Here is a 121,896-nt window from a genome sequence, read left to right as displayed (position 1 = left end):
TAGATGTCTTTTTTTTTCCTTTGGCAAGAGAGGAGCTTATTTAAACCAAAAGCATTTGCTGTTCAACTGCACTGCCAGAAAATGCATAAGAGCAGTGCTGCAAGAGATCAACTGCAAGTTAAGAATTTACAAATCTGCTGCTCAGCCATAACAAAGCAATAGAGTACAACAGACCTCCTTCTGTAACAGCTGTGCAACGTTGATCTTCTCCCTTAAAACAGTTCTGCAGGTCTACAAGACAGAGCTCTTCCATTAGACCTAAGGTTGAGGCCTATAAAGTCCACTAATGAGCCAGCCTCCCTACATAAACATAAATGGTAGCATCTGCACGCCCACTCAACACTTAATATCAAAGCACCCCATCACCTCCTTCTTCTCTATCAGAGAGAAGGCAATGAGTTTTGATTGTTTTCAATGCAAACCGATTTTTTAAAGTTTATAATGCTTTAATTATTGTTTTATTATAATGCATTGTAAGCCACCCTGAAATTAGCTTTGAATCAAAGACGTAGTTAGCAAAGCTAACTTGGGATCTTCACCAATGTCTAAGGGGATTGTTTCCTTAGACAAATTAAAAACAACCAACAGAAATTGAGTCCAATAGCACCTTTAAGATCAACAAAGATTTATTCAAGGCATGAGCTTTCATGTGCAGACACACTTTCTCAGACAAAATGGAACAAGGATCATGAGAGTACGGATATACAGAAAAGGCTACCCACTAGAATCTATCAAAATAACCAGTCATATTGTAACCCTTTGTAATGGGGAAGGTTCAATTCAATAAAAGACAGCACCTTTATGGCTTGACAAAATGAGAAATTACTTCAAAAGAAAAGAAACCATTTCAGGCATTGGATAATTTTAACTATAACAATATTTATCATCAACCCCAGAACTGTAAAACTAGATATATAACAAAATCATAATGGCTATGAGCATAGCAACATTAATGGCAACAAAATCTTCAGTGTCCTTCAAAAAGGGCACTCAGCACAGAACCAATCCTAACACACTGGAAGGAGAAAGTCCAACTTGAAATTATAGAAGTGCCTGGCTGCTGCTTCTTATCTTCAGGAGCTGGCTTGCTGCTGCTGCTGCTGCTGCTGCTCAGGGACTCCCTCCCTGGCTTGGCCTGCAAAAGAATTAGCAGTTCCCTCAGTCAAGCTCTGGGCCTTCTCTCTGCTGCTGCAGGGCCAGACTGACTGAGAGGGGAAAGCCTTACTTTCAAACAGTACACAATTGAAAAGAAGAAATTATAAGGTGCAACCTTCCCCCCTGGCCATTATGCCCACCAAATACCTGCAAAAGAATTAGCAGTTCCCTCAGTCAAGCTCTGGGCCTTCTCTCTGCTGCTGCAGGGCCAGACTGACTGAGGGGTGGGGCTTTTGCACTAATATATGAGCAACTTACTTACTGCTCATGCTCAGTAACCTTTGGCTTCCTAGGCCTAAATCCTAAACTGATGGAATGTATTAAAACAAAAATGACATGGGTTACATTATGTTAAACTGGAATGTTTTTTATTAAGGGAAATTAAAGGGGTATAGTAAACATAGAAACATACTATGAATGCACACACACAAGGCTGATTTAAAAAATGAAAGGGGAAAAGGGAGAATTTTGGGAAGGCAGTATTACCAATCACGATGTGAAGAGGTCCACGGATTCAGCCACAAAATGACAGGCGTTTCATGGAAGAGGAAAGGAAGAAACCCACACAAGTGTGCAGAAAGTTCAAGTACATACAGGATGGGTGCTGGGTGTTGTATTTTTATAGGGTAAAATGCTACCTTGGGCTATGCTGACATGCAAGCTCCTAAAACAATGTGTTGATGAGATTTCCTGTGTTTGATAATTACTCCAAGAGACATATGATGGGTTTTTCAGGTGAGGACAATGCTCTGGCAGAAACTTTGATGGGATCCCAAGAATTATGATATGAATCAGTGCTAAAAATTCAGTACAGCTAATGAAAAATAATTGCTATTATGGGTTAATGCAGCTATAAAATGATGTAGTCATGCCATAATTATGTTATCTCATGGTGTGGCTTTTTATCCTGTTCCAGGTTATGCAGAAGGCACTTACTAGAGCCATAGAATCATAGATTTCGAAGGGACATCTTGAGTCACCTAGTCCAACCCCCTGCAGAATGCAGGAAATTCACAACTACCTGCCCACTCACAGGCCCATTATGCACGGCCGCCGAAACGGCGATTTCGGGTCACATGGAAAACGCGGAGGGGGAAGACGCGACGCATACCGGTTATACACGGGGCGGGGCGCGACGGCGGCAAAACCCAGAGTAACCGATTATGCACGCGCCGATCCGGGCGCCGCTTTTGGTTGCGCCCCGCTCACCCGGAAGCTGCGCTTTCTTCCGTGTTTCACTGATGCGGCTTTTTCGGCGGCATGCACCGAAGCTGCAGCCGGTTGCAGCCGGCTCCGTGCGTTATCCGTGATTTTAGTCGCCGCCATTCCACCCCGAATGTGCGCTAAAACCCCCGTGCATAATGGGTCACAGTGACTCCAATTCCATGCCCAGATGATATCCCCACCAAAAAAACAAAAACAGAATCGATGGCCAGTCTGATCTGAAGGAAATTTGCTTCCCCATCCCAAAGTGGCAATTGGCATTTCCCTGGTCATGCAACAAAAGCCCATTATGCACGGCGTGGAAGGTCCGCGTTCGGGGTGGAATGGCGGCGGCTAAAATCACCAATTATGCACGCTGCAGGTGGCAACCGGGTGCAGAGTACACGTATGCCGCCGAAAAAGCCGCTTTAGCGAGATGCGGAAGAAAGTGGAGCTTCCCGGGACCAGGGCACAACCAGAAGCGGCTCCAGAGTAGCCGCAAGCATAATTGGATACTCTGGGTTTTGCCGCTGTTGTGTTCCGTCCCGTGCGTAAGTGGTTTGCTTCGCTTCTTCCTCCTCCGCGTTCTCCGTGCCGCTGTTTCAGCGGCCGTGCATAATAAGCCAAAGTGGCACGAGAGCCAAGCACCAACACAATTTGTTCTGCCCAGCCACTTACAATCTGCCTAAATTCATAGTATCAGAAAGAAATTTCCAAGCTGGTGATGGCAAAAAGCTTTATTCAAAACGAGTTCACAGTATCAGCATTTCTGTGAGGTGGCCACATAGCCTCTGCTTAAAAACCTCCAAGGAAGGAGAACCCGCCACTTCCTGAGGAAGTCTGTTCTGCTCTGTCAGGAACTTCTTCCAGATGTTTAACCGAAGATTGTTTTGAATGCATTTCAATCCATTGGTTCTGGTCCAACTCTCTGGGGCAACGGAAAACAACTCTGCTCCATACTCTATGTGACAGCCCTTCAAGTACTTGAAGAAGAACCTCCTAGATTAAAGTAGGTAGCCGTGTTGTCTGAAGCGGCACAACAAAATACAAGTGCAATAGCACCTTTAAGACCAATAAAATTTTATTCAAAGTGTGAGCTTTCTAGTGCATGCACTCTTCCTCAGACAACACAAGATGGAACAGGGATCATGAAAGTACAGCTATAAGGAGAAAGTAAATGAGTAGCAAATTGGTAAACTGTGTCATAACATCCAAATTATGCAATATGATATTCCTGTGCTTAAAAGGCTACTCAGTCTTTTGGGTTCAGTTGTAGTTCACAAAAACATTGGAGAAATAAAAATGTCAAGGTTAGTAATTAATGGCAGACATTTTCTCAGTTGTGAAAAGAAATAATTAAAAGAGACTAGTTGTTTGTCCCATCTGTCTCCATGAGAACAGAGAGTTAGATTCTCAATTACATTGCATACTACATTACAGTCACATTGTCCCAAATAAAATAAATAGAAGAGGGGATTGTAAGGAATATAGATATAAGAGTTGATTGAGGTTAGCATACATAGTGAGGTAAAAAAAACTATGTCCAGGGTATTGATTTGAGCGTTGTAATAACTTGCATTTCTGCAATCTCCCTTTCTAGTCTTTTCTTGAAGTTCCTTTGCAATAAAACAGCTACTTTGAGGTCCCTTATTGAATGTCCCACAAGGTTAAATGTTCTCCTACAAGTTTTTCAGTCCTGTGATTTTTGATGTCAAACTTGATGACAGGTTTTTGATGTCCATTAATTATTTGGCAGAAAGTTTGACCACTTAGTCATCTAGTCATCTTCTCTCCAGCTAATCATACTAAGCTCCCTCAACCTTTCCTCATATGTCTTGGTCTCCAAACCTCTCACTATTGTTGTTGTCCTCCTCTGGACGTGTTCCAGTTTGTCTACTTCCCTCTTCAACTGGGTTGCCCAAAACTGAACACAATATTCTAAGTGAGGTCTAACCAGAGTAAAGTAGCGAGGTACCTCAGGGCTCGGTGCTTGGTCCGATACTTTTTAACATATTTATTAATGATCTAGAGGAGGGGGTGGAGGGACTACTCATCAAGTTTGCAGATGACACCAAATTGGGAGGACTGGCAAATACTCCGGAAGATAGAGACAGAGTTCAACGAGATCTGAACACAATGGAAAAATGGGCAAATGAGAACAAGATGCAATTTAATAAAGATAAGTGTAAACTTCTGCATCTGGGTCAGAAAAATGAAAAGCATGCCTACTGGGTGGGGGATACGCTTCTAGGTAACACTGTGTGTGAACAAGACCTTGGGGTACTTGTGGATTGTAAGCTAAACATGAGCTAAACATGAGCAGGCAATGTGATGCAGTGGTAAAAAAGGCAAATGCCATTTTGGGCTGTATCAACAGGGACATCACATCAAAATCACAAGATATCATAATCCCATTGTATACGGCACTGGTCAGACCACACCTGGAGTACTGTGTGCAGTTCTGGAGGCCTCACTTCAAGAAGGACGTAGATAGATTTGAAAGGGTACAGAGGAGAGCGACGAGGATGATTTGGGGCCAAGGGACTAAGCCCTATGAAGATAGGTTGAGGGACTTGGGAATGTTCAGCCTGGAGAAAAGGAGGTTGAGAGGGGACATGATAGCCCTCTTTAAGTATTTGAAAGGTTGTCACTTGGAGGAGGTCAGAATGTTGTTCCCATTGGCTGCAGAGGAAAGGACACGCAGTAATGGGTTTAAACTACAAGTACAATGATATAGGCTAGATATCAGGAAAAAAGATTTCAGTCATAGTTCAGCAATGGAATAGGCTGCCTAAGGAGGTGGTGAGCTCCCCCTCACTGGCAGTCTTCAAGCAAAGGTTGGATACACACTTTTCTTGGATGCTTTAGGATGCTTTGGGCTGACCCTGCGTTGAGCAGGGGGTTGGACTAGATGGCTTGTATGGCCCCTTCCAACTCTATGATTCTATGATTCTATAAATGGTACCATCACCTTGTGTAATCTGGACAGTGTACTACTTTTGATGCAGCCCAAAATACCATTTGCCTTTTTAGCCACTGAGTCACACTGCTGACTCATGTTCAGTATATGATCTACTAAGACCACAAATCCTTTTTGCATATACTACTGCCAAGACAAATCTCTCTCATCCTATAATGATGCATTTGATTTTTCCTACCTAAATGCAGAACTTTACATTTTTCACTACTGAATTAATAAAAGCACTGTACAGATAGTAGAAATAAATATGTGGTGGTCCTGTTCCCAAGCTCCATGAATTTAGAATTTGTGCACAGAATCTGTACATTTGTGCATGTTCACCCCAATGCACATAGGCTCTGAATGAAGCATCCTGCAAATATGGAGGTAGAGGCTGCACATGCAAAACCTATGTGCACTGGCAGAGTGCCTTTCTAATCAATCCACGACAGACAGGGACATAGCCAGAAGACACAATCTTGTTCTCCCTTTCGATGCATTCAGATGTTCCACCATCGGCAGAGAGTCATACAAATGTATTCAGTGTCTCTGCAGAATAGCACGTGCTTTGACTTCTGTCTGTAATGCAAAAGGTGGCTGATGTCCCAAGTCTTTGGTTTTACAAAATGTAAAATGGCTCTGTTGACTGCCAACTATCTTTAAAAAAAACCACATTGAAATGCCATATGGCAGTCAAAGAGAGACAGGCTGTGGTATTTGTGCGTGACTAGGGACTGCAGCAGAAAGAAGTTAACAACCTAATAAAACTAGGCAGTGCTCAATAAATGTCACTTCTGCTGGCAAGAACTCTTCTATTTCAGTAAACATGCCATCGAACTGGAGCTCAAACCCCTCCATTATTCTGACATCCTGGTAGGTAGAACTGCCAGTAGCACTGGGTCTAGATCATCAGCCTGTCATTTGAACACAGGCCCATGTTTTCAGCGCAAACGACATAAGGCAGATACATATTCTGCCTCCCGGTCTGATGAGTGTTTCAGACTGCATGTGAGTAGCTTGCAAACATACATTTGCATCTCAAGCCACATCATTGTTTATCCGCAAAATAATGGTACAGACAATCTGCTGAGTCTGTGTGCATACTAGGTATGCATACATAAATCACTCTACTGCTTAAGACACAAATCACTGCACTGCTTTAAAAAAAATTGTCTGGGAGAGGTGTGTAACTCTGCAACCTGCATTGATAATATTGCTATAATTATGATCAGGAATACAAAAAATAACTGCAACCATGTCTTAAAAATATATAACTACCCCGCTAAGAACCATAAGAGCCTTGGATGAACAAGGGGCCTAGCCCTTCTCTCCCCCTTAATCCAGTTCTTAAAAGATTGTTACTAGATGTCCCCTGGAAGATTTAGGAAACATCAAAAAAGACAGGCCAACAACAGACAGGTCACCTATATAGTATGTATAAAGGGGACAAGTGAGAGGACTGGACCATCCTTAGAATTGAGGGCAAATACATTTCCTTTATTATTATTATCATCATCATCATCATCATCATCCATCATCATCATCATCATCATCATCATCATCATCCTTTAATTTATATCCCGCCTCCCCCCGGAGGCTCGTGAGATTGTACTTTTCTAATGAACAAAGATGAATTGTGCATCTGAATTTAAATGTCTTCAAATGTATTTTCAGTGCTGCTAGTAGAGTTCAATTGATCTGCCATTTCCTTATCAGCAAAGGATCATCAAGGGGCCTCTTTTCTTGTGCACAAATCTAGATAAGATGTACAAGTGCTTATTTTCTTACTCCATCAAGCCAAAGGAGAGATAATATTTAAAGCATTTTCTTTCAGATGGAAGTTTTTTCTTGCTTAGATAGTCTCCAAAGGAGGGGAATCCATAATCTCCCTAGAGCTTGCTTGTGAATTGCTATTCAGTGTGCTACCTGAGCAAATAAGAATCAGCTTCAAGTGACCCTGAATGACAAGCAGAATGAAATCACAGTAGAGCAATGGCTATGTACACAAAGCTGCAAATTTAACTCACCATGTCCTGACATCTTTTATTTTGGGATCCTAAGGATATTTCTTTCAGACTTGCTTAGTAAATTTAGTGGACTAGTGGATCATTAAGTTATCTGCTGTCTAGAATCTGATCTGGACAAACATGTGATCTACAAGCCAGAACGTTCAGCCATAGCAGCTGGGGGGAGGAATTGGACCTAAATCTATATAATCTACTGCTGTCCCTTGTTAAAGTGTTCACCTAATGTAAGTTTGCTATAAAACGTTTGAATTGTGAGAGGCATTGTCATTCTGGTCTGTAAACATAATATGTAATTTGATCACCCTTGAAAAAAATCTTTTAAATTTGCTGATGAAGAGCATTGTTTGACAGTGATGAATGTTATAACGCAAATGAACTGAATTCCAAGAAATTGAGGAAAACCAGGCAAGGAAGCTCTGCAAACTAAAAGTGACTTTCATTGATATATGTATGTTATTTAGTTTGTGAAACACGGATTTGTCTTACCTTTCTATCCGTAGGGTAATGGCAATTTTTCATGGGGAAAATAGCATGTGAGGACGGATTATACACTAAACTAGGGTCCCTTATGCATGCAGCCCTAAACACCATTTTAATTTGCCCCACCCTTTAAGTCACTCCTTTTTAAAAGGTCCCGTGGTTATGCAAGTTTGAAGGCACACACAGAAAAAAAACATAATGTATGCATTTACATTTTGACATGCTGAATCTGTAATCCCTTCCTTTTGTCATTCAGTTTCAATGGAACCCATACAAGTCAATTGGCATTCTTGCATCCCCAGAGGAAGAGGCAACTAATGACTGCAATTAGCACTTCAATTCAAGCCAGTATCTTTAAGACAGAGAACCAAGCTAAGAGAACTGCTTTCTGGGGGAAATCACGATTATGGGCAAAGAGAACTATTATGGGCAATGGTAAAAAGGTAAAGGTAAAGGTACCCCCTATGCAAGCACCGAGTCATGTCTGACCCTTGGGGTGACGCCCTCCAGCATTTTCATGGCAGACTCAATTCGGGGTGGTTTGCCAGTGCCTTCCCCAGTCATGACCGTTTACCCCCCAGCAAGCTGGGTACTCATTTTACCGACCTCGGAAGGATGGAAGGCTGAGTCATCCTTGAGCCGGCTGCTGGGATTGAACTCCCAGCCTCATGGGCAGAGCTTTCAGACGGCTGCCTTACCACTCTGCGCCACAAGAGGCTCTTATGGGCAATGGTAGACTGAATCAAATTGCATAACAAAAATAGAGTCCAATAGCACCTTTAACACCAACAAAGATTTATTCAAGGCGTGAGCTTTTGAGTGCATGTACTCTTCCTCTGACTAAAACATGATTGATGACACTGGAGGAAGCAGAAGGCACTTCAAGCTTTATAGTTGGAGGAGTGTTCCACTGCCATAAATATCACAGGGTAATTTCTACTAATTTTCATAGCAATATGGCTCGGTTGCCAGAGCAAACGTCATGTTCATGTGATTGCTGACAAAAAAAGGCAGAGCACTTGAGCTCCCATTGGTAGACGAAGGACTGCGAGCAGAAAAGGGGAGGAGACCAAAAACATACTGACATTTCTACATCACAAAAGGGGTGTCTTCAGTGTTGTGACATGGGAAAAGTCAGTGAAAAACAAGTTTCAGAAGCCTCAATGATAACACACTGAAGGCACGCCAGGCAGCGTTTGCAATGCATAACAAAAAAATTACATGATGTGTTTCATGCTGTGAAACCACTCACAGATGCAGAGTTGAGGACTAAGATGTTGTTTTTAGCAAAATACCTCAAGGTCTTTCTAATGCTGCACCAGGATACTGAGTTGTGCATGATCATATTAAATAAGAATAATTGGGATCCTAAAGCCTCAGGAAGCAAGGTGGTAAATCTCACAAGGTACAAACAGCTATCTGCATAGCACAGGATGTCACTTTTTGACTCAAGATCTTCCCAATCATTCCTTAATTGGATCTCCTTCAGCTGCCATTTGCTCACATCAGCCATAGGATCACAGCCTCAGTCCTTCAAATAAGTCTTGGACTACAATAAATTGTATTTCCAATGTGTCTCAGTCTATTCCCATCCTTTGCCAAGTAACATCTTCAGCAGCTTAGTAGTAACTCTGGTTTTGACAGTCAAGTCTTGAACCAACAAGATTCTATTGCTCAGTTTTTTCTGCAGGGCAAGGAACTATTCTTCTATATTTTCAGCTACGGAGCTTTAAGGAATATGATTCTGTGATTTTTTTTTCCTCTGGGGAGTATCAGTCAAAGGGACTAGTTAACAGCTCTAGCTTCAGAATTGATTGATCCATAACTAATTAAAACTGATTAGGCACTCAAATTCAATTTGACAGGCAAATGACTTCAAGTGTTTCAGGCAGAATCCAATATGCCTTCACCTAGACTGTGCCATAGCATTTTAGTTCCTTTTGTGATTCAGCTCAGTTGCTGAAACACAGAATAAATACTATTGGATTTGTTCAAAAGAAATAATGAAACAATAGCATTTGGATGCAAATTATACACCCCAGTGCCAGTTTGTACTATGGATGATGCTATCTTTGCCAACATTGTTAAAGCAATAAAAGCAGCCAACACACAAGCATAATTAAAAGGATGCAGTCTCAGAAGACAAGACAGCCGCTAAGAGTTCAAGATTTCCATAGCAACTGTCCCGAATTACTCCTGTTTCTTCATTCTTGCCAGAACATGCAGAATCACTTGACCAAGGGGGGGGGGAGCACCCAGAAAATCCTCTGCAAGTCAGGCACACAGCATATTCTCATGCTCTTCTGGGTCATTGGCAGAAAGCCCTGTCAGCAGCCCACTGTCAGAAGGCAGGCTGACATCTTGCGGGCCGCAGAACACCGGGCAGCAACATCAAATGTTGAGTCTTCAAGATTGATTTTTTTTTAAAGGACAGCCCAAACGTAGTTGTATTTTAAAAATCTGACTCCTTGATATCATTAAGTTTGTTCAAATATCGAACCTAGACAAGACAATTTGTCTGTAGAACAGGAATGAAAGAACCATTAGGGATCCACAGGACATTTATTCCAATTGCAGTGACAGGATATCTGGCATGGAGGTAATTGTGGCACTTGTATTGCAGAATTGCCTCCCAGGGAAATTCAGCAGGCCTGCTCCACTGAATTTTTTAGGCAATCAGTAAGGGCATTTTTATTCTATCAGGGCTTTTGAAAGCTGGGGTTGTATCTAAATTTGAGATGAATTGCTTCTATTAGTTCTATAAACTTGCTTTGGGGGCTCTTATGGCCAAGTACCTGACTGAAAGTATAAATTAATATGCTTTCAAATGCTGGGGCTATTCAACCTTGCTTTGGAAGCTTCTAGAGCAGAAGATACTGCGGATTCCAACGACGCTTTCTATACTGAAAGGAATTTTTTTCCTATGGGAGAATCCAAGCCCACCACTCTTTCAGAGATGATTCCCTGTGTAGTTCGTGGATAGAGAATAAACAAAGCAGTTGTCCCTGCACTTCCATTTGCAGGAATCTGTATTTTTCAGTCATCATCTCTGACTGACTGAGTGAGACAAGCCAATTCCAAATGGCTGTTTCTCTTTCTTGAGAATGGGTTACCTTAAAACACACTGAAACTAAAGGACATCACCTTTCCCCATATTTTAATTAGCAAATTACCTCCTCTTTTTGTTTGATAGACTTTAAATATTAGAACGCTAACCACATATCTTCCCCCTTTATGAATCTATTCTCTAGATTCACCATACTGAGGGCGTTCTGTACACCAACTTCGAACTCGAAATCAGAGCTAATTTCTACTGCATTGATTAGATGAGACATGAAGGTAGAAGACCTGTGCTTTGGATTTCCTGTGGCTTTCTGAAAGCTAAATAGCATCCCCATGGGTGGATAGATTTTTAACCTTTTCCTCTATGCCATCTTTTGCAATTCAAATAACTTTTATCCCAAAGCTGCAAGGTACCACTGGAGTGAAGAAAAAGACAAGCCCTCATGGCAGTTATCCCTTCTCCTCCGCCTCTACCTTGCTGTTGAAGCCACTATAAACCCTGATGTGCACCCAGCCCAAATAGTAAAATCAGAATATGATTTTCCTGCACTCATTTTTACCATTCATTTTTATTTGGGCGATAAGGCTTATTCTGACTTTCACATCAAATAATTTTTTAAAAGCTGAATTCAAAATAGAAAAAGGTAAACAAGTACTGGTGAAAAGGTTGCTGTACTGAAGCCCACTGAGATTTTTGAAATTATTGCTCTGAGTTTGGACAAGTCAATATATTCCATCTGGCAACAAGCTGATTGTGAAAGGTGCATGGAGGAGGTGATTACACAGCTCCTCCCAGGTGATCATCAGTCCACCTTCAAAACAGCCAAGACTGCTACTCAGCTTTTTAAAAGCTGTGGGAGATCATCACAGACCTTCTATCTCATGCCTTGCTAGGTTCTAGGAGCCTCTTGGCAGAGCAGGTTGGCTCAGCTGCATTTGATAAGATTTGTTTCCTTTTACCCTTTCTCATCTAATTTCCCATGGCCAGGGCCTGCATCATCAGGGAATAATAAACGGCCATCACTGGCAGACCACGATGGCCAGCATCCTGCATGATATGATTTTGATCTGACTTCCCTAAGCTCACCTCCAGTTTTAGTCTGCTCCCTCCTCTGACACTCTGGACCATGTCTCCCAGTTCCATCACTGCGGTAGATACCTGGGTGAGGTGACAATAGGTCCTGAGAGAACAGCCAAAAGAAATGGTGTCTGGATTGGTTACCTACAGCCTGACTCCACAAAGAGGCAGAATATACCTGGCCTTAGCAGTACTGGCCTGAGTTACCTCATTACTATCTTAGCTGCATTTCTTTCAGAAATGGTCATAACAAAACAAATTAATAAAGTGGCCAATGAAAACAGGAAGCTTTGAAAAGGGATCAGCCATTGGAAATTGTGGCTTGTTAAATATGGAACACAGTAGCTCTGTCCATGTTACATGTACATCTTGCCTGTATGTGAGTACAACCATTTGGGGAAAAAAGCCAGGACATGTTCACTTTACAAATGAAACCAAGGGCCAGTATGATGTTTACATCATATACTGAACTAAACATGGATTGAGCATAAGAATTACTCAGTATACATATGAAGCAAGCATCATACCTCTATTCCCTGTAACTTATGAACTGGCCTTACATCTGGTTTGGTAAGATACTAAATGATTTATAGAACTACTATCTATTGAAGTACTATGCAATATCTTTAATATCTGGGGTAATCATAGAATGCTTTCTTTGCCCTTAACAAAATGTACCTCCCAAATTGTACTTCAAAAAATTTATTTTAATCATAAGCACTGAACTGTTGTCATATGTTCATGTCACGTTATGAAATGTGCTGTTGAAATATAACAGGAGACTCTGCATGTGTAGACTCTGTGTAGACAGGAGACTCTGCATATATACACAATTGGATAGAATGGTAGTTTTCAAGCTTTTTACAAGGAAACATTTTCCGTATTATTTTGTTTGCCACAGTATCAATGAATGTTGGACAAGAGTTTGAGGCATGTTATAGAGTTCCCATTCACTTTATGGAGACACTATTTGGTCTCAGTCATTATGGACCACGAGAGTGCCACGTGATGCATCTACCATTTCCTATGGTCCTTCATTCAATGGAAGTATCATCCAGCGATGGGTAAGCTGACTTCTAGAGAAAGTTTTCCACCAGGGCTGATGTTCTAAACAATGCAGAGTTATTAATGCTGCTATATCACATTAAGACAGTATTTGAGGATATTTATCATATTATAGCATTTGACAGATAGAATGCAATGATAATTAGTACTTCAACATTGACAGCTTGTGGGATTTCATAGCTGAAGCCTGCCAAAATAATATCAAGAAATGGCAACAAGCTTAAAGCATTCAAAATATAAATTTGAAACTTCTCATTAAAAATGCTGAATGGTTAATTTGGAAAGTACAGCACATTTAGAATATTTACAAATATTTTAGCTTTCCCTCCTCTTGCCAAAAATAGACCTGCCACCTAGCGGGACCTGCTGGATCCATATTTCAGCAGACAGCAACTCAGGTGGCCACAGCAGTGAGTGGAAAGAGGTCACAATGATTACAGCAGTGTCTTTACGGGAGGTGGGCCTGGTCCTTTTTCTCATGTACTTTTATGGGAAATGGGTGGGATGAGCTCCTGGGTACAATCCCATGCTGTCAAGGGGCCCCTCATGTGAGAAAGACCCACACAATTAGCTCTGCTCCACATGGTTGGAGCAGGGTAGAGGTTGTCATGCACATCCCCAGCACTGAGACTACCTCTCAGGAGACATACCCATACCCTGATGAGGCCCACTAGTGTGTTTTGTTTCCCACTGACCCTTCCCCCCCCCTTCAGATCTATAATTCCTTCCTTCCTACTTCATCCTTTGTGCTATTATTTACACCATTACAGTGAAAGGATAATTACAAGATACTGCACTAAATTTTTTGTTCAGAGCAAACACTTGATCATCTAGTTAACACATGACAAACAAAACTGGTTCAGATATATTCTCTCAGCTTGGGAAAATGCATTGCAGTAAAAATAATCCACTTGGTTTTGTAACATAAAATGTGATTGTTAGGGCTAGATTCGCAAATTTGCTGTTACTACTTATGAATTTTGATTCCCTTCCAGGCTTCAAAAATCTGAATCAACCACTGGAAATATGACATAATTTCCCAGCCTTAGGGAACATGCTAGTTTGATAGCCTACAGTAGTAAGAGCCGTATCAGAGCATTATTTGACCTGTTACCTTACAACTCCAGTTAACTGGGGTGCAGCAGCTATGCCCTTTGTGCAAAGGAATCAAATCTTAATAGTCCTCATGATGTAATAAGCTACAACCCTCCCCAGTGTCTCATTTGTCACATCCTATATTGTTCACTGTCTCATGAAACACCATCTGGTGAACTTTTCCTTGTGACACACATGATCAGAAAGGTTTATATTTCAAATTGGGAACAATTCCCATCAGAGCCAGCATGTTGCAGTAGTTAAAGAGACAGCTTCTAATCCGGTGAGTCGGGTTTGATGCCCACTCCTCCACATACAGCCAACTGGGTGAACTTGGGCTAGTCATGGTCCTGTTAGAGCAATTCTCTCAAAGCAGTCCTGTCAGACCTCTCTCAGCCTCACCTGCCTCACAGGGTGCCTGTTGTGGGGAGGAGAGTAAGGGAAGGCGATTGTCAGCTGCTTTGAGACTCCTTTGGGTAGAGAAAAGCAGGGTATTAAAAGCAACTCTTCTTCTGAGTAATTATTTGCAATACTTCTGATCCCAATGATCTTGTGCACGTGGCTTTAAAGGTGAGGGGTGTGTGCTCAGTGACATGCATCTTGACTCTATACTTATATGTAACATTTGAGAAAATCTGTTTTAATGCATTCAAAGGAGTTTGCACCAACACATGTGAAGTGTTTCAGTTCTTGCTTATACCCAGAATTTAACTTTATTGGCCTTAGAGGTGCCACTGGACTCAAACTTTGTTCTCACGTCTGTTTTTTTAAACTCTTGTGTTTATACGCTAATTTGCAGTTGTTCACAGATCTTAACAACTACCTTAATCCAATCTCAGCTATCATCACCCAGTTACTTTTGCATCTGGAATCTAACTAGCCCTTCCTGGCAACTAATACCTCCCTCTACCTCAGTGTAACAGTTGAAGAAGTTTTGTTTTACTGTATGCGAAGAAGTGTGCTGACACACAAAAGCTTATACCTTGAATAAAGGTGAGTGGCCTTGCAGAAGTTTTTGCCCTGTGTCATTTGAAAAGGCCTCGTGAATTCTTTACTATAATGCCATAGTTCCCCCCAGATGCCATCTCAGCGATGACACTGGAATGGTCCTATTTACTCCACGGGCATTAGTCCAGTATTTAGCAGCTAATAAAAGGTACATTTAGGATGCAATCCTAAACATAGTTATACCTCTCTAAACCTACTGACTCCAGTGAACTTAGAAAGGTGTAACTCCGCTGAGTTAGTCTGACAAAGACCAGGTCTCTGGCTGCATAAACAGCCTGAGTAATTAAAACTAGGTCCTTCCCTGCCTGGCAAGTGTGAAGAAGCGCAGCTGCAGCCGCTTGACAGAGCAGCTTTGCTTTAGGCCGCCGACACTGTATTAATGGACAGCCTTTATTTTCATAATTGTCCTAGTGGGAATATACACCAAAAGCCCATTTCTTTTTTCACTCCACATTCCTCCAAAGAATGCAAGGTGATATAAATGCTTCTCCAATTCCGAATCAAAACAATTCTATGAGAACATGAGGCTGTGTTAGATCAAACTTGACCAATCAAGCTCTATATCTGAGGCTGGATTTGAATCCAGCTCTCTCTAATCCAAATTTAACATGCTGTCTTTATAAATAATTATATTACGAGGCATTCTAGGGATTAAGACTGCTCGTTGATCACTCCTCTAGTTAAAAATGAATGAAAGCACCCAGAATGCCTCAAGCTTCGGCCTGAACTGCTTCATGGAGCCTGTCAATGGGAGCAACTGAGTTTGCAGCAGTGACTGGCCTAGAGGCTCACCTAAAGGAATGCTGGAGTAAGACATGCTTTTGCCACATTTAACCCTTTGCGTAAATCTCATGTCATTGGTATGTGCCCAGAGAATGCTCATGTTGTGCCCACAACTCATGTTGTGCCCACTGCTGTATATAAGTGCAGCAAAGTGGACAGTGACCACGCACACAAGTTAGAAAATATCATCTATACATCTCACAAGCACAGTGATAGTGAATCGGTGAAGTCTCTTTTGGCAGCTGATGAAAGAAAATCTTTATTATCTTTCCCTATGCCCCATTAATACAGTAATCTTGTAAAGGTTGTCCCTCCCCTCCTACCCATGAACAAAGCACCTATACAACACCATGGAGTAATGGATCTGGGCAAGAGTCAGCTTCTTGCTTCCTGGCAGATAACAGATCAGACCTTCGTTTCAGCATTAAGCAGGCAAAAGCTGGCAGGATGCATAAACGGCTGAGCCTGAATCACCTTAACAAGGAAAAAAGATGTACAGAAGAAGCAAGCAAAATCTGCAGAAACCGGTCTTCAACAAGCACCATTAAAAACCCCACACACAAATACATAACACACACACAGCAGGGAAGGCTACACATTTGAAACTTCCTGCACCCAAGATATGGTCAAGCAATGTCTCTTGGAATACAAGTTATCCCGTCACATTTTTTACATACTGTACATGTACATACTGTACATAAATACTTCCTTGGCTTCTTTTATATTCAAAGTGTGGCTGTTTCTTCAGCAAGCTATAAAAGGAGATTAAATGTTCCTGGATGGAGAAATTCTCTAGCTACCAGGTGGTCCCTTGCATTTATATCCAATCAATCACTGAGATCTCCTGTAGTAGACCAGTGGTGACCTCCTGCTTTTGGAATGCTTGACTGCCACACTGGTGTGTTGGTTGTGCCAGTCTAAGAATCCATGTGGCTGTGGCCTTATAGCAAACTATGGAGTTTGCTATAAAAGAGATCAGTGAAGGTCACTCTCTGCTGTTCTGCACCTTCGCTCCGCTGGGCAGATGGGGGGAGGAGAGAGACAGAGAGAGAGAGGGAGAGAGATTAGATAAAAATGATATTACCACCACTATACACACTCAGAACTATGATGCTATGTTTTATGTAGGCAGGGGAAGTGGAAAAGGATTAAAACCATTATTTATTTGAATCACTGTTACAGCAACAAAACAGTCTGTTCTCCCTGAAGGCCTGTAAGACTGCATTAAACTGGCATGAAAGGTTGCAGTCAACTGGTAGGAAATGACAAGGAGAGAATTCTCATGCTCCCATTTATTTTCAAAGATATAATTAAAGCAAGGCCATGGGTGGTCTGTAATGGCACTATGAGTAAAGAACTGGGTATCAGCTACCAAAACCTGCATCCTGGGAACCTCAGTATTACGTTTTGTTATAATTCAGGACTGCAAGATAAACATTTGAATGAATGAACAGAATCAGGAATTAGGATGGAGGCTGAAAATTTACAGCAATCCAACAATAGGGTTTCTGTGGGAGGTCTCAATTTTTAAAAGAAAACTACTTGGATGCAATAAAGAAAGAAAGAAAAACAGAGATTAGTTATCACCCAAAATAAGGGCTATTGCCAGGTAGAGATCAGAACAAACATTCATTTGCATTTCATAAGCAGAATGCAGAAGCAAGGTTTTAAAGTCCACAGATTGAAAAACACAGAGATGCCAGGCACACTTCTCTGCTCTGATGTACATGTGCTGATTGAACATGAGGACTCTGCAGCCCAACTCTGCGTTCCGATTTCCTATGAACTTTGCTTCAGATAGCAGTGCTACCCTTTGCAAGGAACTGAGAAAAGCATACCTTGTGAAACTTTGTTGATCATTTAGAAGAGGCAAAAGAAGCATGAAAGAGAGAAAACGGGGAAATGTTACAAGAATATTCAAGACACATACAAGAGGCCAGTAAACGACATGCATAGATCTGGCTGGGGCATACATGCAGGTGGAGGCAAACCCAGGCAGAGTCCTCATTGTCTGAGTGGGCAACTCTTTTGGACTCATTCTGTGACATCTGATGAAGAAGAGCTGTTTTTTATATCCAGTTTTTCACTACCCAGGCAGCTTACAAACACCTTTCCCTTCCTTTCCCCACAACAGACACCCTGTGAGGAAAGTGGGGCTGATAGCATCCCCCAAGAAAAAAAATGAGTTTGGTTTGCTAGACCAAGGAAGCAAAATGTCTATTTCTGAATTATTTTGCTAGTTACACTGCCTGTCGGGCTGGCTTCTACTCACAAGGTGCAACTTCAGTGTGTTGCCATCTTCACATACTTAAGTGGAGAATAATACCTTCCACTTGGGGGAAAGCGGTAACTACAATTAACACTGAAATTCATAAAAGGGACAGCAAGGTCTTTCAGAGTACTTTGTCAGCAAACTTCAGAATACCCTTTGTATTCCTCTCCAGTTTGATGGCAATCTGAGTGGTCGGAAAGGGGGAAATCTTGTGATTCAATGAAAATCAACATTGTAATCAGTTTTGTGTCTTGATTTATGTTAGTATAATAGATATTAAAAATACATCATCCATGTGAACCTTACTCCCCAAGGCTTAGTCAGTTAAAGTTTCAGTCGTATAACTGGTTCTATTGATTCACTGTGTGTTTTATCAAAACTTGCTGTCCACCCACCTTTCTCAGGCAGGGATGGCAGACCTGTGCTACAGTGTCTTTACGGAAGAACAAACGTGGGCTAGGTCTTTGTCAAGTTCTGTTCTGTCAAACATTAAGCAGCTCTGTAATTGCTGACAGGTATAGAGCCCCACAATTAATCTAGGAGTGACAAGTGGACTGAATAATTGCATATAACTAATTACAACTCAGGAATAAATCCTTAAGGGTCAGTAGCCTGGCAGTCATTAACATCCAACTGTGAAAGCACACACAATCCCTGGAAGTCATATAATTTAAGATTCTTGCCCATAAACCAACAAGGCAGAACAAGAATGGGAGTCATAGGTGTGCTGGTTCACTCTACTGCAATGGCATAGGAACCCCTCCTCTGGACCCACACTGTGCAGTAATGTAACTACTGAAGACCTGAGTGGGCAAGGAGAATTATATCATTTCCTTCCCACATCAGGACCTCTCTTCCTGAAAGCAAAGTAGCAATTTCAAAGGAAGGAGCACCATTTTGCCAGTATAGTTTTTCCATACATATAACTCAAGTAGCATGGAATGGAACCATGATATAAAAGCTCCTCTTTCATGTGAGTTCACACAACTTCCTGTTTGCAAATTGTTATTCAGAAATGGACACTAACAATAGTTCAACAATTCGTATGTTACAGCTATGATGACCATGTATACCATTCTCAATCAGAGGCAGATTTTCCCTCCAAAGAACATTTTCTAATCCCTCGCTGACTGAGTCAGCCCACTTAATGTGATTTCTTTATTGAGATTATTAAAGTTGGCTGTCCCACCCTGTCTCTGAAAGATATTTTGGATTTTAACTCAGCTCTGGAACATCATGGCAAGTGCTCTTGAGATGTTTCAGAAGCCAAACTGAGCCAAAGATTTTATTTAACACAGAGAGGTCAGATGGAATGAGTTAAAAACTTTGAGGTCAAAAATAGAGTCCAATAGCACCTTTAAGACCAACAAAGATTTATTCAAGGCATGAGCTTTCGAGTACATGCACTCTTCCTCAGACTAAATGAACAACCATCATAACTATGAACATATAAGGCAAAAGCAAATTGTGGCAAATTAGTAAACTATGTTATAATATGCAAATTAAGCCATATGATGCCATATGATAATTCTTTTCTAAAACAGCTAACTAGTCCTTTTGAGTTCAGTTGTAGTTCACAAAAACATTGGAGAAATAAAACATTCCTTACAATCCGATCATTTTCATTTATTTTATTTGGGACAATGTGACTGTAATGTGATATTAGTAATATGTAATGTAATTTTGAATTTAACTCTGCATGCACTCGAAAACTCACACCCTGAATAAATCTTTGTTGGTCTTAAAGGTGCTATTGAACTCCATTTTTGTTGTGCTACTTCAGACTAACATGGCTATCCACTTGAATCTAGTTGTACAGTCTTTCATTTTTAAATTCAGGCTATTGAGAGTTCTCGGAGCTTATTTCTTTAGCTTTTAAGTTTTCAGTAGTGAGAGGCCTTTACATCTGTGTCTTCCTTAACCCTCCATTATTCTTCGTGTTTCCTTAAACTCCTCTGGTTTTTGAAGGCTGGTACCTTCTGATAGTACACAATTGCCTCTAACTTCTGAGGTGCGTAAAGGAGTATCTTTTCACAACAAATCAGGGAAATCCTCAGAGGTAATTTCCCTAAGATTTTTCTTCTCTCCCTAAAAGCGATATCCCCTTTCCTTTGGCCTGAGAGTCTTAGTCCACTATCCAAATCACCCTGACAAATATTAATCCCAGTTCTCTGTGTAAAATGGATTTCAACTTAGGCTGAACTCAGACTCTTTAATTAAAACTCCTCAGATATTTAATAGCAAAGGCCCAGTCTTCCTTCAACACAGGTCCCTGTCAGAATCTCAATTCCCTTAGCACAGCACCATCATAGGACCTCTCTCTCAGATATTTTTGACAAATCAGAGTGCTTGGAGCATCTTGTTACTCAAGCTCTCTTGCGGTATGAAAGTGTATCTCTTCACTTTGTGATTCTTTGGTACTTCAGCACTTTGAGGCTTGCTTTTAAAGTGCTGTCCATCACAACTGGCAAGTTTAGCAAAAAATCAAAGAAGGAATGCACAAGTAGGGAGTTTAAAAACCCATGGAGTGCTACCAATCTGAACTGAATTCATGCAGACTTCCAATTCATGTAGAGATGCTGATGATGCCAGGAACTGCAGAACTCAACAATAAGAATGTCAAAACTAATTATGATTCTACCCTTTATTGTTCTTTGGAAGAGTTCAGGACACTTTGAGGTATCATCAGTTTCATTTTGGGGTAAGAAAGAAAATAAATGAGTTTTTACATACAAGTGAACACACAAAGTTACAATAGGTTTTAAAAGGCTTTCCCAACATTTTTCACAAGATACTTCCATAGAAGCAGTCCCGGAATTCCTAAATTATGCGCACACTGTTTTTATATTATAAAGGCCCCTTGGTAGCTTGGGGCCTCCATTTAACCTTAGGAATACAATATCCAGAGGAGTTTGGGAAGGCAACACACTGTAGTAGTTAGTGGCAAGAAGCAAAAAACAATTCGGAGACAATTCTGTAATTTGAATTTAAAGAACACGGAACTTTCTAAAGTGGAAGTTAACTAAACTTGACATGCAGTTGTGAAAATGGTAGAAACAATTGCTCTCTTGGATCCAAATCAAGGGGATGCTGGTAGGCAATGTCATCAAGTGGCAGCTGACTTATGGCAACTCCATAGGGATTCCAAGGCAAGAGGCACTTGCCTGCCCCTGCACAGCGACCTTGGACTTCATTCATTGCCCCTCATCCAAGTACTGACCACAGTTGACCCTGCTTCTGTTCTGCTCAGGTTATGTTTTGTACTACCTGTACTACCTGGTTATATCATTAACCTCCGGTGTTCTTGCACCCACTAGAAATTTCCAGGACAAGGAAACTGAAACATGTATTTAAGAAATCTGTCAGAAATCCATGTGGAAAAGGACACAGTGGTTACAAGGGCTAGCAACAACTACCCTAATGGAGTTGTCATCAGCATGTTATATGGATAATAGCACAGTAACTTTTTTCTCCTATGAGCTGTGGACAGAGTACTACTTGATAAATCCTGCTGTGACATCTTGGTACTTATTTGTTTTGAGCCAGTTTGCTGTAGTGGTTAGGAGTGTGGACTTCTAATCTGGCATGCCGGTTCGATTCTGCATCCCCCCACATGCAGCCAGCTGGGTGACCTTGGGCTGTTCTGACCGAGCAGTGATATCAGGGCTCTCTCAGCCTCACCCACCTTACAGGGTGTCTGTTGTGGGGAGAGGAAAGGGAAGGCAAATATAAGCTGCTTTGAGATTCCTCCTGGTAGAGAAAAGTGGCATATAAGAACCAATTCTTCTTCTTTTTCTTGATTTATAAACATCCCTTGGATTGGCAAATGTATTCTGCTTTCCTGGGTAACCACAGTTAGACTCAAGTTCATTAAGAGAATCTATACTGGTAAGTACAGTAGCTTGTCACAGGTAACCCCCAGCTTTACATTTGTTCATGTCAACCAAGCCAAAGGATATGTGCAAAGTCTGGTGACTGTTTAAGTATTTTCCCTCTTGTACAGGAAAAAACCCTACTTTCTCTGTCATCTATGTTAGGCAAGCATCAGGGCCCTCATCATTAATACACTTCATAGTGCTGCTGCTTTAATTTATAGGATTATCACATGTAGTCAAAATTTTCAACTCTTTGAATTTACACTTTTCTTTCTCAAAAACAACAACAACAACTAGTTCTCCATCATTATGATTTTTAGTTGTTGTTCTTAATGTCCTCATTGGGTCACAAATGAAAGAGTACATATGACCTCTTTGGTACAAAAGTATTCAGCATAGAAGGCCCCAATTCTTTGCTAGTCCAGATGATACGGGAAGCGCCCTTACAAGAACAAAGAGCTGAATGCAGAGTCTGGTTTTAAGCAAAACAACAGACCTTTCCCCATTACTTGTTACAATGAGATTTTATCACCTATGAATACATTCAGAAAAACATTTTAGCAGGTAAATATAAAAGGCAAATGGGGTTATGAATCATCCTGCTGCTGCATCAGTCTGGAAAGAAAAGGGAGCAGCCAGTGCATATCTTCAAGATGAAAGAACAGAGAAAGAGCCAAGGAAGCAAACCCCTGCACTTAACCACATTTCAGTCAGCTCTCACAATGAATCAAAAGAGAGTAACTTGTTCTTTGCACAGAAAAAGGTCTGCTTAGAAGGGATACCTATTGCCATGAATGGACTCGGCTGAATACTAGTAACAAGAAAGGACAGCCAAAAAAAAAAAAAATCAACCCTACTGTACTCTACTTACTGGCAAGAATGACCATGTCCATCCCCCAAAATATACTCATAATCCATCCAACCATGACAATGGCAGTAAGGATCTGAATCAGAGCTGCAGCAATGTTCAACCAGAAGACGCAGCAAATATGTCTGTCAGGGAGGTCAGTCCGGGCCCCGCACAGTACTGTGAAGGCTGACACAAACGTCCCTGTAAAACAGAAGAGTACCAGTTAGAAGAAGCCTCAGGAGACAAGAGAAACGCCACAGTAGCCTATCCCCATGGCAGTTCTTTCCAAGTCTACTGTCCACCTTATATTTCCAGTATACCCATGTGCTACCTTAGTGCTTTTAAGAGATACAATTCTGTTTGCATATAAGTTCTAATAATTGTTGACATGCTTAGGAAATCACCATCATATATGATGAAGTGCCCAGAAGCTAACCACAGTACATATTCATGAGGTTACGTAATGCACTTAAGACTTTTTCAAACTAATGGTCGTTTAACCAGTCATAAGGAAACCACAAAATTTGTACATATTCGTTGATATGATAAGCAACTAAGGAATCTGCTAACAGATGTAAAACTCTACAAATTCTTGACTTCACTGAAGAAAAGGCAAGTTTCTAGCACCTTCTACCCCTGTTTGCTTCCAGGGCTTATTCTTCACACACGGGATAATGCACTTTCAATGTGCTTTTGCAGCTGGATTTTCCCGTGTGGAAGAGGAAAATCTACTTCTCAAGTGCATTGAAAGTGCATTATCTAACATGTGCAGAATGGGCCCAGGTGGCCTAGGCTCCTGCTGTCAAGTTTTTATGCAGCTGCTGGCACAGGAAGAAGACTGGCCATCAGGGTGCTGCTCTACATCTCAGAGGCCTCCCTGCTCCTCAGATCCCTGCCTGTTTGTGAGGACTGCTTGGGGTTGCCACCTCACCACTCATCCCTGTCATGCTTCCAAATGCATCTAGGTGAGATAGGCTGCTGGTGAAGTGCTGGGACGTATAGAAAGAGCAGGAGATAGTACTTGATACAAAGCTTGAACGCTAGGGCAGTGGAATGAACAAAACCCTTGGTGGGAGGTCCTGTGTTGTGCAGCCCACTGTAAGTCTTTTGCAAGTTCAAATCATGCAGTTTTCAAGTTCAGTGCAATCTCTAAAGACCCCTCCCCCTCTCTTGTTAGTGCTGCTTCTACTTCCAACTCCCCCTTTCTTCCAAAGCCTCTCGAAATTAGAGAATCAGTTCAGAAGAGCTGCAGAGAAATGGAGTGAGTAGGAGTTGCTGGGCCTACTTGGAAATGAAGGGGGGATTTTCCTTTATTGTGAGAATTCTTTTGGCTTCCCCAAATGGCATGGCTCATCCCATTAATAAAATTATCAGCTGCTTAAGACTGAGGATGAGGGCTTTCATTTTGCAGGGTTTATGTAGTCAAGCCTAGTAAAGAAAGAAAAGTAAGGTCTTTTATCACTCTATGATGGTCCAAAGACAGTATTGTTCATTATTATTTTTCTAGGCAGAAATTATACCCTACACTGTTGTATTTGCAAAGAAATTTCTTTTTACTAGTCCCCCCACCCTTACAGTGCACTATAGCAGTCCCTGCAAATGGTAAGACAAAGATACCATTTTTGGAACCATTTTCCCCCCTATCTACTCAATGAATACATGGCACACATCTGTGCATGCCACAAGTACAACATACACACGTATGCATTTTAGATAAAGGCATTAAGCTTCATTTGTATACAGCAGGGGTAGACAAACTGTGGCCCTCCAGATGTCCATGGACTACAATTCCCATGAGCCCTTGCCAGCATTTGCTATCTATGTGTAAAATATGTGTATGAAATTAATATCCCAAACTGTCACATTTTAAATTCTTTGCTACAAACAATTTTAGTCCTTCCAACAGGATGCTCGACATTGGTACCAACAACAGATGCAACAATTCTAGTTACAATAATACTGCTGTCATACAACAAAAATCCAAAATGGCTGTTAAGCCAAGGAATGGAATACAAACATGAGATATGATTAATTCTATAGAAATACAAAAAAGCTCAAGGGTGCATAACTATCCAAACTTGTTTCATCTTCAATTTTCCCCTCTGTACAATTCATTTTATACATTTAGAACTAACCATGGAGAATATGTCTGTTCACTGCCCCCATTACATGACCCAGCCACAGATCTCTGCCACATCAATTAGAAATCTTAGAGGTAATGAGTTATAAAAGGATGCCACAGATATTTTGCTGGGAGAACAACTATATAGCACTCTGTACAGCCATGGCTCAGGTATATTTTCCATTTGTTCTATTATTTTCCCCTTGAACAATTTATACATTCACTTCTTTCTTTTCATTCAAGTCCAAATTCTGGAATGCAGAGATACCCCCCCCCAAGATGTTAAGCAAAATGGTAAATTACCCCTTATGCTATGATCAAAATTTGGGGAATTTAGCTACGCATAAGGGATAATTCACGAAATCTGTTTGCAGTGTTGAGGTGATTAATCGTAAGAAATCCATGGGATACAACAAATAATAAGGTGCATGCTTTATTTAAGAAATAAGACACAGAATACACTAACAATTACAAAAGAAGTAATAAGATATACAATTACCTAATCTTGCTCAGATGGAGGAGTTGGATGCCTTGGGGAAGGGGGTGGAGGTCAGCAACCCAAATGGAGCAGCATCCAAGTTGGCCGTCGCTGGAGGGGAGAGAGAGTGAGCACGCAGGGGGCTACAAGGAAGGGTTTTTATCCCCTTTCCTTAGCCAGAGATGTGGTAAAAGTCACATAGGCAGAAAGTGGGCTTTTGGACAAAAGGGTGAGTTTCTCCCTTTGATATGGAACCAAAAGGGTGATAGGGTGATTTATCCAGGATGTTCCGGGATCAAAGTAATTTGGAGTGCTCTGGAACAACTATAAGGTAAAAGTAAAGGTATCCCTTGTGCAAGCACTGAGTCATGTCTGACCTTTGGGGTGACACCCTCTAGTGATTTCTTGGCAGACTCAATACGGGGTGGATTCAAATGAGTAGCCGTGTTGGTCTGAAGTAGCACAATAAAATCAGAGTCTAGTAGCACCTTTAAGACCAACAAAGATTTATTCAAGGTGTGTGCTTTCGAGTGCAAGCACTCTTTGTCAGACTAAGAACTGACCATCATAACAGTAGGTATAAGCAAAAGTTAATCTTGTTACATTAGTAAACTGTGTCACAGCATCCTGCTGTGACAGAGTTTACTTAGGTAACAAGATTAACTTTTGCTTATATATTCCTACTGTTATGCTGGTCAGTCCTTAGTCTGATAAAGAGTGCTTGCACTCGAAAGTTCACAAGAGTGCTTGCACTCGAAAGTTCACACCTTGAATAAATCTTTGTTGGTCTTAAAGGTGCTACTGGACTGATTTTATTGTCAATACAGGGTGGTTTGCCATTCCCTTCCCCAGTCATTACTACAGAGAGCCATAAAGCTATTGGCAAGCTGGCATTCATGTTGGCTGGCCAGGAAAGATGGTTTCAAAGGAGAGAAATTTCTTCTGCAATCTGCAGAAGAATCTGCATGGGGGAGTCATGAAGGAGGATGTTCTTTGAAGTTGCCAGTGCTGTGATTCCCACAGCTTCAAGGATGCTGAGATTCTGAGTTCATGAGGTCAGTCAGTCATGCCAAGGTCCACTGATGCTTTGCAAAGACAGGTTGGCCTGGCTTTTTGGCCTTATGTCTAGGCCATAGCAAATGTCCAAAAGTCCAGAATTCGGAGTCTTGCTTGGAGAGCACACAGGTGCTAGTCTTGTCCCACAATGAGGTCTGTTATTATAGGTGCTGATTCAGAGTTTCTAGCACCACAGAATACAGTCCAGAGGGTCTGGTTGTCACTGGTCATATTCCAGGGTCTGGTACCATTCGGGGGGAGAGGGGGTAGGGTTCCATTCGTAACAATCAGCCCATAGGGTTCAGATTATTTTGTGGCATGTGTTTCAGAATATGCTAAGGGCAGGTGACATAGTCCACACCTCTTTCTAAACTGGTATCATTTTCAAGCTCTACCTGAAGTCAGTGGCTCACACTAAAAATGTGATGATGTGATGGATCTTAGCCTTTCAGTCAAATTCAATGGCTCGCCGTCACGATTTTCAATCTTGCAGCACTTCTTTTAGTTGTATAATGTTCTGGCCGGTGTACATTTTGATTGTATCTAACTACCGCAGACCAATCCTAGAACAATCACTTTCTCCATTGAGTTGGATTGCATGAAATGGCCAAGTGAGCTGGAGTTTCATGATTTTGCCTACCAGTGGTGTGTGTGTGTGTGTGTGTGATTTATGTGCTGTGGCATTTCCTTGTTTGTAACTTTTGGTGTCCATAGAAGCCTTCTCCAACACCAGAGTTCAAACAAATCTACTTTCTTCTTGTCCTATTTTTTTATCATCCAATTTTCACAGTCATAAATGACTATTGGAAATATCCTATGGAACAGCTCTCAAACTTAAAAAGTAGTATAGTACCAATAGAGTTATAGACAAGGAAGATTATAACTTTAAACTGATGGTTAAGGTGCTCCTTTATAAGCAGATCTAGACACAGAAAAGTAGAAAGCTTTATTAAGCAACCCACAGGCAGATTTACCAACAGGTATCCCAACAGTGCTGCTTCAACAGGCAAGATGGGGCTCCTTCCCACAGGCAAATTTACTTGGTGTAGTGGTATTGTAGTCCAAGGTCACCCAGCTGGCTGCATGCGGGGGAGGAGCGGGCAATCAAACCCAGCTCCCCAGATTAGAAGTCAGCGCTCCTGCTACACCAAGCTGGCTGACAACAACAATCTAAACACTGGCTCCCGCTCAGCCTCGACCTTTGTGTTAATCTATATTTGAAATTCCTCTTTAGAATCAATGCTACTTTAAAATCAAACTTATTGGGTAGTTAATATTCTATATTTGAAATTCTGTATTTAAAAGCTAGACTGAAGTGGTTACCAAGGAAACCATGAACTTAAAAATACAGGAAAAACAATTTGAAGATGATGCATTGATTTGAATTGTGCCTGTATCCCTCGGTAGATTGAAACCTTTATTTATTTGTTTGTTTGTTTGTTTATTTATTTATTGAATTTCTATTCTGTCCTTTACTCAGGGTAGATTTCAATAATAAACAATTACATATAAAAATACATAATATATAAGATGATAAAATCAGATACTGCCCATTTTTAAATAATAAAATATAAAGAAGTGAATGGGTAGATAAGTTCCAGGAGGACCAGAACAAAATCAGGAGAAAGCCTTCCTGAACAAGACTGACCTGCAAGTCCTATGGAAGCGTGGAAGGTACTGCAGGGCTCAAACCTTGCTCGGAAAGGCATTCTACCAGGATGGGGCCCAAGTGGAAAAGGCCCTTATCCTTATGGTAGTCAAGTGGATATCTGGGTCCCACTGAGATTTGGACATTAACATATAAAATTTCAAAGACATTAAAAGTTTTGATATATATCTAATAAGCATGTACAAGGGGAAATTTCACTACAATTTCTCCTATCATAGTTTTGTAGCAGAATGATTTGTAATCAGGCTCCTGCCGCGCATGCGCGTTTGTGGCCGTGCATGGCGCAAACGCGCATCTGCGGCCCTGCTTCCCCCCCCCCACAAAAAGAAGCTTGCCAGGCCGCAAGCTAATAGGCCGCTTTTGCGGGGGGGGAGGAGAGGGAGCCGCGGCCCGGTGCCAGGGCCTTTGCAGCCCGGCACCGGGCCATGGCCCGGTGGTTGGAGACCACCGCAGTAGGGGATGGAAACATTTCTGAATGGAAATATTTTAATTAAGATATTTATATACTACCTTTCTTGAAAAAAGCTCAAGCTAGCTAACAAGGTTCCCCACCAACAGAAAAAAACAATAAATAAAAAATCAATACAATTACAAAATGTCACCATAGGAGATAATCAAAACGAAGGTCATCAGACATAAGTAGACCAACCTATGATAAAATTTCATCAAATTAAAAAGTCAGAGTTCTGCAAATCAGTTCAGTTTTGCACATTCATCTGAAAGCCATTAGGTAAGATGTCTTTACTATAATTTCTGGCAGTACTGAAGTATACCAAAATACTGAAACTGAGACCAAAATTCCTGAGTATGAACCACTTCAGATCTTAAGAGTCATAACAGAGACAATATGGTGGAACTTGTGGGCTCATACAGGGAAAGAGAAATAGGAATACTTCCTTTATTTACAACATATTCTAGAATCACAGAATTACAGAGTGGAAGGGAATTCCGAGATCATCTAGTCTAACCCTCTTCACAACGATGGAAACTCACAACTGCCTGCCCACCCATAGAGACCCCAATTCCATGCTCAGATGATGCCTGGAAGACCCAAAATTTGTGATTTCCCTGGACAAGTAAGAAAGGGCCACAAGAGCCCTTTCAGTATCCAGATTGCGTGAGGTGATGGTACCATTTTGCTCTGCTATGGTTAGAACTCATTTAGAATACTGTGTTCAGTTTTGGGCACCACAACTGAAGAAGGATGTAGACAAACTGGAGCCCGTCCAGACAAGGGTAACAAGAATGATGGGGGGTCTGGAGACCAAGACTTATGAGGAAAGGCTGAGAGAACTTGCTGTTTAGCCTGGAGAGAAGACGATCAAGAGGTGATATCATAGCCATTTTCAAGTACTTGAAGGGCTGAGACAAAGTCATTTTCTGTTGCCTCAAAGAGTAGGACCAGAATAAATGGGATGAAATTAATTCAAAAGAATTTTCAGCTAAACATCCGGAAGAAGTTCCTGACAGTTAGAGCGGTTTCTCAGTGGAACATACTTCCTTGGGAGGTGGTGGGTTCTCCATCTTTGGAAATTTTTAAACAGAGGCTAGATAGCCATCTGACAGAGAGGCTGATTCTGTGAAGGCAAAGGGGTGGCAGGTTACAGTAGATGAGCAATTGGGATGTGAGTGTCCTGCATAGGTGCAGGGGGTTGGACTAGGTGACCCATGAGGTCCTTTCCAACTCTATTATTCTATGATTCTAAGAAGAAGAAGAAGATTTGTTTCTTATATGCCACTTTTCTCTCCCCGAAGGAGTCTCAAAGCAGCTTAATGAGAAATCCCCACCATTATCACACAAGGTTTGGAGACTGCTCCTCTGTATGATTTCTGTCAGCCACAGTGGAGGCCTTTGCAGAGTATGAAATGCAGCTTTAGCAACAAGCAAATGGAATAGCTTAGAAAAAACATAGGTATTAGTGGTCTACTCCACAGTTTATCTTCAGCATGACCGTTTATGCACTGGGAACTTCACTGCCCCACCCCCCTGTCAGGAGCACAGCTCGAGGGCTGATGAGGTGCACCAGGCCAAATGCTCCCCCATGTGGGTGCAGGAAGAGGTGGGGCAACCTGCCATGACTAAAACTCCAGCCTGCAGCCCAGCATGAAACCTCCAGTGCATAAACGGTCCATCAGAAGCAGAGAAGCAGTTTTCAAGGAACTGGCAGTCAATGCTGGCTAAGTAATCCAAGAGCCACAGTGCTGCTGTCATATAAGATATGGTAGCAATCTCAGTGTCTAGCTATGCAAAAACCGGCCACATACCAGAAACAAAGAAAGGAGGCAAGGAAGAAACAGCATGAGAGAGAGAGAGAGAGAGAGAGAGAGAGAGAGAGAGAGAGAGAAATGTACCTGGACAGATATGATGGATTCCAGGTGTTTATTCTGAAATAGCTTTCCGGAATTTTGTTTGGTATAAATCTAGACGTTTTTCTTAATAACATCAGTCAAATATAAACAAAGCAAAGAAATCTGGGCTGAAGCCTTACCCTCTGCCCCACTGGTTTCTCACACACACATACAGTGAATGAAAACAAGTGGCATTCCTCCTCCTGCAGTCTCCATCCCTATGTCCCTTCAAAAAGCAGATATTGAGTTATTTTTAAGATCTTCATAAGTCTAGCATTCTTCCAGTGAAGTCTGCAAAATGATACTGAAACAGAAGGAAATAAGTCAGAGTACATCCAGATGTCATTAGAGCTCCAAGGGCTCTTCTATTTATATTATTCTATTTATACGTGCATTTAACACAACCAATAGACAGTACACAGATGATGGTAAATTGCAAAACATTGAGCACACATTAAAATGCTGACATTACTGACATCAAACTATATCTAATTTGGCTCACTTTTTCACAGCAACTGTTCCTCTAGTTCCTGTCATCAGCTTTCTACAACAAAATTTACCCTGGTAAGAAAAAAAATTAAGCAGGCATAATGAAGAGAAGAATGATACCGAATAGCTATAAAGATATGACCAAAAGTAGAGCCTTTTTTTGTATTTTAGTGCAATGAGTGCAGTCTCCAAATTGCCTAGCCTTGCTGTTAGATATTAGAGAGGATCATTTAACCATTGGCAGGGAAGAAGCAAGATAGAAGAACACTGTTTTGAATATCCTGAGATAGACCATAACATCAGAGATGTGCATACTTTATCATGAGATGGAGGGGCTATGGTGGGAACCATGGGAAATTGAGCCCTCAGTACAGGATAGGTCAGAGAGAATCTCACTCTCCAGCTGGGGGAGTAAAAAGCTTAGCACACTATGGAAGCATGCAAACCACGGACAGGAGAACAGGGTGAACTGAAGTCTGCCTTGCCCAACCTCTGCTTCAAAGTTCCAACTTTACTTCCATCTATTCCTTGGAATGGACTTCAGGAAAGAATGTACCAAATTAGTTTTAGGAAAACCTACCAGAGAGCTACAAAAAACCCCACAGGGGAACACCCCCAAAAGAACCATGAAGAGGGGACTGAAAGATAACCTCTGTGTGGAAGTAGACTTGAGAAGCACTGCAGACCAGTATTACTGGTCATTTTATCCTAGTCATAGTTCTTTAGGTGCCTCTTCCTACCCCTACTATAATACATACAGTTGCAAAATTAATATGTAGGATATACTACAACTTCATAAAAAGTAAGAACAAAGCCAGATCACTTACATACCAAACAAAGAACAAAACACAAATAAAGGAGATGGGTCAGAAATACAAAAAAACAAAACACACAGGTATACCAGAAGACAAGTCACAGCCCAGGATTAATTCTGGGTCAACAGAATGCCGGTATGAAAACAAGCAGTAGATTATGCATTGCTGTAGTGCATACTGTCCTGAAGATTTCGTCTTCGGGTTAGAAAAACACAAGAGAAACCTTCATCAGTATTCAGTTCTTTTGTTCTAAACCATCATATCTGACCTTTACCCGTAGTACCAAACATTCTATAATTGTTCATAAAATGATCTGGTTTGAGTTCTTGGAATAATTTCAGACTTGCTTGAATAAACAAAGGCTGAGAGCAGCTCCCAATTTCATTGCTATACATGCTAAAATGGGCTCCAGGTTTTGTGCTAGGAATGGGCAGATCCTGAGGCAAATCCTCACGTTGCTATGGAGCTGTGTGATCTTGGTAGACATCTACCCTCACCTGACTCACAAACTTGTTGTGAAGGAAGGATGAGAAAAACCATGTATGCCTCTTTGAAAAATGGATTGGTTAAAAAGTCAAATAGATGAAATAAAATACCGTATTTGCCGGCGTATAAGACGACTGGGCATATAAAACGACCCCCCAATGTTTCCACTCTAAATATAGAGTTTGTTACATTACATTACAGTACTATGGGCCACTATGGGCAGCTATGTCTATCCCAACTGAAGTGCACCCGGCGTATAGGACGACCCCCCCACTTGGAGGCATGTTTTTCAGGGGGGGAAAGTAGTCTTATACGCCAGCAAATACTGTATGCATGATTCAGAGAGGACTGGGCTATTAATGGCCACTAATCACGAGGGATGTCCACTTTCTCCAGTACCAGAGGCAATCTGGCTCCTTCAGGCATCGCTGCAGAACACTGGCAGGGTGATGCTGTGGCAGACTTCCTGTCAGTGGGCTTCCTAGAGGGAGCTGGTGGACTACTGTTCGAACAGAATGGTGGACTAGATTAAAACCCTGGTTCTGCATGGCACATAGTACAGCACAAAATTCCCCATCACAATACTCTCCTGTCCTGACAGGTGACAGCCTAAGTATCATACTTTTAGCCAAAAGCTGATTCTCAGACTGTTCATAGAAATCACATGGAAATGTGCACATGGCAATTAAAACATAATGCAAGGAGCCCTTAGGGAGGAGATTTTCATCCAAGCTAGATTCAGGCAGGATGGAGGGATGTATCACTGCTGTCTCCTCCTCCTCAGTGACAATTTGGGAATTATAGGGAAGAGGAATCTCAGCAGGGGATAGAACCAGGCACAGTAGAGGGGTTTACTCAAAAACAAACTACCTTTGCGTCAATGGGATTTACCCCCAAGATCGTGTACGGAGGATTGTAATGTTAAATCAGCAAAACTCTCTCCGTGTGTCATGTAATACTGAGGCCTCTCCCGGGCTAGTAATTTCCTTTTTTTATCCATTTGCTTGTTCACTTTAGGCTTTTAATGTAATCACACTTTGGCAAGAAAACAACTTCTTAAACATCCGGTTTTGATTTACTGAACAATAGCAACAATGTTAGTAATAATAAACAAATTAAAAGTGGAATTAGCATGACTGAAAAGCAGCAATTACTTATTTAAAAAGGGTAGTTTCAGTGTTTTGTCTACGATTTGTTTAGAAACGGAATGAAAGAATTTGATTGGTATAGTGGTTGAGAGCAGTGGACTAATTTGGTGAGCTAGGGTTGAATACCTGCTTCTTCACATGCAGCCAGCTGGGTGACCCTGGACCAATCACAGTCCTGTTAGAGCTGTTCTCACAGAGCAGTTGTGTCAGAGCGCTCTCAGCCCCACCTACCTCACAGGGTGTCTGTTGTGGGGAGAGGAGGGGAAAGGTGTTTGTAAGCTACTTTGGAATTCCGTCAGGTAGTTAAGGGCGGATGTCCAGCCACTTGGAACTAGGGTTACGCGTTCTGGTGCAGTTTGGCTGCTTCGGCAATCACCAAATCAGAGGTGCCCAGCGCCATGGAGAGGAGGGGTGATGGCGGTGGCGATGGACCACCCAGCACCCACACTCAGCCGCAGAGCTCTGCACTCCCCCTCCTATTTGTGCCTCAGCACTGGGCACTTTGGACTTTGGTGATTGCTGAAGTGGCCAAAACGCACCAAAGCGTGCAAGCTTACTTGGAACCCTGGACTATGAGACTCCATTACAGCTATTTGCCCATCTATCTCTGTGTGTGTACTCTCTCAATCACACACACTCTCATACACATATACACACAATCTCCTGCTTCTATTTCCCATACTTCTTCCTCCCTTCTCCAGCTTGAGTATGATAATAACTTGGCTCAGACTTCTTGGTTCAAGGAATCATATTCAGTTATTTTGGCCTGCTTTTGAGGAACTGCCTCACAGCCTTGACTCTCCATGATACAGGAGCGTTTGCCTAATTATACTCAAATATTAACAAGGACGGACTCACTGCCACTGTCGAAAGATTGAAAACGGAAAACAAATCTAGAGACCGTTCTGGCAGAGACGAAGCCTGAATAAATAACATAAGAGACTCTTTATCTTTTCAAGCTTTATTAAGCCACTGGACAGATTCTGTTTCTCTCTTGTCACTGGGTTCAGCAACTTCTGAACCAAAGGCATTGGTGTGTTTTTTCCCAAAAAATTTCCACTTGATTTCTTCCGAAATATTGAGCAGCTGTAGCTACACTTGGATGAATGCCCAAATAACATTGTTTAAATAAGGTAACTGGATTTTCATTATTTTAATTATCCACATGATATTCTTATTGATATGTTGGTAAAATGCAGTATGGATCCAATTACTGTTAGGTGGATCGAGAAGAGGTTGACAGATTCTACCCAAAGGGTGCTTGTAAATGGTTTGTCATCTTCTTGGAGCGGAGTGATGAGTGGAGTGCCTCAGGGATCTGTCCTGGGCCTCGTGTTGTTTATAAATGATTAGGATGAAGGAATATATAGGTTCCTTATTAAATTTGCAGATAACACTAAACTGGGAGGGGTAGCAAACACACCAGAATACAGAATCAGAATACAAGATGATCTTGACAGGCTGGAAAACTGGGCTAAAATTAATTTCAATAGTGAGAAATGCAAGGTTCTTAATTTAGGTAGGAGAAATCATATGCATCACTATAGGGTGGGTGAGATTTGTCTTGGCAGTAGTATGTGTGAAAAGGATCTGGGGGTCTTAGTAGACCAGCAGTGTGACTCAGTAGCTAAAAAGGAAAATGGGATTTTGGGCTGTATTAAAAGAAGTATAGTGTTCAGATCACGGAGGGGCCGGATGCCATGATCTTTGTTTCCTTGATGTTGAGTTTCAAGCCAACTTTTGCACTCTCCTCCTTCACCCTCATCAACAGGCTCTTTAGTTCCTCTTCACTTTCTACCATTAGAGTGGTATCACCTGCATATCTGAGATTGTTGATATTTCTCCCTGCAATCTTGATCCCAATTTGTGACTCCTCTAATCCCGCCTTTCTCATGATGTGCTCTGCATACAAGTTAAATAGGCAAGGCGACAGTATACAGCCTTGCCGAACTCCTTTCTCAATTTTGAACCAATCAGTGATTCCATGTTCAGTTCTCACTGTTGCTTCTTGACCTGCATATAGGTTTTTCAAGAGACAAATAAGATGCTCTGGTATTCCCATCTCTTTAAAAACTTGCCACAATTTGTTGTGCTCCACACAATCAAAGGCTTTAGCATAGTCAATGAAGCAGAAGTAGATGTTCTTCTGGAACTCCCTAGCTTTCTCCATGATCCAGCGTATGTTGGCAATTTGAGCTCTAGTTCCTCTCCTCTTCGAAATCCTTCTGGAAGTTCTCGGTCCACATATTGCTGGAGCCTAGCTTATAAAATTTTGAGCATAACTTTGCTCGCATGAGAAATGAGTGCAATGGTGCGGTAGTTTGAACATTCTTTGGCAATGCCCTTCTTTGGGATTGGAATGTAAACTGACCTTTTCCAATCCTGTGGCCATTGTTGAGTTTTCCAAATTTACTGGCATATTGAGTGTAGCACTTTTACTGCATTGTGTTTTAAGATTTTGAATAGTTCAACTGGAATGCTGTCACCACCACTAGCTTTATTGTTGCTCAGACTTCCTAAGGCCCATTTGACTTCCAGGATGTCTGTCTCCAGGTCAGTAACTACCGCATTGTGGTTATCAGGGATGTTAAGCTCGCTCTTGTATAGTTCTTCTGTATGATTTTGCTTCTGTGAGGTCCCTACCATTTTGGTCCCTTATCATACCCATCTTTACATGAAACGTTCTCTTCATATCTCCAATTTTCTTGAAAAGATCTCTGGTCTTCCCCATTCTATCATTTTCTTCTATTTGTTTGCACTGTTCATTTAAGAAGGCATTTTTATCTCTTCTAGCTTTTCTCTGGCATTCTGCATTCAATTGGGTGTATCTTTCTCTTTCTCCCTTTTCTTTCACTTCCCTTCTCTCCTTTGCTATTTGTAAAGCTTCCTCAGACAGCCATTTTGATTTCTTGCATTTCTTTTTCTTTGGGATGGTTTTAGTTGCTACCTCTTGTAAAATGTTGCGAACCTCCGTCCATAGTTCTTCAGGCACTCTGTCTATCAGATCTAATTCTTTAAATCTATTTGTCCCCTCTACTGTATATTCGTTGGGGATATGATTTAGTTCATACCTGAGTGGCCTAGTGCTTTTCCCTATTTTCTTCAATTTAAGCCTAAATTTTGCAACAAGAAGCTGATGATCGAAACCACAATCAGCTCCTGGTCTTGTTTTTACTGACTGTATAGAACTTCTCCATCTTTGGCTGCAGAGCATATAGTCAATCTGGTTTCTGTGTTGATTGTCTGGTGATGTCCATGTGTAGAGTCATCTCTTGGGTTGTTGGAAAAGAGTGTTTGCTATGACCACTGTATTCTCTTGACAAAATTCTACCAGCCTGTGCTCTGCTTCATTTTGTACTCCAACGCTACTCGTACTAGCTGTCTGCTCATCCCCAGTAGCATATTGGACATCTTCCGACCTGAGAGGCTCATCTTGCCTTTTGAACTTGTCCATTGGGTTTTCATGGCAAAGATGCTGGAGTGGTTTGCCATTTCCTTCTCCAGTGGATCACCTTTTGTCAGAGCTCTCTGCTATGACCTGTCCGTCTTGGGTGGCCCTGCACAGCATAGCTCATAGCTTCACTGAGCTACACAAGCCCCCTTGCCATGGCAAGGCAGCGATCCTTGAAGGGGGGTGATATAATAACCATCTTCAAATAGTTGAAGGGCTGTCATATGGAAGATGGAGCAGACTTGTTTTCTGTTGGCCTAGAACCAGTGGGTTGAAATTAATTCAAAAGAAGTTTTGGCTACACATCCAGAAGAAGTTTCTGACAGAATGATTCCTCAGTGGAACAGTATTCCTCAGGAGGTGGTAGGTTCTCCTTTTTTGGAAGATTTTTTTAGCAAAGGCTAGACCATCACCTGACAGAAATGCTGATTTTATGAAAGGCAGATTGTGAGTACGTGGGCAGGAAGGAATGTGCCAGTGTTTGCCTCTTGTGGCTCTTCACTGCATACTCAGGAAATTGCCAATTGCCGCTGTGGGTTTGTGGTGAATTTCCTCGAGGCCAGGCTGGATTCTGGAGATTTTTGGTGGGGGGAATCTTTTGGATGTGAAATTGGGCTTACTGTGGGTAGGCAGGTAGTTTTGAATTCCTGCACTGTGCAGGGGGTTGGACTAGATGACCCTGGAGATCCCTTCCAATTCTATGATTCCATGAACATACTGTAGTATAGATGGATAACATGAACTATGCTAAACAGATTTTGCCAAAATTAGCTAAGTACGAGTCAATAATATTGAGAAATGGTTGGCCTAGCTGCATTTGTACTGGGGAAAAATTTCCAATTTTCCACCTGTCCAGCCACACAAAAATAGATTTGTCCCCTCTCACAAATGGCTGTAAAACCCAAGCCTTGTGGAGGGGTCTTCACAGGGTAAACAAAAATGTTGGCTACACTAGTGGTCCCCAACCTTTCTTTGGTCAGGGACCCCCTCCGGGGCAAGTGGAGAGCCAACGGCCCGGGCGCTGCACAGCAGCTGCACGCAAACGCATATGCGCCGTTGCTGCGCACTTGTGTTTTTGCCACCAGGGGGCGCCAATGTGCATGTGCAGCAACTGCACGTGGGTGTTTGCGTCGCCGGCGTGCTGGGCCTGCCTCTTCCCCGAGCTTCTCACTGTGGGGGGGAGGCAGGCGCGGCTGCTGGCGGCCTGGTACCGTGGCCTTCACGGACCGGTACCGGGCTGCGGACCCCCGGGCTACACCACATCCCATTTCTCAGCATTGCACTTGATACCTCAGATAATTAGGTATACTGCTTGAATATTGTTTCTCAGGACAATCTAGAAGTGATTTAAGGGCCATATTTAACAATTAAATAATGAGACCTATTTAATTGCATTTTCTTATATCATTTGTGATTAGAATGGGGCAGTTTCCTTACATCCACCACCCACCAAATTGAAAAGCCTTTATGGGCTTCACTTATCACAGCTTCACTTACATTAGATGCAACATCCTACAGCAAAACATTACACATGCAAGTATTTTTAGTCACCTCTGCTGCTGAGAATATCTGATAGCAGGGCTTGCTTCTGCCATTCAAAAGGGGGAAAAAACCTGCAGTCATTATAAGTTACTTCAATTTTTTATGCACATTTCATTCGATGGAGGGAAAACAGCTTGTTCAAAAGAAAGCCTGGGGTCACGAACATACTGGGATCTTTTCACCAGAGGTCTTGACTCTGGCATAGATTGAAACATAGTCAGCAGAATTTTGACATCAAAGAAAATTATGGATTATAGCTTCCCTTGGTGCAGCTCAAATATCACCATGGCAAATCTAAGGCTTACACAGTTTAATACATGCATGCATGCCTCTATGACAGCTTAGTTTTTGTGGAATACTCTAAAAGCATCAATTCAAAGGCAATAGAGCCATATCCAATTCCTGTAATCACTAGGAGATACATTACTACAGAAAAAGAAGAAAGACCTCTCACACACATTTTCATTAAACAGGTTGAAAGATGTATCCTAAGAGCGCTATTATCCAAATCAGTCCCTTTGTCAGGGCTATCAAATGCAGAGGGGACTATATGCAAAGAATCATGACACAAATATGGAAACAAAAAACAAAAGAAGTAGTGGTTTTATATAAGCTTTCCTTTCCTTTTTCTTTTTGCTTGTTCTGTATTTATCTAATTTTGCCCAATAATACCATTCAGCAGTACACATTGGAAGTGAGGTAAGCACTTAAACAAGCAAGTAATATTACTGCCGTATCCAAGATACAAAACAAGCAAAAACAAACATAACAAGATAAAGGTTGCTTTGAAACGACTTGATTTAACTTGGTTATATTAATATATGTTTTAAAGTTATGATTCTAATAATTATATGTTATTTTACTGCTATTATATATGTTCTTATGTACCCTGTGCCTTTGGAGAAGGCTGGGTTATAAATAAATGTTTATTATTGATAATAATTTATTATTTATAATAATAATATTACTACTACTAGAGGCAAAGCAGTCAATGAACATGTAAAAAAAACCCTTACACTATCCTCCTGCAACAGCTTCTTCTGCCTGTGCTTTAGCTACATCTCTTTAAAGGTAAAGGTATCCCCTGTGCAAGCACCGAGTCATGTCTGACCCTTGGGGTGACGTCCTCCAGCGTTTTCATGGCAGACTCAATACAGAGTGGTTTGCCATTCCTTTCCCCAGTCATTACCGTTTTGCCCCCCAGCAAGCTTGGTACTCATTTTACAGACCTCGGAAGGATGGAAGGGTGAGTCAACCTTGAGCCGGCTGCCAGCCTCATGGTCAGACCTACAAACAGCATGTCAGCTGCCTTACCACCCTGCGCCACAATATGCTCTTTAAGGCAATGCAATTTGTACAGCTTGGTGTTATGGTTAAGAGCAGCGGCTGCTAATGTAGCAAGCTGGATTTGATTCCCTGCTCCTCCACATGCTGGGTGACCTTGAGCTAGTCACAGTCCTATTAGAAACTGTTCTCACAAAGTTTCCCTCAGAGCCCTCTCAACCTCACCTACCTCACAGAGTGTCTGTTGTGGGGAGAGCAAGGGAAGGCTATTATAAGCCACTTTGAGACTCCTCTGGGCAGTGAAAAGCAGAGTGCAAAGACCAACTCTTATTCTACTGAGAAGGTGCTACTGGGAAAGTTTCTCCTTCCTCCACATGTTCCCATGGCCTCGAGGTACTTCTGTGCCCTGTCTTCCATGCCATTGGTCTTAAATTTGCTTGGTTGCGATGTTCTTGGAAAGACTGCAGCAAGACCAAAGGTGGTATCCACATGAAAGGGAAAGTCTACATCTTCCCAGTCCCACCCACATCAGCATTATTTTCCCCACGGCAATTACCTGTGATGGCTACCTCCAAAGCATTCCTCCCTTCTCAGACTGTAAATTGCAAACCTTATATGACTTACTCATGAATAAATATTCCCAGAGCAGAGGCTTTTCCTGGCTGCCCTTGCTCCTAGAGGGCCAGCAGGGGGTTGTTTCTGGGACTCCCACAGCCCCCCCCCCCACTCCAGAAAGTGCATAGAGGCTGTGCCCATGTTCTCTGAGTTTAAAGAGGGCAGGCAAGGGCAACTTATGGACAGCAAGGCATGCTCTGAAGCCGGCTCCTATTCCAGTCAGCACACTTCTGAAACTGGCAGGAAGTTGGAGGTTGAAGAGCTGACCCCCTTATTAGCCTTTCCTGGCTGAGAGATCCTTCCTGATTGGGACTAAATTACCAGGCCAGGCCATTCCTGGTTGAGGGCCATGACTTACACATGAGGAAACATTCCCAAGGTAGAGGCTTTTCCTAGATGTCTGCATACAATCTGACCTAATTGGCCCTCATTGGCAGAGTACTCTCTTTCTCTATTGGTGACACCCCCCAGGGAGGGCCAATCAGGTAGGGAGTGAGTTGTCCACTTGAGCTTTATTATGTTTATAGTAGGAGTTGCTGTTATTACAGTAATTATTTTGTTTTCTCTTGAAAAAGTACTATGGCAATTTTGCATAGGACAATGCTTGTTTATAAAAACTAATGCCCAATTAAGGTAACTTTGGGGGGGGGAGCGGGCAGTAAAGCAGACTGGGAAATGGAGGAGTTTAGGGCCAGAATAGAACCAAAAAAAAGAGAAGGAAAATCCTGTGTTGCCTGTCCTAAAGAGCAGGGTCAAATGTTTTCAAGCTCGTGATTCCAGAATCAAACATTGGAACCTACCTAAATATTTCTTCTGTTCAGTGGAGCAAATTAATGTAGACTGGTTAGGTTACGCCTCTTCCAGATCCAGGAGGGATATGCAAATTTTCATAAATCATTAGTAACTGGATCAAGGCTGACCCTCCATGTTTTGTTGTCTTTCAATGGGGGACATAATCCATCTCGATTTATATGCCCAAACTGTAGCCCTTCCTTCCAGATCCAAAACCTGCCAAAGGATGCTTTCTCAGATTGCAACTGTAGTGCTTCACAAACACTGAGAATGTAGCCCAATCTGCAAGTTTCTTCCACTGGGGCCCTTGAACAAATAGCAGCAGAGAATACAGTAACTCAGCTAGAATGTGCTGTAATATTCTTGGGCACAGGCAGACCCAGAGCCTCATATACTTTACTGATACACATCCTGACCCATCCTGACTTGGGAGAAAACTTCAGCCATGGACCCATACCAGTCTGGCTTCCTTCCTGCCCCTGGAGTGGAGACTGTGCTGGCTTGCAGTCCATTGTAATCATGAGAAATACTACTGTAGAAACTTCAACATCCATGGCAGATATTCTCTGGAAGACTTATAAGAGATCCTTGGGCTTCAGTGTGGGAGCCCCACTATTGCCAAATCCTTGCAGAGTTGGAATCTGTGATGACAGTGAGCCAAGAATACAGGGCATTGTTTCCTATTGGTGGATTTGTATGCAGGTGAAAATATGTTTTTCAGAGGAAGTGGAAATCCAAATATGTTCATGCTAGGTCAGGGGACATCAGCACGATCTAGGTGGAATTATTTGAGTGATTACATGAGTGGCTGTCTCAGACCTGTTTCAAAAAGGCTGAGCAGATGCTTGATGGTTTTCCTGGGCCTCTGAGTGGATTACCACAGAAGGCTGTACTGTGGAGAGGGCTCTGGGATTTGAGGGCATCATCCAGCAAACTTGAGCCATTTACTTGTGGCCATGTGTATGAGGGTGTTGGAAGAAGACTCTGCAGGGAGCAGCATGAAGACTGTTAGGTAGGATAGTGAGGTCAGGACCTTCTCTATGGTTAAGTGTCATTCCTTGTCTGTCTCCAGATTGCTACACTTAGAGGCAATTTCCTGCTTCTTCTCAGAAGCCACGCATTCAGTCTATCTCTCTCTGTCTCTCCTCTGCACTATCAAATATGATAATTCCTGAATAAGCCTTTACCTACTCTTAAATCAGGGTTCGCAACCTCACCGCCTTATTTACTCAAAGAGAGATCTTTGCAAGCTTTGAGACATTCAAGCAGTTCTGCTACTCCGATCTGAAAGCGCCCAAAGGAATCCCTGCCAGTTTCTGCACTTGTGCTTTGATATCTGGCCTCTGGCAACCAGATCAGAGGATCTTTAGTGGGGAAACAGATGCAGAACTCCCTGTAGAGAGCAACCTCATAGGCAACAGTACTTATGACTAGAGAGGGGAAATACATGCCAAGATGTAAGTGGTCCTGGAAGTAAAACTAAATAATCTCAAGACAAACATCAACATATATCACACACTACTGGACAAATCCAAAGCATTTTGACAACTGGATGAATGACAAAAAAACAGAAAAGTGATTAGAGCACAATTTCTCAACCAGAGTTTCGTGAAACTCTGAGGTTTCTTGAAGGCCCTGGAAGGGTTTACTGAATGGGTGGGAGTTAATACATATATAGTTGATTAACTACATATATATAGTTAAAATTTAATCAGGTGATATGACCATATATGGTCATGCCAATCTGTTTCCCCCCCCCGGAGGGGAGGGGCCCAAGGTGGACGTATACACAGCTATGCTTCCCAACAATATTCCACATAATCACACTTCGTGGATTTCTTGAAGCCTGAAGAATGTTTCAGGGGTTTCTCAATAGTAAAAAAAGTTGAGAAAGGCTGTGTATCTGTTTTTCACAGACAAAAAATCCAGTTAAAATTGGAAGTCTGTGTTCACGAGCACGTCAAAAGATGTTACTCGCCTCTTGCAGGCTGAGCACTGTTTAAGACCCAGAGGAAGGAAAAATTGGGTCATTCATCATCAGCATGATGTCAGTTCCAACAACTGCTTACTATACTAGAGAAAACACATCCTGGACAAATTGTTATCTCTGCTAGCTGAAGAAGGAATTCTATTTTCCTAGTATTTATGATCTCTGAGACAGAAGCCCTGCTTTCAGGGAAGATGCTAGATCCAGCACAACTGAGGATTTGCTGCATTGACTGAAAAGGACTGACCTCAGCATTAGCCAGGCCAAAAGATGCCTCAATGGTGTCAACTCTGTAGGGCAGTGGCCCCCAACCTTTTTTTTTTTTTATAATGATTTTTTTTATTTTCATAAAGATAGAAATATAATCATCATTTGAGAATATACGACCCCACATTGACTCCACAGTGATATAAACTTTTGCCCAAAACTCTAAGAGCCATGAGTCTAAGAGCCATCCACATTTCCACTACATTAAAAAAAAAAGGCCTGTTTAGATATACAAAAGAAAAGTTATTATTAATCAACTTACTTGAGAGATCGTAGACCTCACGTTAACTGCTTGATACAATCTAAGAGCTATCCTAGCAGATATTTCTAGGTTTGAGTTAGATGCTTAACATTAAACATTTCTTATAGAACAGTATGAGTTTTGGCCCTGTATCAATACCCTGATGAAGGGAGAGGAAAGTAGGGCTTTGCCTTAAAGATGTAAAAAGAAGAAAAATTACAAAAGGATTTCATAATTTCTCCTTATCCTTAATACAGATACATCTACAAACCATTTATACTTGACCCATTCTAAGAGCCATCCTGACAGGTATAAGTTGAGAGCTTTGCATTTTCTACAGATCAATATGAGCTTTGGCCCTATAACAATACACCAATAAAAAAAAATAATAAGGGGGGAAAGCCCCATTTTATATTTCCAACGCTAACGATTATATTACCTATATGCCTACTAAGAAAAAGAAACAAGAGAGAAAAAAGGCACTGCTTCCCCTTTTTCATAAAAATAGCAATGTAGGATACAGTATATGTTGTTAATACAGAGAATAATAAGATTTCCAGGTTTAGATTAAATGCTTAACATTAAACATAGAACAATATAAGCTTTCAGTCTTCTATAGCTTCTCCTTATCCTTGGTTCCGATACATCTACAAAACAATTTATGCTTGACCCATTCTAAGAACCATCCTGACAGATATATTTTCAGATTTAAGTTGAAAGCTTAACATTAAACATTTTCTACAAGTCAGTGTAGGCTTTAGTCCTAGGACAATACACTAATAGAAGAAAGAAAAAGTAAGGGGGGAGAACCCCATTTTACATTTTCAGCACTAATGATTATATTACCTATATGCCTACAAAAGAAAAGAGACAAAAAAACAAGAGAGAAAGAGATACTGCTTCCCCTTTTTCATAAAAATGGAAATATAGAATACAGTATAACATTAAACATAAAACAATATGAGCTTTCGGTCTTCTTAAGGGAGTCTCATCTCGAGGCTTGCTACATCTTGTCGTTCCCGTAAAATTATATTCTGTCCCATTGGCCTTTGGCGTCGAAAGTGCAGTTGTACTCTTTCCCGCAGAATATGCATCGATAAATCTTGAGGCCATTGCACCTCCTGGACTCCAGTATCAATACAATTTTTTCCCCAGAGAGATCCTTTAAATCGGTTACTTTCACTGCAGATCCATATTTCTTTTGATTGATTTTTGTACACTGTTGCTTTGAGATGGCTGTATGTCTTTTTAAAAAGGGTGTCCTTATCTGGGCTGCAGAACTCCGGCATCCCATTTTCCGTCTCCAGAGTTTCAGATTTCTCTTCTACTGTTGGTTTTCCACCTTGTTTAGAGCTGTCATCAGCCACTGATATTGATCCATTATTCCTGTTAAAGACGTCTTCCTTGGCATCTTGGATCTCCTTGAAGATATGAATTTCAGATTTCTCTTCTGCTGTTGATTTTCCACCTTGTTTAAAGCTGTCATCAGTCACTGTTATTGATCCATCATTCCTATTGAAGACTTCTTCCTTGCCATCTTGGATCTCCTTGGAGATATTTTTGATCAATCCATCTAAAAATACTTTGTAATCTTGGGTTTGTATCTCTATTAGATGAGCCAATCTTTTTAACATAGACATGATTTTGACTTTTAAAAAAAACGGCCTCAAACAATTTTACAAGTGGCCAGTAGAGGTCCTCTGTTTTATCCTCTAATGTTCCGGCACAGGCATGTGACGTATTGAAGTCAGTTAAGGCAGAGATTCTCGTGCTGGCAGAGATTCTCGTGCTGGCACAGAGTTCTCGTGAGATTTTCCCATTCACAGCTCTTATCTCTTATCTTCGAAAACCAAAACAATTACAATAAGAGCTTTTGCCAATTAATTCGAGTTGATTTAAGTCCTTCTTCTGCTTAGTTAGGAGAATTAGCCTGCCTCTTAACGAGGTGGCTTCGGGCAGAGCAGAGTAAGAGGAGGGGGGAAACAAAGGGCTTTGATGCAGGAAGAGAGACGGAGAAAAAAAAAGCGAGAGATACTTGCAGTAAATGATGTTTTGGAACTCAGCCGATGTCCTCCCCTCAGTTCAAAGCGTTCATTTGTGGTAAATCATCATGTAGGGTTGAAGCAGATACTTTAAGATTAAAGAAAGAAAAGAAAGTCCGAGGTAGAAAATGGCAGTCGTCCTCTGGACCTGGAACGCTGACAGCCTATAATCCAGGGAGATATACTCCCTAAAGGATTGGAGACGGCCCCAAGAACTTCCTGGGTAGAAAGATGAGGTGGGGTTTGCGTACCCCTCCTCTTTTCTGCCAATTGCTTGCACAATTGACCCCTGTCAGGCTTCAGAGATAGCAGAGCAGATGCCCTGCCACCCTCTCAGGACGACATCTTTAGCCACCGTCCCCAACCTTTTTAACACCGGGGACCGGTCAACGCTTGACAATTTTACTGAGGCCCGGGGGTGGGGGGTTAGTCTTTTGCTGAGGGATGTCGCCATGTGAGCCCCAGCTCCGCCTGCTTTCCCACCTGTGCCCCTGACTACCCACCGCCTGCCGGGGGACGCTGCCAGCAGCAGCTGCACAGTGCCACGCCGAGGGGGAGCCCCAGCCATAGTGGCTGCTGGGGAGCACCAAAGGTGAGCCGGTGGCAGAGTGGCAGGGCAGCCCCCAAGGCAGCAGCTGGGGAGGAGGATGAGAAGGAGCTGCAGCCCGGTACCGACTGATCTACGAACCGGTCCCGGTCCCCGGACCGGGGGTTGGGGACCACTGCTGTAGGGAACAACACAAGAAAGAACAAAGTAGCCCAAACTAAGGACCTAAAACGTTAAGTAGCAGCAGAATATGTTAAATATTAAAATGCAAATATTTATTTCAATTCATGTGCACATATAAAATTTTAAAACATCAACATATATCACACACTATTGCACAAATCAAAAGCATTTTGACATGGAGTTTTCTTCAGTGGTCTAATATTTAAATACATGTGTGATGTAATAATGGGGACTATAAGGTGGTAAAAATATGAGGAGGCTCCCACACTTATAAAATGTGTGCAAATACCATATTTGCCGGCATATAAGACGACTGGGCGTATAAGATGACCCCCCAACATTTCCACTCAAAATATAGAGTTTGTTACATCACATTACAGTACTATGGACCACTATGGGCAGCTATGTCTATCCCAACTGAAGTGCACCCGGCGTATAAGACGACCCCCCCACTTGGAGGCGTGTTTTTCAGGGGGGGAAAGTAGTCTTATATGCCAGCAAATACTGTATATCTTGTAGCTCCCCAATTGAAATTCTTCAAAGTGCCACCCTTATTGAAGTGCTCTCTCAGTCTGAGGGCATGCTCATGTGTCTCATAGAATGGAGGTTGAATAGGACTGCAAGTCCTTCCTAAAACAGAATATTCTTTCTAACAGCAGCTAAGCAAATGTCACCTAGAAGTTCACAAGCAGGGCAAGGAAAGAAGTGGTGTGTGTGTGTGTGTTTAACCAAAATTTACTGGGTGATGTGACCATATACAGTCATGTCAACCTGTCCCCCCCCAAAAAAAAATGGCCGGGAGGGGAGGGGCCCAAAGTGAGCGTGTACACAGCTATGCTTCCCAACAATATTCCACATAATCACACTTCTTCTGGGGTTTCTTGAAGCCTGAAGAATGTTTCAGGGATTTCTCAATAGTAAAAAAATTGAGAAAGGCTGGGTTAATGGAATATGGACAATTCCATTCAAACTCTGGGTTGCTATGAAATATAACTAGGCCATCAGCTAGTCTATGTATTTATTTAATTTCTATACCACCCTTCCCTCATGGGCTCAGGCTGGTTTACAGCAGTGGTCCCCAACCTTGTTATCACCAGGGACTGGTCAACGCTTGACAATTTTACTGAGGCCCGGGGGGGGGGTAGTTTTTTGCCGAGGAACGTCGTTGCCGCTGCCGCCTGAGCCCCTGCTCCACTTGCTTTCCCGCTAGCGCCCCTGACTTCCTGCCTGCCAGCAGCAGCTGCACAGTGCCACACCGAGGGGGAGCCCCAGCCATGTCGGCCGCTGGCAGCAGAGTGGCAGGGCAGCCCCCGGGGAGGAGGATGAGGAGGAGCCGCGGCCCCGTACTGACTAATCCATGGACTGGAACCGGTCCCCGGACTGGGGGTTGGGGACCACTGGTTTACAGCACATATAATAAAAAGTCGCAATCCTAAAAAACAGTATGCTGCAGGTATTAAAATTATTACAATTTTTAAATCCTGTGGTGTCGTTTACAATTCCTGCTGCTAATTCACATTCGCTTAGGAGTGCATGCCTTCCCCAGGAGGAGGGTAGGGGGAGATGATAAAGAACCTGTATGGTGTTTTGGTGGCATCATCACCTTATTCTTTCCCTCAGCCAAGTCTACCTCACAGCAGAGCTGTGGTAAAGATAAAAAGGTAAGGGAGAACTATGTTTGCCACCTCAAGCTCTGTTAAGCAAAATGCTCTGTTATCACAAAATGCTCTACTAAAAAAGTGGGGAAATCAGCTATGCAAAAAGGGGGGTAACTAGCTAGGATCTGTTTTGCACAGTTTATCAGGTGATTAAGCCCTTCAGGAATCCATGGCAGACAACAAATACTGTTTAAAATAATATTGTAGCTTTATTTACAGAATAAGACTAGGCAATTACACTAACACACACAGCAGAAAGAAATAAGACAAGAACTGGCTAAGTTTGGAGAAAAGGACAGCAAGGTTCATGCAATTGTCTTGCACAGATGGAGACGTTGGATGCGTTGGGGGAGGGGTCAGCAACACGAACGAAACCAGCATCTGAGTCGGGCATTGCCAAAGGGGAGTAAGCACACTGGGAAGCTCCAAAGAAAGGTTTTTATGCCACTTCCTTAGCCAGATACATGGTAAAAAGTCACATAGGGGGGAAATGGGCTTTAGACAAAAGGTGCAGATGCCCCTTTTTGATGTGGGCCAAAAAAGTTGCTTGATCCATGATGTCTAGGAACAAAATGATTAAATGGGATGATCTGGGAAACTTTGGACCTGGTTTGATCTAGGTGACTACACAGAGCAATAAAGCTTTTGGTAATCTGGCATGATAGAATGGATAGGAAGGGGATTTCAGCGGTAAGAAAGTACTTCTGAGATGTGCTATTTAGTGGGGTGGGGTGGGGAGTCAGGAAGGAGGATGCTCTTTGAAGTTGCCGGCAATGTGCGCATATTTCCCATGGATGCAGGGATGATGAGGTCATGTGGTCAGCCAGTCATGCCAAGCTTCACGGATGCTCTGCAGAGAAAGGTTGACAACTTTTCTTTTTGTCTAGCCCAGAGCAAAACTCCAAACTCTAGTGTCTTAATTGAAATAGTCTTGACTGAAGAAGCACACAAGTGCTGGTGTCCCACAGTGAGGTCTGTTGTTATAGGTGCTGATTCAGGGTTTCTGGTACCATGGAATACAGTCAAAGGGTCTGGTTTTCACTAGTTATAATCCAGGGTCTGATAGTACTGGTTACATTTCAGGGGTATGGTTGCACTGGTAAAAGTTCCCTGTAGGAAGGGTGAGGTAGCAGTCCTTGCTATTGCCTGTTCAGGAACTAGAGTTCAGTGGTACATTGTTTCTGAACATGTAAGTTCCTTTTACCCATCATTAACCATTAACTAAATATGGAGTAAGTAATATAGCACATCATGAGTGCTTTGTAATCATCATCTTATTCTTATGCTTTCAAGTACATTTATTCTGATTTCACACTTGGGGAATGGTGTGGCAAGGTGATTTGACAACAGTACATGAACACCTGATGAGATGATAAGCCATTAACCTCCTCTGGAACACCAGACACAGAAACAAGCAAAGCTCCCACAGAAACATCTTTGACACATCTTTGAATGTATTTCCAATATATTCAAATGTGTAATGTGCCCAATTCATAAATATTACTTCCTGTTCCAAAAAGTTGAGCAGGCAAAACTAAGGCATGACAAGGTACTAAATTAAGGAAAGGATGGAAAAATGCGAAATGTTGTTCCCCCCCTCCCCCAATTTCCTTGCTGGATTTTGCTAGTGTTGTTTTGAAAGTTGCATCAAAAGGCACTTTTGAATAACTGGAGATGTTAATCTTGTTCTTTTTCAAAACATTCAAACAGTCAGGGTTACAGCTATTGCCTACCATGTATTATCCATTATGCTACTTCAGTACAGAATATAGGTATCATCTTTTAGTAACTACATTGCATTTGTATTGTTGTTGTTCCTTGAACCTAGGTAATACATGATTTCAGGTACAAACAGTACAAATTATAATAATGATCCAATTATAACATCAACACTTTAAAACATCATTTAAAAATTGTTTTCTTCCTCTTATACAAAGACTTTTTCTCTTTTCCAAGATAAAAATAGTTCCCCCCCCCCTGTATACTGCAAACATTAACAGTCAAGCCAAATTCCTTCCCAGGAAGACAATATTAAACATTGCACACATAGTTTTAAGTCATGCACTATAGAAATATTTATAATCTTTGGACTTTACTATTCATAAACATCCTGTAGTAGTTTTAAGTCAGTCAACATGAAAATAATTTGAGCTGTTGGGTTCCTTCCCAAGTTAAAATAACTGAACTCAAAAGATTCATGTCAGTGTCTAGAAGACAGATATGTAGATCACTTGATGGAAAACCTTTTATATCACCTACATAAGATTTTCTCATTGTCTCATCATAGGGTTTGGTTTGTCTTATCACAAGGATCATCACATTAATTTTTGCACAAGTTAAAGTGATGTTCAAAATCTTACAACAAAGATTGTTACCATATATGGAAAAATAAATGCTAGACATTCTAACTAGATTGATTAATGGAAGAGGCACTAGATATTCTATTGCAAATTTACATTGGTTGCTGGGGCATATGGCAGAATTTCAGAAGAAAATCAGTTTATGTTTCACAGATTACTGCAAAGCCTTTGACTGTTTGGATCATGATCTGTACTCGAGACAAGAGGCTAGTATAAGGGCAGAATATGGAGAAACACAATGGTTTCCTATTGGTAAAGGTGTCAGATAAAGATATATTTTATCACACAATCTCTTCAATCTATATGCAGAAAATATCATAAAGCATTCTGGATTAGAGTTAGATGAAAGTGGAGTGAAAATTGCCCAAAACAACATTAACAGTTTGAGATTTGCAGATGACACTCATTTCTGGCAGAAAACAATGAAGACTTGAAACAACTACTGTACCTTTACCGCACAGGAGGCTACACCCTGGGCTGCCTCCTGGTGTTTGAGTCGGGGCAGATTGCCCTGCCTCTTTCTGCTCCTGCACGGGGGAGCATTTGGCCCATTGGACCTTGTCTGCCCTAGATTTGTGCTCACGCACGGTTCCCAGGGCAGTGAGGATCTGCTGAACTCTGGGGTGGCATGGACAGTTTTTGTTTGTTTGTTTAAGAATGTGATATTGCTTACCAATGCAATACCATGTTCTTAAACAAACAAAAAGTCCCAGGGGGTTCCGCTGTGGTGGAACTGCCTGGATTTTTTTTTGTCCCTTTTTGGTGTCTGTCAGGCAAGGGTGGAAAGGAGCTGGGGCCAGGATGGTCTGGCTCTTCCCTTCCAGACAGCCCTGGTCTGACATAGGCCCCACTGCTACCCAGGGCAAGAAAGGGAACACCTTAATGACAGATGAGGGCCTGAGTAGGGCCAGGCCTGGGATAGCCCCTGGATGTCACCAACATTGTGTAAAACTGGGAATTTGCCTCACTACTTGATGAACAGTGAGTTGGGGCAAATTCCTGGTGTGGAAAAGGTCCACTGAAGGTTAAAACGGAAAGTGCCAAAGCAGGATTATAGATGAACATCAAGAAGATAAAAGCAATGATTACTGGAGAATGGCACGATTCAAAGATGATGATAAAGACATTAAGTTGGGTAACCATGATGGTCTGAAGCAATAGAACAAAGTTTGAGTTCAGTGGCACCTTCAAGACCAACAAAGCTTAGTTCTGTGTAAAGGTTTCATATGTATGCCAAAATTAAACCTTGTTGATCTTAAAGGTACCACTAGAAAGAAACTTTGATGAAGAAATTGTTCCAAGATTTTCTATTATTTGGTTCCATCATCAACCAAAAGAGAGACCTGCAACCAACAAATCAGAGGGAGATTTTGACTGAGAAGAGCAGTCACGAAAGCACTAAAAAGATTCTTAAGGGTAGGGATGTGTTGCTTGGTGACCAAGAACAAGTTAATTCATGCCATGATATTCCCTGTTACTATGTATGTGTGAAAGCTGGACAGTTAAAAAAGCTGACAGGAAGAAGGTTGATTAATTTGGCATGTGTTATTGGAGGAGTTTTACAGCTGCAGTGGAACACCAAAAAGACCAATAAGTGGGTTATGGACCAAATCAAGCCTGCACTCTCCCTGGAAGCTAAAATGGCTGAACTGAGGCTATTTGGTCAAGCTATGAGAAGACAATAATGCTACAAAATTAGTGCTGTTTCCATCGGAGTGTTTTTGTTATATTGGCAAGTTGCTGAACTATGACCTCAACTGAAAACCTGGAGGAAGACCTCCATTTTACAGGCCCTGTGGAACTGTGATAGCTCCATTAGGGCCCTCAGCTCTCCTGAGAGCTCATTCCATGAGATTGGGGCCAGGACCAAAAAAGCCCTGGTCCTTGTTGTGGCCAGGCAGAATTCCTTAGGGCCAGGAACCAACAAGAGATTAGTACCCGCAGACTAAAGGGCTCTGTGGGGTGCATAAGGAGGTAAGCAGGCCCTCAGATAGGTTGGGCCCAAACCAAAGATGGTCTTGAGGGTCAATACCAAAACCAGATTCCTCGCTGAGATCAAGATGTTAAGCTGAACCACGGCTAAGGTGGGTAGATGCCATATTCTTATTCTTATTCCTGTCCTGCCTCCTTCCTGTCCAGCCACAGGACCTCTGTCTTGGAGGGGTTGAGTTTCAGGCACCTCTGCTCTAACCATCCAGCCATGGCTTCCAAACATCTGACAAATGTATCTTGGGGGGGGGAGTCTAGATGGCTGAGAAGGAGGAAGAAAATTGCAAGGAAGAAAAATGTCAAAGAGTCACTGTCTCTCCTCCACGGCTGTTTTTGAACAAGCAGTCCCAATGCCTGCATTTAGAAAAAACTTGTTTTAATAAAATGGAAGAAAACATAACACATGGGGCTTCTTTACATTCTCAGTTTGATCTACAAGCAACAGAATTGGCTTGGGCATGGTCAGTCCACACATCTGTTTCCTCCAAATTATTTCTGCTGTGGAGTCAAGTTATTTCTTTCACATGAATCAACAATATCCAGCGAGGGTGCTGCTGTCACCTACCGTCACAACCTGAGCCTTCATTGAGAGGGAGATATCAAGAATCACGCCCAGGTTCCTGGTGGAGTGGGCCACTGATAGCTGCATTCCATCCAGAGTGGGTAAGCGTGCTTCCTTGCTTCGGTCCTTCCAACCCAGCCACAGGGGCTCCATCTTTAAAGAGTTGAGCTTCAGACGACTCTGCTTCCAGGCAGCTGGCTAATGTTTCTGGGGGAGAGTCAGGATGGCAATCCATCAGGAAGAAGAGCTGGGTGTCATCTGCATATTGGTGGCAACCCAGCCCAAACCTCTGCACCAGTTGAGCAAGAGGGCACATAACGATATTGAATAAAATTGGAGAGAGAACTTCCTCTTGAGGGACTCCACATGCCAGTTGGTGACAGCTTGATGTGCTCTCTCCTAGTGCTACCCTCTGTCCGCGATCCCAGAGGAAGGAGATCAGCCACTGAAGGGCGGTTCCTCTAATTCCGGCATGGCTGAGGCAGTGAGCTAGAGCTCATGATCGACCGTGTTGAATGCTGCTGAGAGGTCTAATAATACAAGCAGCGCCAACCCGCCCCAGTCCAACTGGCGACAGAGGTCGTCCGTCAGGGCGACTAGCGCTGTCTCTATCCCATGGCCAGGACGGAAACCTGACTGGGATGGAACAGCCATTTTGGCTGCCGAATCGCACAACCCTAAGTCCACAGAGATAAGGTTGGTCTGACATCACTTGTTCTTGCGAAACCCATGCTGAGTCTTAGAAATCACAGCTCTTTGTTCCAGCTGCTCAAAGACCGACTGATTGACCTGATCTTCCGTGTGTGTGTTTATGTATATTTGTGCCTGAAAATATATGGGTGCTTCTATTGTGTGCTTATTTTTTCATCTTTTATGCAATGTATGAACCAACTGCTAATGTATTTTAGTACTTTTTGTCCAGTGTACTGTAACGGGTAATGATAAGCTTTGAACCACACATGTAACTAGACTTGTTTTGTACAAGTAGAAGCTATGGTTTTATATGCCACTGCAAGATACTTATGACTTGTTAAGAAGCCACCACAATAAATCTAACTAATAATAATAATAATAACAACAATAACAATAACAATAATATAAAAAATAAAATGGCAACTATAACAATACAGGCTGGCTATATACATTGGAACCGATTTGGTTGCATGAACTGGCCCTTCAGTCAGACAAAGATAAACTCTTCTTTAAATCTGTGTTTTGACTGCTTTTTTTTTATCTTGGTGCCCTTGACTATTATCAGAAGACTTCCAAGCTCTGGAAGACTTCCCATAATTCCTTGCACCCTACAATCTTTTCTTCTAGACTTTTTTCCAATTACTTTCTTCTTCAGGGCAGCTTTTTACAACACTGGTATCATTCACAAGGCTTAGATGTGCATTGTTGCTAGGAAACAAGTCCCAACAGTACCTTTAAGACTCAGATTTTAAACATACAAGTCAAGAAAAAATGTAAGTTCTTTCCCTTCAACAAACAGGTTTGTGTTGTGCATTTATCTAAGCTTCCTTTTCATTTCATCAGACATTCTGAAGGCTATGTTGACTTTGCAACCTTCCAGTGAAAGGTCTGTCATTGCTTTAGTTGCCTGTATGCCATTCTGCTCACAGATGTCACACCACAACGATCATTGGGAAGAGGCCTGTCAGTCTTAACCACACATGCTGTTTCCCTTTGCCAACTCAAAAGGAAATAGGAAAAAGAAAGTTCTGTAAATGGCTTTACTTAAAACCATCTTTTCTCTTTTCTATATACATGAAATAGTGTGCAATCCTTGAGATTTGTACTTCAGGGTTTTGTTTCATTTTAAAATTAATTTTGGATCCACATTCGGTGAAGGAATGCTTTGTGTTATCTCAAATTTTTGGGAGGCTCCTTACCACTTGAGAATTTTTTTCAGGCTTCCCCCCTCCCAAGTCCAGAAAATTCATGAATATTTTAACAATCCCTCCCCCCTCCACTATCTCAAAGCTTTCCAGAGGCAGCAGGAGTAGGGGAAAATGGTGAAAGAGAGAGAGAAAGCTGTGCCTTTTCTGCACACAGACTTTACTCCACAATATGACTGCATTCCACCTGATAGTGCTTAATTCAAGTTTTTTCCCCCTCTGCACAGTTTCCATTACTTCAGTTTTTCCCATAGAGTACCTGAGCATGAACTCTGCATTACAGTGAGCCTAATAAGATTTCTTTGGTGGTGAGATGAGTCATCCCTTTTTGCACAAAGCTTGGTATTGGTTCATTTGGTGGTGGCCATTTCATTTAAAGTTTATGACAATGCTGTAGGAGGATCTGTTAGTCGTGTCTCACCAAAACCCTATCCCCTCCATATACTGTAATTCATCTTCAATCTAATTTTAATGACCTTTGCAGAAAGATCAAAGCTTCTATAGGATCAATTATTTTTGCAAGGAAACCTCAGTTGCAGGGTGGCTTTCGCTCACCCTTTTTCCCTCCCTGTGTTCCAAGCGGTGCTCTTTTCCTCTTCTCCTGCCCCCTACAATGCACAACAATATGAGATTGGGAAAGAAGGGCCTGTCTGGAGCCTTTTGGATGGATAAGTACCCCCCTAAGAAGGAAGGCAAAGCGGTGGGGAGGTGCAAGGTGCAGCAGCTACAAGCTCATCCCAAAACAGCTCAGACCTTCCTGTTAGCACCAAGCACCTCATTTTCTCCCCCCTCCAGAAGCACGAAATCACTCAGAGCGCAACCTGCAGGAAGGGTCACCAGGTCCTACCACCATCACCACTGGATGGGCTGCGATGCTCAGGTCAACCCAGGCCTCCCCCGGACTCCTGAAACCTGAAATACTGCCAAAATTCCTGGATATTATTTTGGTTGCTCCTGGAATCTGTGGCCATTTGGAGCCATTTTGGATATCTCTGACCTAATTTCCTATTACATTTCAGCTATGACTATTACTTCTGTTTGAGTTGTCTGAATCCTATTATTTATTCATTTTCATTCACTTCAAAGGAAAAAATGATTATCTGAAAGTTAAAAACAGATTTTAAACTTTAAATCCTTTTTTAATATACATTTACATTTTGCTGTAATCTGTTTTTCTGTTTTTAATAACCTGTCTTAAAACCAAAGCTGAATTTAATGCAAACAAGTAATCCTTTAAAACAACTTGTGACCCTCTTACAAAGGACTGGGGTTTTGTTATGGTTTTGTAAAAGACTATGGGGGAAATTTTATCAGTCAAAAATTAAATTAATCATATTATGGTTTCATAGGACTGTCCAATTTTTCTACTCCAAATCACAGACTACTCTGCATACTAATGGAAAAAATTGGGTTGCAGAGGTTTCTTTCTTTCTTTCTTTCTTTCTTTCTTTCTTTCTTTCTTTCTTTCTTTCTTTCTTTCTTTCTTTCTTTCTTTCTTCCTTTCTTCCTTTCTTCCTTTCTTCCTTTCTTCCTTTCTTCCTTCCTTCCTTCCTTCCTTCCTTCCTTCCTTCCTTCCTTCCTTCCTTCCTTTCTTCCTTTCTTCCTTCCTTCCTTCCTTCCTTCCTTCCTTCCTTCCTTCCTTTCCTTCCTTTCCTTCCTTTCCTTTCCTTTCCTTTCCTTTCCTTTCCTTTCCTTTCTTTTTCCCCTGCTGGTTGGTCTTTGCTCATTGGTGAGTTTTGGGCAGGGGGTGCCAAGAGATTCTTAAAACTGCTTTTACTTCCTGGTTGCGATCTTAGTAGAGTTATCCCCGCTTTAGTCTCAACTCCAGTACTGCTTAAGCATTTAATTGTTTTATGTGCCCCTCCTTAAAGTCCAGCAAGAATCAGGGTTCAGCATTAGTCATTCCCGGCCCCAAGGAAGCCCGCCTGGCCTCGACCAGGGCCAGGGTCTTCTCGGTCCTGGCCCCAACCTGGTGGAATGAGCTCCCGGAAGAGTTGAGGGCCCTGCAGGAATTACCAGCATTCCACAGGGCCTGTAAGATGGAGCTCTTCCGCCAGGCTTATAGCTGAGGCCGGGCGGTAAGAAGATCAGCCCCCCCCCCTCACAAACTGGCGCTAGAGAGTGTCACCCCCCCTCCTGTAGTTGAGGATGCGGAGACCAAATGAGTAAGATTAAGCCATCGTTGTTGCCACTATTGTAAATTTATTGGATCTTATTGTTATTTTATGGTTTTTAGGGGACGGGGTTATGTAAGCCGCCTCAAGCCTTCGGGGAGAGGCGGGGTATAAATACAATAATAATGATAATAATAATAATAATAATAATGATAATAATGATAATGATAATGATAATGATAATGATAATGATGATAATAATAATAATAATAATAATAATAATAATAATAATAATAATAATAGTTTCAGAACTATAAGCAAGCCTTTCATGTTGATCCTTTCTCCAAACATGTGCATCGCACAGCAGTGGGGTTTGAGAAACACTCACAATGGCTGCCATCTACTCTTTCCTTTCGCCTCCCTTTCGCATTGTTTAAATTAAGGAAATGATCCTAGTCAGACACTGCTGCCTCAGTATAGTTGGATGCCTAGTTTGTTTGTTTAAAAAAAATCAGGGAAATCTTTATATATTGCTTATCTGCCCTGAAGTGTAACTTAGGGTGTAGTTCAATTTGTCAGACAATAGTGTGAAGTTCAGAAGATTATGGGTTCAAACCTACCTCTAGCTGTTTATTGTTTTTCCTCACATAATTGGACATGCCAATTCGGTTTACTTTTTTTTTGCTTTTGAAAAGATGGTAAAGCAATGTAAAAACATGAACTTTTCAAAAGCAAAAAAATGTAAACCAAATTAGCAAGGCTAATTCTGTGGGGGGGAAAAATAAACACCCACAGCTAGGTTGGAACCCATAACATTCTGATAGAACTGTCCTCTTAATTAAAAAAAATGAAATTGACAAGATGGGAGGGAAAGGGCAGATGGAAGCCCTTAGGAGTGCTTCGCAGCCCCCTTTCAATCTGTAATGCAAAGGGGACCCACAAGAAAGGCTTGTCTATTATTTTGAAACTAATGATGAACCCCAGTCCTCGCTAGACTTAAGGGGGGGGGGCTTATAAAAGAATGTAAATGCTTAAGCAGTACTGGAATTTAGACAAGCCGAAGGGGGGGGGGGGCGGACAACCTTCTACTAAGATTGCAACCTAGAAGACTTCCTTCTTACAATTTCAAAAGGCACTCCCTGCCTGAAACTGTCCAGTGAGCATAAAACTGCTGCACTATGTCAGTGCTGGCGGTGTGGCCTCCCAGGGGCAGGAAAAAAGGGGGGAATCCAATGAAGTGATTCTGCTTGTGAATTTCCTTCACCTTTGGAGCCAAGAAGGGGGGAAAAGCAGAGCAATAGGACTTTTACAAAAACTGGACATACAGTGAACAGAAAACAAAACGATTGCTGAAGTGAGCTAAATCCATGCAGAAGGAACCCATCTGTGAAGTGAAAGGGAATTGGCATGCAAAAGAATGCACAATAAAAGTGAAGGGAAATATCAGTGCATAAAAGGCCATAGTGTCTGTATGAAGTTTCTACTAAGCTTTAAATGGTTGACTGAAATTACCTTGATTTAAATTACTTCACTTTGTTACATTTGGATAGTTCAGGCAACAAAATATTTATTTTACAAGAAAGCACGTGGCAAGGAATGCTAATCCCTGTCCCTTCTCACATCTTAACTCTTTGTACTGTGAAGTTCATAACATTTCACCCTATTAGGCTCTAAGATCTGAAATGAACTGAGCTAAAAGAACAATGCCTGAAGCACAAGGGGAAAATGCAAAAGAGGACTGGGTTCAATTACCCAACATAGCATCTTCCAGTAAAGACTAATATAGGTTCAAACCTTGTGGCGACCCTTCGGTCCGCACAAAACCAAAGGCATGGGAAAGCTTTCTTGACATATCTTCTGATTTCAAGATAACAGCATTTTAAAGAATCTTTGGAGAAGCCCCACTGATGCCATCAGCAACCTACAAAATGCTTCTGATGCAGCTTTAAACCTAGTCCACCGATCAGTGCCTCTGCAACAAATAACATTCAAGTAATACAGCCGGAAAACATTACTTCAGCCATCTATGGATGCAGAGCTCTCTTAACACTTTGGTCCACATATATTACTCTGGTTTGACTAGAATAATAGTCAAAGGTACAGTGTACATTTGTTGTACATAAAATGTTTCCCATAAATTCAATATCAAGTGAATACAAACAAATCTAAATTGCTGGTTTTTCCTATTTATCTCTGGAATTTGTTAACCATTTTCATTACTCTGTATGTAAATTTACTCCTACAATTTGCCTATAAGTATGAACTGACTACTTCCATTCCATGATATTGTATCTGAGGAAGTATGCATGCACATGAAATGAAAGCTCATACCTTGAATAAAAGTTTGTTGGTCTTAAAAGTGCCACTGGATTCAAAATTTGTTCAGTCAAAGGCATTGGGAGCTTCCTTTGGACGCACAATTTCAGGACACACAATCTTCCATGCATTTGCCTATCACTGTGTCAGGAATGATAACTTGTCAAATCAGACTCTCTTCCGGCCATCAGGGAAACGGAAACATGAGACAATACAAAACTCATGGATTAAGTGTGGACAAAGTCTCTGCCCCACCCACATCTATTTTAGTGGTAAACATAGCAGAGACCTACTCTCTGCTGGGACCCTCAAATCTTACAATTCATAACAGCAAAAGCCCACTGATACACCTACTCTATAAAACTTACACCTAAAAAAACAGCAGTTTCTATCCACTTCTTAACAAACCTCCTGCCAGTCACTGGAAAGAAATCTCATGTTGCTAGGTTGGGGGGTTTTCTCCCCTTTGTACAAATTATTGCACAGAGCATTTTAAATATGCTGTGAAGTTCCTTAAGTAAATACAATTAAACTGGGATTATCAAACAAAGAATAGAGTACGCCTTATAATACATTTGTCTTACATTTTAAATCTTGTTTGCTCATTTGAAATATATGGTATCGCAATAGGTTTTCCCATTGAAAGTAACAACCTTTACTTTTTAAAAACTTAATTTGAGGCCTAATAAGTAAATAATAAGCTAAATTATAAGTGCTTAATTTACAATTAAATGCTTAACACAGAAAGCAAAAGAATTTTAAGTACTGTTACCTTTTCTGTAAGGCAAGGCAAACTGCAGGAATCTTAGTTTTGTTTTTCCTCCCTGTAGGGATCGTGTAAGGGCTCATTTTAGGATCAGCTCTGCCCAAACTAGTATTATAATTTTACTGTGAGCAATTGCAATTTTGCATTCTGCTGGTTTTAATACAGTCATGTTAATCATTCAGGAAATAGTGGCTCCAGAAGTCTAAATGCCTAACGAATAAAGCTTTCCCCCCATTCCATTACACATTCCACAAAAGCCAAGTCCAACAGAGAAGGATTTATTTCCTTTCATGATTATTGTTAGGTCATTCTACTTCTGTATCAATATAGTGGTTAAACTGAACTGACATTCACTTAGAAATTTTCTAGTCCAACAATACTTTAAACTACTTTCTTCCAGTCTTGTACAATTTTGTTTTCTCTGTAAAATTATTCAAACACTAGGGGCAAAGCCTGTTGTATACAAGAATACAACGGGCGCTAGAGCTTGGCAGTGGGAAGAGGAAGGGGAGGAGTTGTCCAGTCTGTAAGGGCATGGGCTTGAATGTGTTTGTTGTGTGGGAGGTTGTGGTGGCATGGTGGCAAATGAGGGCATGGGTGTGGAGAGGCTTGGGTATTGTCAGTGTCCCCTTGTGGGGAAGGCACAGCTTGGCACCTGTAGTAATTTATGAAGTGATTTCTGTGACTGTTTGCTGGGCTGGTAGGCCACTTGGTACTCTGGAAGTCAACAGGCCTGTGCGGAGTTGTGTCCTGTGTAGAGTGAGCAGGCAACCCCTGAATGTGGCCAGTAGTCCCACATGAAGCTTGGAGGTAAAGGAAAACTGACATAGCAGTAACACAGGTAGTGGCCAAGTTTTGAGTTGGTATATTTGTAGAAAAATGAAAGTACCAAAAGTAAGATGGCTAGCCACCAGCAGAAGTGGATTATCACATTCAACGACCTGAGCATTCTGCTGCTTGCTGGGTTTCTCTGAGCCATCCACTCTCAGTGTAACGAACCTCACAGGGTTGTTGTTGTGAGATGGTGGAATGGAGAAGAATGCAGCAAGCTGCTTAGTGGCCCCACTGGGGAGAGAAATCTGGTTTGAAGATGTGAAGAGTAGTCCTTAAATGTTTAAGCTCATCAGAGTTTTGAAGCTAAGCAGGATTAAAGCACCTCCGTTCATCTCAGACCTTGGACTTGTGTGGAAGGGGGAGAGAGATGTATGCAACCATAAATCTTGGAACCCCCAATCCATTTGGGGCTAGCATTTCCCAATACTGTGACTTGGTTCGTGAGTAGGGTTGCCAGCTCAGGGTTGGAAAATCTCTGGAGATTTCAGAGGCAGATCCTAAGAAAGGGAAGGTCCTGTCCCTTGTAGAAGCACTCTTGACCTGAGGAGTCAGGAACATGTGAAAAGTAGAGGGCACTAACCCATAGGCTCCCCCTCCATAGCAGCAGGCGATGCACACACGTCAAGTGGCTGCACATTGAAAACCTGGGAGAAGGCAAAACAGCTATGCTCATAGAGTGTAGCAAGAGCCAGCATCAACCGGCCCCTAAACAGGCCCCTCCCTATCTTCCAAGGCAAAGCAGTGCCTAGCATCCTGGTGCTTGTTCAGAGAGACACACAGAGTAAGGTTGGAAGAGAAGCAGAACCTTGGAAGGTGCTAAGACGGAGAAAGGAAGCTGGAGGGGAAACGGGGGTCCCGCGGCTGCTTTCAGTCCCAGTCCCAGCTGCTTCTAAAAACGCACAGGGAGGTTTCGTTAATTTGTTTCAGCCCTCCCAGCCCATCGGAAACAGGAGGGTTAGTTTGCAAGCGCTGTGCCCGGGGTGTCTTTCCTGCTCCAACTGAGGTGTCACAGGACTTTGCCAAAAGGCTCTGAGGGCGTGTGCAGGCAGAAAAAGCCAGTGCCGTTGTGATTGAGGTTTGGATTTCGCCCGTGGTCTGGCAGAGCACCGAGGCAAGGGGGTGGCTACCAAACTGGAGCGTTCCCTTTCACTTCAAAGTGACAGAGCTTCCCTGGCACTGTGAAATGGCCCTGCAGCCTGGGTACTGACTCCCGAGGGCAGTACCACTGTAGAATGACAGAGAAGGGGGGGAGGCTTCGCAGCCTAATGGGAAGGGAAGCCCACACGGAATGCAAAGGGCACTAGCGGGGGGGGGGCAAGATGGAGAGCGAGTATAGGGGCGGGAGGCAATGTACCTGGGTGCAGCATGGATATTGGGGCAAGGTCTTCAGCCTGACAGCTGCGGTGGTGGTGGCGGGCCTGAAGGGGTGGGGCATGTCCAGGCCGCTGGCAGCCCCCCCCCCGCCCCCGCTGAAGACTCCCCTCCCTGGCCGCCTCTCCCCAGACTTCCCGGCTCCAGAAGCCTCCCCCTCTCCCTCTTTCCCGAGTCCCCAGCTGCCGAAGCCTCCCCCCTCCCCCCAGCCTCTGCACGGGCCAAGGAGCAGACGCGCCGCGTCTCCGACAGGGTGGCCCTGCTACTTGGGCCTCGCCGAAGTTCCCCCTCTCCCGGCTCCCGATTGGCCGCCTTGCTGTCAGGCCGGGGCCAAGGGGCCAATTGGGAGCCGCGTACTGCGCAGCTCCCGATTGGCCCCTTGTCCCTGGACTGACAGCCCCTGATTGGTGGCGTGGCTGTCAGTGCACTGACAATTTGTCCCTTCGAGTTTTTATCCCAAGACAAACCCTGCCCCTTTCTCCTCCCACCTAGGCCTTACTGTTTTATTCTACAGACTAGGGGCAAAGCCCGTTGTCTCCAAGAATACAACGGGCACTAGGGCTTGGCAGTGGGAAGAGGAAGGGGAGGAGTTGTCCAGTCTGTAAGGGCATGGGGTTGTCATGTGTGTTGTGTGGGAGGTTGTGGTGGCATGGTGGCAAATGAGGCCATGGGTGGGAAGTATGGGTGTCAAGAACCTGTGGTGTGGAATGTTCGTTGATTGTGGGAGAGGACTGACCTTTGGGAATTGTGGCATAGTGGTTACAGATGAGCTTTCCAGAGCCATGTCCTCAGATATGTGAATGGAAAATCAGACTGGAGACTCTTCTTAGGGGAAGATTACATGGCAACCAATTCCCCCCAGTTCTGCGTCATTTCCCTTCTTGTGTGAATTAGGCCACATTCACCGAAATGCCCCTCTGCCCTAATACACATAGGGTAGTCACAGTACACAGGTGTCTACCCTGTTCCTTCTGTCTCCCATATTTTCACTGTTGGTAAAATGTTATGTGCCCACATGCTTCTTTCATGGTTGCTCCTTAGAAAAATGGATTTTTGTACCCTATTGCTTACTACCCAAAGGAGTCTCAAAGCGGTTTACAAACACCTTTTCCATTTGTCTCTCCACAATAGTCAACCTGTGAGGTATGTAGGGTTGGGAGAGATCTGAGAGAACTGGGAATGGGCCGCAGTGACCCAGCAGGCCTCAGGCGTCTCAAAGCATTTTCCAATAGTCTTCCCCTTCTCTCCCCATAGATGACTCCCCATGAGGGAGGTGGGGTAGCGAGCCTCACTGGGAAGCTGGCAACCCTAATAGGAAGACTGTACACAGCAGTCTTGACCTTAGTTTTTAATACTGTTTTTTTATTTGCCAGGCCAAGGTTATTTGCCAGTTACTATTTCAGTTACGATGCGTCTCCAGACATTTACTTGTTCTCTATTTAGTTTCAGGCTGTAAATATTTATTTAGATCTTCCTGCACTTTCCAGACTCACAGGACTGATGCTGGTCCGCCTATCTGCGCCCCAGAATACAAACAGTTGATGGTAAGGGCTGGCCATAACCCATAGGCCAGGAGGGACACTCCTGCACCACTCCCTACCAACTGCAGGCAAAAATGGCTCCTTTGAAGGCTGGACTCTGAGGCATTGTACGATTTTGAAGTCCCACCTGCAAACCTCCAGGAATATTTCCAACCCAGGGGTAGCCAACCTACAGGTGTGGCCTGGAGAGCTCCTGGAATTACAGCTCACCTTCAGAATATAAAGATCAGCTCCCCAGGCAGAAAGGGCTACTTTGGACAGGGTTGTGGTACAGAAGAAACATTTAAGGCTTCCCACACAGGTTGTTGTTGAACTGAAAGACTTGAGGCCTACTGCACAGGGTTGTTGTGCAGATGAAACAGGAGACAAAAGAGCCAGTTTCCTCTGCAGAACAACGCTGTGCAGTGGCCTCAAATCTGCAGAGAGTTGCAAAGAAGAAAGACACATGGCTTGGCTGTGTCTAACCCGCGGCCAGAGCAGTATTTTAAGTGAGAAGGGGCTTTTCTGTAGCCTCCCTGTCAGGCAACTGTTTGGCAGAAGGGGAAATTCCCCCCCCCCTCAAAAGGAAGGCCCTCAGGCTCCCCTGCGTTGCTCTTGGAAAGGCCTCCTTCCCTCAGTCAGGGCCTGTCAGAGGCTCCTTCCCAGCAGGCATGAAGGAAGGGGGGGAGGGGAGCACTCTGCAGCCTCCTGCCAGCTCTGTCAGGGTTCTGAGGCCATTTGCAGTTGGACATGACATGACAGCCTTGGGGCGAAAAGGGCTGGCACAGCCTGTCCAAGCCTCTGTTCTCATCCCCCTTGACAGCCCTACTGACCTCCTCTCCCTTTGGTGGTCAGGAGCAGACTGGCAGCCAGACTGGGCTGGGTGAATGGAATTTTGGTCTGTCCTGGTGAGGGGGCAATAGGAAGGCACTTTGCGTGCCTCCCCATTGGCTGCTTGGCCCTGGATGGACACTCGGAGGGCCCAATCAGGAGCTGCTTCGCGGCTCCTGATTGGGCCCTCTGAGTTTTTATCCTGGACAGGGCCCGCCCTAACTCCTTCCCAGGTGGCCTTACTCTTTTATTTAATAGGACCCTGTCCTATTTAAAGATGTCACATTTCTGTGAAGCACAATTTTCTGTATTTCATAGTTACTATGAAGATAAGAATTGCATTAGTTGTTACGATCTCAGTAATGCAAAGGGGAAGTGTTTCTGTGTGGGAACTTCTCCCATCCTGGGTATCTAAATCAGAAAAATAAAAATCATTGCAGCTGTCTGTCTGTCCTATACTTTCCAAAGTTAGCAAAATGTAATGGCTACAACAATTCTGACCATCAGCCTGAGCAGAATACAAGCACTCTGCTTGAGTCAACCCAACTCCCAATGTAATCATGCTCCAACTGGTATTTTCAGAAGACTGTACAACAGTACCCCTCTTATTAAATAGTAACACAGGTCCAGGAAGCATATAACTCAGTCTCACCATCCCTATTAATTCTTGGGGGGTAGTTGTTAACAGCAGCAGACTCTAATCTGGAGAAACAGGTTTGATTCCCCACTCCACTACATGCAGCCAGCTGGTTGGTCTTGGACCAGAATTCTCTCAGCTTCACCTACCTCACTGGATGTGTGTTGTGAGGAAGAAAATGAGATTGTAAGCCGCTGTGAGACTACTGATAAAGTGGGGTATCTTCTGCCTGTGCATACAACCACAGGGCCAAATTAGCATTAGAGACACAGAGCTGCTATTGATCCATGCTTCTCTCTGTGTGCAGTGTAATACGAACAATCCATGAGTTGGCATTGTGAGTCTGCTCTTTTCTTTATATCACTGGCTGACAGGAGTGGCTTAAGGGAAATGATACCATGTTATACATTGCATTACACACTACAACAATATGGACCAGAGGCTCCCGGCCAACTTCTCTAAAGAAACAAGAAGGAAAGAAGAAGAAGAAGGGAACCCAGACAAGCATACCAAAAAGGACTAGATTAGGATAATTCTAATCAGACATGAACCTAGCTGGATACAACAAATTAATGGAGGTAGAATGCGAACAATATCAGACTGAACTCTATTGAATATAATATAATGTGAATTGCCTCATCATATTTAACGTAAGAAACTTCATACAAACTTCCATGTATGTAATGGAATGTACATAAATTCATTAATTTAACAGGGACACAATAGGGACACAAAACTCTCCAATTTTATCCTCACAACAACCTTATGAGGTAGGTTAAGCTGCCAGGGTCTGACTGGCCCAAAGTCACCCAACAAGCTTTCACAGTAAAGCAGGGACTCAAACCTAGGGAATAAAAGAATAATGGTAATTTAACAAGGACTTGTTTTCCCTTTAACTATATTTTCTTATATGTTGTGAAGGAAGGTGCTAAAAACAAACAGCACTTTGTTCCGCTGCTGCTGTTAGAGCCTCTGCCTAGTTGCTGCACTTCCCACCACACTCCCACAAGCCAGCACGTGGGCAATCTATCACAACTTTGCAATTTTGAGCCCTTATACTACAGGGAAGGCAAGCTGCACCTCCTCATTACCATGCTTCAGATAACAAGGCTGAATAGAGGCTCAGAACACTCAATATATAAGTAAGCGTTATAAAGAATAAAAAGCATGCATATGTTCTATTGAAGCTGTCGGGCTAAGCAAGGGAACAAAAAAAAGTTAAAATACACATTTCCCTTTCCCTACTCTTGGAATTGATCCTAAACAGTGTTTGATTAGGATAGGCTAGCTTTACTTGAAGCTCCAGGTATTTAAAGTTCAGCATTACCCTAGGTCTCATGGCTAGGACTTCTCCACACTATCCCTTGCCATGTGGACAAAATTGAATCCTTAGGAAACAAGCCTAGTCCATCATGGCTTGTGCTTCCCTGGTCACTAACTGGAAGCTAAGACAGCTTTGCTTCATACCCTGAGTTCATGTAACCTCTGTCTTTCTCTCTCTTTGAGCATAACCTTCCTGTCCCCAAAAGAAGAGTTAACATTGCAATGAATTGGCTATTCCCCTCCCTGTCCCTTCTAGGTATGACAGACTAGCAGGGTGTGGGGTGGTAAACTACTGTCCTGCTTGTCTGACCTTGTGTCCACAGTAAAAATGTATTGGCTGGGAGAGCTACATAGATACTCCTTTGCTTGACTTTCCAGCCTCAGTCATTTGCGACTCTTATCTTAGGCTACAGAACCTGGGAATTCTTACAATTCCACTGAAATATTTGGACTCTTGACTTGCGGCAAAAAGTGCTGATCTAAACAAGTCTTAATTGGTAGAACAACCAATTAGTAGAACACCAAAATTTCCTGTCTCTTTCCCCAACTTGTATCATCAAAAGTGTCAGATAGGTGCACACACAGACACACAAAATCATGTTTATGGAAATGAATTGTCATGGCAACGGGAAAGGTCTGACAAGTATTTTAAAAATAGCAAATTAACAAGACCCATTTATGAAATCAAAAATCCATTCTTTTATGAATACATTTAAACATTTTTTTCCCTTGGCAGAAAGAGAATAAAGTAGATTTGCATCTATACAATTTTGCATCACCTCAGAATCAGAGATTTGGTGCTGATGGATAGCCTCAAATTTAGAAACAACTGCAGTGGGAATATTTGATTATTGCAAAAACACCTTCAGGAGTTTTTGTTTGTTTTGTTTTTTTGCTTGTCTTATAAAGCTATCTTACACAAAATGCAGTTATGTTTACTTTCAGCCAGCATTAGCATTCACACGGATTATTACTACGATTATTTTATGTGATAATTTCCATTAGAAGCCATAGTCTGGATACAAAGAACTGCTCACTCAGCTAAATCTACATGTCCAAGGGAGCTTGGATTCATGTTGTTTTAAGCAACTATCCCCTGTTCTGCATGACCAGAGGTGTCACACTTATTTGTTACAAGAGCCAGATCAGACATAAATGTTACTTTATTGGGCTACACCAAGTGTGCCATAAAATTTAGTGCCACGTACCAGAGATAGAAATTTTATAAAGGATACAGGCAAACCCAATTAACAATATTTTTAAACTCAAAATACAAACTTGCATAAAACATTAACAGTTGCAGTATGTCTCTACAGTAGTTCCCTTATGCCCATCCTCCCACTTCCACTGCCAATTAAGCATTAACACTGGGACAGTATACACAGGGACATAATGCACAGCCTCTGTCATCTGGCAGTAATCAGTTGCTCACAGGCCAGATAAGAGCCCTGGATAGGTCGATTTGACACCCCTGTACATGACAAACCACTCTGAAAACCAAACAGAGGAGCAACAGTAGTTTGCAGTATGGCATAGGAATCAGTTGTTCAAAGGGAAAATGTAAGTCCCAGTGAGCATGCTTGACATTGCTCTTTAGAGTCCATGGTCTTTTGCTGTCTTCTAAAACTGTGCCATTAATATGCACTTGGATCCAGTTTTACTGCTTACCAGGCACTTTTAACTACAAATAAAATAATTTAATAATGAAACAGTATGATTATTCAGAACACATTCCAATGTTCTAAAACTACATCCCTATACATATTTAGTATCAAAACCCCACACAGAAAGTTACTACAGGACAAAGGTATTTAATTTGTCTAACATTTTATTTTAATGAGCTGTCATGGTTTAAAAATTTCTCTAGCTTTAGCAATAACTGTAACTTACCCAGTTTGCTATCCATCATGCTAAAGAAAGGAAAACCAAATTATTATACTGATATGTCTGCAAAAATTAAGCGATATCATTATCATGTGGACCTCACTGAAGAACAAGTTGCAAATCATCAACTTCAGATTGATATATAGTTATGTCAATATACCTCCCCCCCCCCCGGCCAATCACCTTCCATCCCCTACCCCTGAACTCACCTGGATACTCATAAATGTATTTTTTTGAGAAGTTACTGTGGTTTTCTCAACCAGCATGATCTCAGCATACAGGTCATGAGATACAAGTACTTGTGTCTTGTTGTGAAGATATAGAGTTTATAAAGCTTCCATGTGGAGTCCCTCAGGGAGCAGTTCTCTCTCTAATCCTATTAAATATCTTTATGAGCCCTCTTGCTCAACTGGTTCGGAAGTTCGGGCTGGATTGTCACCGATATGTTGATGACACCCAGCTCTTCCTCCTGATGGATGGCCACCCTGATTCTCCCCCAGAAGCATTAGCCAGCTACCTGGAAGAAGTGACAAGGTGGCTCAAGCAGAGTCGTCTGAAGTTTAACCCTTCAAAGACGGACGTCCTGTGGCTGGGCAGAAAGGGTCCAAACAAGAAAGTGTGCCTACCCAACCTGGACCAAGTGCAGCTGTCAGTGGCTCACTCAGCCAGGAACTTGGAAGCTTCCCTCTCAATGGAGGCTCGGGTCATGAAAGTAGCGCAGCTGGCATGTTATCACCTTCACTAAGCCAAACTACTAACGCCCTACCTGGCCCCGGAACACCTAGCCACAGTGATCCATGCAACAGTAACCTCTAAACTGGACTTCTGCAACTCACTCTATGCAGGCCTGCTCTTAACCTTGATTTGGAAACTACAGCTGGTCCAGAATGCAACAGCCAGAGACCTCACAATAACACCATGGAGGTCCCACATTCAGCCCATCCTCCAACAACAGCACTGGCTTCCTGTCAAATTCCAAATCAGACTTAAGGTTCTGGTAAATCACCTTTAAGGCCATATGTGGTCAGGGCCCAGTGTACCTGAGGGACCACCCTTCTGCCTACACCCCTCAAAGAGCCTTACACTCCACTATCTTCAACTGCCTGGTGATCCCTGGCCCCAAGGAAGCTCGCTTGAACTCAACCAGGGCCAGAGCTTTCTCCATCCTGGCCCCCACATGGTGGAATGAGCTCCCAGAGATCAGAGCCCTAATGGAACTTAAACAATTCCGCTGGGCCCTCAAAACTGAGCTCCTCCACCAGGCATTTGGTTGAGGTTGACCTGAACCAATCACCTTCCACTGGCTCCCGAGTCTTCCTTCCATGAAGGCCACCACTGGTTCATTCAACCCACAGGGCCAGCAGTTTGCTGTAGTTGAATGAATGTTCTCACCACTATTCTACTATATTGTTCTGTTTGTTATCACTGTATTGTTATTGTTTATAACTATTGAGTTATCTGGACCAGGGATGGCGAAACAGTCGCCCTTAAAGAGCTAACCCCAGCTGGGTTCTCCGTCCACCATCAGTCACGGACTGTGGGGCGGGGAGGGGGTGTGGCAATCCTGATCCGTGACAACATCTCCTTCAGGGCTCTCTCTGCGCCGAAAATTCCAGGAATTGAATGTGTTGGCAGAAAGGGCTACTTTGGATTTAAGGCTTCCCACACAGGTTGTTGTTGAATTGAAAGATTTGAGGCCTACTGCACAGGGTTGTTGTGCAGATGAAACAGGAGACAAAAGAGCCAGTTTCCTCTGCAGAATAACGATGTGCAGTGGCTTCAAATCTGCAGAGAGTTGCACAGAAGAAAGATACATGGCTTGGCTGTGTCTAACATCTGGGCAGAGCAGTATTTTAAGTGAGAAGGGGCTTTTCTGTGGCCTCCCTGTCAGGCAACTGTTTGGCAGAAGGGGAAAGTCCCCCCCCTCAAAAGGAAGGCCCCTAAGGCTCCCCTGCGTTGCTCTTGGAAAGGCCTCCTCCCCTCAGTCAGGGCCTGTCAGAGGCTCCTTCGCAGCAGGCCTGAAGGGGGGGAGGGGGAGCACTCTGCAGCCTCCTTCCAGCTCTGTCAGGGTTCTGAGGCAATTCACAGTTGGACATGACAGTGAGGACAGCCTTGGGGCAAAAAGGGCTGGTGCAGCCTGTCCAAGCGGCTCCTTATTGGGCCCTCTGAGTTTTTATCCTGGACAGGGCCCGCCCTAACTCCTCCCCAGGTGGCCTTACTCTTTTATTTAATAGGAGAGGTTAAAGATTGATTTTTGATATTGATTTTGATAGTGTTCTATGTGAATGTTCAAAAATGTTTTATGTAAACCGTCCAGAGCCGTAGGGAAGGGTGGTATAAAAATATAAATATAAATATAAATATAAATATAAATATAAATATAAATAAATAGATAGATAGATAGATAAATAAATCTGCATTTTTCCATTTTATGTAAACCGGTCTGAGCCTCAGGGGAGGGTGGCATATAAATATATAATAAATAAGTAAGGAGGATAGAATTGCAGTATCAACTTTTTCTACTTGCACTAGAACCTCAAGCACTGTAGTAGCACGTTTCTCTTATTCCAAAGAGTCACATTTTACATGGCATATGTTCACTAAGTAACTAACTAATAACATTTCAAGTAGTGTGTCTTGCACTTCCTTTCAGTCTTTAGACGGGTGTCTCTTTTCTGAATCTCTGCAAGAAATACATTTTGTTAGTACAAATCTTCTCAGTTTATCCACATGTATGCTGTTATTCTTTTAAACCAGTATATACACATAAATAAATCTAAATATCACACAAAAATCCTTAGCCACACATACACACACACAAAAGAACACTTCCATGTAAGGGAGAGAGTTGCAAATATAACCATGTTTTAACAGGATTTTTCTTAGATATGGATGTCCATGCAAGCGGATATCATGATTCACTGTTTTCTAAAGGATTAGAGAAGCAAAGAGGAGAACTAATGAATCACTTCTGCTGAGAGGAAGAGACTGATGTAGAATGTTTTCAATGTTGGTCAAACCACAGACTTTTGTCTTCCTGCTGTACCTGAAGCCTACAACAGGAGGCAGTAATAGGGAAATATTACAAGATTCTTCACACCATTTTTCTATATCATTCCAAAAATTGGTAGACATTTACTAAAATGAGAAGAGTGCTCATAGAAAAGAAACGGGATGCATCTACAAATAGTTCCAGAATAATTATAAATCTAAATACGAGGACCCTACTGCTTACATGTAAGTGTTGGACCAGTCATACTCCAATAATCCACATGCCTTCACAGGAAAACAGCCCTAACCCATGTCACCTAGGTCCTCATGTTAAGAAGTGCTACACACCCAGCCATTCCTTCTATTTACTGTCTTGTCAGTAACAGAAAGAGTAGAAATTTTGAAGCATGACCCAGAGGATAAGGTACAATTTATAGATCTGGCCTCTATTCATACAGACCCTACATAGCAGCTGTTACAGGAATTTTCATGGTCCAATTTGTTCAATTTGCACGAGCAGGAACACAGGCTAATTGCCCCTATTATGGTGTCAACTCCTTTTTCCACTTTATGCAGGCAGGACATTTGACACAAGAGTTGAGTGCAAAAGGCCCCCATTGGCATAAATCTGTGCGTTTAAGCTTTCAGTGGTACTAGATCACAAAATTCTGATCTAATCACATCTTTCACACTATGATTATTTTTTAGTCTCATTGTGTAAAATTGTTCTCTGCTACTACATATAACCCTATCAATTTTACATTCCATTACTATGCATCTGATAAAGTAGACTCTAATCTAGGAAGCCTCATAATTTCATTAGACTTTAAGCACCACAAGACCTTGTGATTTGTGTGAATACAATATTTTTTAAAAATCAAAAAAAAGTCACTGTAGAAGTTTTGAGGCTGAAATTGTGTACCCTGATAGCCAAATTGGGTATTCACAATTCTTATTTAGGGACTTTCCCAGGGCTTGTAAAATGGTTATTACATTTCATTTTTATATCTTAACAAATATGGCTGAGGAAGGTGAGCTTAAACAGTAAAACTCAGATAGTGAGTTTTAAAGAACAACAAAGAATCTTCCTAAATGAAGAAACACAATGGAACAGCTTCTGCTCACATGAAGTTCAATAGATGCAATAAAATGTCCATATACAAATCAATGGATTAGCACTATTCCCTCCAAAGGTAATGCTGTTTTCCCCCTTTATTCTTATAATGAGAAGTCATTATATACATGTTTACAATCTGGACTGGGTAAATATTCAAAAAATAACATCCCCAGTTAAAGAGAATTTTTGTGCAAAGGAATCATTAAAATAATCTTTAAAAACAGTATAATCTTTAAAAACAGTATTTGCAATACATGTAAATAGAAAAGGAGTGGATGGGGAAAGAGGCAAAAATTTAATGTGTCAGAAGAACATTATAAGGCCACAATCAGCTCCCATGCAGGCTAACATATACTCTAATGGTACATGGCCAGCCAGCTACAAGACATATCCAAAATTCTTCCTGAGCTTAGCCAAAGAACATTTCAATATAGTGTTCAAACAAGGGAAGGGGGAAATACAGAAAACAAGATATTCTACCTTATACTAGCCAAGCTAGATTTAATGATAGCTCCAACTATATACAGCATTGACTGTAACTATTAATAAAGCCGGTAAGGGGTGCTGGGAGGAGCTGTGATTCACCACCTAACCACCAATCAGGTTGGTTGTCCCAACTGCCCCATTCCAGATTGGCCGTACGTCCAATGAACCGCCAATCAAGAATGATGTCCTGCTCCTGGTTGCACCGCCCTCCAACTTCTTACATTTGGAAGAAGTTCCAGCCCAGTAAGCAGGAGCTGGGAGGGAGGGTGGAGGGCCTGGGACTGTGGACCGAAGGGGTGAAGAGGGGAGGTAGCCCCAGCCAGCACTCCCACCACCCCAAGCAGCTCCAGCCATGTCCTTGCCAGACCTTGGTAGAGCCGCTAGGAGGACTGGAGGAGGAGCGGACTGCCTGCCAGCAGAGCCCCCCCCCCCGCCATGAGAAGATCTGCTGAGGCCTTGATGGGCCTTTTGGGGGCAGTGGGGGGGAACAGACTGCTCCCCTGCACCTCCCCACCATGCTGAAAAGGATGCCGAGGCCTCTACAGACTTTCACTGGCCTGCCCGGGGGGGGGGTGACCTAGTGTCCGTTGTATACAGAGATACAATGGGCTTATTTGCTATATAGAACTAGGGGGCACACCCATTGCATTCAGGAATACAACGGGCGCTAGATTGAGGGGGTGGGGTGGAAGAACTCTGTAGATGGCCTCTCCCTCCCCCAGGAATGTCTGCAGACTAGAGTCCCCCAGGAAGGGAACTGACCAGTAGGGGCAGCTCTTATGCAACAGGGATCTGCAGACTCCAAACCTCCGAAGGAAGTGGAAGGAGGAGGGGGTGGTCAGGAGTGGAGGATGTAGGGTGATTGGCTGGCTGCTGGGCAAACAGGCAAACCAGTTGGAAGAGGAGGTACTCAGGGACAGGACACCTGCCCTGAGTAGATGTTAAGCGTTGAGTGGCACTTAAGCCATTAGACATGCTCCTATATTATGTGGAACATATTTAATTGTTTATTTAACCCAGGGTCCCCACCATGGTGCTTTTGGGTGCCATGGCACCCACCAACAACTTTCTTGGAGCCTGGCCCAACTGGGGTGGTGGGAGGCGTTGGGATGCATTGTCTATCTGATTCACCATCCGTCCAACGAATGGCTAGTCAGGTATGCTGTTCCACCCCTGGCCGCATCCCCTGCCAACTTCTTCCATGTGGAAGAAGTGCCAACCCGCTCTACTGGACTGACTGCAAGAGGTAAGGCAGCCAGTGAGCTCAAGCTGGAAAGGAAGGGGGGAGTGCCTAGAACTGTGGACCTGGGTTTGGGGGGAAGGAGCCCCCACCAGTGCTCCCCCCACCTGGTGCAGCCCTGCCTCATCCCCACCAGGCCTCAGCAGACTGCTCAGGTGAGCTGCCTGGATGGGGAAGGAAGGAAGCCCCCTGCCAGTGCTCCCTCCACCCCAAGCAGCTCTGCTGCAGCCTTACCAGGCCTCAGTGGGGGTGCCTGGGTCAGGGGGGAAGAGAGCCCCCACCAGCGTGCCCCCTGCCCCGAGCAACTCAGCTCGCCAGGGCTTCCCAAGTCGGTTGGGGGGGAATAATAGCGCCCATTGTATTTTTGGTACAACGGGCTTTTCTGCTAGTTTTATATTCTAATAGTCAAGTCAGGAAATCTTTGGATAGTTTAATCTGTTGAGCAGATCTCTTAATAAGCAAGATGGATCTTTCTATTAACCTGAAAAGGGCCCCAGATTTGACCAAAATATCACATATAGTTGTAAGGGATTCTCCCAGTGGCTGTAGCTAAATAACAACATCATTCCAGTGACTAAAATGCTGAAATAGAGGGCAGGGTACCTTTCAGACATAGTTTGGCCCTTGAGGGAGAGTCCAGGCCCGACTAAGGTGGTCAGCAGCTGGTTGAGAAATTCCTGGAGATTCTGTGATGGAGTATAAGGAGGCCAGAATTTAGAGATGAGAGAGGCCTCAGCTGGATATAATGCCAGAGCCCACCCTCAAAAGCAGATATTTTCACCACAGTGACAGATCTCTATAGTTTGGAATTCAGTTGTTATTTTGGGAAATTTCCAGGTCTCATCTGGAGGTTGGCAATCATAGGCATTGCAGCAGCCTTTGAGTGACTTGTAACCAGTCAACTTGCAATACTCAACTAGCCCTGACTGCTTGCTATTGTTTAACAGCAGCCTCTCGATGAAAGCCAGTATGGTGCAGAAGTTCAAGATTCATTATAAGGTCTGTGAGATTCATGTTCAAACCCTCACCTTGCTGTGGAAGTTCACTGAGTGATTTTTAACTAGTCCCATACATTCTATCTAATCTACATCGTTAGGTTGTTGTGCAGTTCCCCTAGAGCAGTGGTTCTCAACTTGGCGGTCGGGACCCCTCAGGGGGTCGAACAACCTTTTCACAGGGGTCATGGCACGGCGAGCAGCTTGGCCGGTGGGGAGGGGCATCACCAGTGTTGCTGCAAGATCGGCATGGTGGGACAAGGGGCAGAACTGAACTGAGAAACCCTGGGGGGAAAAAACAATTTATATACAATCATCAACAATGGATCTTCACGCCATTGGTCAGTTTCGGTTTAATTTCTATGAAAGAACACTTGCATAATTTTATGGTTGGGGGTCACCTCAACATGAGGAACTGTAATAAAGGGTCGCAGCATTAGGAAGTTTGAGATCCTCTGTCCTAGAGAAAGTGGCTGCTATGGAAGGTGGACTCTAGGCCCTTATATCCTTCTAAGGTCACTTCCCTCCCTAAACCTTGCCTTTCCAAGGCTCCACCCCCAAATCTACAGGAATTTTCCAACATTAAGCTGGCAACCCTAAGGGGAACTGATCACTGTGGTTAGGAGATTTGTTGTGATTCCCTAGAGGTTGACAACCCTAGAAAGAAAGCCAGGAAATGGGGAGAGACTACGGGGTCTTTCAGGAAAGGGAAAGAAGAATTAGTGAGGGAGGGGGAAACAAGATGCCTTCAGCAAGTCCTTGTGGGTTTCCACTTGTGCTATATATAATACTGTAGTTGGGTCAGACATAAAAAAGCTAAGAAGAAGAAGAAGAAGAGTTGGTTCTTATATGCCGCTTTTCCCTACCCAAAGGAGGCTCAAAGCGGCTTACAGTCGCCTTCCCATTCCTCTCCCCACAACAGACAACCTGTGGGGTGGGTGAGGCTGAGAGAGCCCTGATATTACTGCTTGATCAGAACAGTTTTATCAGTGCCGTGGCGAGCCCAAGGTCACCCTGCTGGTTGCATGTGGGGGAGCGCAGAATCGAACCTGGCATGCCAGATTAGAAGTCCGCACTCCTAACCACTGCACCAAACTGACTCTAAGAGGCATGCACCTATGTAGTACTGAACCATCCAGTGTTGGAACTTTTCCCTTGCCTGGGCTCAGATACCAGAAGTGACCTCAAGTAGGAGAAAAGTCCCTGGCGTGATGAACTGTGACATAATCACTTACAGGTTGGTAAGCTGTGGAAAGGCTTAACTTTCTTTGTTTATGCACAGCATTGTGGGGGCATTTTAGAGCTGAAGCTGGAGGAGGGAGCTAAGGAAATCATGTTCTAGAAACTCCTTCCATCAGAGGAGATCCAAATCAACAATTACTCCCACTTCCCATTCCATATCACTGACTACTGTTCGTATGGAAAGAATATACCAGTTACGCCAAAATACTGGAGGCAGAGTGGGTAGAAAAAGAAATCTACACAGACCCATCTTCTGAGAGCGCCTTGTGTGCCCAGCACAACACCTGCTGCTGCTCTCACTGTCAGGACATTTGGAATACAGAATTTAGAAAGAGACAGCTTGCAAATGTCACAAGCCACTTACAATCTCTTGGCTGACACCACCTACACTACCCAAACAGGCAGCCTGCGGAACAGTTCCTAAACCAAATTATCCCTACTTGGAATTATAGTGGTTTTGTTTTTTTTAATCCCTAAATTAGTACAATGCATTCTAGCATACAAATCTAAACAAAGGGAACCATCTAGCATTAACACCTCCACACTGTATTGCCCTTGCAAGTCTCTAACTAAGGAACTTGTCAATCTTTACTTATGGAGCTAAGCTAGCCGAGGAAGACTATCCTACCTTCGCCTCTGTGTCAAGGTTCATTTCTCTAAGGTAGGAAAACATATATATATTCAATATAAAATAACAAAAAGCTTTAGGTATAGCCATGGAGAGAAACACTTTAAAGGAATCATTAAAGTATAAGTAATTAAACCAACTGAAGAGAAGATTATGTTTCTGAGTTATTAAAATTCATGCCACCTTGCTGTTAGGGTTGAGTTTTTGTCTTCTTCAGCATTGACAATTTCCTCATGAACTGATTAAAATTAATATTAGACACTTCGTCGTAACTATATACTATTGAGCACATCTTATCATAGGATCTCAAATCAGAGTGTCAATATAGATTCAACGGTGACTGTTTTTCACAAAGAGACGAGCACTTCAGTTTTAAATCCACTATCAAAACAAAGATGAATAGTGATGGTTTACTAAACAGTTTTTTTTTTAACTGAGCCTCCAGGAAGGCTGGTATAATAAGGTAAAGCTAAAGGTATCCCCCGTGCAAGTACCGGGTCATGCCTGACCCCTGGGGTGACGCCCTCTAGCGTAGCGATCCCCAACCTGTGGGCTCCGGACCACATATGGTCCGTCGACTAATTGGAGGTGGGCCACGAAGGACGCCTCCTCCCCCTCCCCCGGCCCTTTACTTCATCCTGCCTGGCCCTTTACAACACACTTCGGGTGTCATTGTTTCCCATCACTCCCAGATGGAGTATCTTGTTGCAGAGAAACAAGCTCAGGGTTCCCATTGATTTGTCATTGTCATGAGTTAAAATTTCCATGAAAATAAAATATTCCTTATGTTCATTGTTGTGGTGTGTCTGTATCTTATTTTGAAGGGATGTTTAAACATTACCGTAGCGATCAGAAAGCGTTAGGGCAGTGGTTGAGAGTAGAGGAGTAAACTACCCCCCCACCGGGCCTCAGTAAAAGGCGTTGAGTGATCCCCGGTGATAAAAAGGTTGGGGACCACTGCTCTAGCGTTTTCATGGCAGACTCAATACTGGGTGGTTTGCCAGTGCCTTCCCCAGTCATTACTGTTTACCCCCCAGCAAGCTGGGTACTCATTTTACCGATCTCGGAAGGATGGAAGACTGAGTCAACCTTGAGCCTGCTGCTGGGATTGAACTCCCAGCCTCATGGGCAGAGCTTCAGACTGCATGTCGCTGCCTTACCACTCTGCGCCACAAGAGGCTCAGGTATAATAAACAAACAAACAAACAAACAAAAGCTTGGTTTACTGTTACTTTAAGTTTTCCATCCACTGCTATTCAATGTAGGATGCTTTTTGGTTGCTGCTGCTTGCACAGGATGGCCATTACAAAAAGGATGGAAGATTATTCAAAAAAGGTGATTGCACTTACAGGTATAGAGAACCCACTTAACAAGTTATGTAATAAGCATAGTGGAGGGACAGTACACTGCTTTTCCACCATACAAAGCAGACTGCCACCACATTTATATTATCCTTTTCCCATAGGTCAGAGGTTCTGAATAAAAATAAATCATTCAATGACTATAGAGTTTCATATTTTCCCAGCCTAATAAAGTGCTTGCAACCTACACTGCATAAAAAGCCCTGGTAAATAAAACAGGCCTGCTGTGCTTCATAAGAGTTTCCAAGGATGGCAGTTCTTTCCAGTCCTTGAGGAGCCAATTCCATAAAGTGGGAGAAACCACAGAATATGATGTGAACCAGGCCTAGATCTTTTGTTTACTCTTTTCAGTTTTGTTTTATGCCATATTCTTATGTTTACTGTAACCACTGCTGTCTCATTATAGACATACTCAACGTTAGAAGTTGCTTGTTTAATATTTAATGCTTTGTTGTTGTTGTTATGTGTGAAGTCGTGTCCGACCCATCGCGACCCCATGGACAATGATCCTCCAGACCTTCCTGTCCTCAACCATTCCCCGGAGTCCATTTAAGTTTGCACCTACTGCTTCAGTGACTCCATCCAGCCACCTCCTTCTCTGTCGTCCCCTTCTTCTTTTGCCCTCAATTGCTCCCAGCATTAGGCTCTTCTCCAGGGAGTCCTTCCTTCTCATGAGATGGCCAAAGTATTTGAGTTTCATCTTCAGGATCTGGCTTTCTAAAGAGCAGTCAGGGTTGATCTCCTCTAGGACTGACCGGTTTGTTCGCCTTGCAGTCCAAGGGACTCGCAAGAGTCTTCTCCAGCACCAGAGTTCAAAAGCCTCAATTCTTTGACGCTCGGCCTTCCTTATGGTCCAACGTTCGCAGCCATACATTGCAACTGGGAATACCATAGCCTTGACTAAACGCACTTTTGTTGGCAGGGTGATGTCTCTGCTTTTTAGAATGCTGTCTAGATCTGCCATAGCTTTCCTCCCCAGGAGCAAGCGTCTTTTAATTTCTTTGCTGCAGTCCCCATCTGCAGTGATCTTGGAGCCCAGGAAAATAAAATCTGTCACTATCTCCATTTCTTCCCCATCTATTTGCCAGGAATTGAGAGGGCCGGATGCCATGATCTTTGTTTTCTTGATGTTGAATTTCAAGCCAACTTTTGCACTCTCCTCCTTCACCCGCATCAACAGGCTCTTTAGTTCCTCTTCACTTTCTGCCATTAGAGTGGTATCATCTGCATATCTGAGGTTGTTGATATTTCTCCCTGCAATCTTGATCCCAATTTGTGACTCCTCTAATCCCGCATTTCTCATGATGTGCTCTGCATACAAGTTAAATAGGCAAGGCGACAGTATATAGCCTTGCCGAACTCCTTTCTCAATTTTGAACCAATCAGTGATTCCATGTTCAGTTCTCACTGTTGCTTCTTGACCTGCATATAAATTTCTCAAGTAACAAATAAGATGCTCTGGTATTCCCATCTCTTTAAGAACTTGCCACAATTTGTTGTGCTCCACACAATCAAAGGCTTTAGCATAGTCAATGAAGCAGAAGTAGACGTTCTTCTGGTACTCCCTAGCTTTCTCCATGATCCAGCGTATGTTGGCAATTTGATCTCTAGTTCCTCTGCCTCTTCGAAATCCTGCCTGTACTTCTGGAAGTTCTCGGTCCACATATTGCTGGAGCCTAGCTTGTAGGATTTTGAGCATAACTTTGCTAGCATGAGAAATTAGTGCAATGGTGCGGTAGTTTGAACATTCTTTGGCATTGCCCTTCTTTGGGATTGGAATGTAAACTGACCTTTTCCAATCCTGTGGCCATTGTTGAGTTTTCCAAATTTGCTGGCATATTGAGTGTAGCACTTTTACTGCATCGTCCTTTAAGATTTTGAATAGTTCAACTGGAATGCTGTCACCACCACTAGCTTTATTGTTGCTCAATTTAATGCTTTATTAATACTAATAATAAATCTAGGCCTGCAGTACTCCAAGGGCAGCAATTTAATCATTCAATTTTTCTGTTCTATATTGCCCTCATCAACAATGAGGGATTTAACATTAGTTTCCCTGCATTCCTGTTGTTTAAAGATTCTGCCTTTGTTAGGGTTTGTCTTTCAGTGATTTGGGTTTAGACAGAGGCCACTGCTTTCTACTAAGTTCGAAAGAAACTATCAGACACCTTGCAGTTGGCTGGGCTAGAACTTCCAGGTCAGGCCTGCCATCTTCCTCTAAAGGAAACATCAAGGTAGCACCTATTGGAATGACCCTCCACCATGGACTATGACATTTGGTATAATGCTCTGATCCTCATATTGCCATGGAGCCTTGGAATGTTTTGTTGGAGAAGACAGATGGTGGGTGAAATATGTGTAAAGGATTTGTTACCACATAAGTTGGCCATATTTCAGTGGTGAGCAGCCAGGGAAGGTGTATTGATATGCAATGGAAGTCTTAATAAATTCTTGATGCATCTGTTTTATCTACTTCTACATCTGTTTTATCTACATGCCATGCCTGTTAAAAATATTTCCCCATCATACGCTATGTGATCACAGAAGAGGCTGTTGACCTAGCATATTAGAATGAGACATGTAGCAATGGTGGCAGTGAATCTTTTCTGTGCCTGTTAGCTCTACAAGGTTTGTAACCCTTCATCAAGCTTGATGAAGGGGTAGTAGGTACAGTCCACTGAAAGAATCTCTCATTTTGCAGATACCCAGTGAATACATGGACCAACTTTGATTACACAGAATTGGATTCCAGGGACAGGATCCTACTGGTATACCATCCAACTAGCTCTCTGGTGGGTCCCTCAGGGAGAAGATCTTAAGTCTACTGGTGCAGTCCCCCTAGACTGGTTGCTCATAGGGGCATCAACATTAGCATCAAGTCTATTTCATCTGATACTGCTCAGAACATCTTAACTTCCATGGCAACCATAGGATGTACCATATTGCACATGAAAAAGGGACACAATAAATATATTATTTTAGTACTATCTCTGTCATGTCCTTTGTGGCATCCTGGAAAGCATGTATGTTAAGGATCAGACAGGGTCACTCCCTATTGTTGCTGCCCTTTCACCATAGAACTTTTGTCCCCAGATATTCTATGGAGTTGTCAGAATTGAGGCAAATCAGTAAATATTTATTTTTGAGCAACACTGGACAACATTCAGGGCAAGTCAACAGGACACAGATATAGTCTATGTGCATGCCAATGAAGACCCAACTATTCAGTTTTCTATGAATAATTTCATTTATTCTCCCTGACTGAAAAAGATGGGGTTCTTGGGATTTTGAAATCTACAACTTACACACTTGATCCATGTCTTTCATGGCTCATTAAGATCTGTCAAGAAAATAAATGCATTTTAGTTCAGGGTTCTCTTCCACAGGAGTTGAGACAACTGTTCCACCTGTTAGAAAAACTTTACCAAAGAGTTTATGGCAAACTGTAGACCTGTAACAAGTTTCCCATTTTGGAGGGAACCTATTTAGCAGACAGTGGCAGACTAACTCCAGGTGTGGTAGAGCAAGATTCCCTTGATTCTTTTTCATTTGATTTATGAGAACTGATTTGATGGTATTAATGAATAATTTCTCACTGCAAATGGACACTGCAGTTGTACCTCAAAGCTGTATTTGATATGGCAGATCATATCCTCTCCTTATACAATTTGGAGCAGGAGACTGGGAATAACAATACTTTTAATATTTTAATATTTATACAAAAACAATAATGAATAAAGCCATCTACAACCTGGGAGCTGAGCATTATCAAAACACTGGACCTTTATATTTGTTTGTCATGATGTACAGATGAATTCATCTCTGTCCTGAATCATTATTTTGAAGTAGAGATCAAATACATGAGGCAAAAAAGGTGGAAGAAAAGTTGGGTTTTATACCCCACTTTTCACTACCCAAAGGAGTCTCAAAACAGCTTACGACTGCCTTCCCTTCCTCTCTTTACAACAGACACCCTGTGAGGTAGATGAGGCTGAGAGAGCTCTGACAGACTGCTTGTGAAAACAGCTCTAACAGTACTGTGACTAATCCAAGGCCACCTAACTGGCTGCAAGTGGAGGAGCAGGGAGTCAAACCTGTTTTCTCAGATTAAAAGCCACTGCTCTTAACTACTACACCAAGCTTCAGTGCTGATGACTGGGAAAATGAACACTTTGAGGAGAACTAATCTACACAGAACAGAGGGGACCATACTGGCTCTGTCCCATCACATGTAGAATCCAGGTATGAAGCCAGCTTTGCTTTTTGAAGGATAAGCTGTTGCAAGAAGTACTTTCTACCATTTATATCTGACACTAAGCTTCTTGTCCTTTCTTGACTCCATTGTTCTAAACACAGTAAACCACCTTCCTGTAAATTGGAATATTGTATTGTGCTCTACATGAAATTATCCTTGAAAATTCAGAAACTACAGCTGGTGCAAAATACAACTATTCACTTCTTGAGTAATGTAGGGCATGAAATGCATATTACTCCAATTTTGCAAGAGTTTCATTGGCTGCCTGTTGGTCTTCAGGAGAAATTCAAGGTGCTGGTCAATCTTTAAATCCTTCATGACCCACATATTTGAAGAGCTGATTGTCCCCATATAGATGCATCATCTCATGTTTGCTTTCAGGAGGACTGCTTGCCCTTCACAGAACTGATTGCCCTTTGGGTGGTCCCATCCACTCTCTGGAATGGCCTGCCAGGAGGCACGAGGAGTTTCTTCCATAGCCAATTTCATAAACTTATCTATAGCAGCCTGATTTTGTCAGGTCTCTTGCAAGGTTATTTTCTGCTGTATCTCTGTGCTGTTTTAATTTCATGATTTTTTGGGTTGATTAATTTAATGATTTGGTTATTGGTTTTGAGATAATATTTAGACTCTTTTGAAGTCACTGGTAGTTCAAGGGTTGTTTGGTTTGTTATGCTATTTTATTGTTGTTGTTTTTTAATGGTTATTCAGTTCATGCAGAAAAGCAAGGTAGATTTTATACAAACAAATTCAGGGGAAACATTAAAAATATTATCCATGTAGTCAAGTCATTTAAGTATCCTCATTAATATCTGGACTCACTCACTCAGAAATATATATGATTGGCTATTGATACACTGAAGACCTACACAAACTATTTTCACAGCTAGAACTCATATATTCAATGTGCATAAAGTTTCATCTTTTCCCACTTCAACAAATGCTCACACAAATCAGGAGAACAATTTTAGTGGTGAAACCACCTAGTATTGGAAGGCTTTAAAAGCCCCATTATTTTCCATGCAACCTTCCCTCTGAAAATGGAGTCCCAGTGGCTGCATTTGGCTGTTTTAAAAAGTCTATTAACAGGATCATGGATCTTCATGTGATGCACAGTTTTGCACAGCAGTTGTAGAGCACAGTATCTGGGATGCCTGATCCTTTGTTTTTGAGACAAGATATCATGGGTTCAAGGCAATTATGAACAATCCTATGTATTTCCCATATATAAGGTTGTAAATGTACTTAAAGGTACAGTCAATTTCCACAGTGAGGCTATTGGTAAAAAGGAAACAATGAGTTCTGGCATTATTTGCTGGGTAATTACGACATGGGAGTAGGATGGCATTTCCATTATTACTTTTAAAAATAAAGGAAAGGCAAATATCATAGTATAGATTATAAAATAATAAAATATTTACTTTAGGAAAAAGATAATTCTGATATAAGTGACATGTTCCTGCTTCTTCTGTGACTGTGATCAGAAAGGTGAAAAGCAACAGGGGCGGGGGAGGGGGCGGGGATACAAACCAACAGTACCATTCAGAATCTGTATTTTTTATAGGCAGTTTTCTAGGATAAAATATGGCAACACTGCATTTCATGACAAAGTTAAGAGATGCCTACAGAGAAAGCAAGTATCAAAGGATAATACTAGAAACATTTTCTTGGGACTAAGCCCCACTGAACTCAGTGCAGATCACATCAAGTGGCACACAAGAACAAATAAAATGTTTAAAAAAGCACAAAGAGGCATGCCTTCTCATAAGACTATCCCTAAAACACACAAAACATTGATTTAGATAGTATAAAAATAATGAAACTACATCTTCTTCTGAATTAAAACAGAACAAACAAGAGGGAACTTTTTTAGTTTCTTGTAATAGAATGTGTCATGGAAATATAACAGTTGAAAAAGATCAATCAGTAAGATCCTCCAACAGTTGATGTAGCCTCCCAATCTGCCCACAAGCTAACTGGCTCCATGACTGAAGTTGATTGGCTACCAGCAATGGATATTGAATCATAATAGATTAGAAGCAGGCAAGCTAACAGTAGTGACAGACATGACCTAGTAAAATGTTGGGAATCATCCACGACTAAAGGCATTTATTCTATAAAAACCAGTGGAAAAATAAGTCTTGATATTATGTCTGTTTTCCCCATTTCCACGTATCAAAGGCAGTATGGGAAACTCAAAAATAACAGGCACTACACTAATATAAAGGCCAGGGACATCATCATTGAGAAATAAAGTCATCACAGCCCAGTACCTCTGGAGTTCTTAAAAATCCAGCAAGTCAACAGAACTTTTCAATCAGTGTACTTTGGTTAGAAACTCATATGCAAGTGGACAATACAGCACAACATGATATCAAGTTATTTTAACCAAGCTAACATCTGTAACACCTTCTTCTCACAAATTCCATTACGACAAATTCAGAATCAGAATCACACAGAGCAGGAAGAGACCACAAAGTGCCATCCTGTCTAGCTCCCAACTTCTTTGGGAGTTAACAATCACGCACTCCTGACAGTGTCCATCCACCTCCCAAAAGTTTCCAATGAAGGAGACTCCACCACCCTCAGAGGCAGCACATTCCATCTATGAACAGCATCTCCTCTTATTGTAACTCTCTCACCGAATGCTACCCAGGAGGATGGCAGCCAATGGCCTCTCTGTCAGAAATGGTTCCAAATTTGTTTATAGTGCTGCTTCATACAGCTCCAGTCCTTTTATTACTACAATTTATCTCACACTACAGTTATTCAGGCCACTTTACAATCTAACTCCCCCCTCCCCTCATATAGTATGTGGCTTTCAAGCTGAATAGAGACAAAATAAAAAGACAACAGTTTGCCATTGAAAGATCTGGTGTTTTGTAAAAGAATATAAGGGTGTCATGGTCTTCAGGAAAGATTCCGTGCCCCTGTCAGTTGCACAACAGGCAGAAATGCAACAGGTGTAGAGAGTGTAGCATAGTGAGTGATTAGGATGTGAGGGACTGAGGTTCAGATCTCCATTCCGTGATGGGGCTCACTACAGAGCCAGCTTGGTGTAGTGGTTAGGAGGGTGGACTTATAATCTGGCAAGCCAGGTTTGATTCTGCACTCCCCCACATGCAGCCAGCTGAGTGACCTTGGGCTCGCCATGGCACTGATAAAGCTGTTCTGACCGAGCAGTGATATCAGGGCTCTCTCAGCCTCACCTACTTCACAGGTTGTCTGTTGCAGGGAAAGGAAAGGTGAATGCAAGCCGTTTTGAGACTCCTTCGGGTAAAGAAAAATGGCATATAAGAACCAACTCTTCTTCTTCTAGATCAGTGGTCCCCAACCTTTTTATCACCCGGGACCAATCAATGCTAGACAATTCTACTGAGGCCCAGGGGAGGGGGCAGTCTTTTGCTGAGGGACATTGCTGCCGCCTGAGCCCCTGTTCCACTTGCTTTCCTGCCAGCACCACTGACTTTCCACCGCCCACTGGGGGTCACTGCCAGCAGCTGTGCAGTGCCATGCCAAGGGGGAGCCCCAGCCATGGCTGCCGTTGGAGAGCACCAAAGGTGAGCCAGCGGCAGAGTTGCAGGGCAGCTCCTGTGGCAGCAGCTGGGGAGGAGGACAAGGAGGAGCCGCGGCCCGATACTGACTGATCCACGGACTGGTACTGGTCCCCGGACCGGGGGTTGGGGACCACTCTGTGCCAGTCAGTCAGTCACTCTCTCTCTCTCTCTCTTTTGCCTAACCAACCTCACAGGGTTGTTGGTGTTACGATCAAATAAGGGAGGGGAGAATCCACATTGGATCCTGGGGGGGGGGGTGAAGGCGGACAATAAATAGCATCTGTAATCAAAACATGACCCCTCACTGTGTTTGTCCGTTGAATTTCAGCCTGCTGAGTAGTTGTGAACTCATAATACCTCTTGCTAAAACTGCAGTAAAAGGGGACCTTGTATTTGCAAAGTCCTGACAGAAGACTGCTCTTGGGCACTCTGTGCCAATCACAGCAGTTTGATCACTCTTCTTCCCCTATTTGAACAGAAGATCTTTCATTCTTTGAAAGATGGATATTTTCCTCACTTGCCCATACAGGAATCCCTACAGGTATCAGTGAAAGAACAACGCTTTCCTGCATTGCCTTCAGGAGAAGAGAGGAAGTCAGTAAGGTAGTTCATGAAACTACTGTCCTGCAAGTCAGAATAGGCTTAGGTTACCGTCTCCAGAACAAAGGGTGCATTTACAGGCATTGTTCATGTTTTCATTGTGCAAGCAAAAGTTGCTTGGGCTTCTCCCAGTCCCACCTCTATATGCAATAACTCAGTGACAGCACATTTACAAGGATATCGTTTTGTATCAGACTAATTAAAAATAGACCACTGCCGGCTACTCAAAGTCGCCAAAACAGATTAGCATCACCCTGCACGATCAAAAGAGTGGTACTTCTGGAGAGCTCACCCCAAAGTGTGAGAAATTATGAATGGTGAAAGATGTAACTGATTCATATTAAGTACCGCATCGATTCCCCCCCCCCCAAGCTTCCCGCACCCCGAGATTAGCGGGATTCCCTGACTTGCTTGCTGTGGTGTGCATAACCGCCTTCCCTCTGCGACTCACTTTCCAATCTTCCAGATCAAGGAGAGCACCAGGTTGCTGGGAACTAATTAGCAGCTTATCCGTAACAAGTAGCAATCAGACCCCGAAAGGCTTTCGCGTGACAGACCCTCCGCTATTCTTACATGCAAAAGCAACACACCGATGCAGGGTGGAAAAATAACCTGCACATTCTCGAGCACACTTTCACACGATTTCCTCCCCCCCCCCCCCCGTTTGCACAGCCGCCTAACCCAGATCCAACGGCAACTTCCCACGCCTTCCAAGCACCTCCCGCCTAGGCAGTTTTGCACACGCGCGCGCACACAGACACTCGTGCAACCACATGAAGCCGTGCGCGCAAGTACTCCACGCGGCTGCCTGCAGGACAGCGACCGCTTACCTAGCCCCGGCACGAAGGTGTTGAGGAATAAACAGATCACGGCAACAGGAAACGGCATATAGGGAATAGCCGCCCGCAGAGGCCCCTTCTTCTCTCGAACTTGCACCACTACTCCGCCCGAGGAAGAGCCGGCGCCCCGACCAGCGTCCCCAGTCGCGGCTCCGGCCGAGTCCCCTTCTTTGGGACCGTGGTCCATGACGCCTGTTGAAGCGGGCTTGCCACGAGAAGGGACGAGAGGGCACGAGACAACCGCGCCCCAAAGGCTCTTCGGGGCGAGAGTCCGACTCTGCCAAAGCGGCCGCCTGGTCTGTGCCTCTGGAGTGGAAAGAGCGCGAGGCACGAAAGCGAACACGCGCCCAGGCTTAAAGAGACAGCGCAGCGGCGCCCTCTCTCCAAGTCTGTCTCTCACACTCTCCCTCTCGCGCGCTCTCCGAGTTGTTCGGGCCACGCGAACACGCGCGCGCTCCTGGTTCTGCTTGGCTACCCTTCCCGCCGAGAAGCGCGCGGAGCCTCGTGCGCCCACGGCCTCCTTTCCCGCTTCTTCAGCGCCTCCCTTTCTCTTTGTCTCTCAGTTACACACACAAAGTTTTCCGACTCTTCATCGCAGCCCTCAAGCAGAAATTCAGCAAGGGAAGCTCTTTCTTTTTCTTTGTACGATGTCCGAAAAACAGCGCCTGACGTTCTGCCAGTGAAGGCACTAGAAGCCCTCCTCCCCTTCCCCGAGGGTGCGGTATGTATTAATAGTCAATTGGAATTTAAACTAGCCCAGACTTCCCAAATTACCGTCTGCATTGTGGGAACTCGTTTTCTGCCTGTTTGCGCACAAGTTGGCAAGGGCACTTTTTCTTGACATGGTGCTATGCTTTGTAAAGATATAATGATCCATGTCACAACTAGGTTTAGTACACAGAAAGCGAAAACGCTTTGGCACTTGACAAGTGATTCATTTACAACAGCTTGTCCTGTGGACATCCTACTTCTGTCCCTGCCACGGCCACCCACAAACTGAGTTGCTGTGGAGTAGAGAAAATAGCCAGATCCACCCATCAAGCCCCCTGCATATTGAGAGTCTCCACACCGAAGTAATTTAAGCAGTGCTGCTGCTTGTTTGTGTGCATTCAAGCAAAATATCACATCAGGAAGTTAACATGCTAGGGATTCATTCTGTGGTGCAGTTAGAGTGATTGTAAGATCTGGGAGGCCTGGGTTTAAATTCCCACTCAATCATGAACCTTGCTCCACACTATGCTCTTTGGGGTCCAAGTGCACCCACTGTTTGTGGGTGTTCCCAGTTTCTGTCAAGTAAAAGTTTGCTGGAAGTTCTCTGTTGAAACTTAGATTCTAAGGCATGGGGGGGACTGATTTGTATGAGGACTGTTGAGAAGAGGGGGCTTAAGACTTCACCCCTATACACTTTTCCTAACCTGAAACATACCCAGAGAGTTAATATATTCCCTGCTGGGGAAATCTGAACTGCATGTGCTAATAGGGCTACATATAAATTTCCTCAATGGCATGATCCTGAATCAAATTTGGCCTCTATGTGCCTGAGAATCTAAAATTTCTAGCTGGAACTCCTACTGCACATCTGATCATCAGGATACAAGACTGACACAGGGCAGACCAATAAAATCAGAGTCCAGCAGCACCTTTAAGACCAACAAAGATTTATTCAGGGCGTGAGCTTTCAAATGCAAGCGCTCTTCGTCAGACAGGGCAGACTAGTAAACAGCGTAAAATGTAGTCAGGTCTTTAATATAAGTTGCCCTATAGGGATATTGTGAGAATAACATGGATGAGAAGACAGCCATATCCTATCCTGAGCTACTTGGGAAAAGGTTGGAGCAATAGACAGCAAGAATGCTGACACTACCGTGAGGTGAAATAAAATCCATGTAAAGGTATCCCCTGTGCAAGCACCAAGTCACGTATGACCCTTGGGGTGACGCCCTCCAGCGTTTTCATGGCAGACTCAATACGGGGTGGTTTGCCATTCTCTTCTCCAGTCATTACCGTTTTACCCCCCCCCCCCAGCAAGCTGAGTGCTCATTTTATTGACTTCAGAAGGATGGAAGGCTGAGTCAACCTTGAGCCGGCTGCTGGGATTGAACTTCCAGGCTCATGAACAGACAGCTTCAGACTGCATGTCAGCTGCCTTACCACCCTGTGCCACAAGAAGCTCTAAAATCCATATAGGAGCAGCAGAAGACTTTCAAAAGATGTCATACTTCACATCATTAAAAAATTGATGCTTCCAAGATGCTGCATGAGCATGTATGCTGCTGTAGCTACATTTGTTACCATCACCTTGGAAGTACCATTCTCATAGTGAAGCTATAGTCAGCTTTTAATGAGACCGTCTATCATTAAAATGGTAGTTTCAGCAGCAGTAGGACAACATTGCCTCTGAGATGGCACTATAGAAGGATAGATTGTACGCTTATAAGATGCAGCTATTTCACATGCATTCATTTCACTACATTCAATGTGCCTAAATATTTACTCTCCAGCACATATACTTTCCTAGCCACGTACCTCTGCACAGAGATGCATTCAAAGAAAAGATATGCACAGGGAAAGACTCTAACATTGGGGCTCTCATGACCTACTTCCAAAAAGAGGCATGCTTCTGACATTTAGCATTTCCTGTTTTTTAGAAATAAATTGCAGCTTCCAAGATATAGTCATGTCATTACATAATAACAGCACCAACAAAGCATACACAAGATAGCTTTGGGGAATCTGACTGAGATATTAGTTATGGATCAATGCAGATGACAGAGCTCGCAAAAAAGGAAGCTGCATAATAAGCCTTTACACAACCTGATGCTTTCCTTTTTGTGGGCACCACTACCTGGACTTGTTTAGCAATGGCATCACAAGGAGCTTCCTTCTTTTTCTCCATAATAAAGTTTGAGTCTAGTGGCATCTTTAAGACCAACAAAGTTTTATTCAAGGTATAAGCTTTTGTGTACATGCACAATTCTTCAGATACAATTAAATGGAAACAATGGAATCCCCAGGATGTTACATTATAATCTTCTATTCAGATATAGTGAAATGGAAACAGACTAGAAAGGGAAACTGCTGAGTTGCAAATTATTACAACGCTCAGAACAATAGAATCCCCAAGACTTAACAGGGATATTAATATCTTATCTCACTACATATGCTGGTGAGCCATTCTTGCCAGTTTGCCAGAAAGACCATATGTCCTCCTTATTTTATTTCTTATTAGAATAATGGGTTAGAATAGTAGAATGTAATGTAATTTAGAATGGTAGATAGAAATGTATTTTTGTGGTTTGGGGACTGGGGAGATAACTCTACACAATAATTGCCCCATTTCAAAGAAGATGTTGTAAGGTCACCTTCATGCTTGTGAGGAGATGGATGGAGCATAATGGCAGGGTATCAATTAATTACTTCCAGCAATCCACAGTTAAGGATATATCTGCCTGTCTCCAATTATGATATATTTATTTTCTTCATTCTGTCCCCCCCCCCTCCCCAGAAGTAAACCCAAACAAATGGTAACCATATAAACTAAGCTTGTTACTCCTGTTTGGATGTTGAATGTTAAACATCTTAATAATGTTGTATGCTAATTTACTGCTCACCCATCTACCTAAATGTATGAACTCATAATTTCTATTTCACTCATAATTTCTACTTTACTGTACACGCACATGAAAGTTTATACCTTGAATAAAACGCTGTTGGTCTTAAAGTTGTGACTGGATTTAAACTTTGTTCTGCTGTTTCAGACCAACACAGCTACCCACCAGAATTTAACTTCTCCTCCATGTCTGTGGACTAACAGCACTGTATTAAAAGCCGATACCTCCCCACTTGGGCTTAGAAGGGTACTGCTGCTTAGGACGGACTAATACTGCAGTGCACGAGGCTAACGGAGAGACACTGAAGATCGCAGAAGGATTTGAACGAGTATATAAAGGTGTTAGTTAAAATGCCCCACAAAGATGGTCTTGTGTAGCATTCAAGTTTTTTGCTGTCACATATCAAAATACAATTCTGCCAGTTTGGGCTCACCTACGCTTTATCATATGATTTCTCTAAGTAGTCTCCCACACAACCACTTACTGCATTGCCTGCACACACCCACAAAAATATCTCTCAGGCTTGTTGCACACAAGGTAAATTTGCTATACAGATCCAAGCAGAATATTGTTTGCATTGTACATCTACACTAGTTGCCATGTGCAGCTAATATATCTAATTTCACTGTATATATATGCTACAAAAATTGTCTGCCAACCAGGGTTTCTAGCTGTATATGGAGGTTAGATGGCAACTGTTTAATATACAAACAGTTTCCTACAATTAACTGGTACCTGTGGGAAATTTTATCTGTGTGAATCATCCCCATTTGGATACTGTGATGGGGGTCCTGTGGCTGAACAGGAAAGGGGCAGGACAGGAAGCACACTTCCCTACCTTTGCGGGGGTGCAACTTAACAACTCGCCCACAGCAGGGAATTTGGGGGTGATCCTGGATGCCCCCCTCACAGGGGTAGCATGCACGACATTTTACCTTCTTCGCCAAGCAAGGCTACAAGCGCCCTTCCTGCCCCCGGACTGTCTGGCCACAGTGATCCATGTGATGGTCACCTCTGGACTGGACTTCTGTAACTCACTCTACGCTGGCCTGCCCTTGTCCTTGACCTGGAAACTACAGCTGGTGTAGAATGCAGTTGCTAGGGTCCTCACTGGATAATCTTGGAGGACTCATATCCAGCCAGAGCTGAGGCAGATGCACTGGCTACCAGTTCTGGCCCGGATCATATTCAAGGTTAAGGCCATTGCTGGCTTGAGCCCAGTGCTTGTCTACTTATGCCCCCCCCCCTGCAGGGCACTTCACTCTGTGGGTATTAATCTGTTAGTGGTCTCTGGCCCCTGAGAGATACACCTGGCCTTGCCTGGGGCCAGGGCCTTTTCGGTTCTGGTCCTGACCTGGTGGAATGAGCTCCCAGGAAAACTGAGGGCCCTCACGGAGCTGGCAACATTCTGCAGGGCCTGTAAAACGGAGGTCTCCTGCCAGTCTCTGGTTGAGGCAAGATCAATGGGCCCCCCTCAACTTCCACTATAATATCTAGTGCACCCTTGTTAGCTGACTGCAGAAGGTAGGAGGGATCTTGCCATCTTAGTAAAGTTTTGGACCATGTTGTTTTTAGGATGAGGTTTTATGGGGATTTTTATATGTAACCTGCCTTGAGTCCAAAGAGGAAATTGGGCTAGAAATTTAATTAATAAATAAATATAAGACTCAAGGTAAAATGGCTTTAAGGTGACATTGATTAAAGGGAAACACACATTTAAATATTTCTCAATGAAATAAATGAAATAGAGGTGCTTAACTTTTGCTGGATCATAGTCAACTAAAGTTAGATGTGATTCTAGAAAAAAACAGTTTATAATTAATATTAATTGAGCCATACCTTACAATAAATCCAAGCTCTGGATAATCAGGTAGCCACTGTGATCAAAGGTATCTTTTATAGGCCTTTACTGGTTAGCTAACTGCAGCCTTTCCTGGGCAAAAAACATCTGGACACTACGATGTATGCCCTGGTCACAACTAGATGAGATTACTGCAATGTACTATAATTAAGGCTGCCTTTGGAAACTATTATGAAATTTCACTTGGTACAGAATGCTGCAACCAGGATGTTGAGTGGAGAGTGGCATTGGGATCACATCATCACTCCACTCTTGGGCCATCTACACTGACTTCCAGTTTGTTTCTAGGCACAATTCAAAGTGCTGGGTTTGACCTGCAAAGCCTTATATGGTTTTGGATCAATATATCTGAAGGACCACCTGATCCCTTATGAATCCACCTTACCATTATGCTCATCTTTGCAGGTTTGATGCCCCACCTTCTAAGATTTAAGTGGGTAGAATAAAATGAACAATTAATTAAACAGAGATTAAAGTGGGTAGCCGTGTTGGTCTGAAGCCTATGCCAGGAGGGACCCGTTTTTCCTAGCCTGGATTCAATCAAATGCCTGGTGGAAGAGCTCCATCTTGCAGGCCCTATGGAATTGTGATAACTTCATCAGGGCCGTTAGCTCTCCTTGGGAATCATTCCACCAGGTTGGGCTGGCCGTTTATCGGAAGATACAGCTGGGTGTCATCTGTATACTGGTGACAACCCAGCCCAAAACTCCAGACCAGCTGTGCCAGAGGGTGCTTATAGATGTTGAAAAGTGTGGGGGAGAGTATTGCCCCATGCAGCACCCCACAGGGGAGTGCATAGGGGTGTGATAACTCTTCCCTCACTGCTACCCTCTGTGCCCAGTTCTAGAGAAAGGAGACTAGCCACTGTAGGGCTGATCCCCATTCTAGTGAGGAGGTGCGCTAACAACTTGTGGTTGATTACATCTGATGCTGCTGACAGATCCAAAAGCACGATAATAACTGAACTGCCCTGATCCAGCTGATGCCAGAGATCGTCCATCAAGGCAACCAGTGTGGTCTCCACATTGTGGCCATGTTGGAAGCCCTACTGGTATAGGTCCAAAATGTCAAGTGCGAAACTGGGATGTAGCTGGCAAGATACCATGGATCCAGCAATGTTTTTTCAGAAGAGGGCGAACCACTTCCTCCTTCAGCCCTTTAGGGAACTCTCCAGATGATAATGAGAAGTTGACAGTGTCCCTCAAAGGGCCTCCTATCCATTGGTTGTCCAATCTGAGCAACCACGACAGACAGGGATCTAGATGACAAATCACCTCACTGAACCAGCAACTTGTCCACTTTGATTAAAGAGAGCTGCCTGAACCCATCAAACATCACCCCCATCAATGGCTGTGGAGCTTCCAGTTCACGTTCTGTATCAATTGTGGCAGCAGAGCAACAAGAATTTATCCACAAAAAAGCTTGCAAATCCAATCTACTACTATTCTGCTGCTCTTCCTTGAGGGCAGTAAGGGTCCGAACTACCCTAAATAATTGTGCCAGGCAAGAGCTTGCAGATGCGATTTCACCAATGAAAAATTCACGTTTTGACGCCTTCACCGCCATTTCATACACCTTCATAAGTATGCAGTAGGAGGTTCTTGTTGCTTTGTCACAAGTTTTCCACCACACTCGCTCTAGCTGACCCACTTCCCAGTTCCTCTCATGGATCTCCTGGGGATACCATGGAGCTCATTTGACACAAGGTTGGAGAGGATGCCCAGGAGCCATCTTGTCAATGGTGGCCATAAGGCAGGACTGCCAGTCCTCCACCAGGGCTGTCAACAAGTCACTGGAGGGCAACAGGTCCCACAGTCCATTGGGCTCCATAAGTCTCCACAGGCAGGCGAAAATATGTCCTTTGCCCAAACAAGGGGGAATGGTATCCTGGACCGGGCTGCAGGGCATGGCGGTCTGACCATGGGATGACATTATTTGCCACCAGCTCCACCTCGAACCCTGCACCAAAGATCATAGCAAGGGTATGGCCAGCCTGGTGGGTTGGACTGGCCACAAACTGGCAACACCAGGTCTGGGCCAAGTTCTGGAGACAACGAATCTTCATGGGCATTGAAGTCACCTTCAATTATGAACCTAGGAAACTGCAATATCCAGGCGGCCGCCGCCTTCAGAAGGCCAAGTTCTCGACCAATTTCCACCCTAGACTGACACATTCCCCCCCCCCTGGGATTGATGGTGCAGGGAGAGCCCTGAAGGAGAAAGCTTCCCAGACAAGGATCACCACCCCCTCTCCCCTTCCTTGGAGCCAAGACTGGTGAAGGACCGAAAACCCAGGCAGGGCCAGGTCATTCAGGGCAGTGGTAGTCAACCTGTAGTCCTCCAGATGTTAATGAACTACAATTCCCATGAGCCCCTGCCAGCAAATGCTGGCAGGGGCTCATGGGAATTGTAGTTCATTAACATCTGGAGGACCACAGGTTGACTACCCCTGATTCAGGGTGATTGTTTCACCCTCCCTTGCCCAGGTCTCAGTCACACACACATGCCAGGTCTACTTCATGCCTTGCAAAATAATGCTGCAAGGTCGAGGATTTGTTGTTAATATACCTGGTATTACATAACACCACTGTTGTCTCCACCATTGCTTAACCCCCCCCCCCAAATCTGAGGGTGGGATGGAGATTTGAAAGAAAACGCATGTATCAACCAGGACCACGGTCATGAAAAACTTGGACCTACATATTATTGAATCTCCTCCCACCGCTATATCTCCTTTTGCCCAAAATGATTGGAATCACCCTCATGGGAAAGGTCCCTCCCAAGCCACACCCCCCCCGTAACCTCCCTATAGGAGCTGAGTTACATTTCCTAGCCCTAGTTAGAAGTGTCTAACAATGTCAACTCCCCCCCCCCCTGTTCAACCAGTGCTTTAAAAACTCTTTGGCTAGCTCAGAAACTCCGTGGATCACCCTTTCTTTAGTGCCTCTCTGAGGGGTGTACCTGACAAGTCACTAACAATCCCCAGGTAGGGCCCTCACAGCTCCAGATGGTAAAAGGGGTTCCAATGTGTGGCAGGAACCAGTTCTTGCTATGGAGAAGTAGTTATTTAAAAATTCCAGATGTAATTCTATATTCTCCCACCAGATGGTGCCAGTGGGCAACACCAAACAGGCCACTGCACACCATCTCTAGCTTCGCTTGATGGTCTCCACAGGCAGATGTTGTCCCGGTGAAGTTCCCTTGTAGAACTCCTTCCAGGAGGTGGCTGTACCTCCTCTCCTGCAGCCCTTTCCTGTTTCACAATGGATTCCAGGTGTGATTCCTTCACACCATGCAGTTTCTCGCAACGCCAAATACCAGGGCCTGTTGTTCCAATCTTCAACTCCCCACTCATATTCAACTTTATCTGTCAGTAGGTGCCTAGCCAAGTTTAACTGGGCTTCAGTTCTTCAGTCCTGCACCCACCTTCTCCTCTCGGCAGGCACTGCACAGGACAGCCCCCTGAAGGACCCAGGGCTTTCACACTGGCTTCCCACTGTTCATCTGGCAGAATTCTCTCCATATGCCAGCTCCCCAAAGTTCCCATGGACCTAGCAAGTGTGAAGGGGAGTAGCTGGCTATCTCCCAAAAAGGCAAGTGGATCAATTGGGGCATCTTACCCAGTCCACCAGCAGATTTCTTCCGCGGAGCTGCAACTATTCTGTCTTTTCCCACTTCCGTGGGGGTGGAGAAACCAAGTAGCAGTCTGCCACCCCCATCCAGAAAGAACAGTTGGTCCTCAGCAGGTCACTGTTGCAGCTCGGTTCCTCCACCAACTTCCAACTTCCAAGCTCTGCAGACTGGTTCAAATGGCCCTGTTTCTCCTGGACAGCTTCTCCGGCTTCCCCAGCCCCACCTCACTCTTCCCAGTGGTCTAAACACGACTGTAAGGGTCCAGCTAAAAACCAGGAACCTGGCTGTTATTACGTCTCTCCTTTTTCTACTGTCTCCCATAACGAGTTCTCCAACCTTACTCCTTCAGATGGGCAGCTTTTTCAGGCGGTTCACAGCATTTTAATTTAAAGACACTGACCTCATAGTGGAGTCACCCTCAGTGCAGTTGCCCTCACTGCCACACTGAGTGGTCATTATTCCTTTAACTCAGATTCCATATTTGCACTGATGGTTAATAAAGGAGTGCTCAACTGAATCAGTGGCCACTAAAGGATCTAAAGTATCGGCAGGTATGACTGTCCCCTGTCCAATTTTAATTGAAGATTATCTACCAGAATAACCAAAGCCCTCTCAGTTCCCAATCAAGGACTGAAGCTAAAGTGAAATAGGTAAAAGGCAAGGTAAATACTGTACGTAAATAAGCATACTATAAATCTATAGTGTTCTCTGGGATTCTTAACACTGCCTTGGCAAATACTGGGAGATTTCAAAGGTCTTTACTGTAAAGACTAGGGGAAATTTCTATAGTATCACTTTGGAGATGCCATATTTTTTCTCTTTCAATGGAGGCACAAGTCACAAAGGTAGCTCAACTGGCATTTTTCCACCTCCACCAGGCAAAGTTTCTAGTGCCCTACCTGGCTCTGGAGCATCTGGTCATAGTGAGCCATGTCTAGTCACCTCCAGGCTAGACTACTGTAATTCAAATGACACGGGCCTATTCTTGACTCTGATCTGGAAATTGCAACTGGTCCAGAATGCAATGGCAAGAAAACAACCTGGAGGGCTCACATTCAGCCAGTCTTAAGGCAACTGCACTGACTCCCAGTTGAAAACCATTCAAGGTTTTGGTTCTAACTTTAAAGCTATATGCGGTCATGGGACTGCTTGGTTAATTATACACATGCACACACCAAGGGCATTGCACTCTGCCAACCCATAACAGGTTAGTTATTCTGGCCCAAGACAGGTATGTCTGTCCTCAATCAGGACCAGGACTTTTTCAGTCCTGGCCCCTACTTGGTGGAATGAGTTCCCAGAAGAGATGAGGGCCCTGTCAGAGCTGGCTCAGTTCCTCTGGGCCTGCAAAACAGAATTCTTCCCCCAGGCATTTGGTTGGGGCCAATGAACACCAACAATCAGAACATTAACAACGAGAATACTGTCTGAGCCTCCCTCTGTACAAATACACCCCCATGAAACCAAGAAATAACTACTGTGACTGCATTGAAAGAAAAATATTTGGCTAACAGCTGGTCTGATTGTTTTCAGAGGGGTTTAATTATTATGTTTCAGTTTTTGAAGTTTCTGAATGGTATGAATTAATTTTGTATCATTTTAATATGTTGGAAACTGCCCCAAGCCAACTATGCTGGGAAGGGCAATAAAGAAACTGCATGATAGATAGATAGATAGATAGATAGATAGATAGATAGATAGATAGATAGATAGATAGATAGATAGATAGATAGATAGATAGATAGATAGATAGATAGATAGATAGATAGATAGATAGATAGATAGATAGATAGATAGATAGATAGATAATCACCTCCAGTGGCATTTTAAATAAATTATGTTTTAATTTTATGTAATTCTAAATTGTGTGCTTTAATATGTTGTGACCCACCCTGAACCAATTGGGAAGTACAGTAATAAAAATAATGATGATGCTTATTAACTCCTTTTCTGGGGTGTGTAAATATGAGGCCTGGTGATTTCTTATACAAAGCAAAGTAAGGCTCAACTGCACATGATCCCCAAGCATATAACTGAGCTGCAAAAAGCCGCTGTAATTGAGAGAGGCTGCAATACTAGGGGCCATTTCACCCAGCGTTAATGTTACTGAAGTGTTACCATTGTGTAACACTTTATTTTTCGTTATTCACAACATCATACACAATCTGCAACACAACTGCAACACTCCCTCAAAAATCGCTTTGTTGTAGCACTTTTGGGGGAATCCAGAAAAGTGGATTCCCCCTAAAAAGACCACTAGATTCTTAAGACCAACCTGCAACACATCCGAAAAAGATATGTGCATTCTCAGTATAGCGGTAGCAAGTATGTCCCTCCCTAAGCTCTCACACCCGAGCTTCCGGTGTCGCAATCGCCATTCCCCCCCTCCCTTAAACCGGCAAAAGCAATGAATAAGCAATGCTTCTTTGGCTGAAATCCTTCCACAAGCAATTGTATGTAAAGTTTCCAAGCACAATTCAGCCCCTCGTTCAACACTGCCCATAATTTCTGCCAGAAATTGCAAGGGTAGGGGGATTTTTTTTTTTTTTTACTTTAAGAGCGTGTAAACAATTAAGCGTCAGCTCCTACGCCAGTGAAAAAGGTCTTTCTAATACATCAAATGCTGGTGTTTTCGGTTTTTAAAAAACGGTTTTTAAAAGGAATCATGAACACAACAGAACAGCCTTTCTGTTTGATTGATGGCCAGCGGCGGGAGGAAGCACGGAAGAATATCGCTTCCTTTGTTGCAATTTTGACGAGACCGGAAACTTGTGCGTTACGAGAACAGCGCTAGTGGGAGAGCCTTTCTTCCGATAGAAATGGCTGTGTGCATTACCGAGACCTGCCGCTTTTGATTGCACTGCTTTTCAATAGCGCTCAGATTTAGCAACATTGCCCATTGTGCGGAATGGCCCTAGGACAGGAGGTGTCTTAACAATTCTTTCAGGCTAAAATAGCCGCCTGATGTGCTTTGGCCAGAGGAAATATTGTGCCTTTTCCCCTCCCAGGGCTTCAGCTGGAGGGGGCATTTTCAGTTAGGGAAACGCAAAGGCTGAACACACACACATCTAACATAGTGACAACAATCCAGACTGGACCTCCTCTGCCAGTTTCTTAAAGCCAAATTACACATTAGGTGTTCTAGTCATGGAACTCCAACATTGCGTATCATTTAACTGAATGGCTGCATTCCAGTGTATGCTGACTGGGAGTAAGTTCTATTAAAACCTTACTTCTGAGTAAACACACATGGGTTTGAGCTTCAGAGCTGGTAGCACTCGTTCTTGACTTATCACTCTGCAAAGTGGAAGCGCTTACCATTTTAAACAAAAATGTATGCAAATTCCAATGTCAACCGTTGTCTAACCACTAGAGCATAAAGGGTAATGCATCTCATATGCAGATCTTGAATTCTCTGCCAGGTAGTCTTACATAGTTTAGAGGCATATTGAGAGATACAAAAATAGACCAAATACAAAACAAATTAGGAGTGCTGTTAAGAAAAACAATAAGTGGCATGTTTGCTAACAAATCCCCAGGGGGTTGACTTATCCCACCATAGCTTGTAATATCCCAATTTCATTTGCATTGGCATAAATATGGAGTCAGCCAATCTTAGAATCCTCTGCTTTTGTTTACATGAGAAACCTAATTTCCATAACTTCCCAATTGGTCTTAATGCACCAAGTTAATTATTTTCTGTTTGCATGAAAGGGGAAATTATGTATAGATATAAATATAGATAGTAACGTGGCCATTACAGTATCAACTATGAGAACCATAATTAGATGCTCAGGAGGGAAACTAAAATTAAGGACTTCTGTTTCGCCCTTATAGATCTTATGGCTTATAATTCTTGGCTGAAATCCACTTCTTCTAATAGCAAATTTGATAGATCTGTGTCTATCAGTAGGGATACAAAACTAGGCTATCCTGCAGGCATAATCAGAGCAATTTATATATATGCAGGAAAATCTTACTGCACATATCAAGAAAAGACATATGACTGGGCATGCTCATTGTCTCCAGGAGTAAATTGACCATTAAAGCCATGGGAAAAGCTCAATAGGCCTTCCCAGCTGACTTCTGGTCCAAGATAGGGACAATGGGATCTCAGATCTTAAACCAATTGGAAGATAGCATATTGACAGCGTGACTCCTTCAGCATGCCTGAACACGGTACATAGTGGAAGAGGTTAGACAAGCTCTTCTGGGAACAATCCACATCTCCTTTGCAAATATATGCAGATTTTCCATTCAAGCTGTACAATTAGTACTAAGTGAAGAATTTGAATTTCTTCAGTATAGAGCTTGGGGACTTTCTTATGCAGAGTAAATACAACGATAGTTATAAATCCTCTTTTATTATGAAACCAAAAACCATCTAGACAAGATGAAATGTTGTATTTTACTTGGCAACGACTTGAAAAAGCTATGAAACTGAAGAACATGTGCTTCTCTTTGTTTTTGGTACAGGTTCACATCAATTGCAAACCATTCCTAAGTTAATTTATGTATGGATGTCCTGGTGCCAGCTGCCTGGCTATAAACCAAAAGAAAAATTGTAGTCCTCATCAAAATAGGAACTGTATATGGGAAAAGCAGCAATTTTCAGTTCCAAGCTAAATCTAGGTGTAAACTGCACGGAGCTTTTATTCCAATCCCAGGTCGATTCAGTCCCTGCCATCTACACAGAATGCGATTTCTGTTTTGATTTTTGGCAATTTAAATTTTCCTTCTGCAACAAGCAGGATTGATCTGGAATCACCCTACCTTTATTGTGCGATATCTTAGAGTGTTTTTAAACAATGTTTTAAGATTCGGATTGAGAAAGCAGGCTGTTTTGGATCTGGGCTCTGATCTGTGGTAGAGAAACCCTGACTGGCCAAAGCTGCTCATGTAACAAGCTTGCCTTAAAGGAGAAGCTCCTAATTTCTCTCAACTTCTGTTGGTCTTGGATTTTTTTCTCCCTCCTCTGCCTTCTTCGATCCTCTCTCCCCCTTCAAGAAAAGGAAGAAAGAGGCTGTGCTTGGCTCCCCCCTTCTGAACTACCCTAACCACATGCAGAACACTTTTCTGTTTCAATGGGGGGGGGGAAGACACGAGTTCAAATCGATCTGAATTCAACAGGATTGACAATGGAATAAACAAAGTAAGTGCAGACTCTGCCCTAGAGAAGTTGTAAAGGGAATTTTAAACCTAAATTAGTTTTGGTTTGTCAGTCTGAAATGCAAATATAAGTCCAAACCACCTCAAAAGAATGTTTTTTAAAAACTCCTTTTACATTTTAACCCACATATAAACAACATTCATACATGGAAGTGTTTGAGAGATAGTCCTATCTGTTTATTGACATTGGGAGCTGTTTGCAAGACCTGAGCATAGAATCATAGAGTTGGAAGGGGCCATACAGGCCATCTAGTCCAGCCCCCTGCTCAACGCAGGATCAGCCCTAAGCACCCTAAAGCATCCAAGAAAAGTGTGTATCCAACCTTTGCTTGAAGACTGCCAGTGAGGGGGAGCTCACCACCTCTTTAGGCAGCCTATTCTACTGCTGAACTACTCTGTATCTAGCCTATATTGTTGTACTTGTAGTTTAAACCCATTACTGCGTGTCCTGTTGCATGATTGGACATTTTAGAAGTCATTAATTCACAGGGTTACCATAAGTTGCAAGTTAGTTTCAAAGGTTAGTTGTGTTGATTGGAACTACTAGACTTGAGTCCAGTAGCAGCTTGAGACAAATGAGCTTTTTGAGATATAAACTTTTGAGAATGAAAACTCCCTTCATCAAATACCTGATCATTTTATTGGTCTCTAAGATGCTCTTGGACTCATCCATTAATTTGGAAGAAGAAGGTTTTGTTTTTGTACCCCGCTTTTCACTACCCAAATGAGTCTCAAAGTGACCACAATATATACTCTGCAAGTAGGTAAGGCTGAGAGAGCCCTGAGAGAACTGTGACTGGCCCAAGATCACCCAACTGGCTGTATGTGGAGAAGTGGAGAATCAAACCCAGTTTTCCAGATTAGAGGCTGCTGCTCCTAACCCCTACACCGAGTTGTCTCTCCTGATTAAGGAGGTGACTTAATAATACATAACACACTCATACCTTTTCCGCACAATGGTGGCTACACTGGGCCACCACGGGGAGTTTGTGATGGGGCTTTTTGCCCCACCACTTCCTGTATCCCCTTAGGGGACAGTTTTTAGCATTGGACCCCATCCACCCCAGATTTCTGCCTCTACATTAGGCAGCTGGAGTGGAAAGCAATCCCACCTTTGTGGGAAAAAAATTAAATGCTCCAGTTGGCTAGGCACTGCCACAAAGCACTGCAGAGCCAACAGGAGCGTTTGGTGTCCCTTCCGGGACACTGTAGGAGGGAGAGGAGCTGGGCCTGGAAGACCCGACTCTTCCCCTTCCACACAGGCCTGCACTTGGATAGGCCCCATTGGTGCCCACAGCAGAAAAGGGAATGTGGAAATATCCATGTGCCTTTGCCATGGGGCAACAGAGGACCTAATGCACATCAGGTCCTGGACGGGGCTGGACTGGCATCAGCATTGTGTGGAAAGAAGAATTAGCTCTGCTGCCATACAAACAACAGCCCATCCTTTTCACCCCATGCGGAAATGGTCTCAGTAGGAATGCCCCTACATATAAACTACAAATTCACAATCATGATCTTTCAAAATTTTGTTCTTCAACCAAGACTAAATGGTTGCCTTTATAAAATATGTCTGCATGGGTGGCTAAGAAGAAGTGAAAGCTTCAAGCTCAACACCAAGTTCACATTAGTCAGGTAAAGTGCTTTTCAGCACAACTGATAAAAGTTTTTAAATGTATGTTTTGGGTTTCTAAATGGATGGATGGCTATACAAGAAGGCTAGCAATCACATTTCAACCAGGGCAGATAGGCCCTTTAATTGATTCATTCATTATAATCTGTTATGTTTTAATGGCAATTAATTATTAAATATTTCTACCCCACCTTTCCTCTTGACTCAAAGCAACTTACAAATAGTCATTAAAATATAATAGAAAACCAAATAAAACACAGGGAGCTGAAGCCTTTTGATACTGGGGGGAAAATGTGCAATAGCAGTCTTAATGATCTGTGGAATTATTAGCATTCCACAGAAAAATCTCGTGATTCAGATGCAGTAAAAGGGGCGGGGCATGTTCCTTTCAGTACACGATTGCATTATTAGGCATTCTCAGCTTAGAAAAAAATGGGAGGGAAGGCGGGTCTGAAGTAAATGTGAAAGGCATGGCGTAAAATCAATCCTCACTATTGCCTTTCAGAGACAACATATAGAAAGTGAGGCGCAAATTCAGCATCAACTTACAGAGACCGATATGATGGGAACCAGATGTTCCAAGACTGGAATAAGTAATAACTTTTTTGGTATTCTTTTATTTACTCATTTACCCCAGATAGAGCCTTCCTTCCTTGTTCAAGTAGATCTGGCTGCATAGATCCATAGCACACAAACCTTGAGGCTAGGCTAAAGTAATGCATTCTACACTGATCTGTCCTCAATGACAACCTGGAAACTGAACTATCAGGAACTAGGTGAATCAGGTATATTACACCTGTTCTCCATTCACTCAATTCATTACCAATTTGTTTCTTGGTTCAGTTCAAAGTTTTGACTATGACCTAAAAAGCCTTTCATGGCCTAGGACCTACATATCTAAAGGACCACTACTCCCAGTATACCCCACTGCAACAGTTGTACTCATCTGAGCTGAAAGTGCCATCCTGCAAATAGGCAGAATCAGCCACTTCCTGCTGTTAAAACTCATCTGCTTTCTTAAATGAAATTACCATGATCTGCCTTTGGAACATTTCCCTTTTCTTTATACTACCTACATTTTTCCTTATACTATCTGCACCCTCTACCTTTTCATTTGTTTTAAGATCAGTTTCAAGGCTCTGAGTTGATAACACTGCAGAAGAGGACAGTTGCTTAAGTTTAAAAGAGTGAATATTGAATAGAGACGAAGAAGAAGAGTTGGTTCTTATATGCCGCTTTTCCCTACCCGAAGGAGGCTCAAAGCGGCTTACAGTCGCCTCCCCATTCCTCTCCCCCCAACAGACACCCTGTGGCGTGGGTGAGGCTGAGAGAGCCTTGATATCACTGCCCGGTCAGAACAGTTTTATCAGTGCTGTGGCGAGCCCAAGGTCACCCAGCTGGTTGCATGTGGGGGAGCGCAGAATCGAACCTGGCATGCTAGATTTGAAGTCCGCACTCCTAACCACTACACCAAACTTGGAGCAATAAAGAATATTGCTCCAAATACAGAATAAAGAATATTAATAGACCTAAACTGGATCAAGAGAAAGTTCCTAATTGGTAAAAGTCCAGTTCACATGTGCAAGTTCTTTGCTAAGTGCCTCAACATGAAGTGACGACTTGTTAATATGATTAACCACAGCAAGAGAGCAGTTTCACATCCCCTTTTCTCTCTCCAATGCTTTCCAGTGGAGTCATTTCACACCTGCATTTACAGCTTATCACATGCTTTGCAAGCATATATTAATATTATTATTTACACTATATATCTATATACTAAGAGCCTCTTGTGGTGCAGGGTGGTAAGGCAGCCGACATGTTGTCTGAAGCTCTGACCATGAGGCTGGGAGTTCTATCCCAGCAGCCAGCTCAAGGTTGACTCAGCCTTCCATCCTTCCGAGGTCGGTAAAATGAGTATCCAGCTTGCTGGGGGGTAAAACAGTAATGACTGGGGAAGGCACTGGCAAACCACCCTGTATTGAGTCTGCCATGAAAATGCTGCAGGCCGTCACCCCAAGGGTCAGACATGACTCAGTGCTTGCACATGTGATACCTTTACCTTTACCTATATACTACCTTTCTGGCCTTGCAATGGCCAAGGTGGCTAACAGTTTAAAACATACATGATAAAAATTATTTTATAAAGCCATTAAAATAAACTTGCCTCCCAAACATGCCCCATTAAAACAAAACATAAACATGGTCAGGAAGGAAGGATAACTGAGAATATGCTAAACAAAACAAGTCTTTAACCATTGACATAAAATGACAACAAATGTCACTGGGGAGGGAGTTACAGAGGTTTGATGACATGACTGTGAAAGACCTCTCCCATGTCACCACGTATCTAATCTCAGTAGGTGGGGCCTCTGAAGCAGGATCTCTGAAGACAGACAGGATCCTGTAACACAGGGGTAGTCAACCAGCTGGCAGGGGCTCATGGGAATTGTAGTCCATGGATACCTGGAGGACCACAGGTTGACTACCCCTTCTGTAACAGACAGGTTCATAATGGATTAGGTGATCCTTCAGGTATGTTGATCCAAAACTCTATAAGGCTTTGAAGGTCAAACCCAGCACCTTGAATTCTGCCCAGAAACAAACTGGAAGCCAGGGTGCATGGGCCCAGACTGGAGTGATATAACCTCAATAATCCACTCCAGTCATCATGCTGGCTGCAGTGTTATGTACCAGTTACCAAACATTTTTCAAGGCCAGCTCCATGCAGAACCCATTGTGTCTAATCTCACCTAAGCCGGCATGGACCACAGTGGCCAGATTTTTTCTATCCAGGAAAGACTGCAACGGGCTAGCCCATCAAAACTGTTAAAAGGCATTCCTGGCCACAGTTGCCACTTGCTTATCTAGCAGCTGCCTGGCTTTCAGGAGGACCCAGACTGGACCTGTTCCTTCAAGAGGAATGCAACCCCATCCAGGATGAGTGACACCTTAAATCCTGAATCAAACCTTCCACCCACCAGTAGTACTTCCATCTTGTTGAGTGATAGTCTCAGACATGCTGTCTTCTGGAAAATACTCCATTAAAGAAAAATACTCTATTAGTTTCCAAATGGAAGACTCTGAATCCATTTCCCCCAGCCATGGCACCTTTTCCTTGGAAACTGCTTCTTAAGAGTTCCACTGCCAGTTTTTAAAAGCCTTGAAGATTCATCAGATTGGAGATCAGTTGATTAGAAAATGCTGTTCATTGGTAGGATCAGATAAATCTATGCTTCATAGATTAGGAGGCACATCTAACCTCATGACTGGACAAGAAAGAAGTCCTGAATGTTGCTAAAATATCTAATCAAATACAGTCACCTAGTTAAATAGCTCTTGGAAGGCCAAAAGGTGGAATACCTTGTCTTCCTTGCAAATAGAATGGAAACTGACAAATAGGAATGCAGTTCAAATTACAAAATTAGTTTTTTTCACTCTGTAAATTGAAATGGGTTTTTTAAAATAAAATAAAAGGAAATTATGAAAATAAATTCTCCCTAGTGTCCCTAACTACCTTTCTTGAATACAGGCTGAGCCTAGTTCCTCTCGTTATGCAGAAATAATATCTTGTGTTGAAAATTGGTATCCTCTAACATTTACTGACACACTTTTCCACTTCCTTCTTGAAGATTAAGAGCAGCTGCTATTGGAAGTGGCATTTCATTCCGCCTGATTTTTGCTTACTGCTTCAGAGCTTGGAAAATTAGCTTTCATGAAATGCCTATTACTTCTGAGAATTCTCTTCTATCCTTTTAGATGCATTCATTCTATTTTTGCTGTTTAATGACCTCATTCATCCTGTAGGTCATATACACTGCACATGCCTTGGAAATGTCTATAGGTTGCCTCCTGGTGATTTTTGTTTCCTCCTCTGGAGAGCTCCCCCTTCATTTTTAATACCTATTGCGATATTACCAGTGCCCCTCCTCCATTCCCCTTCCTTGACCTAATTTATATGGTTTCAACTAAGCAAATGTCGGTCCCGCATCTGTAGTCTATAGATATATCGGATCAGGCTGCATGTGTGCTACTGGGGAAAGTATATATGCTGATTAGGGTGGAAGTACACATCACAAGAAACATAATTAGTTTGAGTTAAAAAATGACCTTCTGTCTTCTTGCATAATGTGCAGTGAAATTTTCCCATTTCCCTAAAATGTTAGCATCTGGCATTTCCCCCTTCCACTACTGGTAACCAGTAATGTGCAGGGTAGGGAGGAATATACAACATCATGATCTCAGAACATATTTGAAATGTTTTACTATACATTATAGTAGGGGGCAAGTGAAATACCATTTGCAGTAGCCTCTCAAAACACTTTTAGAAGGCAGATAATTTCTCATTTCCAGAGCTAATAACTTTCATGAGGATACTTGTAACACTTTCTTGTACCAATTTACTGATATTACTGCTCGGCCAGAACAGCTTTATCAGTGCCCTGGCAAACCCAAGGTCACCCAGCTGGCTGCATGTGGGGGAGCGCAGAATCGAACCCAGCTAGCCAGATTAGAAGTCCGCACTCCTAACCACTACACCAAACTGGCTGGATAATAACTGAGGCCAGATTGGGGGTGTTTGAGACTCCCTTGCACAACATCAGGAAAGTACCAGGCGGAGTCCACAAGCTGGAGCTGTCCCAGCAGAGACAACAACTTTTGCAAATCATGGATGGCTACTGATTGGCAGGGGGGCGGCCATATTGACTATAAGGGTGGGTCTAGGGTGGAGATCCATGGCTTGGGTTATGTTTGGTGCATACAAATCTGCTACACAGTTGGTTAGATCCTCCTGCAGATGGAGAGGGAAACCAGCTATGAGATGTGCCTGTCTAGGTGGCCATGGAATCTCTGTAAGATGAAGGAAGTGGGAGGTAGGACAGAGGGCAGAGAGTTCGAAAGAGACCAAGATATGGACATGCTTGGTCCCTTTCTCAATCCCCATCCCATCCCAAGGAATGATGATGTTCAGACCCAGAATCCTTTGCCCTCCTCTTCAAGCTTGATGTGCAATGTCAGAGTGATAATGAATAAAGCTACATCCTTTGAATAATTTATTAGGAAAGGCAATTTCTATCTGGCATACTTGACTGAGATCTGGGTGAACAAGGATGAAGCAGTGGCTCTCACTCATCTGACTCCCCAAGAATACTCAGTTCTTCATCAACTGCAAACAGAAAGAAAGGGTGGGGTGGGGTGGTCAGTTCTCATCCCAGATTCTTAGAATCATAGAATCATAGAGTTGGAAGGGGCCATACAGGCCATCTAGTCCAACCCCCTGCTCAACACAGGATCAGCCCAAAGCATCCTAAAGCATCCAAGAAAAGTGTGCATCCAACCTTTGTTTGAAGACTGCCAGTGAAGACTGCTCTATTCTTTCTCCTTTGAACAGCTTCCTGCACCAAACATTGCCAACACTGAATGTGTACGCCTGGCATAGGATGCCAGGGTGGGAGTCTGGGGGCCAGGGATGCCAGGGAGAGGGTTTACTGTCTGCCTAGCTTCCCAGATAATTCCCTGCTAAGGCTGGCTGAGTGGTAAAGTGGGCCTTGCATTTCCCCAAACTGATAACTTTGGGGGACTTCAATGTCCATGCCACTGTTGCCTTGTCTGGTGGCTCCATAGACTTTATGACTTCTCTGACATCATTAGGAATCTCCCAGGTTGCATTGGCTCCCATGCACAGAACAGGCCACACATTGAATCTGATCATTTGTGCAGGAATTGATCTGGATTCCCTGGTCCTTTGTGAACTGGACTGATCATTACCTTGTGCAGGTCTGTTTGATATTAGCCTCATCCATCTACAGGAGCAGTGAGTTTATTTATGCTTGCTCACAGAGTCTCATGGTGCCAATTGGATTCCAGAAAACTCTGAGGGATTTGTCTGGCTCTTCTGGCAGTTCTCTTGAAGAATTCACTGATGCATGAAATCTGAGCCTTCAGGAGGCCATTGACCAGGTTGCCCCTATACCACCTTGACTTCCTGATAGACAAATGAACCAAGGATGGTAAAAATGGGGCTTAGATGGCTAGAGTGGTACTGACAACAAGCTTGTGATGAAGCAACAACAGTACTTTATAGATCCCACTTGAAAGCTTATGAAGTGGCAGTGAAGGCAGCAAAATGCTCTGTTTTCTGCCTCCATGTCACATTCAGCTCAGTTATTTAGAGATATTAGGCAACTGACCACCCCTTCAGTGGCTCTAAAAGTAGATGAAAATTTGACTATTAGCTGTGACACATCTGTGATGTTCTTTTCAATAAAGTCTCACTCCTGCGCCAAGACATGGCTGCTAGATTTTGAGTCAGTAGGAGTTGCATGGCCCTTTGTGTACAATTGGGTACATTTTTTGAGTCCTTCAACCCATTCTCTCAGGCAGACTTTGACAGAGTCCTATCAACTCTGTAGTCTACTATCTGCTCCTTAAATCCTTGCCCTTCCTGGAGGAGAAGCCTTGAGAGACATTTTGTTTGTTTGTTTGCTTATTCTCTCATTTATATCTTGCCCATCCTCAAAGGCTCAGGGCTGGTTACATATTATTCAAACATACAATATAGAAGAAGAAGAGTTTTTATACCTCGCTTTTCACTACCTGAAGGAGTTTCAAAGCGGTTTACAACCACCTTCCTTTCCTCTCCCCACAACAGACACCCTGTGAGGTAGGTGGGGTTGAGAGAGCTCTGAGTACTGTGACTGGCCCAAGGTCACCCAGCTGGCTGCACGTGGAGGAGTGGGGAATCCAACCTGGTTCTCCATATTAGAGGCCATCGCTCTTAACCACCACACCACTTAATATACCGAAAAATGTTCCTCCTCAAATCCATACCTGGATAGTGGGGGGGGGAGGGTTGCTGCTGATAAGTCCTGGGTCTGGAACTGCTGGGGTTGTGGCGATCATTTCTCAGGTGTCGGGGAAGCTAGGCAGTTTCCCACCTAGATGCTATGATAGCTTTTTCTCCTTTCTCTTCTTCCATTTACATGTGAAAGAAAAAAGAAACTTTCAAGTCACACATCAAGCCTATTTTACTTTCTGGAGAAAATAAAACAAGTTCTGATTTATACTTATTATTTTAAAATAGTGACCTCTTAAGCATAACCTGACTGAAAATGCTGAAATCAGTTCTTCCATTTCAAAGGCTTTGAATCTAAGTAGACTCTTAAGAGAAAGAGGTGTATATAAAATAAGATTTCCCACAAATATATAACTTGGCAAGTGTTCACCAATAAATCCTAAGGTGTTAATTATAGATACGAACACCTGAATAATGAGTATATGGGAATATTTCTGGATTGGGAATATTTTTCAGAGATTATCAAACAATACCAGAATTTACTAATATAGTTTTCATCAAGAAAGTTCAGATTATGATCAAGTATAATTCCTGGACCCAAAATTGAATCTCAATATAAACGGAACCCTACAGAGAACTGTAACTGATGGTCATTGCTGTACGTATGATCCTATTATATAATTTCTGTTTATTGAATGCCCCATTCTCCTGACTGTATTAGCTTTGACTATGTAACAGTGAAAGGTGGACACAAACTGGAGTGTGTCCAGAGGAGGGCACAAAGATGGTGAGGGGTTTGGAGACCAAGACATATGAAGAAAGGTTGGGGGAGCTTGGTCTGTTTTGCCTGGAGAGGAGATGACTGAGAGGGGATCTGATAACCATCTTCGAGTATTTAAAAGGCTGCCATTTAGAGGATGGAGCAGAGTTGTTCTCTCTTGCCCCAGAGGGACAGACCAGAACAAATGGGATGAAATTAATTCAAAAGAAATTCCGTCTCAACACCCGGAAGACGTTCCTGACAGAGCAGTTTCTCAGTGGACCAGGCTTCCTCGGGAGGTGGTGGGTTCTCCATCTTTGGAAATTTTTAAACAGATGCTGATTCTGTGAAGGCTAAAGGGGGTGGCAGGTTACAGTGGATGAGTGATAGGGTTGTGAATGTCCTGCATAGTGTAGGGGGTTGGACTAGATGACCCATGAGGTCCATGAGGCCCTTCCAGTAATGATTCTATGACTGCTTAATAAAATCTGCTAAAGGAAATGAGAAGAGTTGGAGGCTGGATAAAAAGGGGGTGATGAGCTCCCTCACCAACTCTGGAGACAATGTGTGTTCGGCCCAATTCAGTTCGTTCTAGCTTTATGAGAGGGCATGTTTTAAGATTGCTTCCTCTACATCCGTAAAATTTTTCATTAAACCATGACAACTGAAAAACAACACTCCAGTTTCTCTCTCTACAGAATAATTCCTGTTATACTGATGCAAGTTATCATGTTCATAAATGGTGAGTTGTATGGCAAGAATATTTGGCATATGTGTTGATTGTCATGAATGATGATATGAATTTTATAGTGTAAACAATTTTTGGAAGGAAATTTTTCTATCACTATGCATTCCCTCTCCCTCCTGAAACTCTGGAAGTTCGGAATCATCAATAACTTCCTAAAAGAAGTTGGAGAAGCCATAACTTTGAAAGAGAACTAGAGATACCCAGATGGCTAGACAGCTGCCATTATTTCAGGCAGTCTGGAATCAGAACTCTATGGCTCAACAATACCAAAAGGCTCATTCCTGGACATTTGTTAAATTTCAGTAGCCCCTCCTCATATGCATTTAAAGTTAGCTTTGTAGCATCATCTTTAGATTTGCAAGTGACAATTGAGTTTAGCTGCATGGCTAGAAGATACCTCTTTCCATGAATACATGTACCTCACCCTAACCTTCCTTTTACATTGAATCATAGAATCATAGAGTTGGAAGGGGCCATACAGGCCATCTAGTCCAACCCCCTGCTCAACGCAGGATTGCTCCCATGAAGCACCATGTCATCGCAATCTACAGTACAATTCACAATATGGGAATGAAAGCACTTCCCATACTTTATAGTCATACAGTAAAAAAAGGTACATCTCATTAATCTGCAGCCTTAGAGGAAAGACATTACAGAGCCCACTGGGTCCAAAAGAAACATTTCCACTAAGCATACTGCTAAGTAACCCAAGCAATGCTACTTTCTAATTATTATTGAATACCCTCAGCCTTCATTTGCTAGACTGTCACATTCTCCTATGAGTAGACTAGAAATTAAGCCAGCTGTAAGCATAATACAGCGGGCGCTAGCCCCTCTGCCCCCCGGGTTGCAGCCATTCCCGGGCGGGCGGGCAGGGCGATTGGCAGCTCTCAGCTGGTGATCGCCCTGGCTGGCCAGCTGGGGAGGGCTTTCTCCCCCCCGCCCGGGCAGCCGCCTTTCCCAGCTGGCCACGCAGGGCGATCGGCGGCTCTCTGAGCCAGCGATCGCCCTGGCCAACCAGCTGGGAAGGGCTTTCTCCCCCCCCCTCAGGCAGGCGAGGAGCCTGCTTCAGGATTGGGGAAGATTCAGGGCCGGTGCACTTCCCCCCCTCCCCCCCGCCTCCCGGCCGAGGCCCACAGCCTACCTGCTGTGTCGGCGGGTAGGCGGGTAATGGCAGCCGTGGGCCAAAGGGGGGATGGGCGGGTCAGGAAGCGCTTTGTGCCTCCCGATTCGTCAGACCAGGGGCAAGCGACCTATTGTGAGCCGCGCTGCACGCAGCTTGCGATTGGGCCCTTGGCGCCAGACTGACAATCGGAAGGCCAAATCAGCAGGCACAAAGCGCCTCCCAATTGAACCCTCCAATTGTCAGTCCAGGGGAAGGGACCAAAGGGCAATGTTCCTCATCCCAGACAGGGCCCACCCTAAGGGCCCTTACTCTTTTATTCATACCGCTCCCGTGGAGCGGTTAAAGATATCTATATCATCTCCCCTTTAACTAATTAATATAAGGCTTCATACTTCTCTGTTTTGCTTCTTTCAATTTCAGCAGTTATTCTTTTGCCCCTTTGAAAAAGCTATGGTTTAATCACCCAGATTACCCTCTGGATCCGTAGGTATTTCATTACATATAATGGGCTAAGTGGAATCCCATCTGATTTTCAAGTGAATTGCATCTGCTTTCATTCAGAAGTTGAAAGGAAAGAAGTACCTAGAGATCTTTGTGTTCATAAAATGGATTTCCTGCCACCACACACACCCCTTCAAAGTAGCATCTTATGTGCAGAACTTTCATGAAATCAGAGAATCAACAGCAAAGGAATTCATTATTTTGGATGTCTCTGCTGGAGTACTGTGTCCAGTTTTGATCATCACATTTTAAGAATGATGTATAGATAAATTCTGAAAGAAGTTCCAGAGATAAGGAAAGATATTAAATTTATGATATACATGAAAGCAAATGGTGGAATAAAGGAAAGTAAATAGCATAAAGATTAAAAAAATCTTTGCAGGAACATAACATTAATTTTCAGATATCTAAAACGATGCCTCAGGAAGACAGCAGGCATCAATTTTACAGTCAAAATGTTGGAGCTGATTCTTAGGCAAATGCTGGTTCACATTTATAACATGTTCCTGGTTAACCTGTTCCTATCAAAATGTAGAAATCACATTTTTTAAGCAGCTGAAACTTTTTAGGGAAGTTTTACATACAGCATATTTCAGTAAACTAGTTTGAAGACTAAGTAGCAGTCAATAGGTCTGTTTGACCATAAAATGTAGCACTGCAGGCCAGACTTGTAACCAGGGCTCTCGGGCTAAGTATATTTAATAGGGACTCTGATGATTATATAATAAGTCTTCCTTATTTCTCCAAGTCACAGTTTGTCTTTTATGAATTCAGATTGAAGTAGCCGGACTTGCATCCAGACTCCTATAATTGGCTATGCATTGGTTGGTTGGTTGATTGATTGATATCCTGCCCCTTCCGGCATTGCTGGCTTGGGGTGACTTACGACATAATTTATATTATTTATTTAATCATAGAATCATAGAATCATAGAGTTGGAAGGGGCCATACAGGCCATCTAGTCCAACCCCCTGCTCAACGCAAGATCAGCCCTAAGCATCCTAAAGCATCCAAGAAAAGTGTGCATCCAACCTTTGCTTGAAGACTGCCAGTGAGGGGGAGCTCACCACCTCCTTAGGCAGCCTATTCCACTGCTGAATTACTCTGACTACCCCCCCCCCACCGGGCCTCAGTAAAAGGCATTGAGTGGTCCCTGGTGAATGGTCCCCGGCGTTGAGTGGTCCCCAGTGATAAAACGGTTGGGGACCACTGGTGTAGGACATATTGGTATTGCCGATCCAGTTTAACATTCAACAGTGAGTATTTAATTCAGTTTTACTGCACTCCTTTTCCCTTTGCTCACCTGAAGGTTGGCATCCTTAGCCCAGAGATACTACACAGGGACTGTGCATAGCCTGCACAAGGATTCCTTTCTTGTCAGGTTTCCCTTTGCCCTGGCAGCCATTTCCAGTTCTGGTCTTGCTAGAATTTCCAGCCTGGCGATACAAAAAACAATAAATAAGTGTATACAGTAAATGGAAAAATCCAGAAAGAAAAGTAACTGTGTAACAGTGACTCTAAAAATCAAATAATAATGCCTCCAAAAGTGCTAAAATTTGTTTGAGTATTATTAAGCAAACATAAGTAATAAACATATCCTTATCTATTGATCCTCTTAATATTTGTGAAACAGCCCTGGGGGTGGAGAGTGTCCTGGCTGTCCGAGTTGGAATAGGACCAATCAGGGTGCAGCCAGCAATTGGCCCTGCACATACAGCTCACCCCTTCCCTCCCTGGATGCTAGCCACTTTGCTCTCAGACGCTGCAGGAACCAACATGTGTGAGAGAGACACAGAGACACAGAGAGCCCTGCCAAACCACAAACCAGCCCTAATTACCTCCTATGGCTCCTGATGCAATGGAAGGGGGGGAGAGAGGGGGGAAGAGAGAGAGATCTGCACCTGGGTCCTAGTGCCCATTGCATTCCTGGTTGCAATGTATAAGTTGGTATACAAAAATTCAACATATGTAGTATAAAAATAGTCCAAACAGAAATCCAACAGGTATAGTGCAAATTAAGTCAAACTGAAGTCCATAGGAGTATCTGGTAGTACCCGGTTTCACAAGGTGGCTTCTACAGTGGACCTAAATATAATTAATATAAAGATGGAATAGCGCAAAGACTCAAGAATGCAATTTATAAAAAGTACAAGAACTAGTATATACAAAGAAGGATTTTCTTACCCAACAGAAATAATGTAATACTGTCAAGTTTCTAAAGGAAATAATAACAGAAACACTTAGAAGAATTCTCCAAAATAAACAAAATCTAAAATGGAAAATGTTAAAAGTTAATTTAGAAAGATGTGTTAATTGTATAACAGTATTATATGACATATAATGTCTATACTTACTATTACATCATCTAGTAAATCTTTCAAGCTGCAAAGGACCTGTTCAATGATCCAGGAGAGAGAACTGCTGCCTTACATGGTAGGCTTCATGACAGCTGAGATGAATGCTACCTTGTTTTGTTCAGGCAAGGTACTGTATGTACAAAAATGAAACTAACTTTTTATTTAACAAGCATTTTATTTTATTAGTAATGTCATATACACTGTATACATGTGACTTCCAGGGGAGTGGCAGGAAGACATGACCAGCTGGCATCACTTCTGGGGCTATTCATAGTCTGAATAATATTTCAGGGGTTACTCTATGGTCAAAAGGTTGAAAAGAACTGTATTCAAAGCATCAAGCTGTATATTGCAGGGAGATTAACCATCTCTAGTCTATCTGGTTTGGATAAAAATTCTTTCTTAACAGTTTATTTTCTGAATCTCTTCATTAGTCACTTGTGGGAAAGAACGCTGCCTTTTAAAAAATAGTGAATTTTTCTTGTGTTGTTAATTTGTTATGCTCAAATAATCTATTACTTCTTCAACAAAACCATAAACATTATTATTTTCTTGATCTTTTGTTAATTTATAAGCTAAAAGTTGTTTTGGTGTTTTTTGGAACACCTTTGATCAGTGAATGTTAGTTCCCTTTCATCTTCATAAATTCATTGAATAACAAATAAATTTCTATAAAATTTTAATTCTTCCAGTGGTGATTTGTCCAACATTTTCTTATTCAATTATCTCCAATTGCTTAATTTTTAATCTAATTTTTGTTCAAACTGTATTCCCTATTGATTATACTAGAGTGGTGAGATATATTGCAAAGAAGCTTTGGCAACATCCCAAATAAAGCTTTTAGGAATATCAGGAACATTGTTGGATTTGAAAACCACACATGATTATTCCTGTATTCACTTTAGTAGTTTCTTCCTTTTATTATTATCAGAGGTATTTAATCTCCAAGGCTTTAAGACCCATTTCAGAAGGGAAATATATCAAATATAAAAAGGCATGTGTGTGATCAGATAAGACTGGAAATTACATCTCAGAAGCATTAATAATATATAATAATATGTTGAGTGCATAAAAGCCTATTCTGGTATGATTCCTATGGGGCACTTAATAAAATGAGTAATTTCTTTCCATTGTATTGAAAAATCTTGAGACTTCCATCAGTTTATTAAAAGAATCAGAAATACCATATGTACTTTCACCAGGTCATGACTGGGGAAGGCACTGGCAAACCACCCCGTATTGAGTCTGCCATGAAAACGCTAGAGGGCGTCACCCCAAGGGTCAGACATGACTCGGTGCTTGCACAGGGGATACCTTTACCTTTACCTTTACCTTACTTTCACCAGGTGGAACATTTTATCTAAATCTGGATGAATAACTCCATTGAAGACATTTGCCATTATAAACCTCTCCTTTTACAAATGAAAGAGGAAGTAATTAATCTGAAGTATAAAGATTCACTAGAGTCAGGTTAGACAAAGCTGACGCCACCACTTTTTTGTTAGCTTCATTTCATATCATTTAATCGTAACAAGGCTAAACTACTTCTTATCATGCCTCAGCTTTTACCCTTCAAACAAGGATGGACAAAGTGCTTTGTGCTTTGCCCGGGTTCTTTGTTTTTAGGGAAACACACTCTTTAATGCTTGGGGGGTGCTTCTGTCTGTGTTGATAGTTTTAATTTTCTGGCTAGGAATTAAAACACAACATAAATTTTAGTGTAGGGCACAGTCAGTGTTCTACAAATAAGGCTTTTGGTAGGCTTCCAAAATGATAAGAAGGCAGGTGATTATTTTTCTTTTAAAATTGAATCAAAGAGCTTATTTTTCAAAAAATATTATTTTGACAACCTGGACTTCAAAATAATTGAAACCAGTTTTTTAAAAACAAAAGTCGGTTTACATTAAACTTTTAGTCTTCAAAAATATTGAAGTCAGATTTTCAGAAAGATTAGGGATCAGATTAATTTTTGAAGAAGAGTTGGTTCTTATATGTCGCTTTTCTCTCCCCCAAGGAGTCTCAAAGCGGCTTATATTTGCCTTCCCTTTCCTCTGCCCACAACAGACACCCTGTGAGGTGGGTGAGGCTGAGAGAGCCCTGATATTACTGCTTGGTCAGAACAGCTCTAGCAGGATTATGACTAGTCCAAAGTAACCCAGCTGGCTGCATGTGGGGGAGTGCAGAATCAAACTCGGCTCGCCAGATTAGAAGTCTGCAGTTCTAACCACTACACCAAGCTTTGGGCTTTGGTCTTTATCTGCCAGTCCTGGATTCTGAGAGTGCTTGAAGTAAGCATGTGCTTATGCCTGAAGCCTCTCAGTCTGTGTTGGGGAGTCAAAGAAAAATACTTCTCCCATTCAGTTCCTTTTCATTTGTCTGAATCAGCAAATGATCCTCTGCTCAATGTTACAGGTATAAAGTATCCTGGTATGGGGCAGAGCTTTCTTGGCTGCAACTGTCATTCTGTGATGCCATGACATTTAGCTTTCATGATCTAACAAATTGTAAAACACCTATGTGACAGTTGTTGTTGTTGTTGTTGTTGTTGTTTTTGCACTGTTAATTTTGCTATTTTAATGCATGTTGCTTTTATTACAATAATTTTAGGCACCTTTGTACATGATTTTGTGTGCTGCAGAATCTAGCAGTAATTTTCCATTAGTGGGAGGCAATTTTTGTCAGCTCCTCACTGCAACCCCTGCCTGTATGCCCAGATATCCAGTTGTCCCCCACAAACAGTGTTCGGGGAAGCTAAGTGGGCTGCTGCAGGAGGGGACAGGCAGGAAAGTTCCATTCCACTCCAGGAAGGGCCACCCATTAGCCCAGAATTACCACTGGATTCAGCCCAGTGTTTTGGGCAAAGTTCATTGTGCTTCAATCCCACTGAAACCAGTCTAACATTAGTCAAATATTCCTGTTTAATGAGATGCAGGATGCTCTGGGAAATCATCCAACAGATTTTTTATGGAAGATGAAACCAGCAGGAGGAAAATTGTTGTGATTCTGAACTTCAAAGTCTGTGAAAATTGGCCTTGAAGATTGGGATGCTGATTTTTTTTAACTTCCCAGTTTTGCCATCTGGTTTATATTCAAGTTAGGGCTCCGAACTTCATTGGTGTAGATTAATACAGAAATAGAGTGATTTCCTGAAGAACCAAAGTATTGGCTCTGTTTGGGTGTTGAAGCTGGTCTGTGGCTCTAAGACTAAGGCTCACATGAGGCATCTGCAGAGGGGGAGGCTAGCACAAATGCTTAATAAAATAATATGCCCAGAGGGAGACTTCTTTGGTGTAGTTTACAGTTAACAGCCATTTTGCAGTTTCCATAGAAACACAGAAGAGATGGAGAAACAACTCACTGTGAAAGTTGACAAATCTGTGAAACATGGACTGCAAATGCCCTAGTGGTGTTAAATACATTGGATTCTTGTTGTAATTGCAGGATAATTGATATCATACAAGCTGTCAATTAAGACCTTTAAGCTAGCAGTCAGGAGGTTAGGGGTTTTCGAATCATTAGAGAGGCATAATTCCAGAATGGTCTCCTTTGCAATTTTTAAACTGAGCCAGATGAAAATATATTATAGGATTGGCTATATGGGAGCTGCTGTGGCACGCACACAACTTAATGAGATCATCTGATGTTTTTCTGCATTGTCATCAGTATGCAAATGACACTCTGTTTTGCATATCATTAGATATGTTACGGATGCTGCCATCTCTGTTCTAGGCCATTGCCTGACAGACACCATGAAGAACTTGTCAGCAGCAGTGGACCAAATATCCTTCCTACGAACTCCATTTGGCCCCTCAAGCATTTGGAGTCTGTATCAGGTCACACTGAGCCTGACAAAAGCAGCCTCCAGGCTTGACGTAACATGCTCCATATGTCAGTCTGCCCTTGAAGAGGACTCTAAATTGGTGCAAAATGCAGCTGCCTCTCCGTTATCGGGTCTGTTTTCACACCTATTTAACATTTTTTTCACTGTTGCCTATTGGTTTCCAAGTCCAATTTTGGGTGTTGGTGCTTACCTTTAAAGACCTTCATGACCTGGATGCCACATGCCCAGAAGGCCTACCTCTCCTGGTTTGAGGCTTGACAGTTGTGATGATAGAAAGAGGTCCACTGTATCCTTTCCAGCTGGTAGAGATAACATGCCAGCTTTTTAATGTGATAAAGGTAAAAGGTAAAGGTATCCCCTGTGCAAGCACCGAGTCATGTCTGACCCTTGGGGTGACGCCCTCTAGCGTTTTCATGGCAGACTCAATACGGGGTGGTTTTCCAGTGCCTTCCCCAGTCATGACCGTTTACCCCCCAGCAAGCTGGGTACTCATTTTACCGACCTCGGAAGGATGGAAGGCTGAGTCAACCTTGAGCCGGCTGCTGGGATCGAACTCCCAGCCTCATGGGCAGAGCTTTCAGACAATATTTCTGCTGCCTTACCACTCTGCTCCACAAGAGGCTCTTTTTAAATGTGATAACACTTCTTAATTGTACGGTGCAGATTGATTGGTGGGCTGGAGCATAGCACCCAGTTTGGCCGAAAACCCCAGTTGCACATGGGAGTGGGGTCTGAAAAGGAGAACTGTCTTTTGTTTGGGACTTCCATCTTGGTTGGGAATTGAGGATTGTGTGTTTTGTCATGAAGGATGAAGGGATGAATGACATGGAAAGGAGATTCAGATGCACCAGGGAATGCATCTCGCATCTATCCAGATCACAGGTAACATAGATGGTATTTTTATTAGAACCTGCCTTTTTGTTAACTTTCCTTAGTGTGCCTAGAGTTTGTACCTTGCAGAAATGAAGTATTGTTTTGTTTGAGTAAGGAACTCAGCATGCCTGGACATTGGGGTGTGCAACATCACTCTGTTTATAGGTGTTATCTCCTTGAATGGGATGCCTCTCTTTGTCTTAACCTGGGAGCTGCCCTCTGACCCATCTTCTCTCTTGCTTTGTCTTCTTGCATTCTCCCCATGGCCTTCCATGGAGACACCTGTCAATGCCTTCCTGCTCCCACACACATGAAAATAGACAAGTTGGCCATTTGTCATAGGGAAAGTACTCTTTGCATTAGGTTTCCTTTGACTGCAACCTGAATGTGAACTGTATCAACTTGAATACATTTGTTTATCTTTTTCGCAATATACTCCTTGAGTAATTTATTTACTGCAGAAGAAAAGAAGTTAGTTTTTACACCCTGCTTTTCACTGCCCACAGGAGTATCAAAACAGCTTATAATCACCTTCCTTTTCCTCTCCCCACAACAGACACCCTGTGAGGTGGGTGAGGCTGAGAGAGCCCTGATATCACTGCTTGGTCAGAACAGCTTTATCAGGGCTGTGGCGAGCCCAAGGTCATCCAGCTGGCTGCTTGTGGGGGAGCAGGGAATCAAATCCAGTTCACCACATTAGAAGCCACCACTCTTAACCACTACACCAAGCTGGCTCTCATTATCATGTTTCTCTGACTGAGCAAAACTCTGCCCAATATCCTAATATATTTAATATGAGAGAGTCCGCACAGATCCTTACACATCTGCCCGGTTACTTGCTGTGCTACTAAATGATACCCCTGTAAGGTTGACTTCAGGCAACCACACTGGGGGGAGACGTATATTTTACTCGAAGTGATGTTGGTGGTGAACAGAAATGGGGCAGCGGACCGTGGTTAGTCTTGCACGCAATGTGGCGGAGACCATGACAATTATATATATTTTACAGATAGAAAATGTTACAGTTAGAAAAAGTCCTGAAACTGTTACATGTATTCTCTTAATCACTATTTCATTTTAATCCTGTTGAAATGTTGTGTTATTGGTGCAGCAGTAGCAGACTATCCAGACAAGATGGCA

General features: G+C 42.9%; 1 protein-coding gene across 3 annotated transcripts; it reads right to left on the bottom strand.

The window, feature by feature from the left end:
* Positions 1 to 636: 636 nt before the first annotated feature.
* On the bottom strand, positions 637 to 88,522 carry STUM (stum, mechanosensory transduction mediator homolog). 3 transcript variants are annotated; one of them, XM_077340859.1, is made up of 4 exons: positions 87,842 to 88,520; positions 22,935 to 23,114; positions 17,755 to 17,763; positions 6,553 to 16,932 (listed from the first exon to the last, which is right to left on the bottom strand). In XM_077340859.1, the coding sequence occupies exons 1-4, from the start codon at positions 88,035 to 88,037 to the stop codon at positions 16,892 to 16,894; spliced, it is 426 nt and encodes a 141-aa protein (XP_077196974.1). In that variant the 5' UTR covers positions 88,038 to 88,520; the 3' UTR covers positions 6,553 to 16,891. The 3 variants fall into 3 exon arrangements, with proteins under 3 accessions (XP_077196969.1, XP_077196974.1, XP_077196981.1); XM_077340854.1 differs by lacking the exons at positions 6,553 to 16,932; positions 17,755 to 17,763 and adding an exon at positions 637 to 1,135 and having other exon boundaries at positions 87,842 to 88,522; XM_077340866.1 differs by lacking the exon at positions 17,755 to 17,763 and having other exon boundaries at positions 6,555 to 16,932; positions 87,842 to 88,516.
* Between the last annotated feature and the right edge of the window lie 33,374 nt (positions 88,523 to 121,896).

Source organism: Paroedura picta, chromosome 1 (genome assembly GCF_049243985.1).
Source record: "Paroedura picta isolate Pp20150507F chromosome 1, Ppicta_v3.0, whole genome shotgun sequence".
In the NCBI taxonomy this organism is placed as follows: domain Eukaryota; kingdom Metazoa; phylum Chordata; class Lepidosauria; order Squamata; family Gekkonidae; genus Paroedura; species Paroedura picta.
The sequence above is the reverse complement of the archived record's forward strand: the minus strand, read 5'-3'. Positions and strand labels throughout refer to the sequence as shown.

Bases quoted from the DNA above. Each gene is read 5' to 3' on its own strand.
- STUM (XM_077340854.1), bottom strand. From the start codon at position 88,037: ATGGACCACGGTCCCAAAGAAGGGGACTCGGCCGGAGCCGCGACTGGG. The intron at 23,115-87,841 runs GTAAGCGGTCGC...TCTGTTTTACAG, and splicing joins CACCTTCGTGCCGGGGCTAG to GGACGTTTGTGTCAGCCTTC. The intron at 1,136-22,934 runs GTAAGTAGAGTA...ATTCTTTTGCAG, and splicing joins GGACATGGTCATTCTTGCCA to GCCAAGCCAGGGAGGGAGTC.